Raw genomic sequence first — 144179 nt, 5'->3', positions numbered from 1 at the left:
ATACTTTTTAAAAATCTGTCATCTTAAAAAATACCTAAACATTGAGAAAATCGTCTTTAAAGTTGTCCAAATGTAGTTCTTAGCAATGCACATTACTAATCAAAAATGAAGTTTTGATATATATAGTGTATATATATCATTTATATACTGTTTTTTTTTTTTTTTTTTTTTTTTTTGACTAGATACTGAAGTACCAGTGCCGTTTACATCCAAGTCTGGAATGATGGGTCAAAATGATCAGTTATTCTAATTTGACTTTGTATTTTCAGTTCAGTGAACAACATAATGAGTTTGTTTGGCATTTGTAATGAAGGACTGAATCAGTGAAGTGTCTGTGGACAGTCGCCTTTTCTCAAAGGGATAGTTCACCCAAAAATGAAATTCTGTTATTAATTACTTACCCTCATGCCGTTCCAAATCCATAAGACCTTTGTTTATCTTCAGAACACAAATTAAGTTTATTTTTGAGAGAGCTCTCTGACCCTTTATAGACTGCATAGGTCCTACCACGGTCAAGGCACAGAAACATAGTAAGGACATCGTTAAAATAGCCCATATGACATTAGTGCTTCAACATTAATTTTACGAAGCTATGAGAATACTTTTTCTGTGCAAAGAAAACGTACTAGGTTACTTTCGTAACCTCGGTTCCCTGAGATACGGGAACGAGTACTGCGTCTGAAAGACGCTTATGGGAAAAGCTCCTTTTCTCCTGAGACTGAAGCATTTCAATAACGCAGTGTAACTGCACGGCCATTGGTTCGTGCAGTGTTAAAGAAACGAACCAATGGCTCGGCAGCGGAGATGCACAAACCTATGGCGATGATTCGCGCCCGATCGCGCCAAAAGGGGCGGAGCATCTGGCTATATAAGCGAGCATTTCGCCATAGGGAACTCAGGTACTTCGACTGAAGCGACGACTGAGTCGTGCAGCTACCTAGCACGGCCAGCAACGCATTACTCGTTCCCGTATCTCAGGGAACCGAGGTTACGAAAGTAACCGAGTACGTTCCCTTTCGATACTTTCACTCGTACTGCGTCTGAAAGACGCTTATGGGGAACCAGTACAATCCCGCCGTTGCTAAGGTAGAGGAACGACTAACATGACCCTAGCACTAAAGGGCTAATAAGGGCCAATTTGTTCGATCAGATAGCCTGATAAACATCCGTTCCAAGGAATAAGTACACTTGGAGCTCCACAGAGGCCAAGATGCACTATATATAACATACTGGTAACAACATACCACTATGTGGAAAGGACCCGAGTCTGTAAGACTGGAACGTCCAAGTTATAGAATCTAGCAAATGTGGACGGTGAGGCCCAGCCTGCCGCCGCACAAATTTCTGCAATGGAAACCCCACTAGACCACGCCCAAGACGAGGCGATGCCCCTAGTCGAATGGGCCCTTACTCCCATGGGACATTGTAGGCCCAAAGAGGAGTAAGCCAGCGTGATGGCTTCCACAATCCATCTGGATAATCTCTGTTTTGTGACCGAACACCCCTTGGTGCGGCCACCAAAACATACAAACAGCTGTTCTGACTGCCTAAAAGGGGCAGAACGCTCTATATAACATCTCAGAGCCCTGACAGGGCAGAGAGGGTTAAATCCCTGGTCTTGCTCCGCAGGAGGAAGAGCCAAAAGGGAAATAATCTGGTCTCTAAAGGGTGTAGAGAGACTTTTGGGAACATACCCACGCCTTGGCTTCAGGATGACCTTGGAGTCACTTGGCCCGAATTCCAAGCAAACGGGGCTCACAGAGAGCGCCTGTAAATCACCCATGCGTTTGACTGATGCTAATGCCAATAGCAGGGCAGTCTTCAACGTCAGGGGGCGAAGGCCTATGGACTGAAGCGGTTCGAAGGGAGGGCTTTTCAGGGCCCTCAATACTGTGGGTAAGTCCCAAGACGGAACCGTGACGGGGCGAGGGGGATTAAGCCGCCTTGACCCCTTTAAAAAACGAACGACCAAGTCGTTTCTTCCCACAGATTGACCGTTTACCAGGTCATGGAATACCGCTATAGCTGCAACATAGACCTTGAGCGTAGAAGGGGATCTCCCCTTATCCAACAGCTCTTGCAAGAAGGACAATATCACAGATATGTCACATAAAATTGGGTCCGTACCGCGGGTGGAACACCAGGCGGAAAAGACAGACCACTTGAGATCGTAGAGCCGCCTCGTAGAGGGTGCTCTAGCTTGTGAAATAGTACTCAAAACCGACTCAGGGAGACTTAAAGGCTCCCGTCTAGAGCCCAAACGTGCAGCGCCCACAATTCCGGTTGGGGGTGCCATATCGTTCTGTTCGCCTGTGTTAAGAGATCTCGTCTCAGTGGCACGGCCCATGGTGCTCTTGAGAGCAGCCTGGGAAGATCTGGAAACCAATGCTGGTTCTGCCAGAATGGAGCCACTAACAGGACTTTGAGTTTCTGTTCCCGCACTCGCCTGATGACTTGTGGCAGCAGAGCGATAGGAGGGAATGCGTATAACAGGAGATTGGGCCATTCTTGGGTCAATGCGTCCTGTTCCTTCGAAAAATAAATTGGGCAGTGATGATTGTCTTTTGAGGCGAAAAGATCTACTCGCGCCTTGCCAAAGACAGCCCATATTTGCTGAACCGTGTGAGGGTGAAGCGTCCATTCGTCTGAGGAGACGTTGCTCCGAGACAACATGTCTGCTCCCTGGTTCAGTTTGCCTGGCACATGCGTCGCTCTTAGAGAGCGGAAGTGCAGCTGAGCCCATTTCAGGAGACGTTCTACCATCGTAAATAGACGTCTCGACGAGAGGCCCCCTTGGTGATTTATGAAGGACACCACTGTCATGCTGTCCGAACGGACTAAGACATGGTGACCTTTCAGTGCAGGTAGAAGGGTGTGAAGGCCTAAACATACTGCTAGCATTTCCAAGCAGTTGATGTGAAGGCGACTCTCCGCTTTCGACCATAGGCCGAAAGCAGGCTGGCCGTCGCACAGCGCCCCCCAACCTAAGTTGGAGGCGTCTGTCGAGACCGCTTTCCTTCTGACCACCAAGTCCAGGGGAACGCCCTGTTCCATCCATTGAGCGCACCTCCAAGGAGCCAGGGCTGCTATACAGGCCCGATCTACCTTGATGCGCTGGCGTCCCAAACGCCACGCTTGAGGAGGAACCTTTGGTTTCAACCAGAACTGCAGGGGGCGCATTTGAAGCAGACCCAACTGAAGTACTGGAGATGCTGAGGCCATAAGGCCGAGCATCTTCTGAAAAATCTTGAGTGGGCGAAGGGCTCCTATTTTGAAGGAAGCCGCGAGCCTGCGAATGGCTTGGGCTCTCTGCGGCGCAACTGCTGCCTTCATTTGACGTGAGTCGAAAACTGCTCCCAGGAACGCAATGCGTTGGCTGGGAGACAGCACGCTCTTGGCAAAATTGACCTTGAGTCCTAGGCACTCTAAGTGGCTGAGGATTAAGGCTCTGTGGTGTGTTAGCTCGTTCTCTGACTGGGCTAGGATGAGCCAGTCGTCCAGATAGTTCAGGACGCGGATTCCCATCTGTCTCAGAGGGGAAAGTGCTGCGTCCATGCACTTTGTAAACGTGCGAGGGGCTAACGACAGTCCGAACGGAAGGACTGTATATTGATATGCCACTCCCTCGAAGGCGAATCTCAAGAATTGCCTGTGATGGGGGGCGATCTGAATGTGGAAGTATGCATCCTTCAGATCCAGTGAACAAAACCAGTCCCCTTTGCGTATCTGCGAGAGGATCTGTTTTAGTGTAAGCATTCTGAACGGCCATCTCATGAGGGCGCGATTCAGCTGTCTGAGGTCGAGGATGGGACGTAGGCCGCCATCCTTCTTTGGAACGAGGAAGTAACGGCTGTAAAAACCTGACTCGCTCTGTGTTGGGGGGACCGTTTCCACGGCGCCCTTGGCCAACAGATTCTTTACCTCTAATCGCAAGACGTCTGCGTCTTTGCTGCGAACTGAGGTGGTGATCACACCATGAAAGCGAGGAGGTCTTCGAGCGAACTGGAGTACATAGCCTCGTTCTATTATACCCAAAACCCATTTTGACACTCCGGGGATGGCTTGCCATGCCGCGGATCGTGTCGCTAGGGGCTGCAATGGTTCGCACAGCTGTATGCTGTCTGAAAGCATTGGAAGAGGAAATTTGCTCTTTTCTTGAAAATGTTTGTTTTTTATTTTTCCCGCTATCACAGCGGTTTGCTGTAAGGGCGCTGATACAAAGGGCCCGTGAGTTACAGCTACATTGTTTACAAACATGAGTTCCCTTACACTCGGAACAGAACGGAGTGTAGAAGGGTTCAAAAGAGGCACTTTGGGGGCTGGTCCGGCTGCTGCGAGACTTGGCCCCTCCCTCTTCCTGCTGTTGAGATCAGGAAGACGCTGGCGGCGCCTGGTCCAACACCACTCTTGGCCGAGGTCCCTGGCGCTTGGGGAAGGGAAAGCGCTTGGCTGGGCGTGAACGTGGACGGAGCTCCGTCTGAGGAGCTGGTTGCGCAGCTGGGGGCGTGGCTTTTGCAGGCTGCTGAGTCGGCGCCGGCTTGGGGCGACTAGGAGCCGTTGCGGAGCTTGAGCGTTTTGGCAGAAAGTGTCGCATGGCTTGGGACGATTTCTGCGCTGCAGTGAAGCGCTCCGCGAAGCCCTCGACAGCTGGGCCGAACAGGCCGGTCGGCGAAATGGGGGAGTCAAGGAAGGCGACCTTATCCGCGTCCTTGATCTCCGTAAGATTAAGCCATAAGTGGCGCTCCAGCACCACCAAACTGGCCATCGATCGCCCGATTGCCTGAGCCGTCATCTTTGTGGCGCGTAACGCCAGATCCGTAGCGCTGCGTATTTCTCTGAGCGGAGAATCATCCAGGCCCAACTCGTCCAGCCCGCGGAGGAGTTTTGCTTGGTACACCTGGAGTACCGCCATTGAGTGAAGCGCCGAAGCTGCCTGTCCAGCAGACGAATACGCTCGTCCAGCGAGGGTAGAGGTCGTCCTGCACGGCTTAGACGGGTGTGACGCCCTAGCCTTCCAGCCGATAGCGGTGGGCGGGCAAAGGTGCGCAGCAACTGACTCGTCCAGCGGGGGCAGCTTCTCGTAGCCCTTTTCCTCAGCGCCATCGACCGTGGTGAGGGCAGCAGAAGAGGAAGTATGAAGGCGGGCGGAGTATGGAGCACGCCAGGACTTAGAGATTTCGTCGTGGACTTCGGGGAAGAATGGTGAAGCTCGCTGACGAGGGGCCTGGCGGCGCCCCGGCAGGAACCATTCATCCAGCCGGCTCCTAGATGGCTCCTCGGGGGGAGACCATTGAAGATCCAGCTCCTCGACAGCTTTAGATAGGACGCGGAACAGTTCGGCGTCCATACCGGCGCTGGCGGCGCTGGATTGCGCAGACGGCAAGGGGGCGGGGTCATGGGAAGAGCCCGACAACTCCTCTGCGTCAGATGCGGCCAATGACATGCTGTCATCCTCGCATTCACTTCCTCCGAAGGAGACCAGATCGCTCGCAGCCGCAGAGGGACGCTGGTCAGGATGCAGGAAGAGAACTGGCGATTCCTCTCCATGTGGTGAAGGCGAGGCACGCGGGGTCTGAGCCGGCGTGAGCTCGCCTGTCACCGCGCTCTTAGATCTCCTGCCCCGCTGCTTCTTCCTAGCAGGCTCTTGCGAGGAAGTAAGCGGGAGGGCGTGAGAAGCGGCGTCGCTCTCTGAAAAGAAAGCTAGCCGCGAGCGGAGGGAAGTGAGACTCATATTCCCGCAATGGGAACATTCCGTCTCATTGAGCGCAGCCTCAGCGTGGGCGTGACCCAGGCACGAGACGCACTCAGCGTGAGTGTCAGCGGCGTGCAGAGGGGCTCTGCACGAGCGACAAAAACGCCGTGGCATTTGAAACAACGGCGTAGAAATTTGCTCTTAATTTGCTCTTTTAGATGTTCGCCGGATAGCAGCAGGGAATCAGCTCTGGAGCGTCAATCCGCCGAGCAGTGAGGATCCGCTGCGAGGCTCGTCAACGGCGAAGAAGAGGCTTGCTTGAGCGAAGTCTGCGTAGTCAGTCTCTGCGAAGATCAGAAGTCGTCGCTGAAGAAGAAGGATCTGAGTTCCCTATGGCGAAATGCTCGCTTATATAGCCAGATGCTCCGCCCCTTTTGGCGCGATCGGGCGCGAATCATCGCCATAGGTTTGTGCATCTCCGCTGCCGAGCCATTGGTTCGTTTCTTTAACACTGCACGAACCAATGGCCGTGCAGTTACACTGCGTTATTGAAATGCTTCAGTCTCAGGAGAAAAGGAGCTTTTCCCATAAGCGTCTTTCAGACGCAGTACGAGTGAAAGTATCGAAAGGGAACAAAAGTAACAGCTTTATTCAACAATTTCTTCTGTCCCAGGCAGTATTGGGGTAACGCATTACAAGTAACGTGAGTTACGTCTTCAGATTTTTTTTTTTTTTTCAAGTAACTGGTAAAGTCACACATTACTTTTTCATTTACAAGAAAATATCTTCAAAAAGTAACGCTCATTACTTTTTGTTTCCTTTATGTATTTAATCCCATTTTATTAACCAATGTCTTAGCTGCTGACCTTTGTTGATCCTATTCAACCATACTAATAAGCAAAATCTACTTACTAGATAAAATAACATTTGTGCTTCATTTTTCTCATTGCTGAAGAGTGTTGAACTTCCTTCTCCTACAGTTCTCCTGTACAGATGAATTTACTTTCCCTTCAGCCTTAAGGTCATTGCACACTAAAGTCCTAACATTTTTTGTATTCGTCATCCTTTTCAATCAAATTGCTTGCAACGGATGCGAAAATGCAGAAAATCAAATCTGATCCAAACTTTTTTATTGACTGTGGTAGTACCCTTGCTGTCTATGGTGGGTCAGAGGCCTCTTGTATTTCATCTAAAATATCTTAATTTGTGTTCCAAAAATAAATGAAGGTCTTACAGGTTTGGAAAAACATGAGGTTGAGTAATTAATGACAATTTTTATTTTCCTTAAGTCACTGTGGTGCACTCTTTAGGTCATAGCTAGCATGTATTTTTAAGATGGGAAATATCTTTCTAGTTTAACATACTCTTGAAGATAAAGGTATGAATGGCTGTGTTTCTGATTGCAGTGGTGGTTCCTATTGCTGGCTGCCATCATGTTATCGATGGGCTGCAGAACAGGCCATTACTTTTGATAATCTGACCGCAAATGGGATGTATTACCAGTAAAAAGATGATGTCATCCTGGTTTGGCAGGCAATCTGATTTATTGTTGATAGAAATTAATATAGTGGGGTTTTGTGTAATAAATCATCTCATGGGCATGATGAATGACTAGCAATGCTTGAATCAAACTTACTTAGAAGTCAGACCATTTTTTAAATTGTATGCCAATATGCGTCTACTCATAATGGTGTGTCTCAGGAGGAGAAGACAGTTTACTGTGTTCTTCATTTTAGATTCACCACCACACCTTTGTTTGTCTCCATTTAATTGTATTGCAAAAGATGCAAAGAATGCAAGCTGCTCTCTGAAGGCAATTTATTTGGAGACAAGCAGCTATGAGAAATGTGTTAGACTATAAGTAACCAGGAGCATGCAAAAATGCAGTTTACAGATTATCAGTATCAGTTCATTTCTGCACATTTGAACCGACTTGCAAATCAAGTTTAGAAACCCACTTTTACACCAAGCTCTGAAGTCAAATGGACTTGAGTCCACATCAAAAGCCTGAAAGCACCATTTAATCCCTGTCCCCCAGTTTCCCTCATTCTGAGAAAGACTTAATTTTGTCTTGGGCTTCGTTTTGGAGAGTGCCGTGGCAGCATTGTTTTTGTGAAGTGTAGGTTCATCCAGATCTGAATCTGGAGTGAGATCTGAGACTTCACAAACACATCCGTCTCTCTGTTGTCTGAGCTCTGGAACTAAAGCAGCAGAAGAACTGATAAATTGTAACTTTGTTAAATTACAGTGCTGCAGAACAGCAGACAATGCACACACAATGCAACGTTTGGGCTTAACACAAAGCAAGTGGGATGTTGTTCAGTTCAGGTGGTTGGCAGCATAAAGCTTCCTGTGTTTTGGGAAACTGGCACCTGTGAAGTGTTTCCAAAAGTCCCACAGAGACACAGAATGATCTTGCTTTCAATGCTACCTGCAGACAGCAAACTGCTGCACACGGCTCTCCTGAAACCTCAGAGGGGGAACAAGAAGGAAAGGAAAAGTTGAATGCAAGAACAAGAAAATCAGTAATAATGGGCCTACATTGACGGTATTTTATAAATCTTAAAAATACAACTGCCTCTTTGTCAAAAATAGGAGCTAACAGTATTTCCAACTTGCTAAATTTGTGAATAGCCTCAGGCGTCACACCCACGGAACATTGGCTAAACATATGCATATGGTACACTTAACTGGAAAATCTTCAGGAATGTCGAAGTCGTCATCTGATTGGTTGAATTCGATCGGATTTCTGGGGGACGCGAGTGTCGCGTTTATTTTCGGTCCGCCGGGAAACAATGCGCAGACTGACTTAATCCGCATTTTGCTAAAAGGTGCTTATGCAGACGCCCTTGTTGTTATACACATTTGCAATGTTTACGAACAAATTACTGACTTACTGCTTGTTCTCCCTCTTCTTCATTAACTTTCAATGCTGGTTATTTCAATGACTGACTTGTTGAACGCCAATTTGTTGTTGTGGGGGCATTTCACGTCCCAAAACGTGACGCTGAACGAAACGAACTGTGATTGGTTGTTTGATATGTCGGTCAAACAGCCTTATGGGCGGGCCTTGGCCAATGAAGCTGCCATGGATTTCAGACCTTCAGCCATCAGTCTGAAGGTCTGGCTACATGAGACTAATTCATGGATAACTAATGTATCTACAGTTGAGGTCAAAATAGAACCTGCAAAATGTTAATTCATTTATTTCATATAGTCCACAAGAGAAAATGATAGTTGAGTTTATAAAAATGACCCCATTCAAAAGTTTACATCCCCTTGATTCTTAATACTGTCTTCTTACCTGAAAGATCCACAGCGGTGTTTGTTTGTTTAGTGATAGTTGTTCATGAGTCCCTTGTTTGTCTTGCTCCAGAAGAAAAAAAAAAAACATGCATTAAGAGCTGGGGGTGAGAACTTTTGAACAGAATGGAGATGTGTACATTTTTCTTATTTTGCCTAAATATTTTTTTTTCATTTAGTACTGCCCTTCAGAGGCTACAGAAGATAGTTGCATGTTTCCCAAAAAGACAAAATAAGTTAAATTCACCCTGATCTTTAAAATCTTAATGCATGGTTTGTCCTTCTAGAGCGTCAGTGAGCGTTTAAACCTTCTGTAGTAGTTGCATATGAGTCCCTCAGCTATCTGTTTGAACAGATAGATTTCAAAATCATACAGTCATTGTTGGAAAGGGTTCAAACAAACCAAAATTTTAAAAAAACAAAATTTGTGGGACCTGAAGGATTTTTCCAAAGAACAGCAGGCAGTTTAACTGTTCAGGACAAACAAGGGACTCATGAACAACTATCACTAAACAAACAAACAAACAAACAAAAAAACACTCAGGTAAGAACACAGTATTAAGCATCAAGGGGTTGTATACTTTTGAACAAGGTCATTTGTTTAAATTCAACCATTTTCTCTTGTGGATTATATGTAAACATCTTTTTTGTGAAATATCTTATTCAGGTCAGTACTAAATAAACAATAACATGCATTTTGTAGGATCCCTCTTATTTTGGTAAAATAATTCACATTTTGCAGATTCTGAAAGGGGGGTGTCAACTTTTGACCTCAACTGGATTACATAATCACCACATACCATTAATAGTTTAAAGGTGTTTATAATCAGGACCAAACTTTTCTTTAGTCACCTGTTTCAAATTACTAAAAATAACTCCAAACAAACTTTGTTTTGGCCAGATTTTCTTTGAAAGCTTCGATTTAGTTTGAAGTGTATAAGGGCCTTAATGTACCTCATGCACTCCCTCCAGCATGACCATGTCCTGTGGACATCCACCTAAGAACAAAAGCAAGATGTAGAACAAGAACAGGAATTAGAAATGTTCCAAAAGCTCTACTTTGAACATATTTTAACTGACAAGAACATTAGGAGGAACTAACACGACTGTGCTCAAGTATCTGACCAGACTTTCCATAGGCCTACTTGCTAGTGCTTGGACACTGACCAGAAAGATGTTGGCCTGTGCTTGCTCTCTCTATCCTTTTCCCATAACTAGTGGCACTGAAGATTAATCAGCCTGTCTTCTCAAGAACGGAGCCACAAGTCAAATGATTGTAACCTTTTTAAATGAAAGTTAAATATGGAGGAGTGTCTGATCTGTCCAGTTTTGTCTCTGGAGTATAGCGCACAGATTTAGACCTGAGACATCTCAGCTTTTGTCCACTCTAAAGAAATATTCGCACTGAGAGAAGAAGGTTGGGCTAGTATGACAGACACATTGAGTAGGAACTGTAACATTTGTGACCCTGGACCACAAAACCAGTCTTAAGTCGCTGGGGTATATTTGTAGCAATAGCCAAAAATACATTGCATGGGTCAAAATTATTGATTTTTCTTTTATGCCAAAAATCATTAGGAAATTGAGTAAAGATCATGTTCCATGAAGATTTTTTGCAAAATTCCTACTATAAATATATCAAAATGTAATTTTTTATTAGTAATATGCATTGTTAAGAACTTAATTTGGACAACTTTTAAAGGTGATTTTCTCAGTATTTTGATTTTTTTGCACCCTCAGATTCCAGATCTTCAAATAGATGTATCTCGGCCAAATATTGTTCTATCCTAACAAACCATATATCAATAGAAAGCTTAGTTATTGAACTTTCATATGATGCATACATCTCAGTTTTGTAAAAATTTAACCTTATGACTGGTTTTGTGGTCCAGGGTCACATATCATGCTGTAGTGCCCCATTTTAAACATTATGGCAATTTAAGCTGTCTTGTGTTTTGAAAGATTGTGTGTTTTCACAGTAGCCTTTTGGTGTGGCCTCAAGTTACACTGGAAAAGTAGGGATCTGGGATGCACTTTATATGGATTCCTTAATAATTTTAATTATGTAAGTGTCACTTCTAAGTTACACAGTTGCAGCAATTTATAATGACAATACATGCTATGCAAACATATGCAATTTTAAGTAACACTAAGTTTTTTAAGTGGAAATGTCCTTAAAATTTAGTCAACATTTCATGACTATCTTATATTTACAAATGTGTCCATTTTACTATGACTACTTAAACTATGAGTTTTATGTGGTTTGGATTTTTCTACCGTGGACGTTTTCACTTCATTGTCGTTCATTGCAAATATAATTTGTAATAGTACGTTTACGTTGTGGATGTAGCTGATTAATACCATATAATATGCGTTTGAGTAAGCTAATTAGTAAAGTGGTTCAAACTGCTGTTCAGCTCTATCAGCTTAAGTGTAGCCAGAGTACTGCTGTTGGATCAGCTGAATCAACATTGGCTGAATTGTCATCTACAAACATTATTTCTTTGTTAATATTTTAAATGCCTTTTTTTCTTGATAATATTTTTTATCAGCATTATGTTTTAATTAAAAATGTTTAATAACCCTAAAGTGAGCAGTCTTTGTTATCGATGAAATAGGCTAATAGTAATAAAACTTCATCAACCAACTTTTTTCTGTAATTACATTAACAGCAAATGCTGCTTGTCTCAGCAGCATATTCTCTATATTCTTTCGGCAGCGTATTTTGGCAGCATCTCTATGCACTAGAGCTAAATTATTTGAAATGTGGAGCAAAAAAGGAATCCTATCTAGTAATGGGTTTAGTTTGAGTTTAGTGATTTGGAAGAGCCTGTAGTGACCTTTAGCTGTCAAATATCTGTATCTGTAAAAATGGGGGGAACATCTTAAATTAGCTGTGAAAACATAGCCAGAGCACCTCATACAGCTTGAAAATGTGAAACAGTGGTTCCATCAAATCTACAGTGATGGTACACACTGGAGAGCTCATCAAATCAAACACTGAGCTGCCAACAATTTCAAATGAATTCTAGCAGTGAGTTTATATGGTTAGAAATATCATAAAAATGCTCCAGGGGACAAAAAGGTTTTACACGTTTTTACACTAATGCCAAGTTTGAAGCAGCCTTAACTGTTCAGGCCCAATAAGATGTAATCACAAACAAGAGTTGTTTAAGCTCTGAATACATCTTCAGGTTCTCTGACTGGATGCTTCTTTCTTTTATATTTTTGCCACACAACCCACATCCTTTTTTATTTTCCTCAGTAGAGATCACCTGAAAAGGTTCACCTCGCAGGGTTCCCTCTTTTTCCATGCTCATTGTGTTTAGCGTAGTGTGAACACACATCCTACTGATCACCCTTTCTTAGGGTTTTGATGCCAGAAGATGTTACAAATACTAGTAGAATTCCACTGAAATTTCACCATTCTCCATTCAAAATGTGGATACTGTATGGAGTTGGTACCTGGTAATACTGATACTGTAGAAAGACTTGTTATACCCAGATAGCAAACACATGTCTGCAAGATGCCTGTTAAAGATCTTTTGATTTGGAAAGCATCTGCTGTGTACAAATGTCTGGCAGATGTCTGTAAGATATCAGTTTTACATACATTCTAAATCATACACATCTTACAGGGATAGTTCACCCAAAAATGGAAATGTGATTTTTATCTGCTTACCCCCAGGGCATTGACTTGGTTTCTTCAGAAGAACACAAACAAAGATTTATAACTCAAACCGTTGCAGTCTGTTAGGCATATAATGGCAGTGGATGGGCACCAAACCTTTGAAAGTAAAAAAAACATGCACAGACAAATCCAAATTACACCCTGCGGCTCGTGGCGATACATTGACGATACGATTGTTTCCTAAGACACGAAACAATCGTTTTTTGCGGGAAACAGTATTTATATAATTTTTTACCTTTGATACACAGCAATGTCCACCTGTCCAGAGCACGTGCTCAGCATCCGGCTCGTTACCTGTGTACACGCTCTGGCGTTAATTATACATCAGATTTTCATTTTTGGGTGAACAATCCCTTTAAAGACATCTAATAGAGGTCTATTTGACATTTGCAGATGAGCAAACTACATCTTGCAGTCTTGCAAATGTAAATGAAGAAGTCAAATAGACATCTCTGAGATGTACGTGTACTATCAGGGTAGTTACATCTTCATGTCGACTTGGTACTGAAGTGCCAGTGTTTTTGACGTCCCTGCTACTAACGTTGGATAAGTCTCTTGGGTGTCTCTGAAGGTGACAGCACGGACACAATGAGCCTGGAGCATATTAGCCCTTCTTCACACACACACACACACACACACACACGTTTGCCTTTGTCAGCTTCTACCGCAGCAGCTGCAGCATGAGTCTATTCCCACTACAACCAGTTTTAGAGCTGGTACTAAAATAACCAGTGTTCAACCCTAATGCAAACAGTTGTCTGTGGTCAAATTCACAGAGAAAACTGCAGAAAAGCAATCACTTATGCTAGTTTTTCAAGTTATGAAAACAGTTCCTGTGATATTAATTGGGTGTTTTAGGTGTTTGCAGTTGCTAGGGTGTTCTTGGGCTATGTCTGAAAATGTCACCTACAGTATATGCCCTTATATTCACTTTTTTGCCTAATGTAGAAGTCTCACTCAACTCATACTGGAGCAATGCTTTACATTTCTGGTCGCTGGTGTTTCTAGTCAAATTAACATATTCTGAGCTGATAATCAAGTTCAAGTTCATTTTATTTGTATAGCACAATTACAACAGCCACCAGGCTGACCAAAGTGCTTCACAGAAGAGCAAGATTATATAACATACACACAAAACAGACCCGAACAAAGGTAAAAACAGCCGTTTAAAAATTTATATATAACAGTAATCAATACACTAAAGAAAATACGTTTTTAGCAAGGACTTCAAGACAGACAGAGAAGGTGCCTTTCTTATTCTGTAAAGGCAAGGTATTCCAGAGTCGTGGCCCTGCCACCGCAAATGCACGCTCCCCTCTACGCTTAAGCCTAGTGTGTGGGACTACCAACAAAGCCTGGTCGCAAGATCTTAGGCTTCTAGACTGGGTGTATACAGTCGTGTCCAAAAGTTTTGAGAATGACACAAATATTAGTTTTCACAAAGTTTGCTGCTAAACTGCTTTTAGATCTTTGTTTCAGTTGTTTCTGTGATGTACTGAAATATAATTACATGCACTTCATAACTTTCAAAGGCTTTTATCGACAGTTACATGACATTTATACAAAGAGTCAGTATTTGCAGTGTTGGCCCTTCTTTTTCTGGACCTCTGCAATTCGACTGGGCATGCTCTCAATCAACTTTTGGGCCAAATCCTGACTGATAGCAACCCATTCTTTCATAACCACTTCTTGGAGTTTGTCAGAATTAGTGGGTTTTTGTTTGTCCACCCGCCTCTTGACGATTGACCACAAGTTCTTAATGGGATTAAGATCTGGGGAGTTTCCAGGCCATGGACCCAAAATTTCAAAGTTTTGGTCCCTGAGCCACTTAGTTATCACTTTTGCCTTATGGCACGGTGCTTCATCGTGCTGGAAAATGCATTGTTCTTCACCAAACTGTTGTTGGATTGTTGGAAGAAGTTGCTGTTGGAGGGTGTTTTGGTACCAATCTTTATTCATGGCTGTGTTTTTGGGCAAAATTGTGAGTGAGCCCACTCCCTTGGATGAGAAGCAACCCCACACATGAATGGTCTCAGGATGCTTTACTGTTGGCATGACACAGGACTGATAGTAGCACTCACCTTTTCTTCTCAGGACAAGCCTTTTTCCAGATGCCCCAAACAATCGAAAATTCGTCTGAGAATATGACTTTGCCTCAGTCCTCAGCAGTCCATTCGCCATACTTTTTGCAGAAGATCAATCTGTCCCTGATGTTTTTTTTTTTGGAGAGAAGTGGCTTCTTTGCTGCCCTTCTTGACACCAGGCCATCTTCCAAAAGTCTTGGCCTCACTGTGTGTGCAGATGCGCTCACACCTGCCTGCTGCCATTCCTGAGCAAGCTCTGCACTGGTGGCACTCCGATCCCGCAGCTGAATCCTCTTTAGGAGACAATCCTGGTGCTTGCTGGACTTTCTTGGACACCCTGAAGCCTTCTTAACAAGAACTGAACCTCTTTCCTTGAAGTTCTTGATGATCCTATAAATTGTTGATTTAGGTGCAATCTTAGTAGCCACAATATCCTTGCCTGTGAAGCCATTTTTATGCAACGCAATGATGGCTGCACGCGTTTCTTTGCAGGTCACCATGGTTAACAATGGAAGAACAATGATTTCAAGCATCACCCTCCTTTTAACATGTCAAGTCTGCCATTCTAACCCAATCAGCCTGACTAAATAATCTCCAGCCTTGTGCTCGTCAACATTCTCACCTGAGTTAACAAGACGATTACTGAAATGATCTCAGCAGGTCCTTTAATGACAGCAATGAAATGCAGTGGAAAGTTTTTTTCGGGATTAAGTTCATTTTCATGGCAAAGAAGGACTATGCAATTCATCTGATCACTCTTCATAACATTCTGGAGTATATGCAAATTGCTATTATAAAAACTTAAGCAGCAACTTTTCCAATTTCCAATATTTATGTAATTCTCAAAACTTTTGACCACGACTGTAGATGAAGGAATTCAGAAAGATAGACAGGAGCTAGGTTATGTAGGGATTTATATACAAAGAGGAGAATTTTGAAGTCTATTCTCTGACAAACCCGCAGCCAGTGTAGAGCTCTAACAATTGGAGTGATGTGTTCATGTTTTTACGGCATTTTTGAAGAAGTCTAGCTGTGCGTTTTGGACAAGCTGAAGATGTGCAATTTGAGACTTAGATATACTGCAATATAAAGAATTGCAGTAATTTAGACAAGATGTAACAAATGCATGAACAGCCATTTCTAAATTTTTGGTAGTGAGAAAGTGTTTAATTTTAGACTGATAAAACCTGGATCTGATAATGCAGGAGATATGTTTATTAGATTTTAAATGCTAGTCAACTAGGACACTAATATTACGATAATTTAACGTTAACTTATGAAAAATGGTTTTAAGAAGGACATGGCGCCATGGTTTCATAACTATACAGTTATACAGTTATCTGCATCAAAAACAGATGTGTTTATTACCGTTAAAGGGGCAGCCAACAACAGCATACCTTAACTGCATGCACATTTTAACGTTTTAACATGGATTTCTATCAGACTTGTTAGGCTTTCACAGCAAAATCCGCCCAGTTACAACTAAAAACTAGCCCAAAACTAGCCCAATCGCATTCCGAGGATAAAAAATCTGCCATTTTTTGGCAGGTTTCCCCTGGTAAAATTTGCATTCCAGGGGCTAAGTATCGTTATTGGGGTCGCTTTAACCCACGGCAACAGTATTAATGTAGCCCAATTCCATAATGATTGCCCTCATTCAATCCCATAATCCACCTCAGATTGTACACTGAATGGCTAGCCGCTAGGGAATACTTACGCACTTTGAGCATAGTGTCAGATGAATTATTGCGTCTTGTCGCAAGATGGCATTGAAGGCACTTAGAGAAAATTCATTGTTTCAGTAGACTGTATTAGTGGAGAATAATGTATGGAATAGCGAATAAGATTAAATGGGGGCGATTTCAGATACAGCCTGGGTGGTTGCTGTGGCTTCGTTAAATTATCCTAGATAAGTAATACCTCATCTCACCTTGACACAATTTGAGGCATCATTTATTTCTACAGCAAAAGTTAAGCATGTTTTATTTGTAAAGGGCAATGTGCAGTCAGCTGTCTTTATCACAAAATAAACAGGGGGAATACTTGATTCACTGTATACTATCCCATGGTTACTTATCAAATAAATAAATAAATAAATGGACATGAATACTGTTTTAAATAGACTTGATACTGACTATAGTATCTGAAAAGAGTTATGAAGATAAAGTAAGTAATATTTGGTTGGCCAGGTGGGTTGACCAATTAGTGTAGGATTAAACAGCCTTTATTAGACCATTAATATGAACCTTCACCTGATGTGAGTGGAAATTATTTCAATATTTTGGTCAAAATGACTGTTTATTTTAGGGGTCAACCAATGCTTTTTTCAGGGACGATGCCGATACCGATTATTATAGATCAAGTAGGCCGATAACCAAAATTTAAAACCGATTTATATGTCTGCTGTAAAATTGAAAATTAATGTCAAAATTAGGAATAACAAGGGCTCTGACAAATACTTTCTTTAAATGCTTTTAAATGATTTTGTTGAATCGATTTTGAAAATAACAGATACCGATAACCATAAAAATGCTTAGTATTGGCACCGATAATTGGTCGACCCCTAATTTATTTATTTTTAAAAAGTGAGTAGTGTTTAGTTGGTCCTGTGATTTCTACATTAAATTGAGTTGAAATTGTTTTATTGTGACGAGAAAGAGCAGTGAAACGACAGACATGAAACTATAAGGAAACTATAAGGGTTAAAGGACAATAATTTAGCATCACTATACAAACATTTTGATGTATTTACAGAATGTTAAGACTGGTGATTCAGAATTTCATAGATATACAATCATTAGGCTTAGAGGTTTGTTCAGACCCCAGGTAATAGCAGTAGCGACGCAGTATTAGCAAACCATGCTTAGAAGACTTTCAGAGGGAAAACCCATTTTCTAATTTTAAAATGCAAGTGAAAATGGAGGCTTGTCATATGTTATCGGCTTGTATCATGTTGTCACAGAGTTAAGTGGGAAGTTGTATAAATGTGTGTTTGTGTGTTAGCATGAAGTAAAAACGGCTGGATTTGGGTGTATGCGGTGGTGTGTCTATACACTTATGGTGTGTGGTGGGCCTGATTGTCTGTGCAATGGTCAGGTTGTTTTAATCCATTCTTTCTTCCCCTGTACTCACTGATGGGATCCAAACCAGACAGAGGTAACAAGATATATCGGCAGAAGCTGAGCTCTGGCATGCTATTTGTGTGTGTATGTGTGTGTACGTCCACACTCGAGGATTCTGATTCTTTCTGTCTTTCTGTGCCAAAAACAGGTAGAAAACTTGTTCACACCACTGTGGAGTCACCTTCGTTCATGCTCATAAAATGTGAACCAGTTTACTTCAAAAATGTCAAATACAGTGTGATCTTGCGATTTGTGGAGTCCGCGATTGTAGCATTTACTATGTTGTTTTTCAATATATATATATATATACATCAAAACGTAGTGAGCTGCCTACCTAGACAGCATTTTTGAGCATCATATGTACCTTTATAACATTCGGTTTAGGTATGCGAGATCAGCACTTGATTCAAACATTTGACAGTGTTGGCAATTTGACAACCTTGATTTAAATCATCAAATGCATCTATTGTGACCAAAAATTCTGTTTAGGTAAAGACACTTCATTTGAGCATTTGAATACTCATATGAAGCTAAAAAATGTTGAGGTAAGCAACCCACTTGATTTACCTGCCTTAATGATGAAATGCTATCTAGGTTGGCAGCTCACTTGGTTTTGAAACACTGCCTATCATATATGCCGTTCTGTAAATGACACTTACGAAATTTCTGTTTTAACACCCTTTTCATGTTTTTTTTTTTTTTTTGCTTGTGTCTTGTATGACTGCATCTCTTGCATGATATTACTATGCTGTGTCAGTGTTAGCATGCTAGCTCCTTTATCTCCACTGCTCTGTGACTCAGACTCTGTGGAGCTCAACTCCTAAACAGGACTCATGGCATTCAGCAGAAGCATTGCTGACTCTTTCTCTTGTGTTTCTCTGTGGGCACTTGTAGAAGATCTCTCAGGACAGAGAGAAGTTTGCCGACGAGGACAGCATTTTCTACACGCTGGGCGAGTGTGGACTCATCTCTTTCTCTGACTACATCTTCCTCACAACTGTCCTTTCTAGTAAGTGTCTTGAGTGCATTTCTCTTAAATATCCTTTTGTTTTGCTAGCTGTTATGACAGTGTTTTTGGACTTATTACTGACACCTATTTGTGTGGATAAAGCATCATGCAAAAGCAAATGTTACTGATGCCATTATAGAAGTTACTTTATTCACAGACTAAAAGTTTCTGATAATAGGGGCTTTAATAAGGCCACTGATTTAACTGAATAGTGAGAATATATAGAATATTACAGAATGTAACAGAAACTTCTAGAACGTTCCTATTCTTACAAAAGCAAAATATCTTTAAAGAAACATGCACAATTAGTACAAAAACATAAGTGCAAGTAAAGACAGTTTTTTGTTACATTGTGTAATTTTTTTAAACCATTAGAAATGCAGAAATAGCTGTTACGTGTTAGTGAAAGTAAATGATTGTCATACTTTTAAGTTGCAAACTATTTGTATCTTCCCTTTGCAGCTCCTCAGAGGAACTTTGAAATCGCCTTCAAGATGTTTGACTTGAATGGAGACGGAGAGGTCGACCTTGAGGAGTTTGAGCAGGTAGGTGAACACAAAGACCTTTAAAAGTATAGATGAACATATTGGTTTATATTATTATTGGTTCATTCTCAGAAAAATGTGAAAAAAATTTACCTTGAGGGGTATAACAGCTTGTGACTGTGGCAGTGTCCTCATAGGGATATCTTTGTACCTTATGACTCCTAAAAGGTTCATTGTGAATCCCTGAGGGGTACATATTAATACTCTAATGTACTAATGCAGTTTAGTAGATAAGATACAAAGTTGTCTGTTTTATTGTGTACTACCCCAGTCACAAGCACATAAAGGTACAATCTTTAGTGGAACCCAAGGTATTTTTGCACCTTTTTTTTCTGACAGTGCAATGGCCGTTTGTGTATTTTGGTTACACGTGTGTTTTCAGCTGTTTGTTTTGTTTGCAGGCTGCATTTGCCTTTCATTTGCAAAGTCACTGTGAGTCATTCATCTGGTAGTATCAGGTCTTTCTCTTTCCTAAAGCATTCTGGGTATATGAAGTGCCGGTTGGTAAACACACTGTGCTCAACCATGCAATTATACTAGCGACATCAAAGGGAATATATTTAATGCTCTTGTCTGTGGTTGTTGACCTCAAGTAGTCAGGTCTTAGATCTACAACTGAGACAATTTAAAAGGGCGACAGAAATATATCGAGTTAATAGATGACTGATGTTTGATTATATCATTACATTTATTATTAATCATTTTACCTTATTAACCAATATATAGTCTATGTAAAGGTTGTCCATTAGGGGTGTATTACTAGAATAGGAAGTCAAAGGTACAGTTGCAATCCAAATTATTTAACCCCTTTGACCTCCAAGACATTTTGCTGCAGAGAACAAATTTTTTTGAAAACAATTCAACAAAGCCATCGGTACACTATTTGAGACAGTTTACTAATACACATTTGAGTAGTTCTGAGAACATAAGTTGATGAATAATAAAAAAAAAAGATCAAATTGGCTCTAAATGTTATTATTTAAACGTTAAAATTATTCAACCCCCAAAAGTCAAATTTGATGCAGAATCTTTTATTCTTACCATTAAAACCACCAATAAATGCTGCTTAGAAGCTTCTGACACCTCTATACTCCAATCTTGGCCCATTCCTTGCCTGAATAAGCTTTCAGATCATTGTTAATCTTTGGTTTCCACATTGTCACTGCTTTTTCAAATTCAACCAAATATTTAAGAGAATTAAATCTGGAGACTGAACAGGCCACTCAAGAACATTCTATGACTGATCTCTGAACCAAACATAAGTAGATTTAGACTATGCTTTGGTGTGATTGTCCTGCAAGAAAGTTTATTGATCATTAGCTTCAGTCTTTGCACCAAAGGCATCACAATTCTTGCCAAAATGTCCTGTTATTTAAAAAAAATCCATAATATCCTTCATATGGTCATGTTTTCCCCTTCCTGTTACAGTACAACAACTCCATTACAGGACTGGCCCACCTCCATTTTTGACTATGGAGAATGGTGTTCTTCTGCTTATAAGCTTTGCCTTTTTTGCACCAGACATATTGCTGATCCATAGGTCCAAATAGTTCCAGTTTGGTCACATCACTCTATAAAACATTCTTCCAGAACTCCACAGGTCTATCCAAAAGAATTTTAGCCTTTTTGTTCTTCTTGGTCAAGAGTGGTATTCGGCGAGATGCCTAAACATGAAGGCCATACTTGTCTGGTGTTCATCTTATACACTGCATTGAAATGTTGTTCATCTGGCAAGTCTTTGGCTGTACATTGCGGGTTTTTCTCAGTTGCTCTGATCAAACATTTTATGATATTGTGCTTTTTTATTCAATACCCTCAAAGGTTTTCTGGTACAACACATTTTACACCAAGGAATGAGGCTGCCAGCTGTCTCTAGAAAATTTTAATGTCTTTGAAAATCTTCATGTAGCCTTAGAGTTATTAGTAAGTAATACAATATAATACAATAATACAATTATTTCTTTTCTATAACCTTTGTGAGAGCTCTGTTGACTTATGTATGCAAGTGTAACACCCCAAGCTAATTCAGTTTTTTTAATAGAGTTTCTAAAGGCCTAATTGTTCCCTACCATAAAAATAAGTGTGTTAAAACATCAATGTTGAACAGGGATTGAATAATTGTGACATAGCCGTGTAATTAAAAAATCCTATAACTCAAAAACATTACATTATATATTGACATTTTCAGTTTTAATATGCCAGTAAACTGTTCAAGAATTTGTATAAAGTATGAAGTGCTGCAGTCTCTGGGGGGTTGAATAATTTCAATTGAAACTGTACGTGTTCATCACAGATCATTCCATTGAAGAATTTAAGATTACAGCTGTTTCTTTTAGAAAACAAATACTCCCTCTCATAACATCAATCTTTTAAAATGCTACACTTACACTCTATTAAGGGAAAATATCTGTCTGAAAATGCTTGATCTTTAGCAGCACTCCAGCCCTGGAATGACTGATTAAACAACAGCATGTATTTATGCAGTCATTTATTGACTTATTGATAGTTATCTCTAGTTGCTGTCCCAGAACCGCACAAACATCACTTTTAAACAACACATTGCCGTTATTCCCAGAGAACCTCAGGAGCTAAATACCCTTGATGTCCTAGACAGTGTCCTAGTTCCTTCTGAACCTCCATCTCTCCCTGGACTCCAGAACGTTTACACCTTCACCCTAAAAAAGAGTCCTTGAATTCCAACCAGAGCTCTTGTCTGCCTCACTGTTTTTTGTTTTTGTTTTTTTTTTCCTGTGGAGTTCAGTGTTCATCAGTGATTGATAAATAATAACTTAAGAAAAATTAGGCTTTTGAAGAAGAGAGGAACTTTCTCTGTCCTCCTTCTCTTAACCTTATTCCTCTTCTATCGTTGTGGAGCATTGGGAAGGAGAAGGAATAGAAGAAAAAGAAAGACAAATAGTAGAACAATAAGGAGCACAAAGAGCTGCTTCTTGTTCACATCCACACGTTCCTTCACGTTCTCTTACTTATTTTTCTCCTTCCACCTCCTTTTTCTGCTACTCCTCTTCCTCGTTCTTATTCTTCTTTTTCTCCTCCCCCTCATTCTTCCCCTCCTTTTTCTACTTCGCCTTTCTTCAATTATTTTCCTTCTCTTTCTCCCCGTTCTTCTTAACCTCCTCATATTCTTTTCATATTACTCATTCTCCTTCTTCTCTTGCTTTTCCTTCTCCTCATCCTTCTTTTCCTTCCTCCTCCTTTCTTCTACCTCACCTTATTCTTATCCTCATTCTCCTCCTCTCACCCTCCTCTTTTCACTTTTCCTCCTTCTTCTGCTTCTTCTTTTTTTCTTCTTCCTCCTCTTCTTCCTTTCTCCTTCTTCTACCTCCCCTTAAACTTATTCCTTATTCATCCTTTTCCTCCTACTTCGTCTTTCTTCAATTATTTTCCTCCTTTCTCCCCCTTCTTCTTAACCTCCTCTTCTCTCTTCTTTTCATCCTCCTCCTCCTATTCTTTTCATATTCCTCATCATCCTCCTCCTGCTTATCCTTCTCCTCATCCTTCTTTTCCTCCTTCCTCCTTTCTTCATCTACCTCACCTTATTCTTACCCTCATTCTCCTCCTTCTTCTTCCTCCTCTTTCTGCTTCTTCCTCCTTTCTTCTTCTACCTCCTATTACACTTATCCTCATTCTCCTACTTTAACCTCCTCACCATTCTTCTTGTCCTCCTCTTCCTTCTCCTCTTCCTACACTTTCTTTCTTTCTTTCTTTCTTTCTTTCTTTCTTTCTTTCTTTCTTTTTCTTCTCTTCTCTTTATCCTCATCTTCCTTTTCACCCTCCTCTTTCCACTTTTCCTCCTTCTTCTTCCTTCTCCTCCTCCTTCCTTCTACCTCCCCATATACTTATCCTCATTCTCCTACGTTTCCTCCTACCCTTTCTTCTCATCCTCCTTCTCCTCCTACTTTGTCTTTCTTCAGTTATTTTCCTCCTTTCTCCCTCTTCCTTCTCCTCTTCCTACACTTTCTTTCTTTCTTTCTTTCTTTTTTCTTTATCCTCATCTTCCTTTTCACCCTCCTCTTTCCACTTTTCCTTCTTCTTCTTCCTCCTCCTCCTTCTTCCTTCTACCTCCCCATATACTTATCCTCATTCTCCTACGTTTCCTCCTACCGCTTCTTCTCATCCTCTTCCTCCTTCTCCTCCTACTTTGTCTTTCTTCAGTTATTTTCCTCCTTTCTCCCTCTTCTTCTTAACCTCCTCTTCTCTCTTCTTTTCATCCTCCTCCTCCTATTCTTTTCATATTCCTCATTCTCCTCCTCCTGCTTTTCTTTCTCCTCCTCCTCATCCTTCTTTTCCTCCTCCTTTCTTCTTCTACCTTACTTTATTCTTATCCTCATTCTCCTCCTCCTCTTCCTTCTCACCCTCCTTTCCACTTCCTCCTCCTTCTTTTTCCTCCTCTTCCCGCTTCCTCCTCCTTCCTTCTTCTACCTCCTATTACACTTATCCTCATTCTCCTACTTTAACCTCTTCCTCATTCTTCTCATCCTCTTTGTCTTCTTCTTCTCTTTATCCTCCTCCCCCTTCCCACCCTCCTCTTTCCACTTTTCCTTCTTCTTTTATCTTTTTCTTCCCCCTTTTCCTTCTTCCTTCTTCTACCCCCTTATACTTGTCCTCTTTCTCTTACTTTTCCTCCTCCCCTTCTTCTCCTCCTCTTCCTTCTCCTATACTTTCTTCTTCTTCGTCGTCCTCCTCTTCCTTCTCACCCTCCTTTTTCTTTCTCTCTTCCTTCCTTCCTTCTTCTTCCTTCTTCTAACTCTCATTACACTTATTCTCATTCTCCTACTTTTCCTCCTCCCCCTTCTTCTCACCCTCTTCCTCCTCCTCCTCCTCCTTTTCTTTTTCTACCCACTTTTCCTCTTCTTCTTCTCTTTATCCTCCTCCTTCTCCCCTTCCTTCCCACCCTCCTCTTCTCACTTTTCCTTCTTCTTCCTCTTCTTATTTCTCCTCCTCCTCCCCCTACTTGTATTCTTTTTATGTTCCTTCTTCTCCTCTTCCTTCCCACCCTCCTCTTTCCACTTTTCTTTCTTTCTTTCTTTTTCTTTCTTCTTCTTCTCTTTCCTCCTCCACTTCTCCTCCTCCTCCCCCCACTTTTATTCTTTTTATGTTCCTCCTTCTCCTCTTCCTTCTCACCCTCCTCTTTCCACTTTTCCTTCTTCTCTTCATCCTATCCTCCTTGTCCTCCTCCTTCTTCTTCCACTCCCTCTCCATCTCATTTACTGCATCACTCTCTCTCTTCTCTTTACTAATATTTGGTGTGGAGTGTGTTTTTGTCCAGGTGGATGCTTCGATTTAGTAATAGATTTAGTAGTAGTAGAGAGGAGTTGCAGAAGTGCTACATAAATGTAATGAGTTATTTACGTGAATCATTATTTCTGTTTTTCCAGGTTCAGAGTATCATTCGTTCTCAGACCAGTATGGGCATGAGGCACAGAGATCGATCCACCACAGGAAACACTCTGAAAACAGGAGGCTGCAGTTCTGCCCTCACCACCTACTTTTTCGGGGCTGACCTGAAGGGCAAGCTCACCATCAGCAGTTTCCTGGAGTTCCAGAGGAGATTACAGCACGATGTACTAAAGCTTGAGGTATGTCACAGAAGTCAAGGAATATGGAGAAATGTTGATTACATATGAGAGATGGCAGGAAAATAAATTGAGGTTGAAAGTTGTCAGCTGGTGTCACCAATGGAAGCCCAGACTCATGCATAATTTACTTCTGCAGCCTCCCCTCCAGGACAGCACGCATTATTCTGTGTGGAATAAGGAGGCATTAAACCTAATTTAGTGTTATGGGAAGAAAGAAGAAAAAGTTCCCATTGGTGGTGATAAAAGGGTCTAGATAAAAAAAAAGTGTTCATTTCCCATTGTGCCAGTTACAAAAATTATCTGCAGACCTGTCAAGTGCAAAAAAACACACACATATGTGACCCTGGACCACAAAACCAATCTTAAGTAGCATGGGTATATTTGTTGCAATAGCCAAAAATACATTGTATGAGTCAAAATTAACACTTTTTTTTTACTTAATTTGGACCAATTTAAAGGTGATTTTCAATATTTCAATATTTTGATGTTTTTGCAACCTCAGATTTCAGATTTTCAAATAGTTGTCCTATCCTGACAACTGGTTTTGTGGTCCAGGGTCATATATAATTTGGGAAATTTTGGGGGGAAAATATTGATCTCAACCTGGTCGAATATTCTTGGAGGTACTTTAGAGTAAAACAACTTGGTTTGGGGGTAATAAAAAAAATTGCAAGCAGTGCGGCGTGAGTGACACTGGATGTAATGTAACCTCCTCAGGGTCTGACAGAGTGTCAGTGCTTCGGGCAGCCCCTGTCACAGACGCCTTTAGATCTCTGTCTGTCTCTCTCTTTATCTCCTCTTTGAGATGTGCTGAGGCTGCAGCTCTCTGTTGTGTCAGATATTCCTCAATCTCACCCACCTTCTATCTGTTAACAGCTCCCACCCACAGTACTCTCATTTTAAACAGCAGAGATAAACCTTTACTGTCTCACAATCCTGACTGTCACTAATTATGAAGAAAAAAACGTTTAGATCAGAGCAGTGTGTCCCAATTAAAGGAATAGCTCACCCCCAGAAAAAACACTGTGGAACACAAAAGATGTCAAAAAACTGAAATGTCATTTACCATTTTTGGCCATGGCTGAATTTATTCCCATTACTTTTTGAATCAACTCATAGTAGGGTTGTATATAATGCAGATGAAAAATCTCCAGCTCTTGTGCAGCTGTTCTTTCATTTATGTCTGTTGCGATGAGTGTTGATCTGGGGTTGTAATCTATCATGTCTAATGTTTTGCTGAGTGTTTACTATGAGTCTTATCAGCTGCAGAAAGTGATAGTGGTGTTTTCTCTCCAGCTCACACGCTCTAATCTTTTACTTTTATGTGGCACTACCTGTCCTAGCAAAAACATAAAACAAAATCCAAACATGATCCTGCTGCTGATATATTCACTTACAGCTGCAGCTTTAAAACCCATCTTACACTCTTAAAAATAAAGGTGCTTTAAAAGGTTCTTCACAGCGATGCCATAGCAGAACCATTTTAGATTTCACAAAGAACCATTCAGTCAAAGGTTCTTTTAAGAACCGTCTCTTTCTTACCTTCATAATCTGAAGAACCTTCTTTCGCCACAAAGAACATTTTGTGAAACAGAAAGGTTCTTTAGATGTTAAAGGTTCTTTATGAAACCATTTAGGCAAAAAGGTTCTTCTATGGCATTTAACCAAATTTTAAAGGTTTATCTGAGTGCCTCGTTTGGTCCCTCAAATCATTTCATAATTAGAACTTAGTTTTATATTGAAGTTATAACATTTCTTTTAAAAAGTTTGAGGTCAAAAAATGTTTTAAATTAAAACATTTGCATGGATAAATCATTTCTACTGAGATCAATAACATACAGTTAGAAAATAGAAATTTTAGAAAGCCAACTTACTGAAATGCTATTTAAACTTGGTTATTATTCTTCTGAGACCAACATTTCTGACTGCTAATCATGCTAGAACCATGCTAATCATGCTAACAACAGGCTAATAATAACATAATGCTAACGACATTCTAATTATGCTAGCAACATGCTAGTAACTGGCTAATAATGTTAAAAACACGCTTACGACATGCTAATCATGCTAACAACAGGCTAATAATAATAGTAACATAATGCTAACAACATTCTAATTATGCTAGCAACATGCTAGTAACTGGCTAATAATGTTAAACACACGCTTACGACATACTAATCATGCTAACAACAGGCTAATAATAATAACATAATGCTAACAACATTCTAATTATGCTAGCAACATGCTAGTAACTGGCTAATAATGTTAAACACACGCTTACGACATGCTAATCATGCTAATACCTTGCTAATCATGCTATAAATGTTAACAACATGTTAATCATGCTAGAAACTTGTCAATCATGTTAACAAAAGGGTTAATAATAATAGCATAATGGTAACAATGTTCTAATTATGCTAGCAACATGCAAGTAACAGGTTAATAATGTTAAAAAAATGCTAATAACATGTTAATACCTTGCTAATCATGCTATAAACATGTTAACAACATGCTAATCATGCTAGAAACTTGCCAATCATGTTAACAACAGGCTAATAATGATAACATAATGCTAACGGCATTCTAATTATGCTAGCAACATGCTAGTAACAGGCTAATAATGTTAGAAAAATGCTAACGACATGTTAATCATGCTAATAACTTGCTAATCATGCTATAAACATGTTAACAACATGTTAAACATGCTAGTAACATGCTAATAACTTGCTAATCATGCTATAAACATGTTAACAAAATGCTAATCATGCTAGTAACTTGCCAATCATATTAACAACAGGCTAATAATGATAACATAATGCTAACGGCATTCTAATTATGCTAGCAACATGCTAGTAACATGCTAATAATGTTAAAAACATGCTAACGACATGCTAATCATGCTAGTAACATGCTAATAACTTGCTAATCATGATATAAACATGTTAACAACATGCTAATAATGCTAACAACAGGCTAATAATAATAACATAATGCTAACGGCATTCTAATTATGCTAGCAACATGCTAGTAACAGGCTAATGTTAAAAACATGTTAACGACATGTTAATCATGCTAGTAACATTTATATAACTTGCTAATCATGATATAAACATGTTAACAACAAGCTAATTATGCTAGAAACTTGCCAATCATGTTAACAACAGGCTAATAATAATAACATAATGCTAACGAGGTTCTAATTATGCTAGCAACATGCTAGTAACAGGCTAATAATGTTAAAAACATGTTAAAGACATGTTAATCATGCTAGTAACATTTTAATAACTTGTTAATCATGTTAGAAACATGCTAATAACTTGCTAATCATGCTATAAACATGTTAACAACAAGCTCATTATGCTAGAAACTTGCCAATCATGTTAACAACAGGCTAATAATAATAACATAATGCTAACAACGTTCTAATTATGCTAGCAACATGCTAGTAACTGGCTAATACTTTTAAAAACATAACGACATGCTAATCATGCTAATAGCATGCTAATACCTTGCTAATCATGGTAGAAACTTGTCAATCATGTTAACAACAGGCTAATAATAATAATAACATAATGCTAATGACATTCTAATTAGGCTAGCAACATGTTAGTAACAGGCTAATAATGTTAAAACAAGCTAATAACTCGCTAATCATGCTAGAAACATATTAACAACGTTACCAAATGCTAACAACATGTTAATTATGTTAGGAACATGTGAACAACATGCTAATCATGCTAAAAACATGCCAGTAACTTGCTAATCGTGTTAATAACAGGTTACTAATGTTAACATAATGTTAACAGCATTATAATTATGCTAGCAACATGTTAGTAACAGGCTAATAATGTTAAAATCATGCTAATAACATGTTAACACCTTGCTAATCATGCTATAAACATGTTAACAACATGCTAATCATGCTAGAAACTTGCCAATCATGCTAACAACAGGCTAATGATAATAATAACATAATGTTAATGACATTCTTATTATGCTAGCAACATGCTAGTAACAGGCTAATAATGTTAAAACATGCTAATAACTTGCTAACCATGCTAGAAACATGCTAACAACGTTAACAACATGCTAATCATGCTAAATAATGCCAGTAACTTGCTAATCGTGTTAATAACAGGTTACTAATGTTAACATAATGTTAACAGCATTATAATTATGCTAGCAACATGTTAGTAACAGGCTAATAATGTTAAAATCATGCTAATAACGTGCTAACACCTTGCTAATCATGCTATAAACATGTTAACAACATGCTAATCATGCTAGAAATTTGCCAATCATGCTAACAACAGGCTAATGATAATAATAACATAATGTTAATGACATTCTTATTATGCTAGCAACATGCTAGTAACAGGCTAATAATGTTAAAAAATGCTAATAACTTGCTAACCATGCTAGAAACATGCTAACAACGTTAACAACATGCTAATCATGCTAAATAATGCCAGTAACTTGCTAATCGTGTTAATAACAGGTTACTAATGTTAACATAATGTTAACAGCATTATAATTATGCTATCAACATGCTAGTAACAGGCTAATTATGTTAGAAACATGCTAAGAACATGCCAATCATGCTATTAAGTTAACATGCTGACAACATGGTAACCAGGCTATAAACATGCTAACAACATGCTAACAACATGTTAATCTGGCTGGAAACATATTAACATGATAATCATTCTAGTAATGGTAACATCATGCTAGTGACATTCTAATCATGCTAGCTACACGTTAACATGCTGACGTTAGAAACATGCTAGTGCCTTGTTAATCATGCTAACAACATGCAAGCAACATGCTATATATGTTAATCATGTCACAAACATGTTAGAAACTTGTTAAAAACATTCTAGTAACATGTTAAATAAGTTAGAAATTTGCTAGCAACATGCTATCTTTTCATTCATCCATCAGTCTGGCAGACTATTGCCTTCAAACCATTTCTAAAACGTTTTCACACTTTCTTATCAGGTTTTTCAAGGCAACCTAGTTTGTCTTGACAAAGAACTTCTTTTTTTTTTTAATCTAGTTGTAATATTATTGTTTACTTTTTTAAATGTTGCGTCTGTGCTCTTTAATTTGCTCATTTTCAGTAGATCAATAGCCAAACTTTCCACTCCCATCAGCACTTTGTTGGAGTTGCTCATTTGCCTTGTTTAGTAAATCTGGCACCATGTTTGTTATTTTTGCTTAATTACTCATGAGCTACTGACCTGCACCTCCCAATTTTAAAGTGAAATCCATGCAAAAAACTATAAATTATACTCGCCGTAAAAGTGCATTGTTCATTCATAATAGTTTTCCACCCAGGGGCCGGATTCACGAAACATTCTTAAGAAGAAATTTCTTCTTAACTGCCATTTTCTTCTTATTTTTTAAAATAAGGAAAAAGTTAAGAATATTTTGTATTCCCAAAAAAATCATCTTGGCTTTCAATGGCAGTTTGTGTTTCAAACCTGACGCATTCACAGTGGCTGAGTAGATAATGGCAGAATTTTCTTTTTTTTTTTTATAATGAATCTAATGGTCAGACCCTAATGCATTCTAGCCAGAGAAAGCGTTCGACTTTAGCTGTCAGCTACTTTAAATCCTCCCATCCTTTATGACCTGGTACAGCTGTGCCCACGCTTAGGTATTCAGTTGAACATGAATTGTAAATGATATTGACCAGCTGAGCACAAGATTCACTTCTAAGGCCATTATTCAGCATTCCTTCTGTGTGTGTGCAGTTTGAAAGGAATGATCCGGTGGACGGCAGGATCACAGAGAAGCAGTTTGGAGGAATGCTGCTGGCCTACAGCGGAGTTCAGTCTCGGAAGCTCAAACTGATGCAGAAGAACCTCAAAAGGATGTTCAAGGATGCTCAGGTGGGCCACTTTCCAGGTGGAAAAAGTTGTACAGTATGTGTGTGAAGTGTCACTGTCTTTTAAGCTTTTCTGTCTTTCTTTTTCTGTTCCCTCTCAAACACACATCCGAACCTGGCACTGCATGACAATTGGTGTCAAGTCGTTTCTGTGGTCTATCTGAAAGCTGAAAGAAGCAATGAAATTCCAACCATTTGGAACAGGCAACAGTGCCTCCAAAATATCTGTCATGTCTTTTTAATAATATACTAGTCAGTTAGTAAAACTGTCTAGTTTCAGTACACAGACACTCTCAGTTAAAAGTTTTTGAACAGTAAGATGTTTTATGTTTTTAAATAAGTCTCTTCTGCGCACCCAATAAGTAGAGCAAAACAATATGTTTACTATTTACATTAACAGTTTTCCATTTGAATATACTTTCAAATGTGTTTTCAAAGCTGAATTTTTAGCATAATTACTCCAGTCACATGATCTTTCAGAAATATTCTAATATTCTCATTTGATGCTCAAAAAACATTTATTATTATGTTAAAAGCAGCTAAGTAGATTTTTTCAGGTTCCTTTGATGAAGAAGAGCATTTATCTGAAATACAAATCTTTTGTAACATTATAAATGTCTATATCATCACTTTTGAACAATTGAAAAAAGCGTCCTTGCTAAATAAAAGTATTAATTTCTATCATTTATTTCCCCCCAAAAAAAGGAAATATATACTGACTCCAAGCTTTTGAAATGGTATAGACAGGGTTTCCTTGGGTCCTTGAAATCCTTGAAAGTTTTAAAATAATTTCAAGGCCCTGGAAAGTTTTTGAAAATAAATGTACATAGATACAGGTTCTTGAAAGAGCTTGAATGTATTTTGTGCAAGAAGCTTTCTGGGAAAAAAAAAATGCTTGCTACGGATGCGAAAATGCAAAAAATCTAACCTGATCCGAACTTTTTCAATGACGGACAAAGGTTTCGGAGACAGTGTGTAAACGTGATCGGCACAACATAAGGTCGTATTTATTTTTTAATGTGCGAAAACTTCGGACTCGGTGTGCAAAGACCTGAAGTCCTTGAATTTGAGGGTATTGGACCTGGAAAGTCCTTAAAAGGTCCTTGAATTTGAAGTTAGCCAAGGTGTGGGAACCCTGTATAAGAATAATGTTACTAAAGCTTTTTATTTCAGATAAATGCTAATCTTTGGATCTACAAAATGTACTATATAAATAATAATAATAATAATAACTATATAATAATAATATTAAATGTTTCTCAAACAGCAAATCAGCATATTATAATGATTTCTGAAGGATCGTGTGACACTGAAGACTGGAGTAATGATGCTGAAAATCCAGCTTTGAAATCACAGGAATAAATTACATTTTAAAATAGAGAACAGTTATTAAATAGTAAAAATACTTTTAAAAAATTACTCTTTTGCTGTACTTTGGTGAGCAGAAGAAACCTCTTTAAGAACATTAAAAATCTTACTGTTCAAAAACTTTTGACTGGTAGTGTAAATGTCACAATACAGAAGCGTTAAAACGTTTGTAGTCTTATGATTACCAAGGCTGCATTTATTTGATCAAAAATACAGTAAAACTGTAATACTGTAAAATATTATTACAATTTAAAATAACTGTTTTCTATGGTAAATGTATTTTAAAATGTAATTTATAATAAATAAATGCATTCTTGTAATTTATTCCTGTGATGGCAAAGCTCAGTGTTCAGCATAATTACTCCAGTCTTTACTTTGACTTCTGATCAGTTTAATGCATCCTTGCAGAAGTATTAATTGCTTTCAAAAACAACTCTCTTAAATATAAATTTTTACATTCATCCAATTAAATCTACCACCACTATAGCCAAACACATTCAGACAGTCACATATTCAGTTGCGTCATCATTTGTGATGTTCTTTTACAGTCCAAACACTTTGTTTTTAACAGTATGTAAAGTAAAAAATATCTTGTCTAATTAAAGTAACATTTAAATAATGCTTTGAGCCACCTAACCCCTTAAAAGTTCAAGGAAAGTTTGATCCATCATTGTATGACATTAATATACAGCAGGGGTCAGCTTAACCTTTTTGACTTGAGGTGGTATTTTTCAATTTCTAGTTAATTTTTTTATGCCGCAGTGTTCATTTAGTGTCATTAGATGATCAGAGGTGAATGAATTAGCAGTAGCAAAGCAGATAAGTAACAAATAATAGCCTGATTTTGATCAGAATTCAGTTTTAATGGCTCATTATATTCCCTGAAATGTTTCACAGTACATGTGGTGAGCGAGTGTTGCGGCAGGCACATTTATTAGCATGAGAGCTCTCCGGCATGCTGGGGTTTGAAGAGTGTTCACTCAATAGGGCCGTTTTCTGCTTATGCGTCTCTCAAAATGCTCTTGTTCTGTAATTTTATCCTTTTTATTAAGAGGATAATCTACATTTACAGGCTCTATGCAACACTCTACGCAGGCTGTGCAAACACGGCATGTTTTTCTCTGCTCTATTTGAGAGCTAATGTCATCTTGATGGTCTTTACTGCCTGAGCTGAATGACCAGATGTGTCATAAAAGAATTAAACTAAATGAATGTGAATCATTTTAGCATTCTCCATTTCTCTCTCTCACACAGGGCATCACATTTGTGGAAGTGGAGAACTTCTTCACCTTCTTGAAGAACGTCAATGATGTTGACACTGCATTGAGTTTCTATCACATGGCCGGCGCCTCTATAGATAAAGGTACAAATGTGCACCCACGCAAATATGTGATCCCTCAGCCAGTTCTGAGTAAACATTTAATTTTGAAGCATGCAGTCAAGCAATCTAGTCAGTTTTGTGGTCAGTCAGTCAATAGGCTGTGGGCAGTTCGTGGGCTTGTTGTCTGACTCTTGAGTCTGCTACAAGACTAACTTTGCAATGCAATAATTCCCAGCTGTAATCTCCATGTTGCATCACCTGTTCCTGGTCTCCTCCCTCTCGCTCTCTCTGATCATCAGCAGAGCCATTCAGCCAGATGCATCCCATTTCACTGCAGCTGGCTCTCTTCCCAGCAGTACTTTAATAATATTCTCTCCTGCTGGCTCTTCATATGCACACGGTCCTCTCTCTCTGTTACCTGGACATTTTAGGCAAAGCAGATAGTGTCTAAAGTATCATTAGATGTCCTTCACGTTTAACTACATTCACTTTTCCAGTCCTCCAGCCTGTATTTGATTTCTGTGCAGGGTTACGGCCTTCACAGCTTGTGTGCAGAAATGACTCATGATGTTTTTGAAGAAGAAAAATAATATAGTGATGCTTGCTTATGCAATACTACCTGCAATTTTTTGGGTTGTACACTGACCAAAATTATAAACCCAACTTTTTTTGTTTTTGCCCCCATTTTTCATGAGCTGAACCCCCATTTTTCATGAGCTGAACACGAAAGGCCTATTTCTATTAAATATTGTTCACAAATCCGTCTAAATCTGTGTTAGTGAGCACATCTCCTTTGCTGAGATACAGTGGATATAAAAAATCTACACACCCCTGTTAAAATGCAAGGTTTGTGTGTTCAGATCGAAAATCAAACCACAATAAATCATTTCAGAACATTTTCCACCTTTAATGAAAACTATAACCTATACAATTTCATAAAAAACAAACTCACATTTTTTAGGTGTGGGGAACTAAAAATAAAAAAACTAAAATAATGTGGTTGCGTAAGTGTGCACACCTTTAAACCAATACTTTGTTGATGCACCTTTTGATTTTATTACAGCCCTCAGTCTTTTTGGGTATGAGCCTATCAGCATGGCACATCTTGACTTGGCAATATTTACCCATTCTTCTTTGCAAAAACGCTCCAAATCTGTCAGATTGCGAGGGCATCTCCTGTTCACAGCCCTCTTCAGATCACCCCAGAGATGTTCAATCGGATTCAGGTCTGGGCTCTGGCTGGGCCATTCCAAAACTTGAAATTTCTTCTGGTGAAGCCATTTCTTTATTGATTTGGATGTGTGCTTTGGCTCGTTATTGTGTTGAAAAATGAAGTTCGTCTTCAGCTTCGTAGCAGAAGCCTGAAGGTTTTCTTCCAGTATTGACTGGTATTTAGCACTGTTCATAATTCCCTCCACCTTGACTAAGGCCGCAGTTCCAGCTGAAGAAAAGCAACCCCAAAGCATGATGCTGCCACCACCATGCTTCACTGTGGGTATGGTGTTTCTTTGGTGATGTGCAGTGTTGTTTTTTTGTGCCAAACATACCTTTTGAAATTATGACCAAAAAGTTCAACCTTGGTTTCATCAGACCATAACACCTTTTCCCACATGCTCCACATGGGAGATTTCAAATGTGTCTTTGCAAAATTTAACCGGGCATGGATGTTTTTCTTTGTAAGAAAAGGCTTCCGTCTTGCCACCCTACCCCACAGCCCAGACATATGAAGAATACGGGAGATTGTTGTCACATGTACAACTCAGCCAGTACTAACCAGGCATTCATGCAGCTCTTTTAATGTTGCTGTAGGCCTCTTGGAAGCCTCCCTGACCAGTTTTCTTTTCGTCTTTTCATCAATTTTGGAGGGACGTCCAGTTCTTGGTAATGTCACTGTTGCGCCATATTTTTTCCACTTGATGATGATGGTCTTCACTGTGTTCCATGATATATCCAATGCCTTGGAAATTCTTTTGTACCCTTATCCTGACTTGATACCCTCTAACAATGAGATCCCTTTGATGCTTTGGAAGCTCTCTGCGGACCATTGCTTTTGCTGTAAGCTGCAACTAAGAAAATGCCAGGAAAAGCCTACTAGAACAGCTGAACTTTATTCTGGGTTAATCAAAGGTGCTTTAAATGATGACAGGTGTGTACTGACTCTAATTTTAAAATGAGTTTCAATGTGATTGCTTAATTTGAACACAGCCATATTCCCAGTTATAAGAGGGTGTGCACACTAATATGCAACCATATTATTTTAGTTTTTTATTTTTAGTTTCCCACACCTAAAAAATGTGAGTTTGTTTTTTATGAAATTGTACAGGTTATAGTTTTCATTAAAGGTGGAAAAAGTTCTTAAATGATCTATTGTGGTTTTTTGGCAGACAGCGTGTATGGTGTCGTGTGGGTGAACATTGCTAATGTCAATGTTGTGGATCAAGTGGCCCATGGTGCCGGTGGGGTTATGGTATGGGCAGGCGTATGTTATAGACAACGAACACAGTTGCATTTTATTGATGGTATTTTGAATGCACAGAGATACCATGACGAGATCCAGAGAGGCTATTTTTGTGCTATTCATCCACGACCATCACCTCATGTTGCACCATGATGATGCACGGCCCCATGTTGCAAGGATCTGTACACAATTCCTGGAAGCTGAAAACATCCCAGTTCTTGCATGGCCAGCATACTCTTTGGACATGTCACCCATTGAGCATGTTTGGGATGCTTTGGATCGGCGTATAGGACAGCGTGTTCCAGTTCCTGCCAATATCCAGCAACTTCGCACAGCCATTGAAGAGGAGTGGACCAGCATTCCACAATCCACAACCTGATCAACTCTTATGAGAAGGAGGTGTGTTGCACTGTGTGAGGCAAATGGTGGTCACACCAGATACAGTAAAAAAAGACATTTAAGTGTGGCCTTTTATTGTGGCCAGCGTAAGGCACACCTGTGCAAGAATCATGCTAATCAGCATCTTGATATGCCACACCTGTGAGGTGGATGGATTATCTCGACAAAGGAGAAGTGCTCACTAACACAGATTTACACTTATATTTGAGAGAAATGGGCCTTTTTGTGTACATAGAAAAAGTCTTGTTTGAAAAGATCTTTGAGTTCAGCTCATGGGGGCAAAAACAAAAGTGTTGCGTTTATAATTTTGGTCAGGGTAGATTACATTATTACTCGCCCACTTTTCTAGCAGTGCTGGTTCTGGAAGTATCTTTCCTATATGGATTTTAAAGAAGTTTCTTTAAAGGAGACATATTCTGCCCCTTTGTACAATATGTAATATAAGTCTCAGGTGTCCCCAGAATCTGTCTTTGAAGTTTGTTCAAAATACCCCACAGATCATTAATTATATAATTCTGAAAATGCAAAATTCTTTAAATGCAAATGAGCTGCTGCTCCCCACCACCTTTTCCAGAAAAGGACTGTGCCTTTACAGTTCATACCTTGGATACTCTGCTGAAAAACATCTGTTTTGTTTTGAGTATCATGTCTATCATGCTGAAATCATGTTTTAAAGCCATATAACTTCTGATATAAAAGTTTTTCTGAGCGTACACATCCGAAGCACATGCACAGAAAGCGGCACAGAAAGTGAGAAACCAAGTTCTCTTTCATGTCTTATTGTGCTTAAACTGTGAAATACACACAAGTGTATGTTAAAAACACACGAGTTACAAAACAGCCGGTTATGTCTGTGAAGGTAAACAGCTGGGAAAGAAATCAAGTGTTTATATAAGATCTGTGCGGCACCAGTGTGATATACAGTAAATAAATCAGTAAGTTCACTGCTCTCGTCTCCTCTGAGGCTGGGACTCTAAATAGTGTTTTGTGCTCGTCTGTGCAGCCAATGACAGAACAGTTAGCATGCATTTCTTAAACTTTTGCAAGTGACACCTTCGTCACCAAATGACAGCGCCATGGGTGGAAACCTACAGAATAAGGGGTGGTAATATTATAATAAGATCCCCTTTCTACATCACAAGGGGAGCGAAATCTGAGCGGCTTGTTTTTTCACATGCTTGCAGAGAAAGGCTTACCACAACAAAGTTACTAGGTTGTCTTTTTAATGTTTTCTGGGTTGGTAGATGCAACAGCGACAGGATTATTGCACTTAAACACAGAAAATGTCAGATTTTCATGAGATATCTTCTTTAAAGCGTTATAAGCCATGAACCAAACCAACCATGAGGAGAATCACAAGTATTTTAAGAGTACAGAATATGAAGACCGACTTGATTATGTAATTTGCGGTGCTTCATGGGATTGGGCGGAGCTAAAGAGATCTTTTGGCGCTCTTTGCACACTGCAACTCTGTGATTGGTGAAATTTTCTGTACAGCAACATGGTTAATGTACGTTTTTCACCACAAATTCTGCTATTTTACACAATTGATGCTTCGCAAAGACCATGCCTCCTTTGTTAGAATCGTTACTCTTACTACATCCGAAAAGCTGTGGCGCTCTTCATACGCACTTTGTTTTGTTTAAGTTTCAGCATTTTTAAGAAATTCTGTGAGAGATTGCTGCAATGCCTCAGTTAAAGTGGCATGTAAACTGATCAATCTCTTCTTTACTAGTTATAGCACAAAATAAACATTGAATGAACATCAGAAGTTATCTTGAACCATTTTTCAAGTTCAAACCCACCAACGTTAATCAACAAAATGGCAGATCCTGCGTTGTGATTTGTCAATTAAGCTCCCTACAAAGAATCAATTATTTGAAAAAAAAAAAAAGAATTAGTGTGAACAGACTGGTTCAAAAAAAAAAAAAAAAACGCATACTGTACAATCGATTAACAATCTTAAAGCTCACAACAGGTCTGTCTTTTAAGGTTTTTGAGTTACTGGAGAAGATGACTGGAGTTTTTACTTCTGAAACCCGCCTGTTGCACTTTAGCCATCTAAAAGTAAAAAAAAAGTGACCCTGGACCACAAAACCAGTCATAATGGGCTAATTTTATGAAACTGAGATTAATACATTATCTAAATCAGCTTTCCATCGATGTATGGTAAGTTATGTATGTTAGGATAGGACAATATTTGGCCAAGATTTGAAAATCATGAATCTGATGGTGCAAAAAATCTAAATATTGAGAAAATCGCCTTTGAAGTTGTTCAAATGAAGTTTATAGCAATGCATATTAGTAATCAAGAATTAAGTTTTGATATTTATAATATGAAATTTACAAAATATCTTAATGGAACGACATGATCTTTACTTAATATCCTAATGATTTTTGGCATAAAAGAAAAGTCGTTAATTTTGACCCATACAATGCACTGTTGGCTATCGCTACAAATATACCTGTGCTACTTATTACTGGCTTTGTGGTCCAGGATCACAAATAATTACAAATAAAAAAGCCAACCCCAAGTCTTTGTAATATATTTTGGTCTCTAGATATGTTTTTTAGGTACCTGCTTCAGAAGAAGTGTAGTTTTTTTTCTTTTTACCCATTTTATCGTTCCAAAAGCTGCACAAATGAGAAGTTATCAGTAAAGTGTAAAGACGTGGACACGCTTCCAAAAGCATTCAGAAATCATTAGTTGTCAGTGACAGTTGGTGATGTGAGTTAAAATAAATATCCATTACCGTGTTGGCACTGGTTTCTCTGCTTTTCACCGTGTGTGGCACTACATCAGGGCTGCCCTCCGTACATCCCACACTTCCTCACAGGCCTTATCTCACGATTGATTCCTCTCACTGTAGGATGATAACTCTGAGTCTCTCTTTCATTTCTCTGTCGGTCTCTCTGATCTCTAGCCCATAACATCCAGAAACTCTGAATCACTGATCCTCATGAAGACAAAAGAGGCCTTTTATCGGCTGTCATCTTCGGAATTGCGCTCTTTCTCGTCTGTATTCTGATCTCAAGGCTGTGTCTAGAAGGCCGTTCGCTGTCAGACATGTGATGGATGCTTTTTGGCTTGTCTGGCTTCTCTCTCAACCTTCCTGTGACCAGTACTGACCTTCTCTTATGTTACCAACAGGCGGTTTTCCCACTCTTTCACTATAAGAGATGCAGAACAACATACAGTGCTTTGCAAAAGTACTCATTTTATGTTGCTGACTTATGTTAAACTGTTTTTCCACATCAATCTACACTTCATACACTATAATGACACAGCAAAACCAGAATTGTCACAACTTCGTACATTTTTGAAAAATTTTAAAACTTAACTGATTCCATTGCGTAAGTATTCATACCCTTTTCTGGGACCGTTGAAATTTAGCTCAGGAGCATTAATATTGCTTGTAGATGTTACTACATTTTGAGTGAAGTTAACCTGTGGCAAATTCAGTCGAATGGGTATGATTTGGAAAGGCACACACATCTTAATAACATATCTAACAGCTATATCAGAGCAAAAACCAAGCCCTGATGTAAAAATGAAAATGCCTGTAAAGCTCAGAAACAGGATTGCGTCAAGCTACACATCTGGGGAAGAGTTCAGAAAAAATTATATGAATACTAGCAGGGCACTGTATGTTCATTATCATAAACAGAATTGTTCATAGTAGTAGATTCATACTTAAGCTTTGATGATAATTGAAAGTACTGTGTAAGATTCTGTTAAGGTGATAACACATGACACCTAGTAAGCTGGCTTGCTCTTCAACAATTTATTCTGAACTAAAATGTGACCTCAAAAGTCACTGATTTGGAACAATGTACATAGGCAGCATGTTTAAGTGCATGAAAGTGCTTTAGTGTTGATACTGTAGCTCAATGCTCTGCTGTTTAAGGTACAGGAATGTTACTTTGCAGGGCAACATTTTGGATTTTAATTGTTTTTTATTATTTTATTTTTTAACTTGGTAAGTTAAGTTAGTTCTGGTTTTTAGTTAATAACAGCAACACTGGATTTACAGTACCTTGCAAAAGTATTCATACCCCTTAATTTTCACATTTTGTTATGTTGCTGCCTTAGGTTAAACTGCTTTTTTTTAACTAAATGACTTTTTTCAGTCTATAAGTCTACATTCCATACACCATAAAGGCAAAGCAAAAATAGTTTTTAACATAAATGTATTAAAAATTAAAAACTTAAACGATTCCATTGCATAAGTATTCATACCTTTATGTGGGACAGTTAAAATTTAGCCCAGGAGCATTCATATCTGTTGTAGATGTTACTACACTTCGAGTGAAGGTAACGTGGCAAATTCAATAAAATGTGTATGATCTGGAAAGGCACACATATCTTAATTAAAGATCTAACAGCTCAAGATGCATATGAAAGGTAAAAATAAAAAATGCCTGTAGCTCAGAGACGGGATTGAATCATGCCACACATCTGGTTAAGAGTTCAGAAAAACGTTCTAGTGCTTTAAATGTTCAAAGAAGCATGTAGTCTCAATTACCCTTAATGGAAGAAAAGAAGGACAAACTGAGCAATTGGAGAAGGGCTTTGGTGAGAGTTGTGACCAAGAGCCTGATGGTCACTCTTGTTGAGCTCCATAATCATATATGTATACGGGAGAAACTTACAGAAGGACAAGCATCACTGCAACTGCTCATCACTTGCAGAGTACCATCCCAAAAGTAGAGTTTGCTGGTAGCAGCCTCATGTTGTGGGGCTGTTTTTCAGTGACAGTGACTGAGGGAGTCGTCAAACCAGAAGAAAACCTAAATGCACCAAAATATTGAGCCTTAATGAAAACCCAGTCCAGATCATTCAAAACCTTAGATTGGGCAGATGGTTCATCAGAGCCTGGAGAGACCAAAAATGTCTGCCAGACCCCATCCAAGCTGACAGAGCTTGAGAGGTGAAGAGGTGAGGCAAACAAAATGGCAGATAATTGCAAATGCTGATGTGCAAAGCGTGTCGCATCATATCCCAAAACGCTTGAGGCTGCAAAGGTGCTTCAGCTATGTACTGAGTTAAGGGTATGAATACTTATGCAATGTACTTATTTCAGTTTTTTTATTTTTAGTAAATGTATAAAGTTTATGACAGTTCTGTTTTTGCTTTGTCATTATGGTGCATGGAGGGTAGATTGATGTGGGGGGGGGAATAAAAGTAATTTTAAACAGTTTAACATTAGGGTAGCAACATAAAACGTGAAAAAAATGAAGGGGTATGAATACTTTTGCAAGGTATTGTAATTACTTTAATGTATGTATTTGTCTTTCTTTGTTTTAAAAGATTTGGTGAATGATACATATAATGCTGCCTTAGAATTATGGACTGTCGACCGCTTCCCAGTCAGCAAATTTCCTCTGGGCCGGATCTGGCCCATACCAACAGCTAAAGTGTGGCCCAGATAAGTTTAGGTTCCCCGGCCCAAAACTGGTCCACATCTTTTTAACCAGAACCGAACCAAAACAGTGCCATAACCCAACCTAAAATGAGCCAAATCATGAAAACAGATGTGGCTGATATATGGATCTTATGTGGTATTCTTATATGGCCGAGTTCTGTAAAGGGCAATGGCCCCTATGTGGACCACATGTAGCTGATAGATCAAAAGCCATAATTTAACCATATTTATGCCACACCTATTATTTATTTAAAATACCAATTACACAGTAAATCTTAAACACGTATGAAACACAAAATTGATTCACAGACATTTTTAATATAATAAAATTTTAATAACAGAAGTACAATACAGAACATAAAATGTGGTGTAAATGTCAAATGAGTAAATAAATGTACAAAAATGGATACTTTTAGTAAGTCTCACCAGCCTTTCTTTCACAATCTGTCAGGAAAAAGGAGAGAAAAAAGATTATTAGCATATCATAATTAGTATTAGATATTATTTGAATATTAAACAAGCCATGACATGAGTGCTCGCTGGTGGTAAAGGTAATCTTGTTTTATTAGCATTTTTCGACAGTATTCAGACTAATTGAGATTACGTGAGACGAGATTTTTTAGTTTTTAAATCACGTTATAACTAGTAGAAAGGAGAAAGGATGATCGCATTCATGCGCTCTTCGCTTGTAACATTACTTACAGCGGTCTGTCACGTAACATCAAAGAGCGTCAAAAAGGCATTTATCGTTTAAATTTTCTGATATAATAGACATAATTTTAAAGATGAGACTTATCGAAAATAACAATCTTATCATGATTTCTGGACAGCAGGTATGTATAGTGACGTTTTATTCACGCATATGAATTCAGCACATGATCGTGGTCAAAACGAAACTGTGTTTGTTCGGTACACATACCTAAGCACACATTTTTTTTCTGTACGAATAAGCGTACCATTACTTCCATAGAAAACATTTAAAACACCAAAACCGCACTTACCTGAATAAGAGTGTGTCTGGGCAAAGGCTGTTGTAGACTCAGGAGCAGAGCGGGAAATAACGGACATGTATTTTCAAATTTTCAGTAATCCACCAATAGGAATACAGGAAGAATGAATGAATGGGCTGACATTTGGACTGCCACAAACCAGCCACACATGACTATAGCAGGTTATGTGTGTTTTTCCAAGTAAAAGCCAAATGTTAACCATAAGTTAACATATTTTAGGATGTGCCATAGCCTAGCCAAATATGGCTCTTGTCTGTGTACTGTCATATGGGCCATATACCTTAATACAAAAAGTCACCCAAATGAAAATTCCCTCCAATTCTAAAGCCATGGCAAAACATATATGGTACAAGTTTGGCCCATATGTGCTCAGCCATGCCATACCTAGGCCAAACATGACAGCTTTCAGCCACATTTGGCCCAAATGTTCTTGCTATCTGGGTTGTCTATGATACCATAAAATGCTGCTTATGGAAGCAGCTCAGGTTTTGGAATAGAGCTAAAATGTCTCACTTGCTGACAGATATCATTGAAATAGGTGTTGTAAGCTATCAGTCTTGTCTCTGTGACACACTAGACTCTGTCAACAGGGAAAAAAGGTCAGGGGAGCAGCCCAGGCCTGTATAAGGAACCCTGTCTGTCAATCATTTTGAAAATTCGCTGACATGGAGGGCGGAGCTTTGGAGAAAGGAAGTGTGGTTGAGTTATAATGTTATAAGTGGATTTTAAAAAGAAGTCAACAGTGTAGAAGAATGAACTATCGATCATGTTTAATTCATAAATGTGTTAACAATAAAGTTTGGCAGTTTTAGTAATTATCAATATGGTGTAAGTTATCAACAATGCCAAATGATTCAGTGTTTTAACTGGCCATTTTGTGTGGATTTTTTATTTATTTTATTATTATTTTTTTCAAAGAAAATCTTTCGAAGACATTAATTAGACACCACCACCACCACCTCATGTTTATCCTGCAGTCGGTTCACCCTCCTCTACTATTTCTATCCATCGTTTCCTTGTCCTCTGTGGTGGGATGTCCTCCAGGGAATGGATGTCCAGTATTGATTAAGCACACCAAGCTGATATGCAGTAATCAAACTCAGACTCACTGTTGGTAAAGCTTCTCTTCATTCTCATCACTGTATTCTTCTTATTCTCTTATTCTCTCTACAGCCACCATGAAGCAGGTCGCTCGCACAGTGGCCAAGGTAGAGCTGTCCGACCACGTGTGTGATGTGGTGTTCGCACTCTTCGACTGTGACGGTGAGTATGTGTGTTTATCAGATCCATATGTCAATTTGGAAAGCAGCAATATCATTTGAGATTGATGACACTGGTTGATACACAGATGGACTTAAGTGCATTTGGGCAATGTTTTCAAAAGTTATAGCATTTTTGCAAAAATCTTTATCTGTTGAGCTCTAGTTGGTGCTGTGTTCAAACTAACCTTCCGGCGCATGCTGTCGATGCTCCCTGCCGATTTTTGTGCATATATGTCAAATGGTTCTAAAGACATAGCAATTTATGATAAATGTCAAAACGGCAGATATATGGTTCAGCTGGTTCAAATCTACATTCGGCATGACTCAAGGAATCCACAGACACCAATATCATGATTTTCTGACCAACTGTTCAAAAGTTATAAGCAAAAAAATACGTTTTTCATATCTCATGATCCATAGGTTGCGCTGTTCCCAAATTTAGCATGGACCCTCAGATGGTGTTGATGCAGGGTACCAAGTTTCATTTCAATTAATCAAAGTTTGGCCGAGATACAGGCTCTGAACCGATTTTGGGTCAACCTCGTTAACTTTGCGACATCATAACTTTTGAAAAAAGATTAATTAAAAAATCTGTTCAGTCATGTATGTGCAGCTCAGTCCAAAGATCATCTGAGCCAATCTTGGAAAGAATTTAATCAATTTTGAAGGAGGAGTAGGGAATAAACTGAATACTGTACTTTTCAAAATGGCCACTACTGTAATGGGTGGAGTCTTAATGTAAGCTATTGAATGTGATCAGCATGAGGCGAGTACTAGGTGTACTAAGTTAAATTTTTCTATAATTAGGGGTTCAGGAGTAATTACCATTTTAATGTTGAATTTTTGAACTAGTGGTGGCGCTATAGAGTTGGTCCTAGGGACCCCAAAGTTGGTCACATCACCATTCATGGCTATCACTACAATTGTGCCAAATTTCATCATTTTTCTATGTACCTTTCATAGGGCTGCCATAGACTCCCATTGGACGAAAATAATAAGAAAACATACAGACACAATAAGGGCTAAAGCCTTAAAAGAAAAGCATTTATTCTAATATAAACCTTTTCTAACCTTTTCTGTATTTGATCAAATAAATTCAGCTTTGATGAGCATAAGAAACATCTTTAAAATACATTAAAAATCTTAATGATCCCAAACTTTTAAGTGTGCATATATATTTTTGTCTCTGTTTTTGTATTAATATAAATGGCGGTTCATTCACAGTTATTTGTTTAGTCATGAATATAGGCAAGTTTTATTATATTATATTTAAGCGTCTTTAAACATGAAATATTTTTAATCCGGTTCTGTTTCTTTTCTTTTTTTTATTTTTTATTTATGAAGCTAATGTTGTAAATTGGTTGTACTGTATCTTTTTTTTTTTTTTTTTTTTTTGTTGTTAATGGGTGTGTTTTAACAAGAACAATTATACAAGCACAGCACCAGATCTGCCGCATCAAGTACTTTGAATTCTGCTGAGGGTTGATAAGCATATGGAGCTGGGCGGCACTGTTGGTAATAATTACTCATCATATTTCTCTCTCACACTTACTCTATTTAATTCGCTCTTCTTTTTAGGAAATGGGGAGCTGAGTAATAAGGAGTTTATTGCCATCATGAAACAGCGGCTGATGCGTGGGCTGGAGAAGCCCAAGGATATGGGTTTCACCCGGCTGGTGCGAGCCATGTGGAAGTGCGCCCAGGATACGGCCTGGGACTTTGCCATGCCAAAACAGCAGTAACAGCTGAGACGGCCACCCGTCCCCTGATGTTATGCTCCATATGGAGTTTAATCAATCATTAAGGGATGAACTCCTTTAGAAGGCACATCTGATAACACGCATGCTACAATGACTACCGCTCGTCTTTGGGCCCTTCGGTGCCCACCTGCAACTCTACTCAACATCCAGACGGAGCTCACTATCTTGTATTTATTTTCTGCTGTTGGCCAGTTTTGGACTTGTGAATGCACAATTCTACATACACTAGAATGTGATTGTAGCATGTGATAAAACAACAGCGAGAGTTCATTATCAAGTGCCATGAGTTCTCATCTGAAATGAATGTTAGAACTTACTCAGATAATTCATATTATATTTAAATCATGTTAAAATTAAAACACTCACCATCACTTCTTAAGCAAAAAGCTCCCTATTTTGCACTTTTGTTGTCAAATGTGTCTCATCTTCAGAACTGAATTATTAGCATCCGGCGACAAGCAATTTCCATTTTGTTATAAGCTGCATTAATATTTTGAAAATCTCTTTGTTGAATGGCTTTATAAGAGTGATGCTGAAAGAATGATACTATTAAATCATTTTACAGTACTGGAGTCTGTTTGTGTTATTAAGTAATATGAGGGGGTTAAGGAATATTTGATTAAAGCGGGCATAACACACAGTTGTTAATCTTGAGTACCTATAGAGTAGTACTGCATCCTTCATATCTTCAAAAAGTCTTTAGTTTTATCATATTTACAAAAGAAAGATGCAGCTTTACGATTCTCTCCGAAAACAGCCGAGATCCTGGAGGCGCACCGTGGGCGGAGCTAAAGATTGAGAGAACACGCGCGCCGATTGGCAACACAAAACAGACATTTGATGCCGTTTCACTCATCATCTGTAGTTCTGAATCATGACCGGGATCTTTTATGGGTTCTTCGGGAAGCTAAGCAAGGTTATCTTTGCCTTACAACCAAAACGACAATTCTTTAGAGACATTCTTCCCCGAGTGAGTCCCGTGCAGCAGTGCAGCCGAACGAAGCGCGTTCATGGGTGCGCTCTGGTCGATGTGTGCGCGGGCGCGCTCTTTCGGGAGAAATGCCCATACAAGGAGTTCCACCCTTCAGGACATCATGAAGAATCATGATGGAAAAAAAAAACTTTCCAAAACTTGTAAGAAACCCGGAAGTGTGTATTCGGCACAGCATTGGACCCCCCTTTAAGGCTGAAATCTTTTCAACGGTCACAAAAAGGTGAAGTGAATATGTCTTAGTGTACATACACTAATACATAATGTCCTACTTGAACACAAAATTGTCCAAAAACACACCAGTGTTCACTAAACATATTAGTTTTATAAAAGATATGTAGTCAATAAATATATCAAGTATTCTTCATTAGCTGTAGGCTGCTTATGTAATGTCTTAGTATAAAATGAAAAATGAACACCTACATGTTTTTCAGCCTTTTGCAACTAATTTAAATGCAGCTCATCCAGCCAGAATTTATGATTTATGTTCAGAAAGTATGTTAATAAACTAAAACATATATTCAGTTGAGGTCAAACGTTTACATACACCTTCCAGAATCTGCCAAATGTTAATTATTTTACTAAAATTGAGTGCTGACCTGAATAAGATATTTCACATAAAACATATAGTCACTTGATTCTTAATACTATGTTGTTACCTGAATGATCCACAGCTGTTATTTTTTTTGAAGTTGTTCATGATAGGATTGGAACCATTTCCAACAATGACTGCATGATTTTGAGATCCATCTTTTCACAAACAGGACAACTGAGGGACTCGTATGTAAATTTTACAGAAGGTTCAAACACTCACTGATGGTTCAGAAGGAAAAATTATGCATTAGGAGCCAGGGGGGTGTAAACTTTTTGAAATTGAAGATCAGGGTAAATGTAACTTATTTTGTCTTCTGCGGAACATGTATCTTCTCTAGCTTCTGAAGGGCAGTACTAAATGAAAAAAATATATATCTTCAAGTACACAACTTAATTCTGTTCAAAAGTTTTCACCCCCGGTTCTAAATGCATGTTTTTCCCCTCTAGAGCATCAGTGACCGTTTGAACCTTCTGCAATAGTTGCAATAGTCCCTCAGTTGTCTTCACTGTGAAAAGATGGATCTCAAAATCATACAGTCATTGTTGGTTCAAATACACAAAAATGCTGGAAAACCAAAGAATCTCTGGGACCTTAAGGACTTTTCTGAAGAACAGCTGGCAGGACAAACAAGGGACTCATTAACAACTATCACTAAACTAAATAAAAAAAAAAAAACAGCTGTGAATCATTTAGGTAACAACACAGTATTACGAATCAAGTGTACGCAAACTTTTGAACAGGGTCATAAACCTAAGCCATGCAGACCATTAAATGATAAGGAGCTCAGTTCACTAGACAGACTGCATATTTTTATTCATGGATTAAAAACATGATTCAAACAGATAACTTAGAGATGAATGTGAAGTGTGTGATTTTGAGTATTATATAATTTAGTTTCACATTGCTGCAGTTTGAGCAGCGTTTTAGACTTTCACCGCAGGGTAGCATTAAATTTATCTGAGGTGAATTAGCATTTGCTCCCTACTGAATAACAGCCTCTCTTCTGTGCTAATGTAAGAACGTACCCATGAGCCTCTTTCATCATCACACGCAAAACTTCTCAAGTCACCATCTGTCATAGAACTCTGATAAACAATAAACTTATTAAACTTACAGCAGAGCTGGCTGGAGGACTCTGGGTGTTGACTGTGTACTTCCTGTTGAATTAGTTGTGTCTACCAGCTCTCACACTTCATTCATGAAGTGTTTAATGAGTCAACCAAATAAATGTTAAACAAAAAATGGAACAATTCAAGAAGTATTTGTTTCTCACATAGAGCCAGTTGCATAAACACAGCCACTACGTTGTCATTGGAGAGTCATATGAAGGTTAACCAAGGTTAGTCTAGTCAGTTTTACAGTATCTTACAAAAGTGATATCTCACATCTCATAGTATCTCACATTTCTGCAACAATTTTAGTATATCTTCTCAAGGGACAATACTATAGAAATGAAACTTGGATATATTTTAGAGTATATTTTAGATTTACTGTCTTCTGAAAATAACTCAATATACAGCCATTATTGTTAAAATAGCTGGCAACAAAAGTAAGTACATCCTAAGTGATAACAGCAGCATGTTGTTTAACCATGCAAAACCACGTGTCCTATTCATCATGTTTATGTTTTTCTCTGCTTGACAGGACCATACAAAGTTGTGTATCTTGTATTAGAGCAGTTAAAATTATGTGCTTTAAGTACAATTCTCTCATACTGACCACTGGATGTTCAACATGACAACTAATGGCAAAGAACTCTCTGAGGATTGGAGAATTAGAATTGTTGCTCTCCACAAAGATGGCCAAGGCTATTAGAGGTTCAGTAACACCCTGAAACCGAGTTACACTACAGGGGTCAGAGTCATACAGAGGTTTTCAAAGATGTGTTTCATTCAGAACAGGCCTTGCAAGGGTCGATCAACGAAGAATTAAAAAAACAGATGCATGAGTACTGCCAGCATTGTTTTAAAGGTTGCAGAAGTAGAAGGTTAGTTTGCATAGGCGTCCTCCCAGAAGGAAACCTCACAAGAAAGGCTGCAAACAGTTTGCTGAAGAAAACCTGTCTAAGAGCATGAAATACTGGAACCATGACCTGTGGTCTGATGAGAATATATGATAAACTTGTTTGGCTCAGATGGTGTCCAGCATGTGTGAGGAGTACCAAGAAAACTGTGTCTTGCCTACAGTCAAGCATGGTGGTGTTAGCATCATGGTCTGGGGCTGCATGAGTGCTGCTGGTACTGGGGAGCTGCAGTTCATTGAGGGAAACATGGAGTCCATTATGTACTGTACAATCTGAAGCAGAACATGATGCCTTCCCTCCAGAAACTAGGACGAACGGCAGTTTTCCAACATGATAACAACCCCAAACACACCACCAAGATGACAACTGCCTTGCTGAGGAAGCTGAAGGTGAAGGTGATGGGGAGGCCAAGTATGTCTCCAGACCTGAACCCTATTAAGCACCTGTGGGGCATCCTCAAGTGTAAAGTGGAGAAGCACCATGTGTCTAACGTCCAGCAGCTCTGTGAGGAGTGGAAGAGGATCCTACCAACAACCTGTGCAGCTCTGGTCAATTCCATGCCCAGGATGATTAAGGCAGTGCCAGATAACAATGGTTGACACTTTGGACAAGTTCAATTAGGGTGTACTCACTTTTGTTGCCAGCTATTTTGACAAGGAAGGCTGTATGTTGAATAATTTGCAGGGGACAGTAAATCTATACTGCTATACAAGCTGCACATTGACTACTCTAAAATATATCCAAGTTTCATTTCTATAGTATGGATTTAAATTGGATTGGATTAAATTGGATGTGCGGCCATATTGGAGATACTTGGATGTAAACAACTGCACTGTTTGCATGGTAAATGTACTACTCAATATGTTGTTAATTTATGCTGTCTAAACTGTGGAAAAAACATGTGGAAGCTGCTAAATCAAATAGAGAAGGACTTAGTAGGCAGGAAAGCAATATTATGACAAACTAAAGTTAATAGGTGGTAAAGATGCGTACAAGCAGTGTTAATTAAGATATCAGCCTAATATTCTAATAATCTGACTGGAAATGATAAGAACAAACATGAATGTTGTCAAGATTTTTTCCCTGGAAATCCTGGTCAGCCAACCACAAACGCCTTTGTTCCTCAGACAGTTATTTTGCACTCTTCTCCTTGATTTGTTTGTTTGTCACACTGCATGACTTTACAATATTACAATATTACAATTTTACACCGACAACTTTGTCCCGGTCCGCAAACTACGTCTCACAACCAAACACACGCGAGAAGTGACATGGAAACAATGCAAGGACACGCGTGCAAGATCGAAGTTCTCACGTGAGACTGGGATTATTATTAAAAATGGTAGCCCGCAAGAAGCTTGCCATACAAATTGCATATTTGCAGAGAAAAGAAGAAAAAGAAAAGAACACTTTTCTGAACCGAAACCATGCTAACTCCTCCCTCAACTTTCGGGCATTTGTTGGCGATTTCTCAAAACCTGTCGGCGGGTCAAAATCGGAGCTAAAATCGTGCAGTCTGAACTCGGCATTAGGCTGGCCACAATAAAAGGCCACTCTAAAATGTGCAGTTTTATCACACAGCACAATGCCACAGATGTCTCAAGTTTTGAGGGAGCGTGCAATTGGCATGTTGACTGCAGGAATGTCCACCAGAGTTGTTGCCCGTAAATTGAATGTTCATTTCTCTGCCATAAGCTGTTTCCAAAGGTGTTTCAGAGAATTTGGCAGTACATCCAACCCGCCTCACAACCGTAGACCACATGTAACCACGCCAGCCCAAGACCTCCACATCCTGCATCTTCACCTCCAAGATCGTCTGAGACCAGCCGCCTGGACAGCTGCTGCAACAATCGGTTTGCATAACCAAAGAATTTCTGCACAAACTGTCAGAAATCATCTCAGGGAAGCTTATCTGCATGCTCTTCATCCTCCTCGGGGTCTCCACCTGACTGCATTTCATTGTCATAACTGGCTTGAGTGGGCAAATGCTCACATTCGAAGGTGTCTAGTGCTTTGGAGAGGTGTTCTCTTCACTGATGTTTTCACTGTACAGGGCAGATGGCAGACAGGATGTATGGCATTGTGTGGGTGAGCGGTTTGATGATGTCAACGTTGTGGATCAAGTGGCCCATGGTGGCGGGGGGGTTATGGTATGGGCAGGCGTATGTTATGGACCATGAACACAGGTGCATTTTATTGATGGCATCCTGAAGCATGATAATGCACGGCCCCATGTTGCAAGAAGCTGTACGCAATTCCTGGAAGCTGAAAACATCCCAGTTCTTGCATGGCTAGCATACTCACCGGACGTCACCCATTGAGCATGTGTGGGATGCTCTGGATCGGCATATAGGGCATATAGGTTCCAGTTCCTGCCAATGTCCAGCGATTTTGCACAGCCATTGAAGACTACAGTCACTAACACAGATTTAGACGGATTTGTGTGCCTTTTGTGTACAGTTGTGTTTAAAATAATAGCAGTGTGTCTAAAAAAGTGAGTAAAGCTCAAAATCGTTATAATAACTTATTTTTTTAATACACACACAAATGCATTGGGAACATCGCAAATTCTATTCTAAACCAAAACATGAAGAAACGTTTATTAAATTTGTCATTACTTTACTGAAAGTGAAGAAAAATAAATATTAGGCTGTTCAAAAAAATAGCAGTGTCTGATTTTTCTTTACAAAGCCAAACATTTACTGTATAAACTGAAAAAAATCTTGTAGATATAGCTTTCTTGTGAATCACTGAACTTATATTCAGCTGTATAACCAGAACTGCTTCACATCTGTGTTGTACAGAGTCGATCAACTTCTGGCACCTGTGAACAGGTATTCCAGCCCAGAATGTACTACACACCGCAGTTCCCCTGCATTTCTTGGTTTTGCCTCAGAAACGGCATTTTCGATGTCACCCCACAAGTTTTCTATAGGATTTCAGGGATTGGGCTAGCCACTCCTTAACGTTAATCTTTTTGGTCTGGAACCAAGATGCTGCTCATTACTGGTGTGTTTGGGGTCGTTGTCTTGTTGAAAAATCCATTTCAAGGGCATTTCCTCTTCAGCATAAGGCTGTTTTGAGTATTTTGATGTACTCAAACTGATCCACGATCCCTGGAATGTGATAAATACACCCAGCACCACAGTATGAGAATTCATGATGCTTGCGCCACTATGCTCCACTGACTTCACAGTGTACTGTGGCTTGAATTCAGTGTTTGGGGGTCACCTGACAAACTGTCTGTGGCCCCTAAATCCAAAAAAGTTCCAATCAGTCCACAACATATTGTGTCATTTCTCTTTAAGCCAGTCAATGTGTTCTTTGGCAAATTGTAACCTCTTCAGCACCTGTCGTTATTTCAACAATGGGACTTTGCAGAGTTTTCTTGCCGATAGCTTGGCTTCACATAGGCGTCTTCTAATTGTTACAGTACTCACAGATAAATTAAGACTTTCTTTGATCACCCCGGAGCTGATCATTGGCTGAGTCTTTGACATTTTGGCTATTCTTTGATTCAATTGAATGGTAGCTTTAAGTTTTCTTCTCCACCTTTCTGGATTTGGTTGCCATTTTAAAGCATTAGATATCATTTTAGATGAGCAGCCTTTCATTTTCTGCACTTCTTAATGTTTTGTCCTCTCATCAACTTTTTAATCAAAGTACGCTGTTCTTCTGAACAATGTCTGTAACAACCATTTTACAGAGATTTTCAGAGAAATGCACAGTACAGCATTTGCTGCCTCCATCCTTAAATAAGAGCAACTTGTTTGACACCAGTTTTTTCACAGAATATTTTACCTCTCTAACTGAACTCCACACTGCTATTATTTTGAGCATGCCCTTTTCAATTAATGATTCAATTACACAGAATCAGCAGCATGCATATCATGACTGTTGGGTCTGTTAGTTTCTTATTACTCTAGTACACCTACTAGTAAAGTTTTTGCCATGTAGAAATATAATTTCTATAACACAGTGATTGATCTGGTTAGTGATGTTGGACTGCTATTATTTTGAACACAACAGTACATAGAAAAGGTCTTAGATCTTTGAGTTCAGCTCAGGAAAAATAGGAGAAAAACAAGTGTTGCGTTTTTAATTTTGGTCAGTGTAAAACGTGAACAAACTAAAGGGGTATGAATACCTTCGCAAGCCATTGCATCGTGTTGAATGCAGCACTAAGATCAAATAAAACTAGCAATGAAATGCAGCCTTGGTCTGATGCAAGAAGCAAGTCATTTGTAATTTCAACAAGTGCAGGTTTCCGTGCTATGGGCCTGAAACCTGATTGAAATTCTTCATAGATCTTTTTTTTTTGCAGAAAGAAGCACAATTAAGCAGAAATGGCTTTTTTATTTTAGACATAAACAGAAGATTTGAAATGGGTCTGTAATTTACCAGTTCACTAGGATCTAGTTGTTTTCTTAATAAGAAGGTTAATAACCGCCAGCCTGAAGGGTTTCGGGACGTGACCTAAAGATAACTAGTTAATATTGAGAAGCAGTTCTTCTGCTCCAGGTAAGAACTCTTTCAGTAATTTAATCGGTACAGGACCTAATAAACATGTTGGTTTAGATGCAGTGATACATTTATTTAGCTCTTCCTTTCCTATGATTGTAAAGCACTACAGTTTTTCCTTGGGTGCGATACAAGAAGCTGGATTACATGTTGTAGATTCTACATTTGTTATTGTATTTCTGATGCTATTTTATCAGTGAAAAAATACATTAAGTCAAATTCTGAAATTCATAAAGCCAACTTTGTTTCATACAAATATAATCCATCACTAACAGCACAAATGGATTTGGGTATCACAAACTGAACACTGAAACACTGAACAACCAAATCAATTTGAACTTGGTTGAACACTCAGTTGTAAATATTAGATAAGTTTTAGTCAGCAAAACATGTAAAATGTGTGTTTATAGGTTGGTAGTTGATATAACAATGGCTCTGAACTTCAAGTACAACTGCCTCAGTGGCAGGAGGATTTAAGCAAAAGTGGAATCAGTGAACAATTATTCAGATTGATTCAACCCAGTACTGGCCCATTAACTTTCATTAAACGCTCCTAAATTAGAACTGTCTTGAGTGCAGTCTTATTTTAGGCAAACCTGTAGCTTGATTACTTGCAACTTGTGGCATATTGTTTTAATTTAAAACATTTAACCTAAAATTGTATTAGTATGTATTAAAATGTGTAACCAAGGACACAGCTTAGCTCTTAAAACAGAACTTGATCAAATACACTCAAAAACAGTTGAGTTTCAGTCCAAGTTTTAATAACATTTATAAGACTGATCATATAGGAGACCAAATTACAAAATCCTGCGTAGCACAGATATGAAACCATAAAATATTAAAACTAAAACCGAATGATGACGACTGATGCATTTCAGAGGAGTTCCTCCAGTGTCCGTCAAACAGAAGTGGGCGGAGTCAATACCTACACGGCTTCTTTAAATGAGACAAATTACTAGGCTCAAGATACACGGATAGGCTCACAAAATGTTAACGCAACCATAATGAAATTTCTTTGATGTATATTAATAAAAAAAGAAAATCCCTCCGTCATGCGAAGCATAACAACAATTACCTGTTAGAACAACCGTATATAATTTGTCAAGCCAAACATTTTACAGTAAAGCCAAAAATCACATTTTACATACAATCTCATCAAAAGGCCTAAACGTAATGAACTGGCGCCACCATGTGGTCACCGTCTCTAACTGCATGGAAGATTGAATGAATACTTAAAAAAAAAAAAAAAAAAAAAGACAACCATACACCTCACCTAACCCCTCTATTCCTGCCTTCTTCAGTCAATGCCAGCCCAATAGTACAGAACGGTGTCAATAGTACTCCAGCAGTCGTGCAGGAACAGAGGGTAGACAGGTCAAAGCAGTGCTTTCTAGAGCTGATATTGCAATTAACAGGAAAGACAGACATGGAGAGTTCATTGAGTTCATTTAGTTTGTGATCTCATTCACTGTCAAACTTAATGGAGTTCACAGAGGTGGAGATTGCTCCACCACAATAACTGCCACGCTTCTTCTTGGTCTTTTCATGTCGGAAAGATTTGCCCTTGGTAAATTTAAGCACGTTGTTGGCCTTATGGCCCCAGTCACCGTTGGATCCCAACTGGAAGTAAATAACAGAGTCGTCAAATGAATGAAACAAACATTTATTGCATGGAGATTGCCTTTGTGCATGTATAGTGCTTTAACGCCTTACCTTTGCATCAAATGAATTGTCTGCAAGGCGGGGGTCCACCTCAATTTCTTCCCCTCTTACTCTACGGAAAGGAGCATTGGTTTCCTTTATAAGTCACACAACAGAGAAACAGAAAATGCATTTAAGCACTAGTGCATATCCAAAACGTGGGTAGTGTCTATATGCCAGTGCGCAGCTTCCTACTGTGGAATGTGAAACTCTTGCTTGTGCTAAGAGCTATAAACTTAAGGGCTGCCCCCTTATAGTCAAATAATCGTTAGTTTACGAGAAGAGGCTTGGTCGACCAAAATGTTCTTAGTCGCACCGCGACAGACAGATCATTAAAGGATTAGTTCACTTTTACAGTTGTAAAGAAATTATGTTTTTGAAGGAAAACTTTTCAGGACTTCTCTCCATATAATGGATATGTATGGTGCCCCCAAAAAGAAAACGAGATGGGAATTTTGACACTCATGGATCACACAGACTACTCACCCCAGAGATGAGACAAGATGAGCATTTGAGGTTAAAAAGTATATAAATTGTCAATTTGTTTTGAAAATAGCCAATCGTTTCGCTAGATAAGACCCTTCTTCCTCGTCGGATTGTTTAAAGCCCTTTGAAGCTGCATTTAAACTGCATTTTGGAAGTTCAAACTTGGGAGCACCATACATATCCAATAAATGGAGAGAAATGCTGAAATGTTTTCCCTCAAAAAACAATTTCTTTACAACTGAAGAAAGACAGACAAACATTTTGGACAAGGGGGTGAGTACATTATCTGGAAAAAAAAAAGAAAAAAATCTGAAAGTGAACTAATCCTTTAATGGTTGGTCTATGTGGTAATACAGTACATCGGGTAGAACATCCAAAGCAAGTATGTAGTGGCAAGTTCACATGGCTCACACACTCAGTCTATTGTTAACCTATAAAAATGTGCGCTACTCAAGTGTCTGTAAGGAGTGTGGAAGCTAAGGCCATGTCCACACTAATACGTTTTCGTTTGAAATCGCATCTTTTTCTCTCCGTTTTGGCCTTCCGTCCACACTGAGACGACGTTTTAGTCAAGGAAAACTGAGCTTTTTGAAAACGCTCTCCAAAGTGGATAAATTTGAAAACGCCGTTTTCACGTTGTAGTGTGGACTGTGAAAACGGAGGCTTTTGAAAACGATGACGCATATTTAGTCATGTGACGCATATTGTACCAATAGATATGTTTACAGCAGTAACTGTGCTATTCACTGTCACACTGCTGCTAAAGAGATTTACCTTGTACACTCTTCAAATTACAGTCCTAAAATGATGGCAAAAAATTTACTCACAGTTGCTGTCCTGCAAAACATGACGACAACTGCTTTTCAGATAAAATATGAATGAGCGCGATATATACGCGTCAGTGAACGATGAGATATTTCCGTAAATGATCCCGGCAGAAGAATTGCGTGAAAACTTATTACCTCTGTATAATTGGAGGCTTTACGCATGCGCAGTAAGGCGAATTTGACATTTTCCTACGTTTCAGTGTGGACGAGAATCTTTTGGAAAACGCTTGGAAACGCTAGTGTGGACGGAGAGCGTTTTAAAACGAAAACTCCGTTTTCAAATGTATCCGGATTAATGTAGACGTAGCCTAAACAGTAGCATGTTCAACTGCTCTTAAAATACTAAATTTTGGGTCATACAGATAAAAGGAATACATCTTTTGAATCTGTAAAGACTCCACATTTATTTGTATGCACTCAGAATAACAACGAAATGTTGCACTTTTGTAAATTAATGAAAGCAGGATGCACTTTCTGTCGTCTCGGCGTCTGTGAACTTGAGTGTGAAACTTCTAAGCTTCATGTATACTCTCCTTACAGACAAGAAAAAAATATATACATCTATAGAGAGTGAAATGATTACTTTTATTAGATTATGGCCTGGTTTCCCAGACAGGGCTTAGACTAAACCAGGATTAGGCCATGGTTCAATTAGGACATTTAAGTAATTTTTATAAACATGCTTAAACATTACTGGTGTGCACCTTAAAACAAAACAAAGGCAATGATATATTTTAAAATCAATCAGTGCAATTTTATTTCAGTTGAAACAGCTCAGACTTACATTTTAGTCTAGGACTAGGCTTAAGCCTTGTCTGTGAAACCGGGGGAAATGTAATCCGTACGAAATACAATGTCGACGAAAACAAAGCAAGCACTAGTTTATCAATAATTATTCAAATGTTAATGCGGTCTACTTGCTGTTTTTCACATTCATAAGTATTATATCTGCTGGTGCATTAATGAACATTGCTTATGCTTGAAATTAACAAGTTGACCAGACAAATCTTTGCAGAGGGCAGCCCTAATAAACTTGTCTATCAGACAGAAACCTAATTCTAATGAAAGACATGGATTAAATGGCTTGATTCATATGGATTTCTTTTACAATGTTTTTCTAAATCTTTTGAAGTGTCCGTTTTTATGGAGACATTCCGATTTTGTGGAGAAATCACTCCGAATTCATTAAAAATATCTTTGTGTTTCGAAAATGAAAAAACCTGCATCAAAAGCAGGAGTCACTGGATCAACTCCACACGTCCTTTACTTTTCGAACACGGGAATCACGATGCAGGCTCAACATTGTGATGACTGTCAGCCATTAACAATGGCATCATTTATCAATTTCAGTGTTATATGCAAGTCATATCTTGCCTGAAATTAGAATCACCCACCTTTAGATTCCCAAACTGACCCCTGGGTGTGTTTTTGAATATGCACTGTACAAGAGTCAACATCAACAAAAACATGCTCACAGTCACAGCCCTTTACCTTCTGTTTGGTTCTTGGAAATGTCTGAGGTGTGGATGTGGTGATGTTTTTATTCTTGGGTGTTGCTGCTTTTTCCTCTGTCCCCATTTTTTTGCTCTGTGTGCCTAGAAGAGGGAAGCAAAAAAAAAAAAAAAGTGAGTGGTTTACAAGTGCTGAAGGCTAAATGCTTTAGAAGAATGATGAAAAATGTCAACAGTTTTACACTGGTGGCAGTGTGACACCGTGCCCCAACTCGACAACCAGATGGAACAAATGCCCTATTTTCCAATCTGATCCGAGCGTGTTGACTAAACCTGCCACAAGCAATATGACATTTGTTTGGATGGGTGGCTTTTATGGCCCCGTTCCAAAATTAACTGAGCATCTTACACAGACGGCATTTCAAATAATCATATGTGACCCTGGACCACAAAACTTTAAGGGTCCTTAGGGTTTTTTGAAAAGCTGAATAAACACGCTGGTTTGTTATGATAGGACAATATTTGGCCGAGATACAACCATTTGAAAATGTGGGGTCAAAAAACGTGTTAGGCAGTTCAACCCACTATATGCAACTTTCTCCCATGTCTTTCATTCGAAACATGGCTTTAAAACAACTTTGGTGCATCTCAATCGTTTTTTTCCTATGTAAACATGCACTAAATGTACATCTACGAGTGTTGCACTCACATTTTCAGAATGTCAAATTAAACATCAAACTTATGTCTCTACACAAACTGTTATCACTTACATGTTTAAAACGTCTCAAACTCCATCTCTGCATATTGTTGAATTTGGGTTTATTATAACATTCATCTGGTAACGCAACGTACGCCATTTCATCAGATTTGTAACTGATATCACTTATAAACCTACGCCAACACCGAATACATCAATATGCTAACCGTTTATCATGATTTCAAAATAAAAGCTCAAACCCTTGTAAAACATACTCAGAAATTAGTGGCTATAGCACGTTATAAATAAATGGCCAAATATTAAAGATTAAGTGGACATGTGAATTAAATGTTTAGTCAATATTTAACAAGGATTAGATTGCAGTGAAAACAATGGTCAGGCTGTTGATGCCCTCTGCAGTCATTTGTTATGCGTAATGTACGTTAGCTCTACTGTTCATAACACATTGTATTTTAAGTTTTGATCAATAAAACCTCATGATTACTTGCTTTTGATACTTTATTTGAACTAATTATCATTGCCTCATTGTTATTATATATGTATTTTAAGTCATTTTAAAGGCTACTTTTCACTTAAATCTATTTTATTTAATTGTAAAAATAATCGACCAATTACTCAACTACCATGACAGCCCTATTTAAAAGTAATAAGAACTCACCCAGGAACTCACAAAAACACCTTGATATCGATATATAAGATATTGAGTACTGCGAATACCGTTTGTGACAGGAGTCTTGGGCGCCGCTGTTTCCTCTTCATCAGATGACGAGTCCTCAGACGAGCTGCTGTCTGCTTTGGCCTTAGCAGCCTGTGCTTTTTTAGCAGGTGGTGTTTTCACAGCTGGTGTTTTAGGTGCCTCCTCCTCATCAGAACTGCTGTCGCCCGAGGATGAAGACTCTGCTTTCTTTTTAGCCGGCGTCTTTGCTGCGGAGGTGGGCGTTTTTGCTGCAGCCTTTCCGTTGGCGACTACAGGCTTGGCGGGAGTCTTCTTGGCCTCTGTCTCAGACTCTGAGCTGTCAGAATCAGAGCTACTGCTCTCAGCTTTCTTCGCTGGAGTCACGGCCGGCTTAGTTGCTGCTGCTTTGGGCGTCACAGTAGTTTTTCCTTTCTTCTCGTCTTCGCTGGAACTGTCCGAATCACTGCTGCTGGATTCAGCTTTCTTACTGGCTGGAGCAGGAGGTTTGGATGCAGAGGCAGGGCTCTTGGTAGCAGCAGCCGCTGCTGCTGGTTTACCCATCTTAGCAGCCGGAGTCTCGTCTTCAGAATCAGAGCTGTCGGATTCAGAGTCAGAACTGCTATCAGCTGGTTTAGCTGCAGCTGCAGGTTTAGCTGCAGGTTTAGCTACAGGTTTAGCTGCAGGTTTAGCTGGGGTACCAGGTTTGGATACTGGTGTGGTGGTGGTTTTCTTTTGTGGTTCCTCGTCTGATGAGCTGTCTGAAGAGTCTGAACTACTTTCAGCTGCTTTAGCGGAAGGTTTAGCAGTTGGGGTAGATTTGGCTGAGGCAGTAACAGGTTTGGATACTGGTTTGGGGGTGGCTTTCTTTTGAGGTTCCTCATCATCTGAAGAGCTGTCAGAGTCTGAGCTGCTTTCTGCTGGTTTACCGGTTGGTTTGGCTGCGGCAGGTTTTGCTGGGGTAGCAGGTTTAGATGTCGGTGTGGAGGCAGGTTTCTTTTGAGGTTCTTCATCTGAAGAGCTGTCCGAGTCAGAGCTGGATTCAGCAGGCTTGGCGGCAGGTTTAGGAGTGCTCAAAGGCTTGGATGCCGCTGCTGGTTTAGCTGGTGCCTCATCTTCAGAGCTGTCTGAATCTGTGAGAGATAAAATGGATCCATTAGCTAATATAAGATTGATAAACAGCACTCAAATGCTGTAATGTAATACTCTATTTCTCTAGACCTTTATTCACTTCCATTTACAACCAGTATGACTTTTAAAGGGCTCGTACAGATCCTGTAAAATAAAATTCTAGGACTTAAGGATTTTAATGACTACTTTTTGGATTTAAGGACTTTATGGAATGATTCAAGAACCCACTCTGAAGTTCTATTCCTAATCAACTGGTTTGCTATATGCAAGAGTTCCGATCTAAATCAAATGATTTGCGATATAGCATATAAAGTTCAAATCTTAATCAAATAATTCACAAAGTTCCAATTAGGGGTGGGCGATACACCGGTAGACATGATTAACCGGTAGAAATTTGTCAACCGATAAGAGATTTTGGTCTATCATCTTAATCGCAATTGAGATCACGTGACGTTGCACATTACGTAACCACGCAATACACATTCACTTCGACAATGGAAGACGGTGCAGCAGCGGTGAGTTACTTACATGTGACTAAAACAAACACAAGGTCACAGTGTTTCCCCTACCATTTAGCAGCAGCCATATCACCCTGTAGCCCAAGGCTGGTCGCCCACTGAAGCTAAGCAGCGCTGAGCCTGGTCAGTACCTGGATGGGAGACCTCCTGGGAAAACTAGGTTGCTGCTGGAAGAGGTGCTAGTGAGGCCAGCAGGGGGTGCTAACCCTGTGGTCTGTGTGGGTCCTAGCACCCCAGTATAGTGAATACTTCCAAAAAGCACCGTCCTTCAGATGAGGCGTTAAACCAAGGTCCTGACTCTCTGTGGTCATTAAAAAGTAGAGGTGTGACCTCGGCATCCTGGCCAAATTTGCCCATTGGCCTCTGACCATCATGGCCTCTGAATCATCCCCATATTCCAATTGGCTTCATCACTCTGTCTCCTCTCCACCATTAAGCTGGTGTGTGGTGGGCATTCTGGCGCACAACGGCTGCCGTCGCATCATCCAGGTGGATGCTGCACACTGGTGGTGGATGAGGAGATACCCCTGACACTGTAAAGTGCTTTGAGTGTCTAGAAAAGCGCTATATAAATCTAACGAATTATTAATTATTATTAATCCAACGGCACCCCCCCAACCCCCTTGAACGTCAAGTTCATTCTATTTTCGATATAGCGCCAGATCACAATAGAAGTCATTTAAGGTTATCTTTCCTATAGAACAGGTCTATACATTGTTCTTTTATTAAACAAACTAAATTGGCTTATGTTATTTATCTTTTTTACGCAAAGGCACGTCATTTCTGTCTCTACATGGTCACGCGTTCACAATATCTCCTCGACGAAAACACAGATGGGATCGCAGACTCCATTCATAAAAACGGAATTTACTATAGCGCGGAAAGCCAAGGAATTCATTGATTTCTGGATTAATAAATCAAAAGTTGGTCTGCCACTTAATTCAAATCGCGATATGGACTAGTGTCTGTGAAAACTGAAATGCAAAAAGACAATTTAAATATGAATCTTGCATGTTTTGTTTGCCTCTGTATGTATGAATGGCAGAGACGCATTTTTTTTATTACACGCATACCAGTGTTTCCCACACATAGACGAATCTGTGGCGGTGCGCCACAGATTAAATTCCGACCGCCACAGATTCAACACCGACCAAAAAAAAATATAAAATCAATACCGACCGTCACATATTGCGTTTCGTTATTCTTTGGTACGCCATTTAAAACACGCAGCGAATTCGTTCAACTGCATTTCCTTTCCATACTCTCTATTCATCTCTCTGTCACTCACTCTCCCTCAAACGCACACAGCCCCTCCCCTCCGTGCACACCACATCTGTCTGGATCATCTGTGGAGAGAAGACGGCTGGCGAAAGGTGCTATAAAATATTTTATATTCTGAATACAATAGTTTCAGTGTGTTGATGTTACTGTAAGTCCCGACCCTTAGCAAACGCGATTGCGCCTTCTTTAGAAAGTTAACTAGTCGCAAGTTTGCGGTAAAATGTAAGCTAGCCTAGTTGGGTTGTCGAGGTCAAAACACTATGTGTAGCAGCTGTGAATCAAATAAACGTATTATAAATTATGTTGTTTCTTTACTCTTACACTGAATGTTTGCTGCTTCAATCAAGAAAAAGGCACGTGTTGAGGATGAGGACCATCCTGAACCGGAGGTATCAGTCTGAAACAGAGCTTAGTCCGACCAGTGTAATTAGTTATGTTACTTTTTACAATATTTTCAGGCTTCAACTAGTGCTGCTCAAGCAGAAAGACAAGGTCAGGGAGAGAAAGAAATAGATTTGTTAAATATCAATAATATGTTGCAAAATAAGGTGCCCTAACAAAAGTTGCAGACTGTGCAGCAAGTAGGCTGTTGTATATGGTGTTAAATTAATGTAATAAACTTCTGTTTAACTAATTATTAACAGTTTTTTTTAATTATTAACCTTTAGAAATTAGGAAATCCCAGGGGATCCAATCGTTCTTTTCATCTGCAACCCCCCCCCCCCCATAGACATCTAAATCCCGCTACTAACCCCGTTAATTGACATAAAACAATGATAAAAAAATAAATATTACAACAAGATTAACCACTTAATTGTAGAAAAAAAAAAAAATACTACAATTATTTTTTAAATGTTTTATACTGAATACAATTTTTCCTCCATGTATTTATTTTAACAGTAAACCTCTTTTTGTTTGCCAAAAATTAAAAGGGTTTATTTTTCATTTTATTAAAAATAATGTTTATGCTTTCATATGATTATCAAAAAAAATAAAACACAATGATTGCGATCCTGCTCAAAAGTCCTGATCTCAGTCAAATGATTTGCAATCCCGCTCCAAAGTCCTGATTTAAGTCAAATGATTTGCTTTACATTATTTGAAGTCCCAATCTGAATCAAATGATTTGTGATGTGATTTGAAGTCCCAAACGGAATAAAATGATTTGTGATACACAACATGAGGTTCCAATCTAAAACAATTCACAACACGCAAAGTTCCTATCCAAGTAAAATTATTAGTGATATGCAGTCCTGATCTGAATGAAATTCGTGATACTAGGGGTGCTTTTCAATATCCCTCCTCGTTTCCTCGCTCCTCCGTCCTCCATCCTATGACCCGGAAACCGATTGAGCTCAGTCATCTTGTAGGACATCTCAATTCGTTAATTGGACCATGAGGAGGCTTCCTGAGGAGTCTTGAGGATACGCGGGTGTATCCTATGCGGAAGTGTTTTATCGACTAAACGTGACGCACTCCTCCCCCTTCTGATATGTCATAATAATTTACTTTTATATTTTACCTTTGCAGTGTAAATAATGTCATATATTTAAACAGGGCATCTTGCTTTGTTAATAATTATTATGAATGCCTTAAATAACGAACTTTAACAACATATGGGCAGATCCCTTTAGCGCAGCTGATGACGCTTTGAAGTGACGCTTGAGTGGTCAAGAATATTCCAATGTTCCTCCTTTGATTCCTCCATCCTCATTTCCTTTTCTTAAATCCTTCCTTCGTATCCTAGGGGAGTGGAGCTAAGACGCGAGGAAAGGAAGCAAGGAAAGGAAACGAGGATGCAAAAATAAGAAATGAAAAGCACCCAAAGTTCCAATCTAAATTAAATGATTTGTGAAGTTCTAATCTAAATCAAAGGATTGGCGAAATGCCACATGAGGTTCTGATCTAAATCAATTTATTCACAGTATGCAAAGTCTGAATTAAATGTTGCGTGACACGCAAAGTTCCAATCTAAGTCAAATGATTTGTGAAAGCTCTCCGAAGTCCTGATCCAAATCAAATGACTTGCGATATGCAATCTGATTAGAGCACTTTGAAACCGTGAATCATGTTGCGATGCAATGGTTTTTAAAAAAAATTTGTATATATATAATTTCACGCTAATGTTGAAACTCAAAAATAAATAGCTCTTTTAATATGTTCTGTTTTTTTGTTAGTGAATCACTTGAAATTAAAGTCACAAGTTTGAATCAATTGAAGTGGTTTCAGCTTAACTGACTGATTGATTTGGTTCATCTGTTCCTCTTTTTCATCTTCAGCCTGGTTTACACTACACTGTCAGTAGTGCTACTGGTTTAGCTTGATATTTGTGACATTCACTGAAATAAGCAGTTTTAATTGCATGGAAGTTTGTGTGCTTAAAAACATTACATACATACATACATTTTTTCTCAGTATTTTTTACTGGAAATAACTTAAGCTTTCTTTTTACAAACTTGGTAGCCCAAGTTATTTCCAGTTAAAAATACTGAGAAAAAAAAAATTGTATTTGATAAGTTTCTCCTTCTGGGCCCATTATTTCTAAAGCCTTAAGCTTTTTTACAAACTTGGTAGCCTAAGGCTTTAGAAATAATGGGCCCAGAAGGAGAAACTTATCGATTTCTTTGAATAGAAAAAAAGCATCATGAACATTCTTCTTAACATGTCTATTTGTGTTCAATATATGCCAGTGATACATGTTGCAAAAGACATGAAGGCAGGTAAATAATGATTACATGCAAATGTCTATATCTTTATGGATGTGATGACAACTGACCTGAACTTGAGGAATCGTCTTTCTTAGCAGGGGTCTTTTTTGTAGGAGCAGCCTTAGCGGGAGTAGCTTTAGCAGGAGCAGCTTTAGCAGGAACCACCTTGGCGGGAGTTGGTTTTGCAGCCGGTTTGTCGTCCTCAGAGCTAGATGAAGATGACTCTTTTGCAGAGGGTTTGACTTTCGCCGGCATTTTCTTGGCTGGCGCAGGTTTAACCGGGACCGCTTTAGAGGCGGGTTTCTTGGCCTCCTCCTCATCAGAGTCTTCAGAGCTTGAAGATGAAGACTTGTTTGCAGCTGGGGTGACTTTAGCAGGTGTGACTTTAGCTTGAGTGACTTTTTTTGCAGGTGTGACTTTGGCAGCTGGCTTTGCTGCTTCATCCTCTGAGCTTGAAGAATCTGAACTTGAAGAGTCCTTTTTCTGAGCAGGAACGACCTTTGTAGGTGCTTTAGCCGGTGCAGTTTTGGCAGCTGGTTTCTTCGCTTCATCCTCCGAGTCTGAATCTGAGGGGAAAAAAAAAAGTTTATTAGCATTCTGTGAAACAAAATGAGTCTAAAAACAATTAAGAGGTGATAATCTGCAGAGAGGGTAGTACCAGAGCTGTCAGAACTGGATGAGTCCTTCTTAGCGCTAGCTTTGGGAGTCACAATCTTGGCAGGAGCTGCTGGAAGCAAACAATATTGAAAAGTTCAAGGAACTATTTTACTCTAAGAAAAGTCACATGCATGCAGGTGGGCAGGTAGATAGGTAGAACTACATAATGAACATTGATACATTGCCTTTAATAAAGTGATTCTCATTCAAACCAGAGAGAGAAAAAAAAAAAAAAAAAAAAAAAAAAAAGCAGCATTACAATAATAAGATTCACAATCAAGTCAGCTGACCAAGAAAAACAAAGCATACAATATCTGCACTAGGGCTGTGCAATTAATCGAAATTTAGTTTCGATTTCAGCTTCAAACGATCATGAAAATACAGTAATCGAGATGAAACTATTGCGCCACATTCTGCCCCCTTTTCCCGTGGTGTGCGTTCGCTCCTCCATTAAAGCCTAATTTCACATTCAAATCAGCAAAATCATGTGAAGTGACTTTCATAAAACGGGACGTGCTTGATTAATGTTTCTTTAATGTGTTTTTAAAAGCGAGAAAGAGAACTTGCGCTCAGAGACAGAGCAGAACACGGACATGTAAAGTTATCTTGAGTTATTAACTCAAGGGTCGCATAAACGGCCAAATACACTCAAAAATATTTCAAAACGAGGCGCTTGGTGATTATTTATGTAAACCCTTGTCAGTTACGTCTTAAATGATCATAAACAGTTGAGAATGAGAATACGTGCGCAACAGTGTTTATTTAGGATCTGTGTGGCGCTTAAAGCGGCAACAAATGATATTCTTTCTGCTGTCTCTGTGCTTAATATTAATAAAACGTAAAAATACCAAAAAAAAAAAAAAAAAAAAAAAAAAATCACTCACTGCTCTTGAATAAAGGACTTTTGTAGTTTTAATAAGCACCAAAGCATGTTTAATTCTTACATTGAAAATACCGTTTTATTTTACATTCAAATAATTACATTCAATTTCTGTAGTAGGCGGTTCCACTATGACGATTTTATGATTTTTGCCATAATCAGGTAGCCCTAATCTGGACTCTATTAAAGAAATAGAAATGTGGTATTTTTGTCATGTTTTAAAGTATTCTTTAAGTTTTCCAACTTTAGAAATGTATTATATGTAAAACTAGTGTTTAAATACATTTATAATGTGTTTAGAAACAATTCTCTGAATTGACTTTACACTGACTTTAATGCTGCACTTGTGGTAACAGTTGTCATTATAAAGTCCAAAACCACTGTTATATTGGCTGTTTGGGAAAACCAATACAAGCTTGCAAACCCCATCTCCTACTGCACCTTTAAGACCAACCAAATTGATAGAAAAACAGTAATACCAGTCTTGGTTTTCTTAGCAGGAGGAGCATTTTCCTCCTCTGAGGATGACTCCTCACTGCTGGATTCTGCAGGGGCTGCAGGTTTGGCTGGAGGGGTCTTCGCCTGGACTGGTGCTTTTACTGCAGTCTGTAAAGAAGAAAGAGGAACATAACTGGATCAAACTGTAAACTGTGAATACTACACAGGAAAACAAATTATTTTAATTCTTAAAAGAATAAAACACATTATAGGCCTCATTATGGTTGCAACTCTCATAAATTATTAAAGTTTTATTAACTTAATTGATTAGACAGCCATTAAATCCAGTAATGTGAAAACTGCAAACAAAGAATTTAGGAAAAGTACCTTAGCTGGAGCCTCGTCCTCAGAATCACTAGAGCTGTCCTCACTGCTGCTACTGTCCTGTTTCTTCTTAGCTGCTGACACTGGAGTGGATGCCGGTTTAGGGGTCCCCACCACAGGCTTGGCCTTTGCCCCTGGAGACCACAGATCAACACTTTGAACATGCAACTGACTGTGTAATTACACTTGAAGTACCGTAAATCCTCTAATATTGGCCTGTACTCCATTAGCGGCCGGGTCTCCAACATTGGCCGGTCTCGCTGTCAGCTGAGGTAAATAATGGCTCTAACAACGGTCTCTAATAACGTTTGTCTGGGCTGCAGCAGAGTATGTGAGCGGAGCGGTGTAATTTTGAATGGAGGGATTTTTGAAAAGATTTTTGTTTTAGGGGATTTCCGGTACATTAAGAATATGAACTCATGCTTCAGCTCACCTTTTGCTGGAGTTTTGGCCGGCTCCTCAGAGTCTGACTCCTCACTGCTAGAACTGGTGTCTTTCTTCCTGGCTGGAGCTGCAGGTTTCACAGCTGCAGGCTTCTGCACAACAAATAAACAAGATGCAGATTCAGAAAAGGCATCCTAGCAGAGTAATACTACACACGCTCTTGTAAACAGCATGCAGCTTCCTGACCTTTGCTGCTGTTTTAGCCGGAGCTTCATCCTCACTGGAGTCTTCAGAGCTGCTGCTCTTTTTAGCAGCTACAGCTGCTGGCTTCTTTGGAGCAGGAGCTTTCACTGTTAAATACATTTACAACATTTAGTTCAATACTTTAATATGTAGAAGTTAACACTTAAGGCAATGATTAAACAGACTACTGTGCAAAATTGCTGGTCAGTAAGATATTTAGTTCTTTTGAAAGTAAAAAATGTATACTTATATTCAGGAAGGATGTGCTTTTTACATTTTCAACATTGACATTATAAAATGTTTCTTTGTAACATGTATTTTACAATGATTTCTGAAGGATCACATGACACGAAAACTCAAATTATGTTTCTGAAAATTCAGCATTGCATCACATGAATAAATTACATTTTAAAATATATATTTAAATAGAAAACAGTTCAATTCTAATATTTCACAGTATTACTGATTTTATTGCATTTTTGACCAAGCAAAAACAGCTATGTACCTTGTACGACTTTCTTCGCAGGAGTTTCATCTTCACTGCTGGAGTCCTCACTACTTGAACTCTCCGCATCTTTCTTTGCCTTCTTGGCTGATGGGCCGTTGACCGCTGCAGGGCCACTGGTGACCGCTTTACGCTTTTTGGTTTCTGGGGACCTTGAGCAAGCAAATCATAGTAAGTACACTATGTGTACACAGTGGAAATGACTGCAAAACTACTGGTATATGGCCAAGAGTCACCTACAGTTGCCATTCAAACAATTATAAGACATAGCTTGTACATACTTCACCCAAAAATTGAAGATCTCCAGTAGATTGTCCTCATTTTGATCTTGAGGTTTCTATTGAGAATAAACAAAAATTGTACATTGGTATAATATTGTATATAACTTAAATACTATAAAACTTAAAAAGTTATATAAAAACTACAGTTATTAGTAGAAACCACAACTTTGTAATCTTATTAGTGGCAGAGACACGTTAAATCAAAAAGCTAAGACTTCTGTGGCCACAAAACACGTGTGTGAATCAGTTACTTAGGTTAAGTTTACATTTTTGCTTTGTTTAATTTGATTACCCTTGGCCTTTGTTCTCCCTTTACATTTTTTGTTGTTGTTTTGTCATCTGTTATGCTGTATAATTTTATTACTCTTATCTAGAAGACTACAGACAATACTTAACCCGTTCGGGGGGAAAATCTTTAAAATCATGAGTTTAATTAATCTTATACAGACAAGAACACGATACACGATTTAACAAAAACTAAGATGTAATAACACCAGTCTTAAAGATAGAAAACCCGACAGAAATTAAACGTATTTAAACACAGTCTATACACCAGCTGGAAACACGTGTTCCACACAAACTGCGTGTCAGTTCCCACGCGTGTGCAGATGTACGCGCGCCGATCGGCGTATTACAGGACTACTACTGCCGCGCACGCGAGGGGCTTTAATAAAGACGTAAAATGTCTCTTACCACTTTAGCCTGCTTTAAAAATTCTTTCGCAGCTTTGGCGAACTTATTATCCACGAGAAACGAGTACACATGCTGGTAGAGATCGCTGGGCACCGTACCGTCCTGCGCCATCTTCGTTGCACTCGTGTGGAGGAGGAGCACGATTGGCTATTTCACCGTCATGTGGAGTCCCTGAAAATGGCGCACAGTAAGTACGTCACACTACGTACACGATCACATTACGCATTTAAAAATACTTTATAGCCTTTACATACTTTCTCTCCACATTCATGTATACTATGGAATAAACAATTTGTGTTGTCTAAAAACAAGAGTATATTTAAAAAAGAATGGTTTGATAAAGGTTTGATATTTCTTTCTGACTTACTGAACAATTTCTTTCTTTCTTTCTCAGGGATTTAATCTTCCTGTAGAGATTGTAGTTTGGTTGTGAAAAGCATTTCTCCTAAATTGCTTTACCTTTTGAAAATACATCCCAGTTATAAAGCTGTCCGACACATTCTAAATCTTGTTATTGGAGGTATTAATATCCTCACATTAGAAAATGTCTTACTCGAGATGTCAGCTGTTGCCCAAAATCACCCATAAAGTGGAAACAATTCACCTTTCATACTTAATGTAATACATTTGTACTGCCAAATAAGGTAAACGAATTACATTTTAAAGATATTGCACATGTACTATCCCTAACACTTTTATTAACAAGTTTATGCTCAAAAAAAGCACCTCAATTTATTCTGAAGCCCAAACTGATCAAAAATATACAGGTTGGTGCAGAAGTTATTATTTATATGGCTTAGAATGAAATTCAGATGAAAATCTGGTAGCTTGTAATGTACATAAATAACATTTATAACAGTATGTCATTCCATCTCCTAATATATCTAAGTAAGATGATATTTAAATGCTTATTTTTATGAATAAAGCTCTGTGGTTTTAATGGTGGTGGGCAAATTATATTACACAATGCAAAACAATGATGATTAATAACCTATTTTATATTTACATTTTTCACTTTTAACATAATTCGATCATTTAGAGGCCTTAAAAATGAAATGCATGTACCAAATAATGTTTTACTTTTAAATAATTGCTGCAAAGCCAAAATATTACATTATGAACTTATCCCATATCTTGTAACGACATAAACTATGTTTATTTTTTTCATGGACAATAACACAAGTAGGCAAGATTTTATTTATATATATATATATATTTACCAGTGCTGTCAAATCAATTAATCACGATTAATCGCTTCCAAAATAAAAGTTTGTGTTTACACAATATATGTGTGTGTGTGTGCACGCTCAAATATATATCTTAAATATATGTTAAATATACATACATGTATTTAAGAAATATACAGAATATATATTTCACCGCCTTGGAATTATAAAGTTCTATCTGACATTTTATTATTATTCTGTGACAACTTATGTGACGTTTCTTTTGGGCCTTTTTTTAGAAAACAAAAGGGTTCTATCCACTGATCTATGCAATGATTATCAGTGTTGGGGGTAACGCATTACAAGTAACGCAAGTTACGTAATAATATTACTTTTTCCAAGTAACTATAACGCATTACTTTTTTATTGACAAGAAAATATCTGAGTTACTTTTCTCATTCACTAAAAAAAAGATACAGTATTCCTCAAAATGAATAAAAACAGTGAAATTCAATGCAAACCTGCAATAATTAAATATGTTAAATAATACAAATATCCTTTATGTTTTTTATCCCATTTTATTAACCGATGTCTTTCCTGCCGACCTTCAATTATCCAATTCATCCATACTGATTGAAAAATGAAAAATTACTCAAGATAATCTAACATTTGTTTTCCTTTTTTTATTGCTGAAGACATTTTTTCTTCTGCGGTCTACTGTACAGACGTGAATTTACTTTTCTCTAAGCCTGAGGCTTTTGGTGTGAAAAGGCTTTTACATTTGCCCAAAATACTTTTTATATTAAAAACAAACAAGCAAGCCCTGCCCAAATTTAAAAAGGAACGCAAAAGTAATGTAACGCATTACTTTCCATAAAAAGTAGTAATTAGTTACTTTTTTAGGGAGTAACTTAATATTGTAATGCATTACTTTAAAAAGTAACTTTCCCCAACACTGATGATTATAATTCTCTGTTATAGATCAGTGGTTCAATCTACAAAAGTCTATGGAACACAAAAACTTTGAAGCTTAATATCTCAAAAGTGCTCAGAATGCAGACAGAACCTTAAAATTCCAATGCAGCGATTTATATTTATACATAATATAAATGTAAAACATATACGTGTAAATATTTCTTAAATGTATACATATAAATATGCACAGTACACACACACATATTATGTAAACGCAAACGTTTATTTTGGATGCGATTAAACGCGATTAATCGATTTGACAGCACCAAGGTGTAATCACATCTCCAAATTCGTTTTAAAGGAACACTCCACTTTTTTTGGAAATTCATTCTCCAATTCCCCCCGAGTTAATAAGTTGATTTTTACTGTTTTGAAATCCATTCAGCCGTTCTCCTGTTCTGGCGATATCACTTTTAGCATAGCTTAGCATAGATCATTGAATCCTATTAGACCAATAGCATCGCGTTCAAAAATGACCAACGAGTTTCGATATTTGTTGTATTTAAAACTTGACTCTTCTGTAGTTATATCGTGTACTAAGACCAGTGGAAATGCAAAGCTGCGAGTTTCTAGGCTGATAATATTAGGAACTACACTTCCATTCCGGCGTAATAGTCAAGGAAGTTTGCTGCCGTAATATGGCCGAAGCAGGCGGAGTATTATCAGAAATGAGTTCCCAGCTAGTTTAGCATTTGCACATGTGCTGCGTGGTATTACTGCTCCTGCTTCAGCCATATTACAGCAGCAAACTTCCTTGACTATTACGCCGGAATGGGAGAGTAGTTCCTAATCTTATCAGCCTAGAAAATTGAAGCTTTGCATTTCCACCGGTCTTAGTACACGATATAACTACAGAAGAGTCAAGTTTTAAATAGGACAAATATGGAAACTCGTTGGTAATTTTTGAACGCAATGCTACTGGTCTAATAAGATTTAATGATCTATGCTAAGCTATGCTAAAAGTGATATCGCCAGAACAGGAGAATGGCTGAATGGATTTCAAAACGGTAAAACTCAACTTATTAACTCGGGGGGAGTTGGAGAATGAGCCTATTTCCAAAAAAAGTGGAGTGTTCCTTTAAATGTCATCATGAGGTATAAAATATAATACTCCCATGCTGTAGGTGGCGCACTATATCAACCTCCACGTGGGTCTCCACAGTATCTCCTTGAAGAAGTCACGCATGCACTTCAGGCTCTCTGATAGCTTCCCACCGAGGGTCATTTACTTTTACTAAGCTCCGTGGTTCATCCGTTCGAACAGCTTCGGAAGATGCCGCGGTATGAGCTGTGTTTGGTCCTGAAGGCGATGCAGAGGCCGGAGACCGCGGCTGTCCTGCGGCGCACGGTGGAGACGCTGTTCGAGCGCGGCGCTGTGGTCAGGGGTCTGGAGAACCTCGGCGAACGCAGGCTGCCCTACAAGATCTCAAAACACGACTCTCGGCACACGCACGGCGGATACTTCTCCATTGACTTCCACGCCTCGCCAAATATCGTCAGCGAGCTGTTGAATCACCTTGAACGGGACATTGACGTGCTGCGCCCCACAGTTTTAAAGAAAGACATTGAGCTTTCCAGGGGGCAGTGCTGTGGAACACAAGCCGAGAAAGCAAAGAGTGCCACATCCAGATAAATGTGAGAAATGTGATCTGTTTTTAATTTAAGGGTAGGGATATTGTGTTTAGAGGGGAAAAAGAGAAAGATAAAACAGTGGTCATTGCAAAGTTTAAGTTAGTTCTAGGTCTAGCTTTGTTTGTTTTCAGGTGCTACTTGCTGTGATATGCAATGAGGTGTTCAATGTTTTGATCTTAAAGGAGTAGTTCACTTTCAGGACAAAAATTTACAGATAATGTACTCACCCCCTTGTCATCCAAGATGTTCATGTCTTTCTTCCTTCAGTCGTAAGGAAATTATGTTTTTTGAGGAAAACCTTTCAGGATTTTTCTCCATGTAATGGACTTCTATGGTGCCCCCGAGTTTGAACTTCCAAAATGCAGCTTCAAAGAGCTCTAAACCATCACAGCCGAGGAGAGAAGGGTCTTATCTAGCAAAACGATTGCTTATTTTTAAAAAATATTTACAATTTATATACTTTTTAACCTCAAATGCTTGTCTTGTCTAGCTCTGTGTGTACTCTGTGTAGAGGTTAAAAAGTATATACATTGGTTATTTTCTAAAAACATTTACAATCATTTAGCTTGATAAGACCCTTCTTCCTCCGCTGGGATCATTTAGAGCCCTTTGAAGCTGCATTTAAACTGCATTTCGGAAGTTCAAACTCGGGGGCACCATAGAAGTCCATTATATGGAGAGAAATCCTGAAATGTTTTCCCTTAAAAAACATCATTTCTTTACGACTGAAGAAAGAAAGACATGAACATCTTTGATGACATGGGGGTACATTATCTGTAAGTTTTTGTTCTGAAAGTAAACTACTCCTTTAAGCTCAAAACATTGAACACCTCATTGCAGACTTCAATTTGGTTGAAGTTTTTGTGTCATTTTTGAACAGGATTGCTGTTATTGATGATGGTATTTGTGCCATAAGTAAATTCTTTTTTCTTGTTCCCTAGGACTGAAGAAGGCCTCATTTGCTGGATCATGTGTATGGACTTTTGCAATGAGATGAGAGTAAATGTCAGCATCCTTTTTGTAGTTTTGGAGAAATGCATTTACTTCAGCTAGTTATGTGATGTGTATTCCCACAAAGAACTCTGTACATAGGACCTCTTTGCAGGATCAGCATTTTTGGCGTATTTAATTTTAATATGACAAATTGTCCTTAAATAATTATGTGCTCATAAATAAATAAAATAAAAATTATGTTTTTTTTTTTTTTTAAATCTCAGTCTATGACAGGCATACTGTTCAACAAAAGTGACCTGTAGAGGAAAGCTCTGTCTTAAAGAGATAGTTCACCCAAAAATGACATTTCTGTAATTAATTAGACACCCTCATCATGTTCCAAACCTGTAAAGACCTTCGTTCATGTTTGGAACACATTGGAGTTGGGTCAGGACGCTCTCAGATTTTATAATAAATATCTTAATTTGTCTTCTGAAGATAAACGAAGGTCGTATAGGTTAGGAACGACATGATGATGATGATGAGTAATTAATGACAGAATTTTCATTTTTGGGTGAACTATCTTAAGTGATTTATCCTCAGAATACTGTAACATGAAAAGTGCTGTTCTCAAAGCTAGAGTTCACTGTATGCAAGGCTTAAACTTTTAAGCTTAAACAGTCACCAGAGAAAAGATAAAACACACCAGTTTACACAAAAGTGTTTAATCAATTACAAATCAATCGCATACAAAGTTTTTCTTAGTCTCTTATCATAATATTCTGGATTTTATTGCAAATCTTGCTTCTTGTGAGTGGTTTTATTCTTTGTCTGAGATGTTGTCCTTGACTAATGTCATCAACATAATTTCATAGATAGGGGTTAAAATTTGGATTTTAATGGACAGGTTATTTTTAATATGAAGTAGATATATAGTTATAATCATATATTATATATAATTATTATTTTTAGACAAGCTGCACCTAGTCAAAACAATTTGCGATAAAAGGAAACTCTCTGTCCGCAGTATAGAATTAATGTTGTTGAAAACCAACTTGAGTCTAAATTTAGGAATGAACCACATGTAAACCAGTTCATATTATCTTCCTTTAATCATGCAATGCAAAACAGTCATAATTTCTCAGAACAAAGAAACAGCAGAACACATATATAATAAACACTGCCGTTCAAAAGTTTGGGATCAGAATAAATTTGAATGTTTTTTTTTTTTTTAAGAAGTCTCTTATGCTCATTGAAGTTCAAGTTCGAAGAAAGAAATAAAAAAACGCACTGACCCCAAACTTTGAACGGTAGTGTATATTGTTACAAACAATTTCTATTTGAAATGCTGTTCTTTATGATAATTTATTCATCAAAGAATCCTGAAAAGGTATTACAGGTTTAAAAATAAAAAATAACAATACAATACAATGTTTTTAATTAAATAAATTTACGCAGCACAACTGTTTTCAATATTCATAATAATGATGCTGAAAATTCAGCTTTGCATCACAGGAATAAATTGTATTTTAAAGTATATTAAAATAGAAAACCACAATTTTAAATTGCAATAATATTTCACAGTATTACTGTTTGCCCTGATGAGCAGAAAATACTTCTTTAAAAAAAAAAAAACATTAAAAAACGTACTGATCCCAAACTTTTAAACGGCAGCGTAAATTGTTTTCTTTCCTTTTTATGTATTTATTTAATTTTTTAACTTAGTATTTGAAGCCGGAAGGTATTCATATATTATGGTACTCAAAGAGAATATCATAACACAACCAGAGTGCATTTCCAAAAAACATGGTAATAAATGGAAATTTAATTATTAACACACATAAAACTTGCGCCATATGGACTAGTTCTCACAACATAAATTTATTACACAAAGAACAAGAACCTTATTCTAGACTTTTTGGCTAAATTCAAACATTAGTTAATGCATAAATAAAACATATATAAAAAATTATAAGGAACAAAACAATTCATGCAATAGATTATGTACACAGAAATTCCAGAATTTACTAAAAGTATTCTAATTTAGGTTTTTAAAACAAGAAACACGTATTTGTATAATTTTGTATATATTTGTATTGGGCTTTGACTCCAAACTCTATAGCTATTGTAGTCATATATAAAGAAAGACACAAATCACATCGATACTATGTAAAACTCCGAAATACAGCCATTGGTGTAATGTAACTAAGTAATAATACGTTACTGTACTTAAGTTTTTTTTGGGAGTATCTGTACTTTACTTGAGTTTTTATATTTTAATTTTTACTTTTACTCCATCACATTTCCTAATTAAAATGTATATTTTTACTCCGATACATTTCCCCAAAGCATATTTTTACTTTCTACAAAATAGTCAGAAGTCAGAAAAACAGGGAAAGCAGGTTTGACGAATCAGTGATCTGGCGCTTGCAAGTTAGAGGTCCTAAAAACACCTTTGCTCATGCAATAATTACATTTTAGACCTAATATTGCTTGTTTTTGCTCAATTTTGCTAACGAAAATAGTTCCAAACAAGATCACAGCACTGTTTTGCGTCTCTGAGCAATGGATAGTGTTTACCTATTGAATGAATCAGCTTTTTGAACTAATCTGTTAATAAAAATGATTCAGTGATTCACTCATTAACAGAGATAAAAGCGTTGTCCCTGAATGAATTAGCCATTTAAATGAATTGGTTGAATCTCAATGACTCACTCATTAACAGTCACTTGCTGCCACATACTGGTGGTTTTAATTTCACATTTCGACTTTTTTATGTCTTAAATATTTTCAAATATCAGTATTCAATGTTTTTTGTTAAAAACAAAACATTAGGCCAATTTATCCATTTGTAACCGCAGTTTAAATGCATCCATGTCCCATCTGAGATACATTAAACTGTGTGAATACATGTAAATGCTATTTCAGATGCAGATTCCAGACATGTTTTCTTATGTTGGAATGAAAGACACTAAGTACCGGATGAAGTGCTTCTTATTCTTAATCAGAAATAATAAAAAAATGGAAAAAAGAGTTAAAACTGAACACAATCTTGCTACTCAAGCTGTGTATGAACATTTTATATATATTTTTTGCTTCTTTTCCATTTTGCATTTACTCGCACTTTTACTTTTAATACTTAAGTGTGTTTAAGATTTAAAAAAAAAAATACTTTTCGCACTTAAAGGAGTCATCCAAGATGTTTATGTCTTTCTTTCTTCAGTTGTAATTAAATGGTGTTTTTTGAGGAAAACATTTCAGGATTTCTCTCCATATAATGGACTTCTATGGCGCCCCCGAGTTTGAACTTCCAAAATGCAGCTTCAAAAGGCTCTAAATGATCCCAGCCGAGGAAAGAAGGGCCTTATCTAGCAAAACGATGGGTTATTTAAAAAAACAAACAAAAAAAAAACATTTACAACTTAAATACTTTTTAATCTTAAACGCTTGTCTTGCCGAGCTAGACAAGACGAGCATTTAAGGTTAAAAAGTATACAAATTGTAATTATTTTTAGAAAAAAAAAAACATCATTTTGCTAGATAAGACCCTTCTTTCCTCAGCTGTGATCGTTTAGAGCCTTTTGAAACTGCATTTTGGAAGTTCAAACTCGGGGGCACCATAGAAGTCCATTATATGGAGAGAAATCCTGAAATGTTTTGCTCAAAAAACATAATTTCCTTATGACTGAAGAAAGAACGACATGAACATCTTGGATGACAAGGGGGTGAGTACATTATCTGTAAATTTTTGTTCTGAAAGTGAACTACTCCTTTAAGTTTAATAAATATTAAATACGTTAAGACCTTTACTCAAGTAGCTTAATATTCTAAACGGTGACTTCAACTTCTACCACTTGTAGGATATCTGTACTTTTACTTAAGTATGGCTTTTAGGTACTTTATACACCACTGAATGCAACAAAAAATACAAAGTTCAAACGATAAGAGCTTGATTGCATTTTTCGACCCACATAAGACGCCTCTCAGTGGTGCGCATGCGCAGTGGAGAAGCGGTCAGCTGACAGTGAGATCAGCATAAAGCCTCATCACACGACCCAGGCGAGTCACTGCAGCATAAACACCGCCATCCGACACAGGCAAGACTCAAAATACGACACTGCGGTTCGAGAGAAGCCTTTGCTGAAGTCAAGATGCTTCTCACGCTACTTTTTATCTCCACGGGTAATATACACTGTTTTCTTGACCTTCATATTATTTTTCGTGCTTTCGTTTTGAGAAGTGTGTCATAGCTGTAGTTAATGGCGGAGGAAGTGTTTGGTAAACATGTCATGTAGGTTACGGACAGTCAGTTTAAATGGAAATGTTATTTTTGAATACGCACCCTAACATTTATTCTAACTTTCTTGAACGGAATAAAGATGTATTGAGGAAGATAATGTTAATGGTATTGTTTTTTCCGGTTTGTTTATTAGCAAATCTATGGCGTGTTGACGAGCTGTGCTAACTGGCTAAGTGTTTTTAAAAACAACACCGCCCATAATAAGTCACTTTTTAAAAACATTTTCTTTAAAGTTATCTATTTGAGTCTTTCAGCGGTTAACGTTATATGGGTTATACACAACCATTAGTTTTTGTCGTTGCGCAGATATTTTTGACTGGGCTAAACTGACTAAAGTCTATTATAATCGTTATCTTCCGATTCTTTTGGTTTAAACAGATTGATTAATGTATGTGTTATAGTTTAAAATGTTTATTAAACTCCGTTTTAATTTGTATCTAATGCGAATGGTTTCCGCATCATGACGCATCACATTTGACGAAAGGTTCATCTCATTCTTAATCGATTTAGAAGATGATTTCATCAACTTTATCTCTTTCTCTGACAGAGGTGTTTGATTGTCGACGCAGTGACTGAAACCTGTTTTTCAGAGTTTCCCTTAAAGGAGTAGTTCACTTTCAGAACAAAAATTTACAGATAATGTACTCACCCCCTTGTCATCCAAGATGTTCATGTCTTTCTTTCTTCAGTTGTAAGTAAATTGTGTTTTTTGAGTAAAACATTTCAGGATTTCTCTCATATAATGGACTTCTATGGTGCCCCTGAGTTTGAACTTCAAAAATGCAGCTTCAAATGGCTTGTTTATCAAAAAAAAAAAAAAAAAAAAATACAATTTATGTACTTTTTAACCTCAAATGCTCGTCTTGTCTAGTTTGGCAAGATGAGCGTTTGAGATTAAAAAATATATAAGTTGTAAATGTTTTTAGAAAATAATCCATTGTTTCGCTAGATAAGACCCTTCTTCCTTGGCTGGGATCATTTAGAGCCTTTGCCACAGAAGTCCATTATATGGAGAGAAATCCTGAAATTATTTCCTTAAACACCATTTCTTTATGACTGAAGAAAGAAAGACATGAACATCTTGGATGACGAGGGAATGAGTACATTATTTGTAAATTCTTGTTCTGAAAATAAACTACTCCTTTAATGCAGATACACAGGCGGTGTTTTAACTCTTGCAGTTTCTTTATAAGTCAGATGTCTAATCAATTATATGCGTAATTTGTATCCAAGTTGCTTAGTGCTTCAAAACAACGTCTTCTCTCACTTCCAGGGATCAGATCCGTTGCTAAGTGTAGGTTCCACATCCTCTTCGGTGTTCCTCTTGTAGATTCATCATTGCGATTACAATTTCGCTTCGTCTTTTTGTCACAGGATTGTTCTTTTTGCACAAAGCTTTGCTTATGAAAGCATAGAGGGGGTCTGTCATACTGAGGTCAGTCTCTGAGCTTCTGGATTCTAAAAAAAATGCTTTATTAAAAAAAAAAAACACACATAGGCCTGTCAACCACAAAGTCTCACTTCTCTCTGCCATGCAGTTTTTCTATTTAAAAAGGGGAAGCTGGAAACTGTCCTGGTTTTATCTATTAGCTGTTTAGACCCTGTGCACAACTTCATAAAAGTTTAGTGCTGTGCTTGTTAGGTATGTCGAGTATGTGTTTTTTGTTTGCTCTTGACCTATTACCAGAATCTCTTCCGCATATTAGGTAGTCTGTACCTGACAAGATTTTTTTTACTTTTACATTACATTTAATCATTCAGCAGATGCTTTTATTTAAAGCGGTTTACGAATGAGGACAATAGGAGCAATCAGAGTGACAAAAGAGCAATATCAAGTGTCTTTGTTTACTTCAATGTAAAGCAAAGCAAAGAACACAAATAACTTGGTTTGTAGCCAAGAGATACAGCACTGACAACAGGAGAGACACTGTGTACAACAACACAGTCAGAAGGATTTATAATATATTTATAAAATCGCCATTTACCGTAAAGATGCTGTAGTAGCACTAAGTGCACCATGGTATAGCGTTTATGCATTTATACTAAATGTATTAAGACTACTGTTTTCTTTGTACAAATACATAGAAACCATGTTTTATAAACCATTTTACCATGGTATTGATGTGCTATATTTGTTTTAACTGTGATTATCATGATCTGTATGCTAATATGAAAAATCTGATTGGTTAAAAACATCAAACAGTCAGAATCATTCAATTTCACCATATGAAAAGGAGGTTGCTACAATATTCACAGATATTACTGATTTTGATAATGACAAATCTGCATCCTAACTCAAGCTACTATTAAATGTGACCCTGAATATTGTCCTATCCCAACAAACCATACATCACTTAAAAGCTTTTTTATTCATGTATAAATCTCAATGTCAAAAAAAAGTACTCCTATTATTTTTTTTTAATTTTTTTTTTTTGGGTCCGAGGTCACAAATGTGAATTAAGAAAGAGAAAAGTTTTATTAGTATTATGAGGCAACACAAACCTTTCTTGATTTGAAACTGTATTACTCATTAGAACTTTAAAATTTTTTTTACAGCTTTCCCATTGGAGCAAAAATCTGCTTTTAAACTTACAAGAAATAAACTGATATGAACAATTAATTTTTTTTAATGTCCATATCTCCCTGCTCTACCATAAAGAAGTAATCATCATGCAAAGTAAAAAAGTAAATGACCCAGATTCACAGCTAGTTCTGGGCCACAGGTTTATTGCATATCACTTTCCTATAATTCTTAGTATCTGTACTTTGTTTCCCAGTTTATGCTCTTATTTAGGTGGTTTCTGCTTTGTTTTTGTCACTTGATATGGAGTGTCAAAGCAGAAGTGAAAGCCTGGTGGTTTAACAATAGTTTTTTTTTTTTTTTTTTAAATCTCCCTTCCATTGGTAGTAGGGCTGCAACTAACGACTATTTTAATAGTCGACTAGTCACCGACTATTGAAACGATTAGTCGACTAATCGGATAATTATTTAATTTTTCTAAAATTTAGCATGAGATTGTTTTAATTATGTGGAAAATGATAGTAAACAAGAAAGAAGGGGGTACTTCAATGAAAAATGCATATTTTATTGAACTTTGCTGCTGATAGGCCGATTCATACGAAAGTAAATAAAAATGCCCTGTCTAAAACCAATTAGGCACAGTGCTCGGTCAGTACAGACATAAATGCATAAATAAAGAAACTATCATTTTTTTAAAGGACAGGCACATTTGTTTTATAAGAAAAAATAAATTAAAATCAAACATTTTCTTCCTGTAAACCAGGGGCAGGCACATTAGCAGCAATAAAACAGTAAACAAAAATGTACATCCAAAACAAAACGTATTGGCTTCCATGTTATTTAAATCTTACCGAGGCGAGCCAAACTCCGTTTCATTCAACTGTCCGACGTGCTTTCTCTTTAAATGTTCGTGCATCACCAAGGTGCTGCCGTGATGCGCAAGGACTGCTTTGCAAACCATGCAGGACAGGTTTTTATTCGCCGTAGCAGGCAAAAAAGGCTCCCAAACTTTACGCCTGTTTCACACATACTCAGTCTGCAGTCCGTGTACGTTACGTATGCGGTGCAGAAGCAGCACGAACTCGTTTTGCTTTCACACAGAACGCGTTTGCAGTCCGTGCGTTGTGAACGCTAATCCGACATGGGTGCAGAAAAAATACGCAGCGCATACGCACTGCAGACGGAATATGTGTGAAACGGGCGTGTTTTGGTACGCGCAGCTGCTGCCATGGACGCCGCCATTTCTGTATGTTATCGCTCAGCATAGAAGCTAATGCGCATGTGCGACTCTCGGCAGAGAGATGCCTCACTCGGTCGGAAAAAACATGTCTGGCGACAACATTGACAATGAAATTCATTGTCGACTATTTCTATTATCGATTTTTGTCGACAATGTCGACGAATCGTTGCAGCCCTAATTGGTAGTAGGGCGCTTTTGTGTAAAACGTTTAGGCCTTTAGGGATGTTTTCAGGTTTAATCATGGCACTGTTTCGTTTTGGATCATGTGATGTTGACTCATTGAAGGGGGAAAAAAGTAGTATTGAGTCATAGTTCATTACAGTAAAATTCATTGTCAGTCGGCTGGGTTTTGTGTCGACTTGTCTTTTGTCAGCTGCGGAGGCTGATGCTGAGTTGGTGGAAACAGACACTTGATCATAAGACTGCTCAAGCTTCTAGTTTTTGTCAGTGCATATGTCAGATGACTACACATTTTGGACTGGAGCTTGCAGAATTGCAAGCCTGTTTGTGAAACCATAGTCTTATGTTATCAGCTCTATACTCTTAAAAATAAAGGTGCTTTACGATGCCATAGAAGAACCTTTTTTGTCTAAATGGTTCCATAAAGAACCTTTAATATCTTAAGAACCTTTCTGTTTCACGAAAGGTTCTTTGTGGTGATTTGGTGAAAGATTCTTCAGGTTATAAAAAGGTAAGAAAGAGATGGTTCATTAAAGAACTTTTGGTTCTTTGTGGAACCAAAAATGGTTCTTCTATGGCATTGCTGTGAAGGACCTTTTTAAAGCACCTTTATTTTAACTGTGTAGGCAAAACTATAAGTTAAGCATTGTCCTTGGTAAAATCAATATTAAAAGGCTCTTGTTACGTTTGGGGACTTTCCATGCACGCTTGCGCTGTCAGGTCATTAAGAAAAAACTGAAACATGTTCTCCCTCTCTTCAAATCTGTTTTCAGTTCTATACAGCAAAGCAGCTTTGCTATCTTTATGGTTTCAGTAACAGTTGTGTTTGGAAAATCTGATTGTGAAAACAATAGTTTAGCCTTGGGTGTTTTGGCAGCTATAATGGTTTGCTTTTCAAATCTAATGCTTGAGTAGAATTCAATAGGATCTTGTGCAATATAATTTATCACGTTTACTTCAGTGGTCGAGGCTTTTGGTCACGAAGCACTTGAGTAACCTGTTATTGGTCACCTGGTTGTAGAAAAAATACAGAAGGTGATTGAGTGGAGTCTTCTTCCTTATTCAGTACAAACAGAGTACAGTAAATGGTAATATGTTACCTTTTTAAATTTAAAGTGTCAACTTTTGACTAATCAGATAAGGAGTCATGACAAAGATGGTACTAAAAGATCACATGTCGTCTGTGTGACCATTGTGGCTGTTCTATAAATATCTAACCTGTTTTCTTTTGTTTTTCACTAGCTGTGGCGACTCCCCTGTTGGGTACGGAGCAGTGTGCCCGTGGTCCCCCCTACTGGTGCCAGAACGTCAAGACCGCTTCCCTTTGTGGTGCTGTCCAACACTGCCAACAGAATGTCTGGAACAAGCCTCAGATGGTGCGCTGACCTGATTCTCAGAAGTCCTTTTGTACACCAGTGCATAATTCATGAGTTCTAAGTGTATAAAACTTCCTTTCTTGCAGAAATCTGTGCCATGTGATCTGTGCAAAGAGGTGTTGGTGGTGGTAGAGCAGCTTTTGAAAGACAATGCCACAGAGGTATGTTAACATGATAGCGCTGGAGTTTTGAGTATTGTTTATGGGAGGTCAAAGTCTAAACTCTTGTCGAATCTAGAGCGAACTTCTCGGATACATGGAGAAGGCCTGTCAGCTGATTCCTGATGAGGGCATGGCAGACCAGTGCAAGGAGATGGTGGATGACTACTTGCCTATTCTCATGGGCATCATCCAAGGAGAGCTGGTGAGCTGAATACTTCCCTTCCCTTTTAACTAGGGATGTAATGATATTATCAATATCTCAATAGCAAAACTGTCTCAATATTATTGCAATAACATGCTATGAAACGATAGGTCTTCTGGGCAAAAAGTGTAGTTTTTTTTTTAAAATGCATTTAAACTTCTTATTCTAACATAGGGTCCTTAAAGTTGTGTTTTGGGCCATTATGCTTTGACACAGTATCTGTCAAACAAACTAAAACCGAAAGCATAATATGGCTTAATCCCTTCATCAAATCTGTTTTTGCTGCGTGTTTCAAAGTAAAGTGTGCACTTCGTTCAGGTGATGCGTTTTTGTTAGCCTGTTTTCACTGAAACTGGAGTTTTTCCTTTAAAATAATGTATGCAAATTAGTGCATATTTCATTTAAATAATGCCTCATTTGCTTATTTAAACCTAACATTTTAGAAAACTTGTAATACAAAAAATGTTTGCAATTATCAGTAATCAATCAATCGGCTGTTTTTTTTTTTTTTTTTTTTTTTTTTTTTTTTTTTTTTTTTTTTTTTTTAACCCTATTCACCTGCACTGTCTCGTCTTAAATGGATAACATTACTGCAGTCCAAATTAAAAATATCTTTCAAGTGTAGACATTAGCAAAAAAGTAGTGTGTGGTTTTTTTTTTGTTTTGTTTTTTCTTCCTACTGTAGTGTAAAGCAAAAACAATATACTTGTGAAATTATTAGTTTTCATTAATTTTGTAGTGCAATCGTTTAACAATATATGGCCTTAACTGCCTTTATTCAATTCTAATTTGTTTGGCCTTCTAAAACACCATTGTGAATATAAATTAGAATGAGACAGTTTATCAAATAAAAAGAGGGTTGAGACCCCTTTAAAGTTTAGGTACAAGTCCATCCACTGACTTCTTTTCTAACTTAAGTATTTTTTTTTTGTTTTTTTTAAATTTGCAATAAATATTGTATTATAGACTTCATGTTGTGATATTATCGTATCATGAGATTTTGATATCGTTGCATCCCTACTCTTAACTATTTTGTAATGTAAAATTTCCCTTTTAACTGATGGTAGTCCTTGATGGAAAGATTTGAAAGTAGTGTTACTCAACACCCACTGATTTGGCAATGTGTTTTTCGACCACTGAGTGCGATACTCTCAAAGATGTAGTTTTATTAGACTGGTCTAGTACTGCCAAGATGGTTAGCTGTCCACAAAGTGTCCTTTGTGTAATAAGCTCTCTCCATAGAGCCTAATCTGTCATTCACAGCATCAGTCACAGTCCTCTTTAAAGCACTGAAGCGGGAGCAGTGTATTCAGCTGCACATCCTATTTGTGTTTATACCATGCTTTACAATGCTTTGGTGTTCCCTTCATCTCGCAGGATGACCCCAGTGTGGTGTGCGGTGCTCTGGGCCTGTGTGTGTCCCAGGAGGCGGCTCTGGCTAAAGCTCAGCTCATGTCCAACGAGATCCCTCAAGTGGACCTGAACCAGCGTGTCAGCCCCTTCCTGCTCAACATCCCTCAGTTGCTCTACCCCCAAGAGAAAACCACGAAGGAGACTCCCAAACAGGTAAAGCTGGCAAAAAAAAAGCCATGGAGACTCTAAATTGAGTGTTTCCTACTGATTAAAAGATGCATAATTCATGTTTGTTTGCTAACTGATTGTTCGTTACTGTCTGCAGACGAGTGGAGATGTGTGCAAGGACTGCGTTACATTCATTGCTGATACTCAGGACCAAGCCAAAGCCAATTCCTCATTTATCAGCACTCTGCTTGCACAGGTGGAGAGCCAGTGTGAGCTTCTAGGACCTGGCATGTCTGATATGGTGAGAACCTGATAGCTGGTTTCAGTATGCTTTGTGCATTGCATGTGTTGGACGTTTTTGATTTGTTTTGTCTCATTTACAGTGCAAGGAGTACATCAGCCAGTATGGACCACTGGTCTTTCAACAGCTTATGTCTATGGTAAGTGACTTTTGATCGATCTTAAATGTCTTCTCATTTGTGTCAGCATTTCAGCTATTTCATTCGGCCATCCTCCATTACCAAAATGGGTGCTTAAGTTCCTCTCCTTGTGGCACACCACAGTGAGTTTTAAAGGGGTCATATGAGAAATCAAAATTTGTATGTACTGTATCATACTGTATATTATAACTTTCAAAACTTAAAACTTCCCTAGTTAAAAAAAAAGTGAATTTATACTTGTGAGAAGTACCAATGTGACTTAGTTCAGAAATGTGGTCTGCCCAGTCACCGAGGAGGAAGTATAGTAAATAGCTGTTCTGGTATTTTGGACTAAAGGCAAACACTCTGCTGTTCCTGGCCGGGTGAAGCACCTGCTGACTCTGAAGGATTGTGGTGTTATAGTTTCAGCATCTTTTATTTTTTTATTTTTTTTTTTAAGAGGATCCCTGATCATTTTAGTTTAAACTGCACATCTTGTTGTGTTAAAGTCCACAACTCATTAAGTGTCATTTCACATGCACAGATGAGGCTTGCATTAAAGGACATCTTGTTTAAAAGGTTGAAAATGATCATAAACTGATTTGTGACTCCTGCACAAATGATTAACATTTATGAGTGGACCTGAGGAGAAAAACATTAAAATATGACCCCTTTAACATGGAGAGCTTGTTGCAGATTTTGTCAGTCAAGTGAACAAAGCTGCATTTGTTCCCTTTTCTGTTAAGACACTCTGCCTGTCTGCCAGCTTAATCCACAACTCTAATCACTTGTCTCTCTTTTGTTTTTTTCCTCATTCTTTTTTCCCCACCTTCATTTTCTTTCTCTCTTCTCTTGCGGTTTTGTTTGTTCTGGTCTTCAGGAGCAGGTAGGTTTCTCTGAGCTGCTAGTCTCATCCTAGCTTGTGCCTTTTAATCTGTCATGTGGCTGTTTTCTAATCCAACCCTAACCGTTGCTAATCTGTGCTGTTGTGTAGACTAGCCATTAACCCACTCTTAAAATAGCCCTAACCTTGATGTTTTCATGTTTGTAGATGTAGTCCGAAACTGATCATCCTGTGTATCATAACATCCATCACCTATAATATACTATATAAAAATAGGGTTGGAACTGTGTACTGGTTCTTATTTGATTACTGGTTCCATTCAACAACAAAAGAATGAGAGTATTCCAGAAAGCAGGGTTAAACTTGCTGTCACAAACCTCAAACTCTTGGCGGTTTTAACCCAAACTGTTCTAGTAAACAGTTAAAATGGCTGAGAGTAAGTTCACTCAGCTTACTTGACTTCTAAAAACACAGACATTAGGAACAGAGTGGCAAATCCGGAGCTATGGATTCTTAGAAGCACACCACAGTAAAATATTGATTTGGTTTCTTGAAAAAGTTCATCAATGGGGATCTGCTGTTGCTTTTTGGAAGCAGAATTTGAGGTTATCTTTTTACTTCTCTGCAAACTTGTTGCGTATGTCACATAACCAGCTTTCTAGAATTTACCTTAAACTTCTGTATGCTATTTTGGTTCTGCCTGCATTCTTCCCAAGAGAGACCGAATTTAAATGACAGTGTTTCCTGAACACCATTCTGTAGCAAGTTTAAAAAAAGAGAGAAACTTGCTCTCACAGTACAAAATCATTTAGTGTGACCAGTGTGTTTGTTGCAAACAAGTTGCTCTTGAGCCTGTTCTTCTGAAATATTGGTCAAAGACTTGATATGTGAACCTGGACCGCAAAACCAGTGATTTAGTGTATATAAAAAAGAAAAGAAAAAAGGCTTTCCACTGATATATGGTGTGTTGGGATAGGACAATATTTGCCTGAGATGTAACAATTTGAAAATCTGGAATCTGAGGCTTCCAAAAAATTAGTTCTTGGCAATGCAGATTACTAATCAAAAATAAGTTTATATATAAATTACAGTGAGAAATTTACGAAATCTATGGAACATGATTTTTACTTATCCTAATGATTTTTGGCGGGGGAAAAAAAAAAAAAAAAAAAAAAAAGTCGATAATTTTGACCCATACAATGCATTTTTGGCTATTGCTACAAATATACCCATGCTACTTAAGACCGGTTTTGTTGTCCAGGGTCACATATATGGATTTGAATAGATCATTCTGTATCATAACCTCCATCACCCATAATATACTATATAAAAGTAGGGTTGGAACTGTGTACCGGTTCTTATTTGATTACCGGTTCCATTTAATAACAAAAGAATGAAAGCAGGGTTAAACTTGCCATCACAAACCTCAATCTCTTGCTTGATTTAACCCAAAGAGTTCTTACTAGTAAGAAATGGCTTGGGAGTAAGTTCACTCAGCTTATTCAACGTCTAAGAAGGACATTTGAACAGAGCGACAAATCAGTAGCTATGGATTCTAAGTAGCACACCATAGTAAAATATCCATTTAGTTCCGTAAAGTTCATCTATAGGGATCTGCTGTCGCTTAACTTAAGTTACCTCAGTTTTTGGAAGCAGAATTTGAGCTTATCCTTTGACTTATCTGTAAACTTGTTGAGTATGTCGCATAACCAGGTTTCTGGAATTTACCTAAAAAAAAATTATATGCTATTTTGGTTCTGCCTGCATTCTTTCCAAAAGACATAATTTAAATAATTTAAATATTTTTGAATACCATTCAGTTGCAAGTTTAAAAAAAAAAAAAAAGAAAGGGGGGAAACTTTTGTTCGTTTGTTGCAAACGAATTGGTCAGAGACTCAATATGTGACCCTGGACCACAAACCCAGTAAATTTTTCAAAATGAATAAGTAAGCTTTCCATTCATGTATGGTGTGTGTGTTTTTTTTTTTTTTTTTTTTTTTTTTAGAATAGGGCAATATTTGCCTGAGATGCAACTATTTGAATATCTGGAATCTGAGGTTGCCAAAAAATTTGAATGGAGAATCACTTTGTAAAACTGTAAGAATGAAGCTCATAGCAATGCATATTACTAATCAAAAATTAAGTTTTGATATTTACAGTGGAAAATGTACAAAATATCTTTATGGAACATGATCTTTAGTTAATATCCTAATGATTTTCGGCAAAAGAAAAATCTATAATTTTGACCCATACTATGTAATTTTGGCTATTGCTACAAATATACCCGTTCTACTTAAGACTGGTTTTGTTGTCCAGGGTAGATAATCCTGTATCTTAACTTGATCACCTATAATATACTATATAAGTAGGGTTGGAATTGTGTACCGGTTCTTATTTGATAACAAAAGAATGGGTGTATTCCAGAAAGCAGGGTTAAACTTGCCATCACAAACCTCAATCTCTTGGGTGATTTAACCCAAACAGTTCTTACCAGTAAAAATGGCTGGGAGTAAGTTCACTCAGCTCACTTAACTTCCAAAAACACACAAAGACATTGCAACAGAGCAACAAATGCTGAAGCAAATGAATTCTAAGAAGCACACAAAGTACTAAAATATTGATTTAGATTCTTGAACTTTTATTTAATTTTTTTTTTGGACCGTCTCAGTGACTGAATCAGTTTAAAGTATTTAAGTTTGTGTCCAAGTACTAAAATTATTATTTGAAACATTAAGGAACTGATTAATCGTTATTCAGAATTGGAACAAAGTCTTTAACTTCCATCCTTATCTGAGAGCTGACATTCCAACACGCTTTCATTTGAATGTGTTTAATTGGATCAATTGGTCGTTTAATTGAACCCACTAGCTTTTACCATTCATCATATACTTGCACATCCTGAGCTTGCATGCATAGCAGCCATCAGACTGGCAGGGTGGAGTGGGATACTGTGGGCTTGAGGTGGAACAGCATCCTGGGTAATTTGTTAGTCAATGGAGATGCAATGGATGCTGCATGACGTCATCCAGAAAGATGGTGCATAAATGCATTAGTCAGTGCATGTCTGAAATTCTGCTTATCCTGCCTTTCTTTTGTGTAACTAGTGATGTGTTCCTGAATGTGTCCTTGCCTCCTCCTATAGCAACCAAAGGACATCTGCTATCGTGCTGGATTCTGTGCCGCTAAGTCTGTGCGCATGGAGAAGCTGATGCCTGCCAAATCAATCCCTGCTAAATCAATCCCAGCTGTCAAGATGTTCCCTGCAACCAAACTTGAAAAGCCTGCCGAAACCAAGCCTGCTAAGGTACAAAAGCACAGTGTTTAATTTTTATATGGAGTATGAATTTGTATTTAGTAGTTTAACGTTTTTGAGCATTTACAAACCGCTTTATATGTTTTGAGGGAAAAATAAAGTTATTTTTTTCCACCTGTTAGATAATACCAGGAAGTTACTTGGCTTTCAAACTTGTTTTGACAATGTCAATTTTAATGACTCTAAACTGTTAGCTATTATGAGGTGTAAATAACATTGAAATTAAACTTAAGTTCGGAAGGTGTGTAAAAATGCAAAATGCTTCCTTCATGCATGTGGATTTGTTTTTGCTAGAATCTGGTGCGAGTACGTGACACTCCTCAGTGTGCCATCTGTGAATTTGTGATGAAGGAAATTGAGGGCATGATTCAGGATCACGCATCTGAGGTATGAAGCCACTTGTAAAAAACAAACAAAAAACTGATTGTCCATTGATTGTCAGTGTAACTGTAAGCATCAGTAGAAGTACGTACATATTTTCATAAACGATTAGATATTAAAGGGTTAGTTCGCCCCAAAAATGAAAATTAGCCTATTTACTCACCCTCAAGGCATCCTAGGTGTATATGACTTCCTCCTTTCAGACAAATGCAATCGGAGTTGTTTTAAAAATAGTTCTGGCACTTCCAAGCTTTTAATGGCAGTGAGTGGGCATTTCTCGTCAAAAGCCAAATAAAGTGCATCCATCCATATAAAAAAAAAAAAAAAAAAAGAAGGCGGCCTCCTGTAGTAAATATTTGTGTTTTGGTAAGAAAAAAATCCATATTTAAAATGTAATTACTGTAATCTAGCGCTAATAGAGGTGGTTGACATGGGGACATCTGTTGCACATTAGGGGTGGGAGAAAAAATAGTTTCACCTAACTATGGTGATTCTTTTTGAAACTATTTAAAAATCGATTGGTTTACCTCAGAATCGATTTATATTTAATTATTTTACTTGCCCTAAGAGGTGGTGAGAAGTTACCGCTTTTATTCCAGCAGAGGGTGAAATGTATAAATGTGTTGCACTTTAAGCAGCACTGCGCAGACAATCGTTGTATGACATAGTACTGCAAGAGCGTTTTGAAAGCATGCAGAGCCATGTGCTCTCTCATGGCTCCAGTTGTTTTGTGGCCATTTTTTCTGCCGGTGGGACTAATTTTTGTGAGCGGTCGCACTGGCGCGACCGCTGCTTCGTTCAACTTCAAAGTGCTGCCATTTCTGTTGCATATGAGAAACATCTAACGACAAACGAAAGCGAAACTAAACTGCGCAGCGTGGACCGTTTATCAGCTCGGACCGCAAAGCAAACAGACTTGTCCGAGCTCAAAACGGCAACATCCAGCACAAGTGTTTGAAATCTCAGCACAATGAAAACGGTTGCTGCAAGGTCTAGTGAGAATCATTCGAATTCTACTCAGAATTCTCTATAATAAACGGCGCTGATTTGCATCAGAAAACCAGAAATATTAAAGCTAACTATAACCAAGGTGTTGTGTTAGAAATAATACATTATTCATTTCAGGGTTTGCACAACCTTTGAGGGAGAAATTCAAGCACCTTTTTAATGACTTTACAGCATTTAACATGACTAATTCCAGCACTGTAAAGCTCTAAAATGATCCCATTTGAATGAGATGACCAAAATATACTTTGCGGTAAACAAAGTAAAATTAGTTTTGCCAGGAAAGCATGACAAACGGTTTGCAAAGTAACATGGCACTTTATTTTAAAGTGTTTTTTTTTTTTTTCTACTGATTTTTTTTTTTTTTTTTTTTTTTTTGAATTTTTAATTCCGCAATATATCGAATCTTGTAAAATCGAAATTCTTAAGTCGCAATAAATATCGTATTGGCACCCAAGTATCGGGAGGTTGGCGTATCGTCCCATCCCTATTGCGCATGCGCCGCTTAGTGACGAACGCGGGAGAGAGTAAAACAATTTTTTGTGATGGCAGGTTTTTGCCATGAGAAAACTGGTTTTCCTTTGCTAAAGTAAGGAAACATTGGTTCCTTTGCTCCTGTAAACAAATGCAGGTTTTCACGACACTCACAGGCGCATGCGCAATGCTGACGTCTTGCATCATCTATCCAGAGTTGCTTTTGTGTGCAACTGTTAACGCAAGCTAGATTAAAGTGATTATTACATTTAAATAATTGATCTTTTTCTTACACAAACGTATCGATTCGCCACAGAAGGCCGTGTGAGGCACTTTTTATTATGGATGGATGCACTTTGGACTTGTTTAGGACTGTTGAGGAGAAACACCCACTTACTGCCATTATAAAGCTTAAGGGAGCTAAAACAGTTTTTAATATAGCTCAGATTGGATTTGAGTATGAGATGAGTAAATAATGGGCTAATTTTCATTTTTGGGTGAACGAACCCTTTAAGAAGATTGAATGAAGCTGGTGAGACAAACACAGCAGAAGGTAGGACTGATGGAGTAAGGCCTTCACCTTTCAGAGAAGAGAAAGCAAATACATTTTGAAAGGATGCATGAGTTATCCATTTAGGTTGTGATGAGGTTCACTCAAACTGTAATATTAATGATTAATAGGTAAATAAGTTTTTCGTAACTTGCACTGATGCAAAACAAAATACAATTGTACAGTTGAATATTTAATTATAAATAATTCCAAGTTTTGATTGGACATTGGGCTCTTAATGTGAATTTGCACCTTTCATAAGTGTCCCCTGTTAAAGTTGTGCTGACACTGTTGTTTTTCAGGAAGAGATTGTGCAGGCTGTTGAGAAAGTCTGCAACATTTTGCCCTCAACACTCACAGCTCAGTGCAAGGACCTGGTTGAGACCTACGGCCAGGCTATTATTGAACTGCTTGTGCAGGAGGCCGATCCAAAAACCGTCTGCTCTTTCCTCGCACTCTGCAGTGGAGTCAGCCACGTCCGTAAGTGATAATACACTTGTTTTTAACATTATCTATTTAGATGTGAGAGACTCCTTTTTTAATTGCTTTATTTTTGCAGCTGTAATGGACAAGCAACAGTTTGAGGCAGGCGGCTTCTGTGACGTGTGTAAGATGGCTGTGCGTTATGTGGATGGGATCCTGGAGCAGAACGCCACTCAGACGGAGATCGAGGAGGCCGTAAGGAAGGTCTGCAACTTCCTGCCTGACGCTGTCAGAGATGAGGTAGGTCCATGCTTGCAGTGAACAAACATGAATGTTATTTCACCACCACTTTGTGGCATATGCATACTAGCTTGCTTGATTTCCGTTAGTTATGCACATTTATGCGTTACCTTTCCCGCTTGAGGTACTTTGTGTTGTACGTTGACATGACATTCACGCATGCACAAAACTACTGCGATGGTACCTCAATGTTTCCCAGACACACCGTGAAACATTGTAAAAATAGGCTGTGAAGTTCTAATAATTTGTTTTTGGCATAGTTGTGTTTGACACACGAAAATTGTAACAATGAATCCTACAAGGTACACTGATGTAACCTTGCTCTCACTTGAATTTGATGTCTTGATGTCCCCACATTAAGTTCTTGAATTTGAGGGTATTGGACCTGGAAAGTCCTTGAAAGGTCTTGGATTTGAAGTTAAGTGTGGGAACCCTTAAACTCGCAAATCTTTTTTTTTTCTTAGAATTGCGTGATATAAGCTTGCGACTGAGGAAGGAGTTGGAGTTTATTTCTTAGATTGGAGTTTGTATGTCGTCAATTCTGACTTTTATTTTGCAATTTTGACTTTCTCAGAAATGCAAGTTTATCAATTCTGAGGGGAAAAAATTAAGAATTGTGAGAAACTCAGATTTCTGACTTTCTCAGAGTTGAGAGAAACTCACAATTACAATAGAAAATGCAAGGTTTGTATCTTGTAATTCTGACTTTTTCTCGTGAGAAACTCTTAAATGTGAGTTTGTATCATAATAGGCAATTGTGACTTTCTCAGAAATGCAAGTTTATCTCAATTCTGAGGAAAAGAGTCAGAATTGAGATTGATATTAACTCCAAATTACGACAAAAATAGTTTATATCTCAATTCTAACTTGTCGTGCAAATGTGAATTTATATCTTGTCAATTCTGACTGTCTTGCATTTTTTTTTTTTTTTTTTTTTTTGGCTTTCTCAGTATTGCGAGTTTCTCAATTCTGAGAAAAAAGTGAGAATTGAGGGATATAAACTTACGTTTCTGACTTTTCATGCAAATGCAAATTTATCGTCAATTCTGACTATATCTTGCAATTTTGACTTGACTTTTGATCTTAATTGTGGTGATAAACTCGCAATACTGAGAGTCAAAATTGCATGAGATAAACTAAATTCTGACGTTTCTCACATCGAGTTTGTAGAGAGAGAGTCATAATTGCGATACAAACTTGCTTTTGCGTTAAGTCAGAATAGCGAGTGTATATCATGCAATTCTGACTTTATTTTTTTTATCATTGTGAGTTTATCAAAGTCAATTGTCAGTTTCTTTCATCCCCCTCAATTTAGATGAACTTGTAATACTGAGAAAATCACAATTGCAAGATATAAAGTCAGAATTGACCAGATAAAAATGAGCATTTGCAAGTCAGTATTGTGAGTTTATATCATGCAATAATGACTTATTTTTAGTTCATATCACACAATATGGAAAAAAGAAACACTGGGGGAAAAAGTCAGAATTGCTAGTTATCACTCAATTCTGAGAAGTCAATTGTGAGTTTTTTTTTTTATTTTTTTTTATTTTTTATTTAGTGCCTGAAATGGGTTTCCATAGTTTTCCTTAAATGTTTGCTAAATTGTACAGTCCTATTTATACATTTACATTTATATATTTACATTGCAGAAAAATCCTACATTGTGCAGGCCTACATCAATCTCAAGTTTACCATTTTAGATCCTAGAAACCAAAAGAATCTAACTCCATTCCTGTATGGAATGATGTAGCTGTATAGGTGTGTATTGCTCTAACAGCGTTTTCTCTTTCCTGCAGTGTAACCAGCTCATTGAACAGTATGAGCCTCTCCTGGTACAGCTGCTGCTCCAGACGCTCGACCCAGACTTTGTCTGCATGGTAAGATTTCCCCTGCACTCTCCAGCTCAAATCATGTGATCAAATGATGAGCCCCAACTAACTTTTTATGGGTTTTTGTGTGTACAGAAGCTGGGAGCATGTCCTGAGGCAGTGAAGAAGCTGCTGGGATTGGAGCAGTGCAGCTGGGGGCCAGCATACTGGTGTAAGAACGTGGAGACAGCTGCTCGCTGTAACGTGAGTATTGCAGTTGAGTCTATAATGTTGTCTGGTCAAAACCAGGCTGTGATGTAAATAAAGCTTCTGTGTTTGTGTTGTAGGCCTTGGACCACTGCAGGCGTCACGTATGGAGCTAAAGGATGAGCAGAGCGTTCCACAACAATCTTAGGAAACTAAAGGAGAATTGCTGTAGAGCTGCTTTTCTGTTTTTGAAATCAATACTTGGGTATTCTTTTAAAAAGTGACATTTGAAATTGAACTGTCACTGCTAATTTAACAGCCTTGTTTTCAGGGGAACAAAAGCTTTTACTGAAAGGACTTGTATTTTGGGGGGGCAGGGGTTTTGGAGGGAGGTGTGAATGGCAGGTGTAGATATATGGAAAATACTTGCACTGAAACTGGAAATTAAGCTTTTTTCTTTTGTGCGCTAATTTGAAGCTTTTTATTTTAGAAGTAATGTTCTTTTAGTTGTTTCTTCAAATAAGCACATAGCATGAGTTTATATGGAAATGGGTTGTGCCTTTATCAGAAGAGGAGGTCTGAGACCCCTGAGAATGAAGATTAAATGCTTTGGATGCTCTAATAATCCCTGCCTCCCTCTTTAACTGCTGATGCACCTGCAAGGCCAGTGATTTAAATCTGTTTTTAATGGGTGACTTTTTTTTTTTTTTTTTTTGGTCCTAATAGAAGTAAATTCTCTTTAACTGTCAATTAACGTGTTGAAGGAGAAGTGATGTTGACCTTCATTTGATCCCACTAACTGTTGCCCCTCACTGATTGATCTGTCACTGCTTCCTAAATGTCAGATTTTATCCTTGTGCTTCTCACTGTTCAGACTGAGCCTTTTGTTTTTTTTAAAAATTATAATAAAACCAACTTCAACCCCATTTTGTCATGACTCACGTTAACTCCACAGAAGCCACAATTCTCTAAGAATAATGTCTTCCCACACTTTGAATGTTTAACAATAATTGTTGAACCTGTTATAACTTTAAGTATATTATAGTTGCATTTTAATTGGTCATGTTGGGGTGGAAAGTGTATTTGAGTCTCTGCCAACTGTAAGGTTCACTAAATTTGCTTCTTTGGTAATAAGATACAATAATAGAATAGGATTTGGCTTTAAGGCAATTGACCAAGTTAAATTGTTTTTTATTTTTTAACATTCACAGCATTTGTATTCCGTTTAACACTTTTATATAAAATGAAACATTTACAAATTCCAAGCAATTTCATAATGCCACAGGTAGTTTCAGAGATCTGGAGCAACTGAGGTAGTGAGTTGTGGATTCTTCTTAGCTTGACACATTTCACCGTACTGTGTGAGTTCCTGATTTCAATGTTCAATAAAAAAAAAATAAAAAAAAAAGTGGCAGTGATTACACAACCAGTGTCATTCCTTCACTTCCAGCGATTGATCCGACGCAGCTGCACATACGCAAGAATCAGACACACGCACATTATACCTGTCAGAGCCACTTGGTTCTGCCAAAAGCCCCAAGTGCTGTAGTCGATTTCTTGATCATCCAGGTACATTTCACCTGTCACCCTGCCAGTGAGAGAGAGTTTACAGTTGAAACGCCTCAATTAACAGGCAAAACTGTTGATAATTCTGTTTTTCCAGTAGGTGGCACCACTGAGTTTGAGTCTTACCTGGTGTCATTACTGGTAAAGACTTGATCTTTTAGCTCAATGATGGCAAGTGCCTGAAGAGAGACAGTTGGATGGTTGGATTACTGCTCAAACACATATATATAGGGCATTCTACAGAACTGGTTCAAAGTCAGAAATTGTATTCAAATTGTATAATATCCAAGGCACATGTTTTTAGTAATTGTGCATTTAATTCTTCTATCGCTTTTCCATAAAGTTTTGCAGTATTTGTCTTCTCTCCAAATATGCCACTATCAAAACAAAGTAATATATAATTTAATAAGAAGGGTTATATTGACCTATTAAGATTTTGCTTACATCTTCCCTGTAAATATAATATTTTCTATTTTATTAAGTGTTCAGCGGTAAATCAATAACAATTTTAACAATATTTCAGATGTGATTTACGAGATTTGTTGTATTTTGAATCTAATTTTTCTTTGTAAAAGTCAAAACGTTGATCATACTCATTTTAAACTTAAGAATTCATTAGTTTGAATATACATTGAGCCAAACACTATCATAACATCTTGGCTGATAATTCAGTATACTTTACATTTTCAGTACTGACAGCAATGTGTTGGTAGCGACCACATACTAAAACAATTTGCATAACTCCTAAAATAAAGCAATAAACCCCAAGAAGCTGTGGTTTACAGTGAATTTATAATGGCTAAGAGGCGTTGTTAGGCCTGTAGTGATCAGAAACAAGGACCAGAACTATCTGTTTTATAAATAAAATTCGGGTCCTTAAAGGAGTAGTCCACTTTCAGAACAACAATTTACAGATAATTTACTCACCCCCTTGTCATCCAAGATATATATATATATTTTTTTCTTCAGTCGTCAAGAAATTATGTTTTTTGAGATAAACATTAATGAAATTTCTCCATATAATGGACTTAAATGGTGCCCCGATTTTTGAATCTTCAAAATGCAGTTTAAATGCAGCTTCAAATGGCTGTAAACGATCCCAGTCGACGAAGAAGGGTCTTGTCTACCGAAACGTTCGGTCATTTTCTTAGAAAAATATATTTTTACGTACCTTTTAAGCACTGAAACTCGTCCAGCACTAGGGCTTGTAGTGCGCGTTCCCGACTTTACGTACTGCGTCCACCGTGCTCCGCAACGCAGCGAATGCTTGAAGCAGTCCCATCACCTGACTCACCGATTGTTTGTAACAGTGGAACAGATGTGGTCCAGTCGAGACAGCACTGAGATTCCTGCTCCGCTGGAAATGGCTGGCATTTTCCACACTTGCACCACCATCTCGTCTCGTTTGAACGCGGTCTGTCTGAGGCTTGTGTCGCCGCCGCGGCTGTCGCAGTTTTCTCTCTCTGACAGAGTTCATCATCTGTGTATTCCGCCTCAAAAAGGTAGGAAACGGTGAAAAACTCCATCTCATGTGCTCCTCCAGCTTCAAAGTCGTCCGACATCGTTGTACTTTATGTTGTACCTTGTTGCTAAAGAGTATTTGATTGCGTTGCACTTCTCTCTTCTCAAGTTCGCTTTGTAAACACTGGGTCTGTAGTTTCGCATACGTCACGCGTGTTCTTTCGACGTGAGTACGTAAAGTCGGGAACGCGCACTACAAGCCCTAGTGCTGGACGAGTTTCAGTGCTTAAAAAGTATGTAAAAATATATTTTTCTAAGAAAATGGCCAGACGTTTCGGTAGACAAGACCCTTCTTCGTCGGCTGGGATCGTTTACAGCCCTTTGAAGCTGCATTTAAACAGCATTTTGAAGATTCAAAAATCAGGGCACCATTTAAGTCCATTATATGGAGAAATTTCCAGAAATGTTTATCTCAAAAAACATAATTTCTTGACGACTGAAGAAAAAAAGACATAAACATCTTGGATGACAAGGGGGTGAGTAAATTATCTGTAAATTGTTGTTCTGAAAGTGAACTACTCCTTTAATTTTGATTGGTTAAGCCGCGTTCTAAGCTGTTGTATATTACAATTATACACCTTTATTTACATTTGTGTGTTGCCTCCGCAACCACTTTGTTGCAACCACAACAGTTTCTGAGGAACTACATTGTTTGGCGGAAGAATAATGTTTTTATTTATATCATTACACTTTATTTGCTCTGTTTTATTTTGTAAAACCTTGCTATGTATCTGGAATAACCGTTTTATAAAAGCAATAAGCCCCATGAAGCCATGGTTTACAGTGAATTTACAACAGCTTCTTGGGGCTTATTGCTTTATTACCCCAAATAAAGAATTATGTGTTACCTTTTGTCACTATCTAAACAATGATGACATGTTATGGTAGTGACATTTTAATGGGATAACACACAAAAAAACAAAGATGTCACTTCTGACTGTTTCGGTATGTCAGATACTTTTGAATTTAGCTCAAATATGCTAAGCAGCACATGGTTAGCTAGCACAGTCCTGAACAGTGGTACACCTATAAAAACTAAATGTTATTGACTAACTCCCAAAAAAAGTGTTTAATTAAAAAAACAGAAATTGAGATTTAGGGATTAGGGTTCGGGACAACCGCCTTTCAATTGCAAATATATGATATTTTAAATATTATTGTAGGTTTCAATAGATAATAGAAGGATCTTAGTAAACATCTAAGATTTGAATACTTAAATGCTTTTAAAATGTGTTTTTTGGTTGTGGGACTGCAATTCTGTAAAATGGCCCATATACAGACTTGAATGTGAAGTAAAATGTTTTATGTTCTTACATTGTAGCCATATCGGAATATACTAGCCCACTTCAGCCACGACATCCCACTCAGCATCGAATTCAGGTTCACTAGGAAACCCCCAAACACCTGAAGAGACAAAAAAACAAAAAACAGGTCAGATCATGCTAGGTTCCAAAAATATACATGTCCTTCATTCCATTAACTGCAGTTTACTTCCTAACATCATGTTGGATCATTTAAAGCAATCATTTTGGAACTTGGCATAACGTTTTCTCCATTAGTTTGGGTTGTTTAGGCATATACAATCATGCTTTAAATGGATCATCCATGTTCATGTCTTTCTTTCTTCAGTCATAAAGAAGTTGTTTTTTGAGGAAAACATTTCAGGATTTCTCTCTATATAATGGACATCTATGGTGCCCCCAAGCTTGAACTTCCAAAATGCAGTTTAAACGCAGCTTTAAAGGGCTCTAAGGAAGAAGGAAGAAGGGTCTTATCTAGCGAAACGTTTATTGTTGACCTCAAATGCTGGTCTTGTCTTGTAATCCGGTTCAAGGCAGTTAGGGTATGTTGAAAAACTCCCATCTCGTTTTCGTCTTCAACTTCAAAATCGTCCTACAACGCTGTTTTACCTTTTGCGTTTGATCTTCTTTGTATGCTCACGTTGTAAACACTGGGTCGGTTCTTCTGCAGCGATGTAGGGCGATTTTGAAAATGGGGAAGAAAACGAGATGAGAGTTTTTCGACATACTCTAACTGTATTGACCCGGATCACACAGGCTGATGCAGAGCTAGACAAGACGAGCATTTGAGGTTAAAAAGTATATAAATTGTCAGTTTGTTTAGAAAATAACCGATCGTTTCGCTAGACAAGACCCTTCTTCCTTGGCTGGGATCATGTAGATCCCTTTGAAGAACTGCATTTTGGAAGTTTAAACTCGGGGGCACCACAGAAGTCCACTATATGGAGAGAAATCCTGAAATGTTTTCCTCACAAAACACAATTCCGTTACGACTGAAGAAAGAAAGACATGAACATCTTGGATAACAAGGGGATGAGTACATTATCTGTACATTTTCGTTCTGGAAGTGAACTAATACTTTGAAATAATCTGAATTTTGGTAACGTCTATCATTTTGGTACATTTTGAAATGCTGAAAAAGTCTGAAAAAATAAATCTTTTTTGTTCGGCTAAACTCACCATCATGACGACATAAGGCAGTGCGATGAGGATGTTAGCCATGGCGAAGGAGCCCACGCTGGCACTGACCAGGAAGGCCAAGCTCACTGCTGAAAGACTGACTGTACTCATGGTCACACAGTACAGGAAGAATGCCTCAACCTCAGGCTTCAGACCTGAGCCACAGACGTGAAGTTTATTAAAACAGTGTTCGCAGTGTGCGACGCTTCCTAAAATAAAGCCAAAGAGGGTATCTAAAAAGATAGTGACACTACCCACCCATCATGAAGTACGGGATAGCAGAGAAGATGAAAACAGGGAGGACGCGATTTGGTATGAGGTCAGCAAACACTTTGGACAGGAAGTAGACAGAGGTGCGGTAGAAGCCACTTGAGTTCTCATGGCTGCAGATGAGAGGAACATGTGATGGTGGTCTAATATCTAATAGGAATAAGAGGCTGGAAAGGAGTTTGGAAAGCTCATGTTTGGAGGTTGACTCACATGAAGAGCACTCTCTCGCTGATGAAGAGCTCCACCGCAGACAGATTGCCAAACACCATGTTAATGACTAGAAAAAAGAAAGCTCCCGTTCTGAAGAGAAACAGAAAATAAACGATATCTGCAATCATTACGTGTAAGAAAATAAAAATCAGCTTGTGGTTTTTATAAAGTAAAAATAAGAATAACTTTATTATTGTTAGTCTTTTATCAAGATGAAATGAAAAATCGGCTTTTGAGGGACCTTTATTTGTTCATTCAATCATGATTTTATTGCATTGCATTATACATGTTTTGCCCTCAACAATAAAATTTCATCATAAAACCATAAAACTGGTATTTATATGTATTTTATGTAAGTAGTACGTTACTATCTTAGAAAAATCTGATCTACATATTTTAGCTCAGTTTGGGTCTCCTCCTTAAGTATGAGCTCCTATATCAAATATGATACTCAAAAAAAACAAACATGCAAACACACCCACACAGATATATACATATATACATACACACCCCCTTTGATTAAATATATAGATGTATTTTCTTAATGATCACTAATATAATTCATAGAAAGATGGCAAAATTGAAGTGTATTAAACATTCTTAACATTATTATCTGCAAAATAAGTGACTTATTTTGTTTGCCAATTTTGTTTAAATGAGGGATTGCAGAAATCAGTGCACCCTAGATGTAATTCAACAAAGTGTACTCCTCCTCTAGCAACAGCATAACATTTTGGATAGACACTTTCTTGGTGTTTCACCTGCTCTTTTTCGAGCAAAAACTTACTCATCTCTAAATTAAAGCTTAAAGTGAAGACCTTATTATTTCAGGGGCCTTTTCACAAGTCCATTGTTTTTGAATTTCTGTGTTACCTAATTTTATTTTCACACTTAAAACAATAACTTGGTATTCCTCAAATACCATTGTCCTCTTTTATGCGAAGAAATAAATCTCCTGACAGTTCTCTCTCAAGTAGTTTCATTGTTGTCAGCATATATGTGACCCTGGACCACAAAACCAGTCTTAAGTCGCTGGGGTATATTTGTAGCAATAGCCAAAAATACATTGCATGGGTCATTTTTGATTTTTCTTTTATGCCAAAAATCATTAAGAAATTAAGTAAAGTTCATGTTCATGATTTTTTGTAAAATTCCTACTGTAAACATATCAAAATGTAATTTTTGATTTGTAATATGCATTGTTAAGAACCTAATTTGGACAACTTTAAAGGTGATTTTCTCAGTCTTTTTGATTTTTTTGCATCCTCAGATTTCTGATTTCAAATAGATGTATCTCAGCCAAATATTGTCCTATCCTAACAAACCATACATCAATAGAAAGCTTATTTATTGAGGTTTCATATGATGTATAAATCTCAGTTTTGTCAAATTTAACCTTATGACTGGTTTTGTGGTCCAGGGTCACATATAGTAGTCAACATTTGAAGTGGATCAAAAAAGTTCATCAAAGTCGTCCTAAGACAAGAATGGGTATTATTTGTGGTTTTAGGAAAAAATTGATGAAAGGTTATGATCCACTTCAAATGTTGACTACTGTAGTCTGAGTACGATTCAGTGGGCTATATAACACTTTAACTGTCAAGAAATTACTTCTCTTTAACAGATGTGGTTCAACATACTTACCTGTTGATCAGAACTTGCCTTAAAGTTACAACAGAAATCTCTATTTAGTTTTATTTAGTAACTTTCTGTATTTTCCTGAATAATTTTAACATTCTTCTTTGGTATCTGATCAAGCAGACTTGCTGGAATATTACATATCTAAAGACGCCTAACATGTCTTCTAAGTAAAGAGTAATTGCTGAATTTGTTAAGTTTCAGACGGGGTGTACTGTATATTAAAATCACCTGTTCTGAAGAGCCTCTGGTAAAGTGTGTGGGATCTGGTAGTAGATCAGTCCCACTAAAATACCAAAGAAAATGTTGATGAACAGTTGGGCATAGGACGTCTGAGGATTCCTCAAGATGTTTCTTATAGTGCGGCCACTCACCAGCATGAGCTGCAACATGGACATATGCAAAAGAACAAAGGTCAGTTGTGTATTGATGTTATTCCTGGTTATCTACCTAAGTCAACATAAGCTTAGTTAAACCACTGCTTCTACATACCTGGTAACAGAAAGGTGTGGCGTAACCAACGCTGTCACCTTTAGTGAGCTCAGGGTCAAGCCCATCCGAAGTCTGACTGAGCTGGTCCTTTACTTTGAGGAAATAAGGGGACTTTCTGTAAATTCCTGCCAGAGGGTTTTTATTTTCTGCCATCTCCTCGCTGCTGCTACACTTGTCTACAAACACATCAAACACAGATGTTAGCTGATCACAGAACAGTCCACAAACATAGTTGCCAAAACTAAAAAATACAAGAAATGTCCATGTAAAGTACCAACAGCATTGCTCAGAGTGATGTATATTCAATAAACAATAGTCCTGGATGCTGATTGGTCAGTGCTGAGCTACAATACAGTCTGCCTCCAGTACTGCTTATTGAGTGCTAATGTTATATTGAGCCATTTAGTTTTTTATTCAAAGTATTATCATTAATATATTTATGAAGTCTCAGCAAGGCTGCATTTATTTGACCAAAAATACAGTAAAAACAGTTATATTGAGAAAAACTGACTTCTATTTTAATATATTTTGAAATTAATTTTATTCCTGTGATCAGAGCTGAATTTTCAGCATCAATACTCATTTTAATCTGATCATTTGCTGCTCAAGAAACATTTCTTCTTATTATCAACTTTGAAAACAGTTGTGTTGCTTAATTTTGTGAGAACCACATTTTGTTAGTATTTTTTTTTTAAGAGTAGAACATTCAAAAGCATTTATTTGAAAGAAAAAATGTTCGTAGCATTATAAATGTCTTTACTGTCACTTTGGATCAATTTAAAGAAGTTCACTTCTGGAACAAAAATTTACAGATAATGTATTCACCCCCTTATCATCTAAGATGTTCATGCTTTTCTTTCTTCAGTCGTAAAGAAAGTATGTTTTTTGAGGAAAACATTTAGGATTTTTCTTCATATAGTGGACTCCTATGGTGCCCCGAATTTGAACTTCCAAAATGCAGTTTAAATGCAGCTTTAAATGATCCTTAAGGTGGTTGTAAATGATCCCAGTTGAGGAAGGAGGGTCTTATCTAGCGAAACAATTGGTTATTTACAAAAAAAAAAAAAAAAAAATACAATTTATGTACTTTTTTTTAGTTAGGGTAGGTCGGAAAACTCCCATCTCATTTTCTCCCTCAAAAATCATTTCAAAATCATCCTACCTTGCTGCAGAGGTACCGACCAAGTCTTTGCAAAGTAAATATGCAAAGAAAATAAAACACCCTTTATAGAGGTAAAACAGCGATGTAGGGCGATTTTGAAGTTGAGGAAGAAATTGAGTAAATGCTAACCTAAGCATACCCTAACCGGAAAAACCAGAGTTCAGACAGAGCATGACAAAACAAGCGTTTGAAGTAAAAAAGTATATAAATTGTATTCTTTTCGCTAGATAAGACCCTTCTTCCTTGGCTGGGATAATTTACAGCAGCATTTGGGATCGTTTGAAGCCGCATTTAAACTGCATTTTGGAAGTTCAAACTCAGGTCACCATAGAAGTCCACTATATTGAGATTAATCCTGAAATGTTTTCTTAAAAAAAAAAAAATCTTTACGACTGAAGAAATAAAGACATTAACATCTTGGATGACAAGGGGGTGAGTACATTATTTGTTAATTTTTGTTCTGGAAGTGAACTTCTCCTTTAATGCATCCTTGCTAAAAAAAAAAAAAAAAAAAGTAATTAAGCACCTGATTTATTGTTTTGTATGTGAGGGAGGATGGTTCCATTTGTGACATCCAGGAAGAAGTCTGCCGGGTTGTTGAATGGCCCACACTTGAAACCTATGACACATGGACACGACTTTGAGAATCACAGTACACATGCATTGTGTTTAGTGCAGAGGAATCACTGTTGATCTGCATTTGAATGAACTATGTCTGTCAGTACCCAAGTCCTCAAAGTAGGTAATGGCTTTGTCGGCGGCCCCTGCGTAGATGATTTCTCCTTTATTAATGAGTGTGAGGTGGTCGAACTGGCTGAAGATGGAGTAGCGTGGCTGGTGAATGGAGAAGATCACAGTCTTACCCTTTTTGGAGAGCCTGAGTAACAAAACAACAGAAGATTAACATATCAATCTCTGCATTTCTCAAGATCAAAATAGACAAAAACAGGTTGTACATGACTGTGCTTTACATTTGAAGTGGAATGTGGTTCCTTCTGACAGCTACAGTAAAAAAAAAAAACAGTGAAGACATGTCAACTGTTTTAACTCATCTGTGACAGGCAGTCATTTACCAAACGTCATTACTTTGACACACTACATATTGACAGTAATATGTCTACAGTAATGCAATCTCAATGAATATACAGTATTTTGAAAGAATGAACCATAGTACACTTTGCACTTTTGTGAAGTATTAATTCTACAAATGGCTTATTGTTGTCCAGGCATATTAACAATAAACCTACAGTCATATTTGTGACCCTGGACCACAAAACCAGTCATAAGGGTCCATTTTTTTTGACATTGAGATTTATACATTACCTTAAATCGAAATAAATAAGTTTTTCATTGATTTATGGTTTGCTAGGATAGGACAGCATTTGGTTAGAATACAACTATTTGAAAATCTGAAATCTGAGGGTGGAAAAAAATCTAAATATTAAGAAAATCACCTTTAAAGTTGTCCAAATGAAGTTCTTAGTGATGCATATTACTAATCAAAAATTAAGTTTTGATATATTTAAGGTAGGAAATTTTCAAAATATCTTGATCTTTACTTAATATCTAGATGATTTTTATGTATAAAAGAAAAGAATTATAATTTTGATGGGTATTTTGCTATTGCTACAAATACCCATGCTACTTGAGACTGGTTTTGTGGTCCAGGGCAACATTTGATACACACATTTTTAAGGCCTTTATCAGCATGATCAAAAATTTCTTCATTCTTTTTGTTGTCAGAATTCATTTTAGTGAGTAAAAGGCCTTTTAGTATAATTATAAAAATGCATTTCAGGTCATTGTTCCGTGTCTGTTTACATGTTAAATCATGTTAAAATGTGAGTATCAAATATGATACATCAGGCTTTTGAGGATATTTATTTGTACATTATTCAGTAATCATTGTATCGTGTTGCATTATGCTTTGATCATAAAAGCATTTAAATATCATCTTACTAAGACATTATTGGTAGATACATAGTGACAACTGATATTTATATGGATTTTATACTGTCATTAAGCTTTTATTGATTTACATTACAGGAAATCTGAATTTCATTTTGGCTAAATAAATATTAAGCAAGTGCACCAAATTGCATTTTTTTTTCTCAGCTTAAAAACAAAACAGTGTTTTTTGAGAACAAAAATTTGCTTCATATTCTCTTATATCATAATACATGACCCATTAAAGCCTAATGTGTTAAATATGATACTGTCCAAAGGATCAATAAACTGTTCCATTTCAAAAAAGTTATTTCATGTGGACGCCGATAGCCTTGTGGGCAGCGCGCCGACATACAGCGCCTTTGTGCTCCGGGCGTCCCGTGTTTGAATCCTGACTCGAGGACCTTTCCCGATCCCACCCCCATTCTCTCTCCCACTTCGTCTCCTGTCACTTCTGATCTGTCCTATCTCAATAAAGGCAAAAAATGCCAAAAATAAATCCTAATGTTTAAGCATATAGTAATATTCTAGGGGATTGTGTTCCTTTGAGCCAAAAACTCATCTCCAAACACCAATGACTTGTACATATGGGTACAGTCATTTTAGACACTTCCAAAACTGCTGCAACCGAGATTGAAATACAATTTATAAATATATGAATTGTGTCCATCTTTGTTGCCAAAGTTTTGGAAGTGGCCTTTTCTGTTCTAAAGAAGGGGGTGTCCCAATACTTTTGTCCATATAGTGTATGTTCAAGTCAGTGGTGTTTGGTGATGAGTTTTTGGCTCAAGGTCTGCATTTAAAGTCACTCCAGAGGTGTTTCAACTGAGATTAGGACTTTGCTTTCTGCAGACCAGTCAAGTTCTTCCACACTGACTGAATCAATCATTTCTTTTTGAACCTTGCCTTATACATAACTGTTATGTTAGAATTGAAGAGGGTCCTGTCCAAACTGTTGCTGTAAAATTAGAAGCACACAATTCCCTAGAATATCATTATATGCCTAAACATTAAGATTTGTACCTGTTCATTAGAATACTTATATACAGTGAGGTCAATAAGTATTTGATCACCCTGTGATTTTGCAAGTTCTCTTACTTAGAAATCATGGAGGGGTCTACAATTTTCAGCATAGGTGCATTTCCACTGTGAGAGACAGAATCTGAAAATAAAAATCCGGAAATCACATTGTATGATTTTTTAACAATTTATTTGTGAATTACTGTGTCAAATAAGTATTTGATCACTTGAGTCAAAAAATGTTAATATTTGGTACAGAAGCCTTTGTTAACAATTACAGAGGTCAAACGGTTCCTGTAGTTCTTCACCAGGTTTGCACACACTGCTGGAGGGATTTTGGCCCACTCCTCCATACAGATCTTCTCTAGATCTGTCAGGTTTCGGGGCTGTCGCTGAGCAACACAGAGTTTCAGCTCCCTCCAAAGATTTCCTATTGGATTTAGGTCTGGAGACTGGCTAGGCCACTCCAGAACCTTGATATGCTTCTTACGGAGCCACTCCTTGGTTTTCCTGGCTGTGTGCTTTGGGTCATTGTACTGTTGGAAGACCCAGCCACGACCCATCTTTAATGCTCTGACTGAGGGAAGGAGGTTTTTGCCCAATATGTCACAATACATGGCCCCGTTCATCACCATGACCCCATGACGTCTTAGTGTATTACTGATAGTAGCCTTGGAAACGATGGTCCCAGCTCTCTTCACGGCATTGACCAGCTCCTCCCATGTAGTTCTGGGTTGATTCTTCACCATTCTTAGCATCATTGATACCCCACGAGGGGATATCTTCCGTGGGGCCCCAGTCCGAGGGACATTGACAGTCATCATTAGCCTCTTCCATTTTCTGACAAATGCTCCAACAGTTGTTCTTTTTTCGCCAAGCTGCTTGGCAATTGCCCCGTAGCCCTTTCCAGCTTTGTGAAGGTCTACAATTTTGTCTCTTGTGTCTTTTGACAGCTCTTTGGTTTTGCCCATGTTGCTACTTAGACGTTGGCTGATTGTGGGGTGCACAGGTGTCTTTATGACAGTTAACGACCTCAAACAGGTGCTACTAATTTAGAATCATGAGCAGTAGCTGGACTATTTAAAAGCAAAATAACAGGTCTTCGAGGGTCAGAAATCTGGCTGATAAGCAAGTGATCAAATAATTATTTGACACAGTAATTCACAAATAAACTGTTAAAAAATCATACAATGTGATTTCCGGATTTTTATTTTCAGATTCTGTCTCTCACAGTGGAAATGCACCTATGCTGAAAATTGTAGATCCCTCCATGATTTTTAAGTAAGAGAACTTGCAAAATCACAGGGTGATCAAATACTTATTGACCTCACTGTATATAGTGCATATTTGATAAGAGAGTAGGCTTGCCACGATAGACGGTGTTGACGGTGTTACCGGTTTTAAGACGCAACACCGGTGACATCACTTTTCCACCGTGACACCGTCCCCACATTTTATTTTATTTTTTTATTCGTTTTATCGCCTATTCGTTTTTTTATTAAATATTTATTTGAATTAAATGGAAAATATAATTATAAATAATTTACTTAAGACGAGAGCATGCACTATAATTAAAAACTGAACATAGCTACAATGCGTCATATTTCATTTTTTTTTATTACGTGAGGAGAACGAGAGGAGTCGAATTTACAGAAAGAGAATGGCGGATGATTTAGTGTCAAAACGCAATGCAAAAGCACCTGTTTGGCAATAAAGAGCTCTTTTCCTCGTTTGTTCTGCTTTTAAATAGCTTATAAATGCGTGCGTATTATGCTTTCACTTTCAGTTTTGCCGGTATTGGCAATTCGGCGTCAATTGTTTGAATGGACGACAACGAAACTACAAAAAAAAAACTTTGAACCCAAAATATTGCCAAACGGGCGCTTTTGCATAGCCTTTTGACACTAAATCGTCCGCCATTCTCTTTCTGTAAATTCGACTCCTCTCGTTCTCCTCACGTGATAAATGAAATATGACGCATTGTAGCTATGTTCAGTTTTTAATTATAGTGCATGCTCTCGTCTTCGTTCCTAGGAAACCCCCACCCCCACGGTGATACCGGTATTACCGGTGTTGTCACATGTCAATTAACCGGTGGGGAAATTTCCTCATCGTCACAACCCTATAAGAGAGCAGATGTTGTACTTCTGCAGCAGTTCCATGATGGAGTTGGCAGTGTTGGCGTCCAGGCCTGTGGTGGGCTCATCCAAGAACAGGAGCGAGGGTGACGTGATGAGCTCCATCCCAATGCTGCACCTCTTCTTCTCTCCACCAGAAACGCCACGCAAAAACATGGTCCCAATCTGAGAGAGAACAAGGCCATATCAAGCCCCATCAGCATGAAATGACACATTCTTTCTGTCACAAGGTGCATACTGATATAGCGCCCAACCCTACTGTTGTTGTTTTGGAAATAGTTTTTTTGTGACTGAAGCACATGTGACCTTAACCCTGTTTTTTCACATGCTCAATCTCAAGTGAGGGTGTTTTGTTCATACCAATGCAACAAATAATTTTCAACATTCCTCTTCACGAGGCTGAAGTGCATTACCTTAGTATCTGCACAATCTTTTAGGCCAAGCTCCTGGATGACGGAGTCAACCCTCATCTCTTTGTCAGCTGACGAATACTCTTTGCGTGACAAGCGAAGATTGGCAGAGAATGCGAGGTTCTCTCTTACGGTCAGAGTACCCATCAGAATGTCATTCTGGAAGACAAAGGAAAGGAAATAGGCACAAAAATCACACATATATGAATGATTTCTGAAGGATCAAGAGAATTCAATAATTACTGCAAAAAATGTAGCTTTGCATCCCAGAAATAATTGACTTTTTAAAATATATTCAAACAGAAAGCAGTTACTCGAAACTGTAATAATAGTTCATACTATTATAGTATAAATAATAAATGCAGCCTTGATGAGCATGTTTCAAAAACATAAAAATCTTACCAAACCCAAATTTTTGAGCAGTAGTCTACAGTCGTGGCCAAAAGTTCTGAGAATTACATAAATATTGGAAATTGGAAAAGTTGCTGCTTAAGTTTTTATAATAGCAATTTGCATATACTCCAGAATGTTATGAAGAGTGATCAGATGAATTGCATAGTCCTTTGCCATGAAAATTAACTTAATCCCGAAAAAAACTTTCCACTGCATTGTTAAGAAGGCTTCAGGGCGTCCAAGAAAGTCCAGCAAGCGCCAGGATCGTCTCCTAAAGAGGATTCAGCTGCGGGATCTGAGTGCCACCAGTGCAGAGCTTGCTCAGGAATGGCAGCAGGCAGGTGTGAGCGCATCTGCACGCACAGTGAGGACAAGACTTTTGGAAGATGGCCTGGTGTCAAGAAGGGCAGCAAAGAAGCCACTTCTCCCCCCCAAAAAAACATCAGGGACAGATTGATCTTCTGCAAAAAGTATGGCGAATGGACTGCTGAGGACTGGGGCAAAGTCATATTCTCCGATGAAGCCTCTTTCCGTTTGTTTGGGGCATCTGGAAAAAGGCTTGTCCGGAGAAGAAAAGGTGAGCGCTACCATCAGTCCTGTGTCATGCCAACAGTAAAGCATCCTGAGACCATTCATGTGTGGGGTTGCTTCTCATCCAAGGGAGTGGGCTCACTCACAATTTTGCCCAAAAACACAGCCATGAATAAAGAATGGTACCAAAACACCCTCCAACAGCAACTTCTTCCAACAATCCAACAACAGTTTGGTGAAGAACAATGCATTTTCCAGCACGAGGGAGCACCGTGCCATAAGGCAAAAGTGATAACTAAGTGGCTCGGGGACCAAAACGTTGAAATTTTGGGTCCATGGCCTGGAAACTACCCAGATCTTAAAACTTGTGGTCAATCCTCAAGAGGCGGGTGGACAAACAAAAACCCACTAATTCTGACAAACTCCAAGAAGTGATTATGAAAGAATGGGTTGCTATCAGTCAGGATTTGGCCCAGAAGTTGATTGAGAGCATGCCCAGTCGAATTGCAGAGGTCCTGAAAAAGAAGGGCCAACACTGCAAATACTTAGCCTGACAAGCCAGACCCACATAAATGTAGGGTCTTCGCACTCTCCATAGACAGCGCTCAACCGGAGGGGCGGGATAAACGGTTGTCTTTCAAACTCACTCTCCACGCAATAGGATAGCGCTACAACCAATCGGAGCAACGAAGAAGGTGAAGTAGTCAACTCCAAATACATCCTTCTTTTGTAAGAACGACCTCAGTGCAGTTTCTTGTTCTTTTCTCAGAGAAAAGCTTAACTCCAAGTCTTTCAGAGTGGCGGCCAAAGCCGATTCGAAAGAAAGTTGTTCGCTAGCAGCAGCCATCGCTTTATCTCTCACGCGTAATTCACGGAACCAGAGAACGTCTGACGGAACTAATGGTCGCAGGTCAGTCGTCATCATGTTAAACCCGCCCACCGACTCGTGATTGGCCCGGTCGATTTTGGATTTTTGGAAATCTCAAGTGAACGGAGAGTTACTAGACTGCCCTTAGAAGCAAATGTAATTTGCTGCCGCTAGGGGCGCGTCTAGATTCTAGGCTAGCAAATACTGACTCTTTGCATAAATGTCATGTAATTGTCGATAAAAGCCTTGAAACGTATGAAGTGCTTGTAATTATATTTCAGTACATCACAGAAACAACTGAAACAAAGATCTAAAAGCAGTTTAGCAGCAAACTTTGTGAAAACTAATATTTGCGTCATTCTCAAAACTTTTGGCCACGACTGTAGATATAATTTTTCTGTAATGTCTTTTAGAAGGCCACAGAGATTTCCCCTACCTGAACTACATAGGCCGAGCAGAGTCTGAGTTCAGAGGTCACAATGGTGTTGTCAACTAGAACTTGGCCTGATTTTAAGCCCTTAGGGTCTTTCCTTCCTGCAATGACATCCAGAAGCCTAAAAGACAAGACACATTGTAATTAATGCCATATAATGTAAATACTTAAGGTTGACAAAAACAGCATCTACACTTGAAAAACAAAAAAAATCAAATACAAAATTAGATGTTTTGAAGAACATTGGGAAGCAAACAACTTTGGGCCCAATTGACTTCCACTGTAGTCATGCTGGATTAGAACGACATGAGGGTGAGTAAATGATAACAGAATTAAATTTTTGTGTGAACTATCCAATTAAGAGATTAAAAGTCCATGAATTTCACTGATACAGATTACATTAGCAGACATTGCTAACTATCCTAAGTAAGTTCCCATTTATGATCCAAACTTGTTATGACTAACAAAAATACAATTTTGTCAAATATTTAGCTTGAAACAGGTGCTTATGATGTCGTTTTGGACTTATTTTATATGTGACCCTGGGCTACAAATCCTTAAGTAGCACAGGTATATTTGTAGCAATAGCCAATATACTGTATGGGTCAAAAATTATTGATTTTTATTTTATGCCAAAAATCATTAGGATATTAAGTAAAGATTGTGTTCCACGAAGATATTTTGTAAATTTCCTACTGTAAAACTTGATTTTTGATTAGTAATATGCAGTGCTAAGAACTTCATTTGGACAACTTCAAAGGTGATTTTCTCAATATTTTGATTTTTGATTGCACCCTCAGATTCCAGATTTCCAAATAGTTGCATCTCACCCAAATGACCCTTATGACTAGTTTTGTGGTCCAGAGAAACATATTAAGTTTCTTTAAAGAGATATGAAAATTAACCCATGATTTACTCATCCTCAAAGCATCCAAGGTGTATATGACTTTCTTCTTTCAGACGAATCCAATGAGATTTATATTAAAAATGTCCAAGCTTTATAATGGCAGTGGGTGGGAGTTTTTGTACAATAGTCCAAATGAAGCCCAATAATATGCATAGGGGTGAATAAAGCTCTTCTGTAGCAAATCGATGCGTTTTTGTAAGAAAAATATCCCTTTTTAAAACATTATAAACACTTTTCTCTAACTTCCCCACTCTGGGTGGATGAGGTAGGATGTATGTGTAGCGCATGTGCTACAAGTTTCCTTAATTTAGCAACCAGTCTCCTCTTAGCTTACACTGAAATCCTCATGGATGGATGCACTTTATTGGACTGTTGAACAAAAACACCCACCCACTGCCATTATAAAGTTTTTAAGAGCCAGGACATTTTAATATAACTCCGATTGGATTCATCCGAAAGAATAAAAGTCATATACACCTAGGATGCCTTGAGGGTGAGTAAATCATGAGCTAATTTTCATTTTTGAGTGAACTAACCCTTTAACTACTATGCATTACATTTAAATCAATCATTTGATACAATGCACTCGAGTACATACATGTTTTTACATTGTACATATATTTGAAATCCTATTCTGTAATTACATCTGTAATTTATTTCTGTAGTTATATCTATAATTACACTGCTGACCCTCCCTCGACCCCTTAAACCTAACCATAGAACCAAACCTGTCTCAACCTTCCCTCCTGAATAGCAGCAAAAGTGTTTAGCAATTCAATATGAACCTGACATTGTACCTAACAATTCATCATTTTTTTTATTTTATTTTTTTATTTTTTATTAAGCACATAGCAGGGTTGGGGTCAATTCAGGAATGAACTCAACAATTCCAATTCAAAGAAGGAAATGGAATTGGAATTGGAATTGAACAACAATTACAGGAAACAGAGTTGGAATTGAATTGGAATTACAGGAAGTGGAATTCAATTCAGGGAAATTCCACTGAATTCCGTTTATTGCTGTTTCTGAGCATTTATTTGTGATTGCATTTAGAGACATACATTTGAACTTTATTTATGATGCTTTACAAATACCAAGTAATGTATGAAATTAAGTTGATCAAATGCAAGTAAATAAAAATGAGAACTGTACATTATGAATTAATAATTGAATGACAGTGGTGATAAGTTTCTGGATGTACTATACATTCAATATATGATTAGCACATAATATATGTCTCAACTCACAAAAAAATGAGTCATGTTCATTCATGTATTTTATTGCATCGAATTATCATCATTTCCTGAAATTTGTCATGTGAAATGATCACGCTTAACATACTAAACATACAGTACTTTGTATTTATTTTATCTGTTTGTTGTTTATGTGATTTACAATATTTAATGTACTATAAACTATTAAGCAAATCAAGTCAAATTGTTTTATTTAGCAACTCAAGTGGAATTTAGTGGAATTTATTTGAATTCAATTCTGTTTCCTGGCATTCCAATTCAATTCCAATTCCATTCCCTGTCAGCTGCATGCAATTCCAATTCCAATTCCATTCCAGGAAGTGAAGTGGAATTTACCATTCATTCTCAATTCAATTCATGAATGGCCCCAACCCTGGTACATAGTATATAAAGACACCTAATATAAAGCAAGACCTGTCATTCTTTCAAATGAATTTCATTTGCTGTGATATTTTATATAGTGCAATGAGATTTTTATATTTTTGTGTTCAAATACAAACTTAATGAATCAACAGAAATAAATGAACGTGCGCTTACGATGTCTTCCCACTTCCTGTAGGGCCCATAATAGCATTCATTCCAGGGTTCATGATACCACTGCAACAGATGGAAAACATCACTTTCTGGACAGCTTTCAACTAAACAAGGAGTTCTCTGAATTGCAAGCAGCTTTTTGCGCAACCAGTGAACTCTGTGTCACTGATTGTTCTTCACACACTGCTGATATTAACTGTGTTCAGTAATAGTGACTTTCCAATAATAATTTCATTAATTAATCATCTTAGATTGCATTAAAACAATCTAAAACTAACAAATATCTCAAGACCTACAGGTTTATGCTTCCATGCTTAAAGTGTAATTAAGTGTGTCCAAAGGTTTAATCAAACAGAATGTGTCAAACCATTACCTGACATCTTTGAGGATGTCCTTTTCAACCCACTGCCTACTAAATATCCCTAACCGTTCTTTGACACGGTAGCGAAGATTATGGAAGGTGACAGTGGGACCTGGGGTCTGGAAACATGGCACTGTCTCCTCTGTGTCTGTGGACGGCTGCTCGTTCACAACCACGTCATCCAGCATGATGCCTTCCTCTGTCTGCAGGAGATGCACATGGATTTACAACAACAACAACAACAAAAAACAATTACTGTTCATTTGCACCTCTTATAACATGTTACAGTGCCTTGCAAAAGTATTCACACCCCTTAATTTTTTTTCATATTTTGTTTTGTTGCAGCATTATGTTAAACTGCTTTAAATGAGCTTTTCCCCACATCAATTTACATCTCATACACCATAATAATGACAAAGCAAAAACCAGATTTGCAAATTTTACAAATTTATTAAAAATAAAACACTGAAATAAGTACATCGCATAAGTATTCATACCCTTGACTCAGTACGTAGTTGAAGCACCTTTACAGCCTCAAGTGCACATGCTTCTGTGAACCTTCAATGCAGCAGATTTTTTTCTGAACTCTTCCCTAGATCATTGCCTTAACGCAAGTCTGTCACTGAGCTCTACAGGCAGCTATCTTGACCTCAGGACTTGGTTTTTGCTCTGATATGCATTTTCAGCTGTTAAGACCTTTTCTGAGAGGTGTGTGCCTTTCTAAATCATACTCATTCAAATGAATAACATCTAGAAGCAATATGAATGCTCCCGAGCTAAATTCCGAGTGTCCCAGAAAAGGGTATGAATACTTATGCAACGGGATCTTTTCAGTTTTTTATTTCTAATAAATTTGCAAAGTTGTTACAAACCTGTTTTGTGCTTTGTCATTACGGTATATGAGATGTAGATCGATGTGAAAAAAAAGAAAGTAATTTAAAGCAGTTTAACATAATGCTGCGACAAAACAAAATGTGAAAAAAACGAAGGGGTATGAATACTTTTGCAAGGCACTGTAAATGCTTTATAACCAGACATATGAAGAAGGACATCTTCAGTAAATGATTACTGTAGGAGAAAGTGTTCAATGCAGTAAATGATTTACTACACTTACTACAAGGCAGTAAATGATGATACATATCTGTTATGACTTTTTTTTATTCACTGTTTTTGTTTGTGCAATTCCTGTTTAATGAGCATGCTTATGTTTAAGGATATTTATATAAAAATAAATCAGAAATATGCTCATCACGTCGTTTTCTTTAACAATATAGGCTATTCTTTTATTATTTACATAATGATAAGAAAAAGGCCAGGATACCAAACGTTAACCGGATGGAAATAAGAGCCGGTGTTCAGACTCAGAGTGTTAGCATACGGGTTTAATACAATATTTTTAACGACCTTTTGGAAGAATTTTGTCATTTTTTATCAAAATCGTGTAATGTTTGAAATTTACACAAACCACCTAATAGCACCCAACAACATATATTAAATTCATTGCTAATACTTACTGGTGCTTGTGTTGTTGTTAGCCTAAGCCTACAAAAATGATGTCACTTCCTGTAGTATGAACCTGGTTTTTGTTAAGGTATGGCATCGCAGAAGAGACTGCAGGGTTGAAAACCGAGAAGCGGCTCTTATAGAATACGTTTCATTGTTTTTTATGTTTACTACCGTACTTTTTAACGGCACAGCGTCACCGCTACCGAATAACCAACTCGAAAACGACGAACAGTCGGTTATTTATAGGGAATTATCATACAGCATGTATACTGTACGTTAGTCCGATTCCCGAGTGAATGAATCTTATGAGTCGGTTCTTAAATAAGTGTAAGCAAAATGACTCTCAAGAGCCGTTTATTCATAGTGAATCAAAAACATAAAACATTTGTTATTCGTAAAAACACACATTTATTACTTTCGTTACAGTCGAATTGCAAAGCACAAAACTACAGAGCAATAAAGGAACTACCAAATAATAACATGTTAGCCTGCCCTGGCCTGATTTTAGGTTGGTTTCACTTTCCTAGCAAGTCAACCTTTCCGTTATACGCTTTAAAAAGACGGACAATATGGTTTTCGAGAGGCATATGCGACTTTATCTAAACACACAAATCCGGATTTAACAACGTTTTAGAAAAGATGATCAACGAATCGCAGATCAAATCGCCAACAGACAACTTTTTACTAGAAAAAAAAATTAAAACGCAGATCACTGCTGTTCGTAGTAAACACTAACTAGTAGTCCTATAAACAAGGTCATCGAGTGTAGGGCAAAGTACAGATACAATTTAAGATAAAACTCAATCCAGGGCATTCCCATCTGTTTACTTCACTCCCTAAATAATTTAACTTCTCTCATAAATGGTCGTTTTAATGTCAAAACAATATAAAAGAATTAAAGAAATATGTGTTTACGTACCATCTTTTTGAAGAGATGTGTTCTGCTGGGATATTTTGGTCTACCTGAGGTGGTCTTGCGGTCTTTTGTTAGTTTGTATGAGTGGGTGGGTTTTAACTCACACTTCCATAAGCATCACAAAGACGACACAAACCGCAGATGAGCTGAATCTCCTCTTCACATTTGCATTCTGCACATCACAGCTTTACTATCTCACAGAACTGCTGCAGGATATACATCCAGAAGAATGGACAGGTGTGTCTGCATCTGAAGTTTGTTTCCTCATGCAAGGCTAATAAATGGGGTGAGATGAGGTGAGGTCAGACAGAGGTGACGAGAACAGTCTATTACATTAATAGGTGAGGACTCTGAAATTTCAGGTTACTGTATGTTTTTAATTGCCTTAATAATAAAACAAATAGGTAATGTTTCTTTTAACTGACAAACAAGAATGTAAATCACCAGTCTTTCTCAAATGTAACAAATTTCTTGAAATGACTTGGGCATTCAAGAAGTATGTGGCGCATCACCACTTGTTTCATCTGTTTTGAGTTTATGTTGTCATAAATACAAAAACAAAGGCATATAAAGAAGACAGTCATATATAATTATAGACAAGGATCACCAATTTAACATCACACCCTGAACGTTTTTCTTTCATTTCATTTTTGGTTAATTTTTATGTTGTGGACTGGACACTGGATGGCTGGTTTTCCTTATCTTCTCTAACTTATCCATTAAAATATGTATAATATAAAGTTTACATTTTGACAATTGAGGTCAAAAATGTACAACCCCCTTTCAGAATCAATAAAAATGTTTATTATTTTATCAAAATAAGAGAGGATCATACAAAATGCATGTCGTATTTAGTGCTGACCTGAATAAGATATTTCACATAAAAGATGTTTACATATAGTCCATAAGAGAAAATAGTAGTTGAATTTATAAAAATCACCCTGTTCAAAAGTTTACATACACTTGATTCTTGATACTGTGTTGTTTTGAGTCCCTTGTTGGTCTTAAACAGTTAAACTGCCTGCTGTTCTTCCGAAAAAATCCTTCAGGTCCCATAAATTCTTTGGTTTTACAGCATTTTTTGTGTATTTGAACTCTTTCCAACAATGACTGTATGATTTTGAGATTCATCTTTTCACACTGAGGACAACTGAGGGACTCATATGCAACTATTACAGAAGGTATTATTATGCTATTACGCTCACTGACACTCCAGGAGGAAATAAAAAACATGCATTAAGAGCTGGGGGTGAAAACTTTTGAACAGAATGTATATATTTTTCTTATTTTGCCTAAATATCATATTTTTTCATTTAGTATTGCCCTTCAGAGGTAACAGTAGATAGTTACATGTTTCCTAAAAGACAAAATAAGTTACATTTACCCTGATCTTCAAATTCAAACCGTTGTCAACCACCAGCTCTTAATGCATTGTGTTTCAAATACACAAAAAGGCTGGAAAACCAAAGAATTTGTGGGACCTATAGGATTTTTCTGAAGAACAGCAGGCAGTTTAACTGTTCAGGACAAACAAGGGACTCATAAACAACTATCACTAATCAAAAACACATAGCTGTGGATCATGCAGGTAACAACAGTATTAAGAATCAAGTGTATGTAAACTTTTGAACCGGGTCGTTTTTGTAAATTAAACTATTACTTTATCTTGTGGACTACATGTAAACATATTTTATATGAAATATCTTATTCAGGTCAGTACTAAATAAACAATAAAAACATTTTGTATGATCCCCCTTATGTTGGTAAAATAAAACTTTTAATGATTCTGAAAGGGGGATGTAAACTTTTGACCTCAGCTGTAGATGACAGGTTTCTATTTTTACCTTCTTTATGTTAGATATGCTATATTTTTGCGTTGAATTTTAAAATGTCCTTTCACAATAACACATTTAAAAAAATGACCAAAACCCTTAAAGCACAGTAAAACCAGTTTACGCCTATGTATTAATGCAGAAAAATAACATACAAGCTTCTTTTTATGCAAATATTTTATTATAAAGATCAGAATTGACCCCAAACGTGATTGCATATTTTCTGAAAAATAAAAAATGATAAAATTCAACTTAAAATTGACTGTTAAAGCAATTTGATAAAAAAAAAAAAATCATTGGGAACGTTAAAATGCATAAAGACTGTAACAAAATTTATAAAAGACGTTTTTTGTAAATTCAGCAAAAGTCTTCTTGAGTGCTGTAGTGTAAACAATCAGTCTTGTGGCAACACTTTAAAAGGTAAAAGGCAGCTAGTCATTTCCACTCAGATAAAGTGAACGAGCGCCACAGAGAAGGCTGAACCCACAGCTAGCCCAAGCGTGAGGAAGAAGGACATGACGACACCCGCAGGCTCAGCCAGCTCCCGCGGCACGACTTTGGGCCCGTAGATCATGGGCAGCGTGCCCAGGTACCCGTTGGTAATCCCCAGCAGACAGACGAAGACCACTGGGAAGAGGTCATGTGCAAAAAATACATTGTGCAGGTGGTACCGTGGCTGATAGTTGCAGAACATAAACAGAGGAACCAAGGCGGTTCTGGAGACAACCAGCAACGGCAGCATTTGACTGGTGGGACCTGGCACCTGCAACCAGGCGGTGACCTGCCGGCCACAGAAGTCTGCAACATTGTACAGTAGAAAACTAGTCAGAGGCACAAAGTATGTGGTAGCCCAGGGGCTTCCAGAGTCTTTATTCATGGACTGGATTCCTGAGGAGAGAGCGGGGAAAATCATGATGGAGATGAAGAAAACGTAAAAGACGCAGCTTCCCAGCACCCAGGTCTTCTTCAGGATGGGTTTGAGGGGCGGCACGGATACAGATGACGAGTCTGAGTGGCTGTTGTGGCTGTTAGACTCACTATAGGGTACACCAGCTGCTTCCATGTAGTATCTGCAAGAGAGACAGATGTCCCATTGATGCCTTGTATTAGGGTCAGTGGTGTCACAAAACAATATATTATATACAATTTATACAGACATTGACTGATAAATATATTTTCCGTTCCTTAAGGTAAATAATGTTTGGGAAGTGTAACTGAAATAAATAGTTTCACCGATAAGACCACAGAATGTTAGTTTCATCTGGTCAGAGAAGAACGGGACCCTGGACCCTTGGTTTCTCCTCAGGCTTTTTCCTCCATTTCTCAATAGCAATATTGTCAACTTGACTGTACAGACACTGTTTGAACTGAACTTAGCTGGACAATGACATGACTGAGTCAATGATGAACTGACTTTAATTGAAAAACTGAGTGTTTACTATGGTCCTCCAACACTATCTTCCTGTTTAACACTGTAAAGCTGCTTTGACACATTCTATAATATAACAAGAACATTGTAAAAACTTGTTTTTCCATTTCCTAATTAAAATTTTGCTGTGGAACTCAGTCAATTATGTTTAGGTGGTGTCCGGAAACCAAAATCAATTGCTGATACTTTGACCTTTTGACCTTTCATAAAATGTACATATTAATTAGAATTTATTAATTTAGTCAAATGTCATCAAATTTAAGCTTTAAAATAAAATTCAGAAATAATAAATATGTCTTTGTGCAAAAATCATGTTTATGCTTATACGGTGTGTGCATGATTATTAGACAAGTTGATATTCTGGTCATATTTCTTCTCAAGCACATTTGACCAATTCCAAGCCTATGGAAGCCCTTTTCTGCCACTAAATAAAAAATAAAAAAGGTAATTGTGACTTTTTTTATCTCACAATTCGGACTTGATTTCTCACAATTTCGAGTTTAAATCTCACAATTCTGACTTTTTTCTCCGAACTTCGTCATATAAACTGGCAATTCTGACTTTTTTTTTAATATATATACGCACAATTGCGAGAAATAAAATCAGAATTGTGAGATACAAAGTCAGTTAACTTTATTAACTTTTGTTCAGGTGAGCATAATTAAATTATTAAACAGGTTTTCTTGTATAGATAAAATGAGCCAAAAAAAGATGCCCATTAGAAGAATGCGTTACTAAAGCAATACTAGAATTTGCAAAGTTAAGGCATGACTATTGGACAGGGAAATCAAAGGTAAAAAAGAAATATGTGTGAAACCATCGGGAACCCTTTAGTCTCCAGAACCTTTATATTTCAGAACTGCAACCTACCTGGAGTCTCCAGAAGTGCAATGTGTCAGGTTCTCAAGAGACTTGGGTAAAGAATCCTAAAAAAATACTTTCACTTAATAAGAATGACATGCTTAAGTGTTGTGAAATACTTTTTTGTGATTTTTTTAGCCCTTATGTATTTCACAACACTTCAGCATGTGATTCTCATTAAGTGTGGGTCATTTTTTAGGATTCTTTACCCAATTCTCTGAGAATGTAACAACCTGCACTTCTGGAGACTCCAGGGGCTGCAGTTCTGGAAAATTGAGGCATTGGAAGCTAAATTTGTTCTGATTTTCACACTTAGTTCTTTACCATAATTCTTAATTCTTTTGCAGTTAACATGTTTCTTTCTTTCTCCACCTGTTTTTTCTGAACCAATGAGCTAATTTTTGACTAGTTCAGTCTAAGTTAAATCTATTTTTTTTGTAAAAGAAAACCTGCTTAATAATTACACACATCTGAACATAAGGAGTTTTTCACTTCCAGCCTTCAATTACATATCACTTATAAATGATTAAATACAAAATGAATAGTAGTTATTAAGACTGATGTGGATTGGAATTGGTCAAATGTGCTTGGGAAAAAAAAAATCAACTTGCCTAATAATCACACACTGTACTTCAAAACAAAATTTCTATTTCAGTGTGTTATAAAATTATATAAAAAGTTTTTTTTTGTGATGTCAAAGCTGAATTTTCAGCATCATTTCTCGAGTCTTTGTCATTAGAATTTTTTGATTTGGTGCTCATGAAAACATTTCTTATTATTATCATGTTGAAAACAATTTTACTATTTAAGTTATTTATTAATTTTTGCCATGGTACAGCTTTTCACGATGCTTTGATGAATAGTTTAAAGAACAGCATTTGTTTAAGTAACTCTTTTGTAATTTCATAAATGTCTTTACTGTCACTTTTGATCAATTTAATGTGTGCATGCAAAATAAAATGTATTAAAAAAAAACTTACTGTCCCCATACTTTTTAACAGTAGTGTAATCAAACCACAAACCAAAAGAATATATTCAGAATGTCACATGATTATTTCCACTACAATAAAAATAATGCTATGGTATTCTGAATAGATTAGAAATCAAATAATAGGTTTTTGAAAGCAATGTTTTACAAGCAATAATTTGCACAACACTTGTGCTTTCGTTGTATTACTAAAATCGTTGCTTGTGATTTAATCAAGTAGTACTTGATGAATAATGATTCTGTGATTTTTTTTTTGTGTGCACCAGATATAATTGCATGCAATCATGCAAATGCAGATCTCTAGTTCCACTTACTGGTAACTCTGAGTACTGCATTTACTTTAATAATTTTCATCCAAAAATTCTATCATCTACTGTTCTAAAACCTTTATAGCTTTCGTTCCTCTGTGGAACAAATGAGATAAGTCACAGAATCTCCAAGATGCTTTTTTTTTTCCCGTATGATGACAGTGAATATTTGAATTTGAATGAGAGTTCTATGAAAAGTTGAATAACACCAAAGTCATACGAACTGTAATTATACTCCCATGTCTATTTTATAACATTTTGAGCGCTTGAAAGAGTCTCCTTTCAAAGTCAATATATTGGTGAAGAAATTCTCCTACACTTCTCCATTTGTGACTGACAGATTTGGTAATCAGCAGGCTGAGTTATGTGGATGTAGGATTTTGAAAAATCCCTAACCAAGTATATTATAATAGTATGATAGGCACATTAGAAACTGCTGATCTCGACATCACAACTGTGTCACGAAACTGCGGTTTAACCCTAGGCCACAGATGAAACTCATGGATTCACTACCAGCACCACAGTTCCTCTTTCAGCTCGCCCTTCAACAAAGAACTCTGTGAATATCATGTGGTAAGGTTTTAAATGGGAGATACTCAGAGACAAATGTAAGAAAACGATGCTCCTTTTGTATTAGTGGGGTCAAATGTTTTACTCCACCCTAAAATAAAAAAGGTTTGGAACGACATGGGGCTAAGTGATTAAGGACAAAATTTTAATTCTGGGGTGGAGTAACCCTTTAAAGCAGGGGTGTCCAACCCTGTTCCTGGAGATCTACTATCCTGCAAATTTCAGCTCCAACCCTGAAGAAACACACCTGAACCAGCTAATTAATCTCTTAAGTAGCACTTGATAATTACAGACAGCTGTGTTGGAGCAGGGCTGGAACAAAAATCTGCAGGTAGGTAGATCTCCAGGAGCAGGGTTGAGCAGCCCTGCTTTAAAGGATTAGTTCACTTTCAGAACAAAAATTTACATGTGATATACTCACCCCTTTGTCATCCAAGATGTTCATGTTTTTCTTTCTTCAGTCATAAAGAAATTATGTTTTTTGATGAAAACATTTCAGGATTACTCTCCATATAGTGGATATGTATGGTGCCCCAAGTTTGAACTTCCAAAATGCCGTTTAAATGCAGCTTCAAAGGGCACTAAATCACAGCCGAGGAAGAGGGGTCTTATCTAACGAAACGATCAGTTATTTTTGAAACAAATTGACAATTTGTACACTTTTTAACCTCAAATTCTTGTCTTGTCTTGTCTCTGCGATGTATGCGCAGTCTGTGTGACCCGGGTCAATACAGTTTGGGTATGTCGAAAAACTCCCATCTCGTTTTCTTCCCTAACTTCAAAACCTTTTTTGATGTTCAAGACAAAAAGAAGATGGAAGTTACCCTAACTGTATTGACCCAGATTACACAGACTGTGCATTGCAGAGACGCATTAGAGGTTAAAAAGTATAAAATTCACATTTTCTTTAAAAATAGCCTGTTTTGCTAGATAAGGCCCTCTCTCCTCGGCTGGGATCATTTAGAGCCCTTTGAAGCTGCGTTTAAACTGCATTTTGGAAGTTCAAACTTGGGGGCACCATACACCTCCATTATATGGAGAGAAATCCTGAAATGTCTTCCTCAAAAAACTAATTTTTTTACGACTGAAGAAAGGCAGAACATCTTGGATGACAACGGGGTGAGTACATTATCTGTACATTTTGTTCTGGAAGTGAACTAATCCTTTAATGAGTTTGAGCTACATGTTTAATGAAACTCGCTCACCTTGAGTAAGGCAGTCTGGGCAGCAGCAGGTACATCATGATACAGACAAGAGTGAAGATGTCCGCTGTGATGAAATACACCAGCGCACTGTTGGTCACGTCACTTGAAGCAGCCAGATCTACTATTGATGCCAATGCACTCAAAGTGCCACCCATGGCCTGACCTGAAGACAAAGGACACAAGCTTAGTGTTGTGGCTCCATTGCACACTGTGCCTGTGGTACAGTATCTCACCAAAGTGAGTACACCCCTCACATTTCAGCAACCATTTTATTATATCTTCTCAAGGGACAATACGGTATATTTTAGAGTACTCAATCTTGTATAGATTTACTCTCCTCTGAAAATAACTCAACATACAGTCATTATTGTCAGAACAGCTGGAAACAAATGTGAGTACACCCTAAGTGATTAACCATCTAAAGCCACGTGTCCTATTCATCATGTTTAAGTTTTTGTCTGCTTGACAGGACCATACAACGTTGTGTATCTTGTATTAGAGCAGTTAAAATTATGTGCTTTAAGTACAATTTTCTCATACTGACCACTGGATGTGCAACATGGCATCTCATGGCAAAGAACTGTCCTTATCTTATGGCTCTTTGAGAAAAAAAATATGGTAACACTTTCTATGAAGCCCTTATTTATAATAGTCAAGTCAAGTCAAGTCACCTTTATTTATATAGCGCTTTTAACAATACAGATTGTGTCAAAGCAACTGCACAGTATTTAAACAGCACCATAGTGTGTAAGTAACGCATTATTGTAAACAATCAATTTTCAGTTAAAGGCAGTTCATCAATGAATTCAGTGATATCAACATCCAGTTCAGTTCAATAATTGAATCAGTTCATAATACATTATAAGGGTATTCTTAAGGCATTATAATGAATACATAATGCATTATAAAAAGCTTATAATATGTTGTATCACCTCATGAGTATTTATAAGAACAGTTTTAATGTATTATAATGTTTAACTTATTTGTGGTTCTGGCTTTTAAGAGTATTTTTACCTCCTTATAGTTATAACGTATTATAATCTTTCCATGTTTCTCATGTCACTTTACTTAAAGCATACAAAAACCGCTTATAAGTAATATTAATAATATTTCTCAAAGAGCCATAAGATCAGGTATCAGATCAGATGAATGTGTAATATGATCAGTTTGATTATTTTGATGGTACCCTTTGGACAGCTTTTGATAAGTAACTCTGCAACTGCATGTCAACTAGCAGTAGTTATTATGCTAAATAAATGCTAACACTGTATTTTGAGGGTTCTCCAAAAGACAAACTGATTATAAGTAGCTTAGAAAGTTCGGAAACCTTCTACCTGGCTTAACCTTAACCTCAGTCTACTAATACTCTTAGTTAGTTGACATGTAGTTGGAAAGTTGCTTATAGTCAATAGACTAAGTGGACAATCAAAATAAAACTTAATGTAATGTAAAAAAAATAAATGTAGTATGATATAGTTCTTTATAAATTAAGTAGATTTAATATGGCGTCCATTGTGTGTTATAGATAATCTTAATCTTAAAAGTTACAACTATATACTCAAGTATTATAAATGTTTTTTATTATTAGTAGTATTCATCATGAGATGATATAACATATATGATTTTTATAATGCATTATGCATTTATTTTAATGCCTTTGGAAGATTCTTTTAATGTATTATAAATAGAAAGTGTTACTTTTTTATATTTAGAGATTTGGACTGAAATATGAATGGTACCTGATATGATTGCTTGAGATATCCTCATGGGAAAGTGACCACTGATACCAAACACGCTGCCAGAGAAAATGTTGGACGCCCCACTGACCAGCGCCACGCTGGCCAGCGTACCCCCAAAAAACTGCATCCTACAGTCAGACATATCCACTTTCACCAGTGCTGTGGTCACCACAAACACAACCAAGATCACCAGAAGAGAGAACAGTATCCGCACCTGAGAGGAGAACCTGTAAAGAAATACACATTCAGTCACGCTACTAATCAGGACTCGACAATAAAGGACTGCTTGATGGGCCAGGGCCAGTGTGAAAGAATTGTATTTATTTGTTTATTTTATGTAAGTAAAGGCCTACTAACATGCTGTTAAAGGTTTGCAGAGAGCAAGGGAATGTTTTGAAGCCAATTTAGACCTTGCTTACAGGGACAACGTTGAAATATTTTAGTCATCCAGTTTCCAATCTTTCCTCTCAATTTAGTTATTCAGACTTTTCACACAAAACAGCAGTGTGCCCATCAGACAGCATGTTCTGTACCTGCTGGCCACAGACATCTTATTTTCAACTTGTCTTGAATATTTAGAATTAGAGCCTAATGTTCACAACAAAACCACAAAAAAGGGAAGTCTAGAGACAAACATGTAATGTTGGAAAATGGACACAGTGAGTCTTTATTCTCTGAGAGCACAGGAATTGGCAAAGGTTACAAAGGTACCACAGTACTGTGTGTGTGACCTGATTCAATTAAGGCTGAGCCAGAGATGTTTAGTTTGTGCTGTACAAGAAGATGCAAACTCTCGCACCTCATAGAACATTTTTTTGGTTTTTGTAGTAAGACACACTAATAGTACCATTCAACAAGTGTAGAATTCTGCATTCTCAAAAACAAGGCTTGCTGTTGGTTAACCGTTCCATGAAAAACCTTTAACATCCATGGAACCTTCTAGGGCTGTGCCACATATCGAAATTATTGAAACATCACAAATGTGACCCTGGACCACAAAACCAGTCATAAGGTTAAATTTTACAAAACTGAGATGTATACATCACATGAAAGCTCAAGAAAGAAATAAGCTTTCTATTGATGTATGGTTTGTAGGATAGAACAATATTTGGCTGAGATACATCTATTTGAAAATCTGGAATCTAAGGGTGCAAAGAAATCAAAATACTGAGAAAATCACCTTTAAAATGGTCCAAATTAAGTTCTTAACAATGCATATTGCTAATCAAAAATTACATTTTGATATATTTACAGTAGGAATTTTACAAAAAATCTTCATGGAACATGATCTTTACTTAATTTCCTAATGATTTTTGGCATAAAATAAAAAACGATAATTTTGACCCATGCAATGTATTTTTGGCTATTGCTACAAATATACCCCAGCGACTCTTCAGATTGGCGAAATGTTCTGTTAACTGAAAGATTCTTTGGGGAACCCAAATGGTTCTTCTATGGCACCGCTGTAAACCACCTTTGAAAAACTGTATTTTTAAAAGTGTGCTTTAAAAGCATTTGAAATTAGAAATCACACATTCTGACTGGCTTATATAGAAAGGGAAGTGAGCAGATGTTTGTTTTACCTGTTGACCAGGAGGTAGTTGAGGATGAGACATAGCACTGAGGGAATAGTGGAAGCAATGGCGATGTAACTCTCAAAGTAGTCCTGCACACCAGACAAAAAAAGAAGAGTCATTCATAATCAATAGCCTACATGTGTCACAATCAGTGATGTAAACGACAATGTCAGTTATTATTGCTCAATAACTCTTATTTTCGAAATAAATGGGCATGAAGTATTGGAGAGAGTTATTTGATTATGCAAGAATAATGAGTGCAGACTGATTCAAGATGAACAGCCACACAGAGCACTGTTTTCCTGAGCCAACTGTCAATTATACAGTTAGTTTGAGGTCAGTACACACACATATCTTATCACATAATACCACAGTTGACCATTTAGAATCAAGTGTTCTGAAGAGTATTCAATTGTAGCATTTCTATCAAATTTTGGTAGACTAGCTCAATCTAATTAATTGTCTGCTATTTGACATCAATTGACAGTATTTGATGAGATTGGTATTATAATAATGATGTGTAAGTCAGTGTATAATACACATTTTTGAGGACATCCTGTATACAATAAATGTTATTGTACCCAAGTTTACTTTGCCTACTTTAATTGCATTTTATCATTGACACCTCTAATGTTCCTTGACATCTCTAATGCCACTGAAAAAAAAGTCAGTAAAAAAAATACAGCAAGTAAAATTTAGTGCTTTATAGTTAAAAAGCCATTAGCAGTGCTTGATGTCACTTGTGTTCTTTTATCATTTACAAAATATTTTGAAGAACGTTAGTAACCAAACAGCTTGGTCGCCATTGACTTGCATTGTATAGACAATACCACTCAGACTTTGCTTAAAATAGGAAAATACAATCTTAAAAATAAAGATAAATAAAGAAAATAAAAAATTATTGGCATTGATGGTTCCATTAGGAACCTTGAACATCCATGGAACCTGACAAATGCAGAAAAGGTTCTTTATAGCCGATTTTTAAAATGTTCTATTAAAAGTAGGGGTGGGCGATTTGGTAAAAATATCATATCACGATTTTTTCAAGAAATATCACGATTTTATCACGATTCTTTGTCATGTTGGTTTTACTTTTTTACAAGTTGTCTGAGTAGTACAGCCAAATTAATTTTTCTATTTTAAAACCAAAACCTTACAAGGTAACAAAATATAAAATAAAAAGAATGGCAGATATTTAAGCCAAAGTGGGCGAAGACAAAAAAAATCTTTGTCATTATTTTCTTTGTTTTTAAAAAATAAGAACAAAGATAAGCTACATGTTACATATACACATACTATACAAATAAAACAAACAGTGCTTTAATTTTCAGGTACAGTCGGTGTATTTATCAGTAGCATTCAAGAAATTTAATTAACAAATATAAAAATAAAACACTATATACATTATATACTTAAATTATACATAGAAGCAACATTTAAAGCAACTGTATTGAAGTTCTTCAGTCAAGAGCAGTGAGTGATTTTCCTTTGTGTTTTGTTTTATTAGCGTATCATCACCCAAAAATGACAATTATGTCATCATTTACTCACTCTCGCATTTAAGCATAAAACATGCTGAACATAAAACTTATTTTGAATAATGTGGGTATTAACCAAACAGTTGCTGGGTCCCCAGTTACTTCCATATATTTTATTTATTTATTTTAAGTCAGTGGGGACCAGCTACTGTTACCCACATTCTTCAAAATATCTTCTTTTGTGTTAAGCACAAGAAAAAAATGAATAGAGATTTAGGACATGTGAGTGACAAGATTTTTGGGTGTACTGTCCCTTTAATGACAATCGACAGCATGTTTAGCTCTGTTGCAGAGCTGCACGCATCTATACAGGCGCGCATCCGTTTTTCTCTTAACTGTTTACTTTCACTTTAGACAACCGACTGTGTTTATATGTAATCCTTGCGTGTTTTTGACAGTATAAGCAAATTAAACGCCAAAGATAGCTCAGTTTAGTAATCAGGTGCTGTTTGACAGGCTTTTAGCGCACGTGCTTCAGGTTTACGCGCTCATGAAGCACATGCCAGAACACCGCGCGGACCAAATGGCGTTATTTTACCGGCAAGACTTTGAAGCACATTCAAATAATGTACTTTTGTGATCGCGAATATGAATAAGTGCAGTGTCCCGTGAGTGAATGTACAGTATATTAAGACGGAGACACACTGTAGCACGATACTACGATATTTATTCAAAAGCAGATCGTGGAGACATTTTAATCGTCCACGATCAAAAATCGTCATATCGCACACCCCTAATTAAAAGGTTTTCTTAAGAACTGTTCACTAAAAGATTCTTTGGGGAACCATAAATAGTTGTTCTATGGCATTAAAGCAAAAACACACTTTAGAAAGCTTTATTTTTAAGAGCGTAGCACAGTAGAAACATAGTCAAACAGGTTTGGAATAATATGAGGGCGAGTAAATGATGACAGGATCTTAATCTTAATATTTGGGAAAACTATCCCAGAGAATCTTAATAATAAGTCATTTGAAAAGAAAATGGCCTTAAATGGGTAGTCCATCCAAAAATGAAAATTCTGTCATCACTTACTCACCATTAAGTTGCTCCCAACCTGCATGAACACAAAAGATATTTTAGAAAGAATATAGAAGTTGAGAGAAACTACATACAGGTTTGCAACAACTTGAAGGTGAGTAAATGACTAGTTTTTCATTTTATTTAACTATCGTGTTAATTATCAGAAGGAAATGCTCATAAAATTTACCCTTAAAGGTGTAGCTCACTTCAGAATAAAAATTTCCTGATAATTTTCTCACCCCCAATGTCATCCAAGATGTTCTTGTCTTTCTTTGTTCAGTTGAAAAGAAAATACATTCCAGGGGTTTTCTCCATATACATATATAGTGCCTTGCAAAAGTATTCATTTTTTTTTTCCACATTTTGTTTTGTTGCAGAATTATGTTAAACTGTTTTAAATTAGTTTTTCCCCACATCAGCTTACACTCCATACACCATAATAATGACAAAGCAAAAACTAGATTTGCAAATTTTACAAATTTATTAAAAATAAAACACTGAATTAAGTACATTGCATAAGTATTCATACCCTTAACTCAGTGCATAGTTGAAGCACCTTTACAGCCTCAAGTCTTTTTGGGTATGATGTGACAAGCTTTGCACATCTGCATTTGGCAATTATCTGCCATTCTTTGCCTCACCTTTTCACCTCTCTGGATGGGGGCTGGCAGACATTTTCTAGAGTCCTAGTTGTTCCAATCGTCTTCCATTATGGATAATGAAGGCTACATGCTTCTGTGAACCTTCAATGGAGCAGATTTCTTTTCTGAACTCTTCCCTAGATCATTGCCTTAACGCAAGTCTGTCTCTGAGCTCTACAGGCAGTTATCTTGACCTCAGGACTTGGTTTTTGCTCTGATATGCATTTTCAGCTGTTAGATCTTTTCTGAGAGGTGTGTGCCTTTCTAAATCATACTCATTCAAATGAATTTGCCACAGTTTAACTCCACTCGAAGTGTAGTAACATCTAGAAGCAATATGAATGCTCCTGAGCTAAATTTCGAGTGTACCAGAAAAGGGTATGAATACTTATGCAATTTGAATTATGAATACTTATTCAGTTTTTTTATTTTTAATAAATTTGCACAAATGTTAAAAACCTATTTTTTGCTTTGCCATTATGGAGTAGGGAGTGTAGATTGATGTGGGGAAAAAGTAATTTAAAGTAGTTTAACATAAGGCATGACAAAAAGTGAAAAAAAATGAAGGGGTACGAATAATTTCGTGGACTTCAATGGTACCCAACAGGTTGAAGGTCCAAAATGCAGTTTCAGTACAGTTTAAAATGGCTCTACATGATCCCAGTCGAGAAAAAAAGTGTCTTACCTAATAAAACGATCGGCCATTTTTTGAAAAAAAAAAAAAAAAAAAAAAAAAAACTTATCTATATACTTTTAAACCACAAATGCTTGTCTTGCACTAGCTGAAACTCGGACGTAGGTAGAAGTACTGAACCAGTGTTTACAAAGCGAAGAAACAACCATGTGTGACCATACCAACATGATTATAATGCTTGAAGACGCATGCGCATCACAGAGCTAGTGCAAGACAAGCATTTATGGTTAAAAACTATATACCAACTGTTTCACTAGATTAGACACTTATTCCGTGGGATTGTGTAGAGCACTTCAAAGCTGCACTGAAACATCAATTTGGATCTTCAACCCGTTGGCCACCATTAAAGTCCACTATACGGAGAAAAATTATGGAATGTTTTCCTCAGAAACCGCCATTTCTTTTTGACTGAAGAAAGAAAGACAAGAACATGTTGGATGACATGGGGGTGAGTAAATTATCAAGAAATTTTAATTCTAAACGTGAACTAAACCTTTAAAGTAAAGCAATAAACTTTTCAGTTATCCTCAACAATGGATCTCTTTGGGAAGAGCTCATATGCTCTTGACGATTTATAAAATGATATGCTTTCACTTTCACCATTTCCTGCCTTGTCAGATAAAATCAGAGTTTGGGCAGAAGTGAGAGTAACAAACAGAAAAAGGATTATCAAATTAGTACTCATGAGCTTATATTAAAGGAACACTCCACTTTTTTTGGAAATAGGCTCATTCTCCAATTCCCCCCGAGTTAATAAGTTGATTTTTACCGTTTTGAAATCCATTCAGCCGTTCTCCTGTTCTGGCGATATCACTTTTAGCATAGCTTAGCATAGATCATTGAATCCTATTAGACCAATAGCATCGCGTTCAAAAATGACCAACGAGTTTCGATATTTGTCCTATTTAAAACTTGACTCTTCTGTAGTTATATCGTGTACTAATACCGGCGGAAAATGTAAAGCTGCGAATTTCTAGGCTGATAATATTAGGAACTACACTTCCATTCCGGCGTAATAGTCAAGGAAGTTTGCTGCCGTAATATGGCCGAAGCAGGCGGAGTATTATCAGAAATGAGTTCCCAGCTAGTTTAGCATTTGCACATGTGCTGCGTGGTATTACTGCTCCTGCTTCAGCCATATTACGGCAGCAAACTTCCTTGACTATTACGCCGGAATGGAAGTGTAGTTCCTAATGTTATCAGCCTAGAAAATTGAAGCTTTGCATTTCCACCGGTCTTAGTACACGATATAACTACAGAAGAGTCAAGTTTTAAATAGGACAAATATGGAAACTCGTTGGTAATTTTTGAACGCGATGCTACTGGTCTAATAGGATTCAATGATCTATGCTAAGCTATGCTAAAAGTGATATCGCAAGAACAGGAGAACGGCTGAATGGATTTCAAAACGGTAAAACTCAACTTATTAACTCGGGGGGAGTTGGAGAATGAGCCTATTTCCAAAAAAAGTGGAGTGTTCCTTTAAGTCTAATCTTGTTATAAAAAAAATAAATAAAAATAACTAGATTTCTGTTTATGACAACTTAACTAAAAACAACAATTAACTTAAAAGTTAATGTTGCCAATAATAAACCTCATTCAATAAAACCTGATGGTTTTTCTTCCTGTTAAAAATAATGTGGCCTGTCTTTGCCGCCCTGGCAACTAAGAGGGAAATACAAACATAAAAGTCAACATACTTTAGTATCTCAGGACTCACATCAGCCTTCTGTTTTAATCTATTTAGAAAGAAGCATGAAAGTGCTGCCAGTGGGCATAATCTGATCAATTCCAAAGGTCAAGAAGGAAAGACTAACACTTTAAATCAGACATTAATGCCATCTTCAAAAGAGGACAGATTTCACCCAACATTACTAGCTTTTAGCTTCAGTGACCCTAGAACACAATAAAAGGAGCAAGACGGAGCACGTGCTTCTGCATACAAAAGAAACGTCAGTTCTTTCAAATATCACAAGACCTTGAGATTGCTGGGGTGAGCAGAAATCGCAGAAACATGTTGTAACTGCTTTAAATAACCATTTAGCGTGGTTACAAGTAGGTGACACTTGTGCCTGAGACAAACACATCATCTGACACGGTTTAGCAACAGCTGGCACGTGGTTGAGCAGTGCTATACTATGTGCACCTTAATAATCTGCAGTTGCAGTGTAATTTTTGGGACGTTTTTACAGAAAAAAAAAAAACACTTTAAAAAAATGCTACAATAAAATCCTGTCAAATGGCTTACTGGACCACAAAACCAGTCTTAAGTAGTGCAGGTTATTTGTAGCAATAGCCAACGATACATTGTATGGGTCTTAACTATCGATTTTTCTTTTATGCCAAAAATCATTAGGATATTAAGTAAAGATCATGTTCCATGAAGATATTTTGTAAATTTCCTACTGTAAATATATCAAAACATAATCTTTTAATTAGTAATATGCATTGTTAAGAACTTCCTTTGGACAAATTTAAAGGCGATTTTCTCAGTATTTAGATTTTTTTGCACCCTCAGATTCCAAATATTCAAATAGTTGTATTTCGGCCAAATATTGTCCTGTCCCGACAAACAATACGTCAACGGAAAGCTTATTTATTACATTTTCAGATTATGTATATATCTCAATTTTGAAAAATTTACCCTTATGACTGATTTTGTGGTCGAGAGTCACATATAATTTAAGGCAAAAAACAGGAAAAGTAGAGTGTTTTGTGTTACATTTTCAGTTACACTGCATTACTTTAGTTACTTGTGTGCTACCCTGATGGTATTTTGTCTTTATGTGCGTGACCCTTTGTTTTATAGACAGGCCACAGACAAATTTTGATTTCTGTTTTACCACCTGTATTATTATAATGTACTATCAGTAAATGTTAAGGTAAATAGTAGATTTTTGAACTTCAAGGAAGGTAAATTAATATTCTATCTACAAGTTGTAAAATATACAGGCACAAATATACCATGCCTCAAACGCAAATAGTCAAACAGTGTTAATAAGGGGGGTGAAAAACTTTTGAATTTAAAAACCAGGGTCAATTTAACTTATTTTGCCTTCTGGGAAACATGTACGTATCTTCTGTAGTTTCTGAAGGGCAGTACTAAATGAAACAAAAATCATGTTTAGGCGAAATAAGAAAAAATGTCTACACATCTTCATTCGGTTCAAAAGTTCTCACCCCCGGCTCTTAATGCATGGTTTTTCCTTCTGAAGCATCAGTGAGCGTTTGAACCTTCTGTAATAGTTTCATATGACTCCCTCAGTGTGAAGAGATGGATCTCAAAATCACACAGTCATTGCTGGAAAGGATTCAAATACTGAAAAATGCTGAAAAACCATAGAATTTGTGGGACCTGAAGGATTTTTCTGAAGAACATCGGTCCAGTTTGATTACTCAGGACAAAGGACTCATGAACAACTATAACTAAACAAAAGCTGTTGGTCATTCAGGAAACAACACAATATTAAGAATCAAGTGTGTGTAAACTTTTGAACAGGGTCATTTTTATATATTCAGCTATTTTTTTTCTCTTGTGGACTATATGTAAATATCTTATTCAGGTCAGTACTATATAAAAAAATAACATGCATTTTGTATACCCCTCTAATTTTGGTAAAATAATTAACATTTTGCAGATTCTGAAAGGTGCATGTAAATGTTTGACTTCAACTGTATTTTATTTTATTCAATTTAGTGGTGGAAATGGGCTTCCATACTTTTAAACCGAGACAGTAAACTAACGAAAATTAGATCTCCTCTGCTCAGTTATGCATGTTGTGAAAATATAAGTCCATCTTCTGCTTTGACGATATATTGCTCAACCACTGGTAAATGAGAAATAAAAGTTTTCTAATTGATAATCAGACTTACGCTGAGGTCACTGTGAGGTTCCTCTTGGCCAGTGGGATTGGAGCTGTTACTGAGCTTGTAGAGCCAGTACTGTTTGGCCGTGATGAAGACATTCCAGGGCAGCAGAGAGCCGATGCCCATCAGGAAGAAGATGATGTACACTAGATTGTAGGAGTCCTCTGGGCAGTGACGGGCTGCCAGAGGCCCTGCTGGCTGCTTGTGGGAAACCAAAGGTGAAGTGTCGTCCCCCGCTGCCTCACCCTCTGAATGCTCTTCGTCACTCATGGAGGAGATGGTGGTGGGAACGTAAGAGGAGTTCACACTGGCCTGAGACTCTCGACCATCCATTTTCAAAGAGACAGGATGGAGGGAGGGAAATGGAGGAATCCAAGGTATTGCAAATATGGGGGTGACCAGGAAAAACTGATGCAAGGGGTGAGAGAAATAGAAGGCATTAAAAACTTATAAATTTTTTTACTTTTTTAGAGGGGGAAAGTAAGGGTTGTGCAAAAAAAAAAAAAAAAGATTTTGCTTATAGATTTTTTTTTCATTATATACACACACTGCCATTCAAAAGTTTGTGATCCGTAAGATTTTTATTGGTTTTGGAAAGAAGTTTCTTATGCTCATCAAGGCTGCATTTATTTGATCAAAAAAATATAGAAAAAAAATGTAATATTGTGAAATATTATTACAATTTAAAATAATAATTTTCTATTTTAATATAATTTAAAATACTATTTATTTCTGTGATGCAAAGCTGAATTTTCTTCAGTCACTACAGTTTTCAGTGTCACATGATCCTTCAGAAATCATTCTAATATGCTGATTTATTATCAGTGTTGAAAACAGTTGTGCTGCTTACTATTTTTTTGGAACCTGTGAAACTTTTTTAGAACTATTTTAATGAATAAAACATTAAAAAGCATTTATTTAAATAGATATCTTTTTTTTTTTTTTTTACAATATATACTACTGTTCAAAAGTTTGTGGTCAGTAATTTTTTTTCTTTCTTTTTTTTGATAGAACTAATAGTTTGATTTAGCAAGGATTTGTTAAATTGATAAAACGTGATAGTTAAGACTTGAATTACTGTTTCCATCCCATGTGTTAAAGAGAACAAAATAATCACTTCCTGGGAAACTGACGGAAATTATCACCAATAAAAATTACATTTCTGTAACTGAGGAAAGTATAATGAAACTAAACAAATAAATAAATACAATTAAAAAAAAAAAAAAGTCTTAATAAGACTTGCACCTCAGAGTGCACAGACAAAAAACAATAACAAACTGTCCTTTTATCTTGCGTTTAGAGTCAGATACTTAATTCCTGGTAACCCAATTGTGTGAGACAGTTCTGGTAAGGGAATTAAACCAAATCATTTTGATGACAAAGTCTGCCTCAGGCGTTTCAGAATTAGTAAAGCAACATCTGAGATTGTGGCCAGTGAGACTGGTCTGCCGGTTTGTCCAGTTATGAATCTCTATTTAATGTATCATACATGTCCAACACCACTAATAAACAGGAAGGGATTTCAAAGATACAGTAACAACTTCAACAAAAGCTATAAACCAGTATTCAAACTTACTAGAACGTCAGGCCCTCTGCTGCAGTGAGATTACAGTCCGTCAGCTCTTAAAAACTCTCTGCCATCCTGGAGACGCTGTCTGCTCAGATCACAATGAAGAAAGAAGTAAACAGTCAGGACTCACAGCGCTGCAACAGACAGACAAGAAAGTGTACATGAAAACACATCTCCATTGCTTTACTTGCAGTTTGCTGAATTTGACACCAGTAGAAAAGCGCATGTGACAGTCTGTCTCTATCCCAATCCCGACCAATGCTTTATTCAAGGAACACTGGAATTACTGCTGATGCCTTACATGCATCGCTCACAATAATGAACACATTCACATGCCCCTGTACCCTACTCAGTCACATGACACCACACTGACATCTACCTAGGAGACTACAAACAACACACACTGTTATTAACAAACTACACTCTCTACAGCTGATGATATAATATCCTTATTAATGTAATCAATGTATAGTGCGTATTTTTCTCTTTTTTCCATGTATTTATTTGTTTGTAAATCTTAAATATTGTGTAAAATAAGTGTTTATTTAAAGGACATTTACTAACATATACTGTGGTAAATATGATTACCACAGTACAAAGGGTTTTATGCAGTGTTATTAAGTCAATTTGTCATTACAAAAAAGTGCTGTGATTGTACCATGGTACATTGCCTGTCGCGATTCGTTGATTCTAATCGACTATTTGATTTTTTTTTTTTTTTTTTTTTTTGTCGATTTCATTACGCCTGCGTCGACTACCGGAATTTCACGGTAGCCGAATCGATTAAATGCATTATTAGACTGTTTTCCAATGCCACATTATAAAAATCATAATTAAGCATATTTGTGAATTCACAAATGCTATGATTTAGTTAAATGAATATATACGATGCAGGTTTAATGTATATGCATCAATTATGTATATGCATGTACGTTATTTAACGTGCCTCTCACAGAAGCTCCGGTTCTGTGGTAAATATATGGCCAAATATTAAAGATTATAAGTGGACATTTGACCTGAAAGTTGTTTAATCATTATTAAACAAGGATTAGATTGCCAGTAATGAATAAAAACAATCGTCAGGGCGTCAGGGCCTTTGTTGTAACACATAATGTACATTAGCTCTATTGTAATATATAACATATTTCAAAACCATATTTTAAGATTTCTTGCTTTTTTTTAACTAATTATTATTGCATCAGTGCTATTATATATGTATTTTGAGTCATTTTAAAGGCTATTGTTCACTTACATGTACATTTTTGTTACCACAAAAAAGGCCTAATTACAATTATACGGCCCAATGATATTTTTCTATACTGTTTTAATGGTTAAATGACTATTTTTTCCATCAAAAGGCCAAAAGGAGTTTCACGGTTTTATTTTGACCAAATTCTTTCCCATTAGTTTTCCGGATTCAATTTGAATGGTTCTATTAAAATAGAATAATAAAAAAACACCTGCAATTAATTGATTTTATTAAAATAAAATGTTCTTAAGTAAAATTGTTGCTTTTTGGGTGGGAAATAAGTCCTTTAGATTAATCGATAAATTAGTCTATAGATTAATCGATATAAAAATAGTCGTTAGTGGCAGTCCTACTATTACCATGGTACTAAAAGATTACCATATAACAGTAGTTTAGCCTCGTTGACTGAGCGAAACAAACGAGAAATTAAAGAGAGTTCAGTTGTATTGTTTCCTCTCTTTTCTATTGGTGTTCCCAGAAAGCAGCAGCATATTTGGTTTTCGTGAAGCCACAAAGAAATGTTGTCTAGGTCGACAGCTCCGAAACAGTGAAGGGAAGTGTTTCTCAATATGTGTGAGTAAAGACAGATTACAGGGTTCAGCATTTTTATACAGAACAACATTTCATACAGAAAATCAGTATAGTAAAGTAATTGGATTGAGACGAATGATATACAAAGTTGTCCTGAAGTGTTTGTACAGACAAAACAGATGTTTTTTTTTTTCCGTATCAGGTGACTGCATATGACATACCTGCACTTATGAATCAGTGCAAACCTGCTGAACTAGATGAAACTGTGAACTGTAACAAAGCTTATGAATGAAAAAAAAAAACTCACCGATAGTTTGACTTTAGCTGAATTCATTTTTCTCGCACCTGCTCTCCACTGTCAGACAATAACAACACAATCTCAGTAGGCATGTTGTCAGTTGCGGAGGAGTACACAACACTGAACGTGACTTCAAATTAAAAGCCTCAATGCAAATTAAAAGTCATGAAAATACAAGTCAAAACCGTGGTCAAAAAGAGTACTTAATTTGCAGGTTAAGTAGAAATTGTGTCAACGGGGGATTTTATAAAGGCAGTTAATTTGCGATTAATTGGCAATTAAAATAAAGTCACAAAAGCTGTATCCTTTTAAGCAAAATTAAATGTCAAAATTATTTTTCATTCAACATTTAGCATGAGGTACGTCTACTATTTTAAAGTAAAATAATAAAATAAAATATTTAATAAAAAATATGAGTGGCTGAAAAAGAGGATTAGAAATAAACAACAATACTGTTTGGGTGTACTGTGCACGTATTTATTGTAATATTTGCTAAAGACTCTTAGACTTAGTGTAACACGAGCTTTGTTGTAGTTACTTTTGAATGACTTTTATTTTGAAATACCGGCGTTTGAGCGTTGCATATTTTTTCTGTGATCAGTGGAGGTGCAGTGCCGTGCGTGATTACAGGTAAAGGCTTTTTTTAAAATCATATAGATCTACTTTGTGTAACTATGATTTAAAAAATGTTTAATGAGCTGTCTTAGATGGTGTCTTATAGATCGTCTTGGTCTATGAGACTAAATGTGCTGCGATAACACGCGGTCACCAACACACGTGGACCCACATTGAGTCTGTACTTGTTATAATATTGCATGTTTTATTCTTATTGTTTGTTTAATATGGTTTGAATGTTAGTTAATGTTACAGCGTTAACATAGTCTGTGTTAGGGTGTCTGGTTTGTCCCCATATTCAAATGTGACCCTGGACTACAAAACCAGTCTTAAGTAGCGCTGGTATATTTGTAGCAATAGCCAAAAATACATAGTTTGGGTCAAAATTGTCGATTTTTCGTGTCAAAATCATTAGGATATTAAGTAAAGATCATGTTCCATTAATATATTTTGTAAATTTCCTACCGTAAGTATATCAAAACTTATGTTTTGATTAGAAATGTATAGCTAAGAACTTCATCTGGACAACTTTAAAGGCGATTTTCTCAATATTTTGATACTGATTTTTTTTTTTTTGCACCCTCAGATTCCAGATTTTCAAATATTGTCCTATCTTAACAAACCATACATCAATGGGAAACTTATTCATTTAGATGATGTATATATCTCAATTATCTTCAAAATGACTGGTTTTGTGGTTCGTGGTCACAAATGTCATGGAATCTAAAATTTCAGGCCTAATAAAGTTAATGAAATCGTAAAATATAATGGAGAATTAACAGAATTTGTTTTAGTTTTTCTGCTATGTTTAGTTCTGAAATATGTAAATGGGTTGAACCTGAGCTTTGCAATCTCTCAACTTAAAAAGAAAAAAAAAACACTGATGACTTTTTCAGGTCATTCATTGGGCTTGTGGTCTGTAGGAACCCTGTTTTTTTATTAAATAATTTGGCATATGTCATTATGTTTTTCAGACTGTTCATACAATGGCGGATGATGGTCTTGCAGAGGATTATCCCACTGAAATTGAGGAAAACCTGAATGATTTTGAGTCCTCGTTGAGCTCTGTCCAGAATATGGTCCAGATGCTTGTGTCTGTATCCAGAAGTGACAATCTGCTTAAAGTATGTGGAAACAAATGCACAAATCAACAGTTGTATGAACTTTATCATATATGAATGGCTTATTCTATTTTGATCTTTTTGTACAATATCCAAGCTGGATCCTCTTGATCGAGCTAAATTGGATCTGATGTCTGCATATGCCCTCAACTCAATGTTCTGGAGTAAGATTCGACACTTTCGTGTTTTACTGTACTTCATGTGTAATGAAATGGTAGCATGTTATGACAAGATTTAACTTTCCTTCTTAGTGTATCTGGTGACACAAGGAGTGAATCCAAAAGATCATGCGATTAAACAAGAATTGGTAAGTTGAGACTTACCATTTTACCATTTTTCCACACCATTTTACTGGTGTTTTAGGTTTAATGTGTTAATTCCGTGAACAGAAATATAGTTTGTGAAAGTCAAATGCATCGTTTATGAAGGATGGTCATGGTTTATTAAGTAAGAAGAGCTAACATCTTCATTCACCTCACAGGAGAGAATCAGGACATACATGAACAAAATCAAGGAGATTACAGACAAAAGTAAAGCTGCACGTCTGGACAAAGATGCAGCATCACGGTTTGTACGGAATGCATTGTGGGATGCAGAGGACAAGAAAAGAAAAGACAAAGCTGAGCATCCCAAGAAAGGAAAACACATGAGGTTTTCTTGATTGAACTGACTGGTGAGACATTGAAGTTTTTTTGCAAATATTTAGCGGACCTTGGGATTGAGCACAAATATCTCAGTGCATTGAGAAACTGCATAAGAATGCTGTGTTGAGCAGTATCATTCTTTTCATGATCTAGACTAGCTTTTGAACTTAAGAAGAAACCCAATATAAGTTACAGGCATTTGTTTTTTAATATTTAGTTTTTTTATTGTTTTATTCAGTTGAATTTTTTTCTTTTGATTATTGAGTGTGTTTGGAGTATCTGGGGTTATACCATCTGAAATGTGGACCATCCTGAATAGCAGTCCCAATAAAACTACCAAATCCTCTCTGTCTTGTCAATTCATTTGAAAGTATTGCTGCCTTGTGATTCTTTAGATTATACTTTCCTGAAGTTATGTGACCCAGTCTAGTAACAGGGATTCATTATAATCATGAAATTATATAGTTGGTCTGTTTGGAAACAAATGAAGGACTTTCTAAATATGTGCAAATAAATATTTGTATGAACATAAAAAGTTTAAACAATTGAGTCATAAACTGTACATTTGGCTGTATGTTGAGTTATTTTCAGAGGACAGTAAATCTATCAGTCTGAAATGGCCTGATACTTTAAGGAATCCGCGCTGTCCGTATGTCCACTTCCTGTAACACTTCCTCATAACCAGACTGGTTCACCTCCATGTTTGAGGTTTGGTGTTCTTCTGCTCATAAGCCTTGCCTTTTTTGCACCAGACACACCAACATTCCATGGATCAAAAAAGCTCCAGTCACAGCACATAAAACATTACTTCAGAACTACACAAGCCTGTCCAAATGGATTTTTAGCATATTCAAAGTATGTTAAATAAAGTACTTTTTTTAGTAACGTTTAAATATATAAATATAAATGTATAATTTATTGTGACTACACTCTTAAGTAAAGGTGCTTTAAAAGGTTCTTCACAGTGATGCCATTTTTGGTTCCACAAAGAACCATTCAGTCAAACGTTCTTTAAAGAAGCATGCCTTCCTTACTTTTTTATCATCTGAAGAACCTTCTTTCACAACAAAGAACCTTTTGTGAAACAGAAAGGTTTTTCAGATGTTAAAGGTTCTTTATGGAACCATTTAGACAAAAAAAGTTCTTCTATGGGATCGTGGAGCACTTTTATTTTTAAGAGTGTATATCAAAGTAAGTAATTTTATGGGTTAGATTAAGTAGAAATAGATGGAAATTGTCTATTTGAGAGATCATCTTTGGCTATTGTAAGTTAACAGCAAACATTTTAGATTTGATTCACTTTAACTCTATACTGTATTTCTGACCTTCACCATCTGAATGATTACCCTATAATGACACTGTC

The 144179-nt window shown here is 37.4% G+C and overlaps 7 protein-coding genes across 10 annotated transcripts; 4 read left to right on the top strand and 3 right to left on the bottom strand.

The window, feature by feature from the left end:
• Positions 1–15226: 15226 nt before the first annotated feature.
• On the top strand, positions 15227–46504 carry micu1 (mitochondrial calcium uptake 1). 2 transcript variants are annotated; one of them, XM_073834263.1, is made up of 8 exons: positions 15227–17926; positions 18787–18901; positions 19364–19446; positions 24843–25043; positions 30800–30937; positions 33556–33664; positions 44089–44178; positions 45756–46504. In XM_073834263.1, exons 3-8 carry the CDS (start codon positions 19396–19398, stop codon positions 45917–45919), a joined length of 753 nt encoding a protein of 250 aa, XP_073690364.1. In that variant the 5' UTR covers positions 15227–17926; positions 18787–18901; positions 19364–19395; the 3' UTR covers positions 45920–46504. The 2 variants fall into 2 exon arrangements, with proteins under 2 accessions (XP_073690364.1, XP_073690363.1); XM_073834262.1 differs by having other exon boundaries at positions 15227–18901.
• Positions 46505–54809: 8305 nt separating this feature from the next.
• On the bottom strand, positions 54810–70145 carry nolc1 (nucleolar and coiled-body phosphoprotein 1). Of its 3 annotated transcripts, none has more exons than XM_073835206.1 (13): positions 70030–70145; positions 69337–69392; positions 69056–69207; positions 68554–68657; positions 68357–68459; positions 67927–68057; positions 67581–67707; positions 66223–66291; positions 65633–66130; positions 59971–61059; positions 58576–58679; positions 55784–55867; positions 54810–55690 (listed from the first exon to the last, which is right to left on the bottom strand). In XM_073835206.1, the coding sequence occupies exons 1-13, from the start codon at positions 70138–70140 to the stop codon at positions 55532–55534; spliced, it is 2787 nt and encodes a 928-aa protein (XP_073691307.1). In that variant the 5' UTR covers positions 70141–70145; the 3' UTR covers positions 54810–55531. The 3 variants fall into 3 exon arrangements, with proteins under 3 accessions (XP_073691307.1, XP_073691308.1, XP_073691309.1); XM_073835207.1 differs by having other exon boundaries at positions 66223–66288; XM_073835208.1 differs by having other exon boundaries at positions 55553–55690; positions 55784–55844.
• A 3183-nt stretch (positions 70146–73328) lies between these two features.
• mrps6 (mitochondrial ribosomal protein S6) lies at positions 73329–74993 on the top strand. The gene is made up of 2 exons (XM_073835205.1): positions 73329–73805; positions 74744–74993. Exon 1 carries the CDS (start codon positions 73444–73446, stop codon positions 73801–73803), a length of 360 nt encoding a protein of 119 aa, XP_073691306.1. The 5' UTR covers positions 73329–73443; the 3' UTR covers positions 73804–73805; positions 74744–74993.
• Positions 74994–78756: 3763 nt separating this feature from the next.
• Positions 78757–96889, top strand: psap (prosaposin). Its single transcript, XM_073834261.1, has 14 exons — positions 78757–78917; positions 84219–84352; positions 84439–84513; positions 84590–84715; positions 86093–86281; positions 86394–86537; positions 86620–86676; positions 90642–90803; positions 91107–91199; positions 93525–93702; positions 93782–93945; positions 95745–95825; positions 95913–96020; positions 96104–96889. The coding sequence occupies exons 1-14, from the start codon at positions 78887–78889 to the stop codon at positions 96137–96139; spliced, it is 1578 nt and encodes a 525-aa protein (XP_073690362.1). The 5' UTR covers positions 78757–78886; the 3' UTR covers positions 96140–96889.
• A 147-nt stretch (positions 96890–97036) lies between these two features.
• abcg2c (ATP-binding cassette, sub-family G (WHITE), member 2c) lies at positions 97037–118704 on the bottom strand. Its single transcript, XM_073834260.1, has 16 exons — positions 118523–118704; positions 116110–116300; positions 115740–115799; positions 113046–113163; positions 110821–110976; positions 110415–110572; positions 106028–106179; positions 105829–105921; positions 104141–104316; positions 103880–104031; positions 102011–102100; positions 101789–101913; positions 101531–101685; positions 100365–100454; positions 97656–97708; positions 97037–97551 (listed from the first exon to the last, which is right to left on the bottom strand). Exons 1-16 carry the CDS (start codon positions 118523–118525, stop codon positions 97404–97406), a joined length of 1920 nt encoding a protein of 639 aa, XP_073690361.1. The 5' UTR covers positions 118526–118704; the 3' UTR covers positions 97037–97403.
• Positions 118705–120560: 1856 nt separating this feature from the next.
• On the bottom strand, positions 120561–140550 carry slc29a3 (solute carrier family 29 member 3). The gene is made up of 7 exons (XM_073835204.1): positions 140446–140550; positions 138365–138492; positions 136795–137196; positions 129035–129117; positions 127452–127678; positions 125713–125875; positions 120561–121421 (listed from the first exon to the last, which is right to left on the bottom strand). Exons 3-7 carry the CDS (start codon positions 137119–137121, stop codon positions 120797–120799), a joined length of 1425 nt encoding a protein of 474 aa, XP_073691305.1. The 5' UTR covers positions 137122–137196; positions 138365–138492; positions 140446–140550; the 3' UTR covers positions 120561–120796.
• A 451-nt stretch (positions 140551–141001) lies between these two features.
• On the top strand, positions 141002–143162 carry c1d (C1D nuclear receptor corepressor). The gene is made up of 5 exons (XM_073835203.1): positions 141002–141066; positions 142026–142175; positions 142270–142336; positions 142424–142479; positions 142654–143162. Exons 2-5 carry the CDS (start codon positions 142038–142040, stop codon positions 142831–142833), a joined length of 441 nt encoding a protein of 146 aa, XP_073691304.1. The 5' UTR covers positions 141002–141066; positions 142026–142037; the 3' UTR covers positions 142834–143162.
• The last annotated feature ends 1017 nt before the right edge of the window (positions 143163–144179 follow it).

This window comes from Garra rufa, chromosome 2 (assembly GCF_049309525.1).
Source record: "Garra rufa chromosome 2, GarRuf1.0, whole genome shotgun sequence".
Lineage (NCBI taxonomy): Eukaryota > Metazoa > Chordata > Actinopteri > Cypriniformes > Cyprinidae > Garra > Garra rufa.
The sequence above is the reverse complement of the archived record's forward strand: the minus strand, read 5'-3'. Positions and strand labels throughout refer to the sequence as shown.

Excerpts from the sequence above, each read along its gene's own strand:
- psap (XM_073834261.1), top strand. The coding sequence starts at position 78,887 with ATGCTTCTCACGCTACTTTTTATCTCCACGG. Across the intron at positions 84,716-86,092 it reads GCATCATCCAAGGAGAGCTG|GATGACCCCAGTGTGGTGTG; the intron begins GTGAGCTGAATA and ends TTCATCTCGCAG. Across the intron at positions 86,282-86,393 it reads CGAAGGAGACTCCCAAACAG|ACGAGTGGAGATGTGTGCAA; the intron begins GTAAAGCTGGCA and ends TACTGTCTGCAG.
- abcg2c (XM_073834260.1), bottom strand. Across the intron at positions 106,180-110,414 it reads ATCATGGAACTGCTGCAGAA|GCTCTCCAAAAAGGGTAAGA; the intron begins GTACAACATCTG and ends TTTGTTACTCAG. Across the intron at positions 104,317-105,828 it reads CATACAAAACAATAAATCAG|ACAAGTGTAGCAGCAGCGAG; the intron begins GTGCTTAATTAC and ends ATGTGTTTGTAG.
- nolc1 (XM_073835206.1), bottom strand. The coding sequence starts at position 70,140 with ATGGCGCAGGACGGTACGGTGCCCAGCGATCTCTACCAGCATGTGTAC. Across the intron at positions 68,460-68,553 it reads CGGCTAAAACAGCAGCAAAG|AAGCCTGCAGCTGTGAAACC; the intron begins GTCAGGAAGCTG and ends TTTGTTGTGCAG. Across the intron at positions 67,708-67,926 it reads AGGACGAGGCTCCAGCTAAG|ACTGCAGTAAAAGCACCAGT; the intron begins GTACTTTTCCTA and ends TCTTCTTTACAG.
- micu1 (XM_073834263.1), top strand. The coding sequence starts at position 19,396 with ATGTTTGACTTGAATGGAGACGGAGAGGTCGACCTTGAGGAGTTTGAG. Across the intron at positions 33,665-44,088 it reads CGGCGCCTCTATAGATAAAG|CCACCATGAAGCAGGTCGCT; the intron begins GTACAAATGTGC and ends TTCTCTCTACAG. Across the intron at positions 44,179-45,755 it reads CGCACTCTTCGACTGTGACG|GAAATGGGGAGCTGAGTAAT; the intron begins GTGAGTATGTGT and ends TCTTCTTTTTAG.
- c1d (XM_073835203.1), top strand. The coding sequence starts at position 142,038 with ATGGCGGATGATGGTCTTGCAGAGGATTATCCCACTGAAATTGAGGAA. Across the intron at positions 142,176-142,269 it reads GAAGTGACAATCTGCTTAAA|CTGGATCCTCTTGATCGAGC; the intron begins GTATGTGGAAAC and ends ACAATATCCAAG. Across the intron at positions 142,480-142,653 it reads ATGCGATTAAACAAGAATTG|GAGAGAATCAGGACATACAT; the intron begins GTAAGTTGAGAC and ends TTCACCTCACAG.
- slc29a3 (XM_073835204.1), bottom strand. The coding sequence starts at position 137,121 with ATGGATGGTCGAGAGTCTCAGGCCAGTGTGAACTCCTCTTACGTTCCC. Across the intron at positions 129,118-136,794 it reads AACCTCACAGTGACCTCAGC|GACTACTTTGAGAGTTACAT; the intron begins GTAAGTCTGATT and ends TCTGGTGTGCAG. Across the intron at positions 127,679-129,034 it reads AACTACCTCCTGGTCAACAG|GTTCTCCTCTCAGGTGCGGA; the intron begins GTAAAACAAACA and ends ATTTCTTTACAG.
- mrps6 (XM_073835205.1), top strand. The coding sequence starts at position 73,444 with ATGCCGCGGTATGAGCTGTGTTTGGTCCTGAAGGCGATGCAGAGGCCG.